Below are 119,696 nucleotides of genomic sequence, written 5' to 3' on the forward strand. Positions count from 1 at the left end.
AGTTTTAATATAGTTAATAATTGTTACTGTTTCATCTATGACTTTCTTAAATGAAACTGGCTTTTTTTTTCTTTTTCTGCAAAGAGTAGTGGTGAAGAATACAAGGACTACAGTTTAATACAAAATAAAGTAAAATAAAATAAAAGACGTGATGTCTGGAGCTCCAACAAAAATTTTGGCCCAAATTTGGGGATAGAAGCCAAGGAGTAAGTATAGAGTAGAGTTTGGATCCCTGGGGTACCTACTTAACACTTTCTGTGAGAGGAGACAAAAGTCATATGTGTTTAAGATGTTGGAATTTGGGGATGCAGGCGAACCCATCAGTCCATCTGTTAACAGCTAGTGTGAGACTGACTGCTGGGCTTTGCTCTAATCCCAGTATTCCCATCCCTTGCAGTGTCCTTGGGAACACCCTGGGACTAGCTGGAGGCCAGGTGGCCAGTAAGAGTGGGGCTGGACCAGGATGACAATAGAGGGAGAAAAGGCGGGTAACAGACTCCAGGTCCAGGGCGGAGAGGCTGGCCAAGCCCCATACTCTGTCAGCCCTCGTCCGTACTCCTTTCCCTTCCTTCTCCCACCGAACTCCGGTGTCCTCCGGTGAGAGCAGAGGGAGTCAGAGCCGGACTTCGGCTACCCGCAGCCGTGCAGAACCGAGCCCGAGACCACCCACGTTATCAGGACCCCTCTCGCGGCCCTATAGCCAGCTAGTGCCACGCCGCCCCCTCAGCCCGCCGCCCGCTTTGAAAGCGCCCGGAGCTTCCAGCTGCGTCATGGGCTGTGTCGAGCTGCCATTCGCCAGCGCGCGTCACGTGCGGCAGCGCGCGGCGGCGATTGGTGCGGTACGAGGAGGCGGGGGCGGACCGGGAACCGCAGAGGCAGAGTTGCCGCAGCCCGGAGCGCCCAGCGGCGGAGAGCGGTCCGCTAGGCGGGCGGCCTGGTAGAGCAAGGCCGTGAGGGGCGGTAGTGTTGCCTATCCTGCTGCGGGGGGCGGCGGGGCCTCCGGGACATCCCGGCGAAGCGCGGCCTATGGGGTTCGGTTGAGGCTGGGGCCGGCGGGAGGGGAGCGAGTGGGGCGGGGCCGGCGGGGGAAGCTGCGAAGCTGACCCGCCCGCCGCTGCTAGGACTCTGGATGAGGAGTCGGGGAAGAGGTGCGCGACTTGCAGCTAACGTAGCTGCGCCTGCGACTCCAACACCGTCCTAAACGTCTGGATCAGCACGTGGTGAGTGCTGGAGGGCATCTCAGTGAGGGGGACTGGCCTGGGTCTCGGGGCTGCAGGGCCGGGGCGCGAGGGGCCGCCCTCAGCCCCCACCCAGGACCCGACCTGGATCTCGAGAAGCTGAATGTCGCCATTCTCCTGTAGAAGCTCCTGATTTTTAAATGTTAGTAACTAATTAAAAGTAAATAAGTAAACACGGGGGGAACCAAACAAGTTGTTGACGGGCCGATTCCAGACCATCAGTTTGTGACCTATGTAGACCAGATTCTCTTCCTGATTTGTGGTGTGACCTTGACCAAGTCAGGTCTCTCTGGGATGGGCATTCTCAACATGGGTAGTAGTGCTCATATACCTGGGGGTCAGAAAGGTCTTAGAAAATACAATGGCTTGTGGCTTTGCAAAGGGCCACAGAATATAAGCAGATGTACATGTGGCGTTAAAATGTTAATGGGGCTGGGGGAATTAGAAGAGAAAATGCCTAGAAAGGCTTCTGGGGGAGAGAGTGGGGAAATGAGAAAAAAGTGAGAAACACTGCTTTAAGGAAGAGGTAAACAGACGTGCCTGTGATACTTGTATATATTAAAGGATTAAAACAAACTAGCATTTATAGACAGAGTTGGAAGAACCTGAGAGGTCATCTGTTAGAAAAGTTTTGTGACACCATACACATACACACACATAATTTTACTTGGTCTCCAAAACAAACTGTCATTCCACTTTCTATAATGAGAAAATTGAGAGTCAAAGGGTTTGGGTGATGTGCTGCAGTCAGAGCTATTAAATGGAAGAACTGAGATTTAAACCCAAGTCTCTATGGCTCCAAACCCACCTGCTCATCATGTTGCCTCTCAGCCTGTGGTCCAATTATGTCCCAACCAAGAATTCTACTTTGTGACTTTTTAAAAATGAAGATTCCCAGCACCCCCCACTCCAGAAATGTGAATTCAGTATCTGGGACCGGGACCGGGAATCTGCATTTTAATAACTTTACTAGGTGATTCCATTTTGGTGATCCAGGGACCATTTGGAGAACAACTACTCTAGTCTAATTTCCCACCCAGTCCCCATGTCCTCATGGGATTGTACCCTAGGGATTCAAAATTCCCCTTCCAGAGCAGAGATTCCATCTCCTCTTCCAGATAGGTGACCAACCAAGCTTTGGGAGGAAGTCCTTTGTTGGGAGAAGCCAAAGTTTATGAGACAGCACATTGCACAGCTCTGTTTGAGAAAGTGCTGACAATTTTGCTTTTTTTTCTTTCTCTCCCTTCCTCCCCCCTCCCTTCCTTCCTTCCTTCCTTCCTTTTTTCCCTTCCTTCCTTTCTTCCTTCTTTCTTTCCTCCTCCCTCCCTTCCTTCCTTCCCTCCCTCCTTTCCTTCCTTCTTTCTTTCCCTTCCTTCCTTCCTCCCTCCCTTGCTTCCTTCCTTTTTTTGTAGAGCTTCCTTCACTGCTATTCTGACCCTCCTGAAAAACCAGACTCAAGGCATTTCTTTTAAAGTTAATATTAAACTTTAAAACACCATGAAAAAAAGTTTAAAAGCCACAATTCACTCATAATGCTACCACTCTAACAATGTTCATGTTCCGTTGTATTGTTCTACTGTTAATTAATGATCTCCCTCTTGTTAATCATTGAACAATCATAGATTGTTCAAGTTCACAAAATTTAGAAAATTCTTCCAAGAGATAGGCTTGAACTTCACAATTCCTATTGGAAATCAGAAAATTATGCTGAAGATAAACTTTAAATCACAGTTCTCTTGAAAGCATGTCTCATTCTTCTTCCAAATTCCTCAAAATCTGAAGGTTTTTCTTTAGTTCTAAAATAAATGGTATAGTGGGAATGAAAATGTATACACTGAAATATTTCTTCTCTAGTAACTTTATCTGTTCTTTCCCATATAACTTCAACCTCACCAAAATATATGTTTAATTACTTAATTTGCTTATATATTTCCTTTTCTAAAAAATGTAAGTTGAATAATCAAAACATTTCTTTGCAGTTATTAACTATCATTTAATGCACTTTGTTGCTGAAAAGGTTTTAGTTTTCTGGCTCTTGTGGAGGCAGTATGGGATAGAGAAAATAAAGTGGGTTTTGGTTTAAGGAAAACTTCATGTTCCAATCCCAATTCCAACACTTTAACCTTGGGCCATTGACTTCCTCTGTTTTTCTCACTTAGCTCCTCTTTAAGATGGGGACAGTGCCACCAGGGTTTTATCTGAGACAGCATTTATAAAGCCACCAGAGTACTAAGCACAACTCTTTTTCTACTATTAGTTCTCTTTCTCCTTCACTCTTTTTAGAGCAAATTTGTGAGTTCCAATCCTGCTGTATAATATTTGAGGTTATTTTCATTTCCAAAAGAGATGCAGAGGGTTTTTTTGAGGATCTTCTATGTGTGGCATAAACAAAATCCATAAAAATAATAGTGAACCACCTTTTAAATTTTTCTTTGAGAAATCTAAGGGCATAGACTATCTAGCTCTTTATCACATTTTGCTATGACCAAAATCATCCATTTGTTAATTCGGTAAACATTTATGAACACTTATTAGTGCCAGGCATCTAAATGTAGGGGATATACCAGTGAAGAAGACAAACAACGTCCCTTATCTTACAAAAATTATATAAGAAAAGGATAATAAATGAATAAAACAAGGTAATTACAGATTGTGATAAATGCCAGGACAATAAGACTATAAAGTGTCTCAGTGTTAACATGATAAGGAACTGTGTTCCTCACTGAGTTTAATTTGTAACAAATATTGGTTAGAAAATTCTGTAAAAAGTCTCAGTTAAGATTGTGAACGTAGATTGTGTGTCAGAAAATGGAGAGCTTAAGGAAAATAAATGATCACAGTTAAAGATTACCGAGATCTGAAATACTGTACTTTTTACAATTGATGCACGAGATGTGATTTACAGTGGTTCCATAGAACTGTCAATGTTGATAGTTCTTTACCTTGACTTTAAATAAGTTATAATATTTTTCTTGGAAATTATTCCCTTTAATAGAAATTAACATGGGTACCTAGCTTGGTAGAAAATTGTGTCCAAAAAACATCTTCCTCTATGGTTTCTGTAAAATTTATTGATTCTTAAGCCCATGGGAATTTTAACACACACAGTGAGTATGAACTGACCATTATAAAACAGATGTCTAAGAAACTTTAGATATAAGTCCAGTAATTTTAGATATAATTTAGAAGTTACATATCTTTATTTTTCTCGTTTATCAAACAGTGATCAATCTGATCACAGTAAATTGAGCAAATTTGATTTTTAAAAAAACTGAATTTTGCAAGTGGCTAGTTACAATGATGAAAATTTGAAACTCCCTATCTACATACACTTGCCTGAAAAAAAATAACTTAAGAATATTAATAGGGATTCAGCTTTAGCATTTTCTCAGCTTGTTATTGATCATGTTTTCTGGGCTATGTAGTTAAGTATTTGGACATGCTTTTTTTGTCTTGGTTTAAAACCTAACATTCGTTCTCTTGGGTAATAAACCTTTATGATTTTAATCCATAACTTTTTGAGTAGTAGGTTCTACCTCAAGACCATCACCCAGCCTCATTCTAGTTGCTATGAAAGAATACTTTCTCTCTTTGCTCTTTCTCTTGGGTGTGAATAAGTATCAGTCTTTGGATCATACTTTCCTGTCTGGATGCTGCTGTGTTTATAACACAAGGAGTTGACCATTGCAGGTGGAGAATGGTTTGGAGAAAGCCCACAAATAGTACTTGAGGGAAACAAAGGCATGCCTTTTTGATCTCTGAGTCATTTCTATTCACTACAGTTCAAGCAGCACCATTTCTTCTGCACACTTGATCTAATAATTTGTGGCACTCTCCCCTTCAAAAGGAAGGTTGTCTGGCTCCATAAATGAACTCAGGACTTTATTTCATCAAAAATTTTTGAATACTTGGTATGTGCTAGAAATTATAATAGTTTAAATGGATCTGTTATTATGGATTCAGTGGCAAATTTCTGTAAGTTTAAGAAGGGCCATGTGATCTTAGCTACTCATGGAAACATTTTCTCATTTAGAAACATGCCTTTGCAAAGTCAATCTTGATTATGTTACTTTTATAGCTTTATAAAGACTAATTCAGCTCTAGGTGGAAAATGTTCTAAAGAATTTATATTTTCTCCATTTTAAAAAATCTTCTGTTCTAGGAATTAAATAGCCCAGTAGTTTAATTTAGTGTTGTGACTGTGGATTTTTTTTTTTACATCTCTATTGAGTATAATTGCTTTACAATGTTGTTTTAAGTTTCTGCTGTACAACAGAGTGAATCAGCTATATGTATACATATATCCCCATATCCCCTCCCTCTTGAGCCTCCCTCCCACCCTCCCTATCCCACCCCTCAGGTGGTCACAAAGCATCAAGCTGATCTCCCTGTGCTATGCAGCAGCTTCCCACTAGCTATCTGTTTTACATTTGGTAGTGTATCTATGTCAATGCTACTCTCTGTGACTGTGTTTTTATTTTATTCTATTCACAGTACTGTTTCCCAAGAAGTTTTCATATAATATATATTGAATTTTAAAAATAATGTTTTCTAGGAAGAAAATAAAGGTATAAAGGTAATATATATTTGGTATCAAACTTAGAAAATATTAATAATCAGAAAATAAAATAAAATACACCCTGTTAATATTTTGATATATATTCTTCTGGTCTTTCTCTGTGTACCTATTTTATTTATATATTTCTTTGATAAAAATGAGATCATACTCTGCATTCTATTTCACAGCTTGTATTTTTTAATCTAGTATTACATGGCAAATAAATATGCTTTTTTATTCACGATTCCCGTTCTTTGTAAGCAGATGTTTTATTGCTAGAAAGGGACTACAAGAATCTATTTATTAAATTATTCTGCAGGATAAATTCAGAAACCCAATCTACCAACAAAATCCACTTCTCTGCTCCTTTCCATCCTTAATTCTGTCCCCCTTACTCCCCACTGCCCATTCTCCCACCCCCAGGAGGGTTCTGTTGGGGGAATCTCTGAAGGAAGGTTTATCTAGTCAGTTACATACTAACGCTTAAGATCTCATCTTTTCAAACTAACGCTTAAGATCTCATCTTTTCAAACCTTTTCAGCCAATCCTTCAGCATTTTTAGTTTTTACTTTATTTGCTAGAGAACCTGTTTTGTGAATGGATGGGCTTATTCCTATTCTAAGGTCGAAGTCTTTTATCCACCCTTTTTATAAACCATAACAGATTTCAGCTTCCCATCAAGAGTGGAGTTGGGAGGGTTTGGAGTAATGTGGGAAAATAAAAATCATATCCTGGAATTCTTGCTCAGAATTGTAGGGGAAGAGGAGATATCTGAATAAAAATATGTTTAGGGTTGAGTAATAGACATTCAAATTTAAGTTTTTTGTGTTCCAAAGAAAATGGCCCAGTTTTTAAATTCCATTTTGCCTTTTGTGTATTACTTCAAACTCTCTAGCAATTTTGTTATATCTGTTGCTAATGTGCAAATATATTTGACTATTAAATATCCCTGTTTTGAAATATACAGTATTTTTGTTTTCATTCTCAATGTCTTTATACTCTATGAGAAATTATATATAAATGACTCAAGCCACAGATTAAGTTTATATTGGATATTAAAAACAACGGTAGGAATGGGTTTTAAATTGTAGCATGAAAGTAAATACCCAAAAGTGTACATAATTGTAACTAGTGCAACTATAGAGTCTTTTGAAGACAAATTTATTTCTATAAAAGGAGAACATTTAAAAATTTAAATGTTTAAAAATTTAGAAAATACCAATAGACCAAACAGAAAAAAACACTTAGCATCCCACCACTGTTAATATTCCATTAGTTTACTAATCTAGTTTGCCTTTCTCTTTCCTATTCTATAGTGAATTCTATTCATAATGGTCATATCAAATGATAGCTCTCCCATGAGTGCTTTAACTCTATTTGCATTGAATATGTATACATTATCTTTTTTGAACCTGTTTTGTGAATGGATGGGCTTATTCCTATTCCAAGGTTGAAATCTTTTATCCACCCTTTTTATAAACCATAAGAAATTTCAAATTCCCTTGCGCATCTATAGATATCTGGCCCATCATGTGTCTTTAGGGAAAAGCGTGAGCATACTAACTTTTTAAGTTTGTTTTAATAATCTGAGTGATTACAAAATAAGAAATAATATAAGTAATAATGGAAAATATAGAAATGTGTAAAGGAAAAAAACAATCACACTCCCATTTTTGGTCAATTTCTTTCAAGTCCTTTTTCTATGCCTATTTATTTTTACAAAGTATGTGTACAGTTTTTGTATTTGACTTCCTTAATAGAAGTGTTTTACCACTTTAAATCAATTTTTAATATTTTAATATGTCCCTGATATAATGTACTGCAGCTAATGCTAGCCCCTGTCTTTCCCAGCTCCTCCATCTGAATTCTGCAGGCTAGGTTCTTCCCAGATGTTGATCATCTTGACATGGATGCTTTATAATATTCATTGTCATCATTGCTGTCATTTCTTGAATACTTCTTATGTTTCTGTACTTTATATTGGTGGCTTATCTGAACAAGCTTACTTTATCATGTCCTGGTGAATGCTATTATTGGACTGCTATGTCTTCCTTTCTTCCCCATAGCTGAGTTCATTTTCTCAGCCCCTGTAATCTCCACATTTCCTCCATTCTATAAGTCTGTTTTGCACAGGTCCTACCATGCATCTAATTTAGCCTGCCTAATTTTGTCAGTAAAAGGCTGTAAAGAATCAACTGATTCTAGTTCATTGTTTTCTTTCCTTTGAGCAAAAGCTCATTGAAAACAAAGATGATAAGCAGGACCACGGGGGAGGTTGTGTGTGGTTCCTGGTGCACATGGGAAAAGTATTCTCATTTAGATAATTTTCTTCTCTTCTATCTTATGCAAATGATTAGATATTTCAAAACAGGGAAAACACAGTTCTAATTATTTGTGTATTTTTAAAGTGTGAATGCCATTAATGGTCTAAATTGCTATAAAAAGATTGTAGAATAATTATGCTTTTAGCTTGTACCTTTCAAAGTCTTGTTGTCTAATTGATTATTACTTGGATCAGTGGTAGGCCTCCTAGATAGACAAATCAAACTTCAAAATTCCTCACATTGGTGAAGATGGAAATAAAATTGAACTATTTTTCTTTATATTAAATTTTGGACTTAAATTTTATACTTTTTTTAAACTAACTTTTCTAGGTGACTATAACAATATAGACTAGAAGTAATATCCTTTTGTCACATAAGCGGTGAAATTTATTGGTTTCAGCAGAGTGAATCTTGTCCTATGGACATTTGGGGAAGAGATTTTAACATATAGCAATCATTCACTTTGTGCTAGACATTGAGACCAAGGGAGCCTGATACAGTATCCACCCTTCATTCCTAAGCCTGTCCCTCAGGTCATAGTGAACAACTCTGACTCCATTTCCACACTTCATTACTCCCTGAGTATATGTTTTCATCCTTTCTACCGGACAATTATGTTTTTAAAGGTCAGGGCCTATTTATTTATCCTTATATTCCCCATTACTCTCATAGTTCTTGGCATCTAGTAGCAGCTCAAGTATTTATTATATTGAATTGGACTGTTGTTCATGTGAGTCCCTAACTATCCTGGCCTCTTCCCCTCTAAACATATTCCAGTTTATCTGTCTTTTTTCAGTTATGTTCCTTGTATGTTCTGTCTTCCGACTTTGCAAAAAATATATTTGCACAAAGACACAATTTTACATGATTGAAAGTTGGAAAAATATCAAAGATGACCTAATTTTATTATTATTGAGGATGTCAAAGTTTTCTCTTACCAGACAGTTATAACTGAAAACTGTATTATTTATTTTGTTGCTCAAATTGCTCCAGCATTTGCCATTGGGAGTTCTTCCAGTTGACTGAAAGAACTTTGGCATAGTCCCAGCAGTTTGTGTTTTGAGCACTTTCCTACTTTCTGGCACTGTAGGATGCTCCAGGATCATCTTGTATATTCCTTGCTCCACCCCTAAAATCAGCCATTTCTGTTTGTTTGTTTTTGTTGTTGTTTATTTTTTCCTTTTCCATTATGATTTATTACAAGATACTGAATATAGTTCCCTGTGCTATATAGTAGGACCTTGCTGTTTATCCATTCTATATATAATAGTTTGCATCTGCTAATCCCAAACTCCCAATCCATCCCTCCCGCACTCCCCTTCCCCTTGGCAACCATAAGTCTGTTCACTATGTCTGTGAGTCTGTTTCTGTTTTGTAAATAAGTTCATTTGTGTCATATTTTAGATTGCACATGTAAGTGATATCATGTGGTATTTGTCTTTCTCTTTCTGACTTAACTTCACTTAATATGATAATCTCTAGGTCCATCGATGTTGCTGCAAAGGGCATTATTTCATTCTTTTTTATATAAAATCAGCCATTTCAACAAGGATCCCCAGATCCTTTTATTGTAGAATGGTATTAGAAACCAGGCATTGATCTAATCTGCTCATCATTGAAACTGGGGTGTCACTGCCTTTAGGCCCTGTCAGTGTTAGAAAGTAAATGTATGTATATTAACCTGTGTATGTATACACATCTGTATTATTTCTACTATTACTCATCAGCTCCTAACTTAAGCTAAACAGGAGTTCCCACTGGTGTCTCAGACTCTAGTTCAGAACTACATGGTTCATTTTAGCCTCTTCCCCTTACTTATCTGTAAACTCCCATTCCAACAGTGAGAAATCTAGCTTCTACCATTCCCCATCTTTTTACTTATTTTATCAGTCGCAGTGTACAAGTACAGCAGTATCAGAATTGTTAACCAGTTCCTCGAGAAACAACATTACCAACTACAGTATAGTGTTTATATACAGTTCCTTTTGTTTTGTCCTACAGTCTCCAGTCATTTCCAAAGATACTTAGAGCCGTTTCTCCCCATCCCCTCCAGTGGGGTTATGTCATACATTTGTAATACAATTAAATTCTTTTGTCATAGTCTGCATTCCATGCTGGAATTCCCCCCCTCCACCCTCTTAGTTGAGTTTTGTTTTAATTTTCATTTTAAAATATTACATTGATTCCTTGTGCTATGAAGTTCCGTGGGTTTTGACAAGTATAACATCATGTATCCATCACTGTAGTGCTAGACAAAATAGTTTAATGGCTCTAAAAAATTGTGCTTTACCTAGCCACTCCTCTGACCTTTCCAGACCACTTACAAAAACTGATCTGTTTTCTGTCTTTTCTAGAAAGTCATATAAGTGAAATCATACAGGATGTAGGCTTCTCAGACTGGATTCTTTCACTTGGCATAATGCATTTAGGATTTATCCATGATTCATCCATGTTGTTGCATAGATTAATGGCTCTTTCTGTTTGATCACAGAATGGTGTTCGTAGCATGATTTTAACATCTTGGTTGTTTCCAGGTATTGGCAGTTGGTAACTACGAATAGATCTTTTGCCCATTTTTTTTTTTATTTCAGTAGGAACTAAAAAATAGAATATCAAGGTTTAATTTTTAATTTCAAAGCAAAGTTCAGACAATACAGAAGTGTATAAAGGAAATAAAATAGGATAAATGCTCGCTTTTTGCTCCAAACCTAAATCTTTTAAAATACCTGGTGTTAACAAATTGACACATATGCTGCAGGTTTTTCCCCTATGCTTCTAGTAACAGAAATGGATTTTTTCTATAATTTTGAAATGTTTTACATATAAACCTAACTAGACTAAAATTATTTTTTAACTTATCACTGTATTATAGTCAGTGTTCCAGGTCAGTACATTTAAATCTAACTTGTTCCAGCTGGTTTTCATTCCATAAGAAATATGTGCTATAATTTGCTCAACCATTTCTTACTCAAAAGTATTCAAATTAATACCAGTTTCTTGTCTACAAGAAAAATACTACAGTAACCACACTTTTATACACACTGATGGCCTTTTAGTTTTTTTCTTAAATAAAAGTACACTATATGGATATCTATAATTTTATAATTTACCAATATATAAACAGAAAAAAAGCAGTAGGCTTCTTGGGAATGGTAATCATATTCTATCCTGAAACCTATCCTTCCTGTCAGTCTTGCTCTCACTGTCACTCCTGCCCTCTCTCCTCACCATTTCCCTCTCTCATTAAAAAAAAATTAGGTTGTTTTCTTATTCAACCTTAAAAGTTTCTTTGTATATGCTGGAAACATGTCCTTTGTCAGTATGTGATTTGCAGATATTTTCTCCCAGTATGTCTTTTCTTTCTTTCTTTCTTCCTTCCTTCCTTCCTTCCTTCCTTCCTTCCTTCCTTCCTTCCTTCCTTTCTTTCTTTCTTCTTCCTTCCTTCCTTCCTTCCTTCCTTTCTTTCCCTCCCTCCCTCCCTCCCTCCCTCCCTCCCTTCCTTCCTTCCTTCCTTCCTTCCTTCCTTCCTTCCTTCCCTTTCTTCCCTTTCTTCTTTCTTTCTCTTTCTCTCTCTTTCTCTCTCTTTCTTTTCTTTCTTTCTTTCCTTATTTATTTATTATTTTTGGCTATGTTGGGTCTTTGTTGCTGCGCGCAGGCTTTCTCTAGTTGTAGTGAGCAGAGGCTACTCTTTGTTGTGGTGCTCAGGCTTCTTATTGTGGTGGCTTCTATTGTTGCGGAACACGGGCTCTAGGCATGTGGGCTTCAGTAGTCGTGGCTCATGGGCTCAGTAGTTGTGGCTCACAGGCTCAGTAGTTGTGGCTTGTGGGCTCTAGAGCACAGGCTCAGTAGTTGTGGCACACGGGCTTAGTTGCTCCATGGCACGTGGGATCTTCCCGGACAAGGGCTTGAACCCGTGTCCCCTGCATTGGCAGGTGGATTCTTAACCACTCTGCCACCAGGGAAGCCCCCAGTATGTCTTTTCATTCTCTTAACAGTGTCTTTCACAAAGCAAAGGGTTTTGCTTTTAATTAAGTCCAACTTAAATTTTTTTCTTTTATGAATTTTGCTTTTGGTATTGTACTTAAAAACTCATCGCCAAACCCAAAGTCATGCAGATGTTCCCCTACATTTTCTTCTAGAAATTTTATAGTTTCTGCATTTTACATTTAGGTCTGTGAGCCGTTTCAAGTTAATTTTTGTGTAAGATGTGAGGTTCAGTTTGTTGCATATGGACTTCCAATGTGTAGCATCATTTGTTGAAAAGACTGTTCTTTCTCCACTGAATTGCTTTTGTACCTTTGTCAAAAAATTGACAGTATTTTTGTAGGTCTGTTTCCATACTCTCTATTGTTTCCATACTCTCTATTCTATCCCATTGATTGATGTGTCTGTTCTTACCCTGTGTTCATTATTGTAACAGTGAGTCATGAAATTAGGTAATATAAATCCTTCAACTTTTGTTCTTCTTTCTCAGAATTGAATTAGTTATTCTAGTACCTTTACCTTTTCATAAAATTTTACAATATGCTTATGTATGTCTATAAAAAACCTGGCTGGAATTTCAGTAGGGATTTCATTAGGCCACAGAGAATTGACATCTTTACTGTGTTGAGTCTTCCAGGGCAAGAACACAAAATATCTCCTCTATTTATTTAGATTTTCTTTCTTTCATCAGTGATTTCTAGTTTTCTGTACTCAAATCCTGTACATATTTTGTTAGATTTACACCTAAGGACTTCATTTTGGGGGATGTTATTATAAATTTATTATTTTTAAAAATTCAAATTCTGAGTATTCATTGCTGGTATATAGAAAAGCAGTTGACTTTTGTGTATTGACTATGTAACTTTTGACCTTGCTAAACTCGTTTATTATGTACAGGAGTTATTTGGTAGATACTTTGGGGTTTTCTGCATAGACAGTTATGTTGTCTGTGATTAAAGCAGTTTTGCATATTTCTTCCTTTCTAGTCTGTATACCTTTCATTTCTTTATTTGAATACACTAGCTAGGACTTTTAGTATGAGGTTGAATTAGAAGTGGTGAGAAAGGACATCCTTGCCTTGTTCCTGATCTTAGGGGGAAACTTAACATCTTGCTATTGAGGATGATGTTAGCTGTGACTTTTAAAAAATAATCTTTATTAGGTTAGTGAAGTTCCCTTCTATTCTCAGTTTTTTGAGAGTTTTTATCATGAATGGATGTTGAACTGTTTCTGTTCATGTATTAATATGATTACATGATTTTTCTTGTTCAATGTATTAAAATGATGAATTACATTGATTAATTTACATATGTTAAACCAACCTTGCAATTTTGGTATGAACAGCCATGTGATCATGATGTATTACCCTTTTTATATATTGCTGGATTCAGTTGACTAATATATTTACATCTAAATTCATGAAAGATACTCTTTTATAGTTTTCTTTTTTGTAATACCGTTGACCCTTGAACAACATCGGTTTGAACTGTGTGGATCCACTTATACACAGATTTTTTTCAATAAATACATACTACAGTACTAAACGAACCCTGTTTGGCTGACTCTGCAGATGTGGAACTGTGGATACCAAGGGCTGATTGTAAAGTTATACAAGCAGATTTTCAACTGCATGGAGGGTCAACATCCCTAACCCCAACACTGTTCATGGGTCAACTGTATATTTTAGTTTTGGAATAGGTTAATGCTGGCCTAATAAAATGAGTAGGGAAGTGATCTCCCATGTTTTCTGGAAGAGACTGTAAATGTGGTATTATTTCTTCCTTAAATACGTAGTAAAATTCACCAGTGAAACCATCTAAGCCTTGTGTTTCTTTTTTGTGTGTGTGTGTGTGGGTGAAGGTTTTCTACTAATTTAATTTCTTTTTTAGATATAGGACTATTTATATTATCTATATTTCCTTAAGTAAGTTTCAGTAGTTTGTGCCCTTCAAGGACTGGTTCATTTTATCCAGATTATCAAATGTATGGGCACAGACTTGTTTGTAGTATTCCGTTATTATCTTTTCATGTCTTTGGTTTTAGTAGTGATGATACCTGTTTTATTCTTGATACTGTTAATTTGTAGTCTCCTCTTTTTTTTCTTGGTTACTTTGATTAGAGGTTTATCATCTCATTCCTTTAACTTTAGGTTTAATTCATTTTTCTTTATCTAGTTTCCTAAGTTGAAAGCTTAGGTTATTGATTTTAGAACTTTCTTCTTTTCTAAAATATATAATACTAAACATTTCTCTCTAAGCACTACGTTAGCTGCATCCCGTAAATTCTGATGTATTTTTAAAAGTTATTTTTAATTGTAGTAAAATATACATAACATAAAATTTACCATCTTAACCATTTTAAGTGGTTAAATGATATTAAGTATATTCATGCTGTGCAAGTTAAATTGTATTTTCATTTTTATTTTGTTCAAAATATTTTCAAATTTATCTTGAGACTTCTTAACTCATATATAATTTAGAACTATGTTGTTTAATTTCCAAATATTTGAGGCTTCCTTGGTGGTGCAGTGGTTAAGAATCCGCCTGCCAATGCGGGGGACATGGGTTCGAGCCCTGGTCCAGGAAGATCCCACATGCTGTGGAACAGCTAAGCCCATGTGCCCAACTACTGAGCCTGCACTCTAGAGCCCAGTGCTCTGAGCCAGTGCTCTGCAACAAGAGAAGCCACTGCAATGAGAAGCCCAGGCACCGCAATGAAGAGTAGCCCTTGCTCGCCTGTTACTAGAGAAAGCCCGTGTGCAGCAACGAAGACCCAACGCAGCCAAAAGTATATTAAAAATTGATTTCCAAATATTTTGAATTGTCTAGCTATCTTCTATTACTGATTTCTAGTTTTATTTTGGTATGCTTCGAGAATATACTTTGTAAGGTTTCTGTTCTACTTGTTAAATTGTGTTTTCTGTACCAGAATGTTGATGAATGTTGTGTGTGCTCCTGTTGTTAGATGGAATGGTCTATAAATAGCAGTTGTATCAAGTTGATTGATAGTGCTGTTCAGGTCATCTATATTCTTACTGATTTTCTGCCTACCTGTTCTATCAATTACTTGGAAAAGGGTGTTGAAGCCTCCAATTGTAAATACAGTCATCCCACTTATCCACAGTGGTTTGGTTCCATTATCCGCCCCCACCCCCAGATTCCAAAATCCATCGATGCTCAAGTCCCTTATATAAAGTGGTGTTGTCTCTGTGTATAACCTATGCATATCCTCCCGTATACTTTAAAACATCTTTAGATTACTTATAATACCTAATACAGTGTAAATGCTATGTAAATGGTTGTAAATACAAGCTGAAATCTATGTAACTAGTTACAGGTATGTAGCAAATTCAAGTTTTGCTTTTTGGAACTTTCTGGAATTTTTTTTCCAAATATTTTCCATCCATGGTTGGTTGAATCCATGAATAAGGAACCTGTGGGTATAGAGGGCTAACTGTAGGCAATTTGTCTATTTCTCCTTTCAGTTTTATCAGTTTTTGCTTCATGTTTATAAAGTTTATGCTATCAATTCCCAAATTTGGGCATATTATCAATTTTGAGTCTTTTTTTTTTTTTTTTTTTTTTTTGCGGTACGCGGGCCTCTCACTGTTGTGGCCTCTCCTGTTGCGGAGCACAGGCTCCGGACGCGCAGGCTCAGCGGGCATGGCCCACGGGCCCAGCCGCTCTGCAGCATGTGGGATCTTCCTGGACCGGGGCACGAACCTGCGTCCCCTGCACCGGCAGGCGGACTCTCAACCACTGCGCCACCAGGGAAGCCCTTGAGTCAGTTTTTGTTTGTGGTATGAGAGGTCATTAGAGGTTCCTGTTTTTTGCATAGGGATATTCAGTTGTTAGGTCAGCACACTTTGTTGAAAAGAGCATACTTTTTTCTACTTCACTGCCTTTATATCTTTGTCAAAAATCAGTTGTCCAGTAGGTGTGGGTGTATTTCTGGACATTCTTTTTTCTTGTTTCATTGCTCCATTTATCTGGCTTTATGCTACTACCTCACTGTTTTTATTGCTGTTGGAAGTATTAGACTGAAAACTTTTCTTGTTCAAGTTGTTTTGGCTACTGTATTTCCATATAAGTTGTGTAATTGGCTTGTCAATTTCTGCAAAAAAACCTCATGAAATTTTGGTTGAGATTGTGATGGATCTATAGGTCATTATGGGGAGAATTGATATCTTAGTCTTCTGAACTACTAACACAGTAGATCTTGCCCCTTTTTAAGGTCCTCTTTATTTTTTCTCAGTAGTGTTTTACAGTTTTCAGTATACAAACTTTTCACATCTTTTGTTAGATGTAGCCCTAAATATTTCATTATATTTGATGCTATTGTAAATGTGCTTTCTAATTTTAATTTTATTATTTATGATTTATATAAAAATATGATTAATTTTTGTATGTTGCTCATGTAACCTTGTTAAGTTGGCTTATTTCTAGTAGGTTTTTTGTGGATTGCATCAGATTACATAGTTGATGTGTCATCTTTGAATAAACATAATTTTGCCTCCATACTGTATTGTGTAAAAGTGGTAAGAGTGGATATGCTTTTTTCAGTGGGGGAAATATGTTAAACTGAATGAAATTTCGACATATCAAAAACTTGTGAGCTGCCTAAAACACTGCTGAAAGAGGATGCAAGCCTGCTTCAGTATTTGAAAATCAGTGTAACTGACCATATTAACAGGTTAAAGAGACAAAGTCACACACTTATATCAGTCGACGCAGAAAAAGCATTTGACACAATTCAACACTGACTCATTAAAAACTCTCAGAAAGTTAGGAATAGAGGGGAACTGCCTCAGCTTGAAAAGGAGCATCTTTTTCTTACAGACCTTATAGAAGTAGAATTTATATTTAGTTTAAACTTACAGAAATACAGTTGTTTTTGTATATCAATCTTGTATCCTGACAACTTGCTGAACTTGTTTATTCTAATAGTTTTTTTTTTTTAGTGGATTCCTTAAACTCCTCTAATCATCACATCATCTGCAAATTGAAATTCTTTTATTTCTTCCTTTGCAATATGGAAGACTTTTGTTTCTTTTTCTTGCATTATTGCTCTGACTGGAACCCCCATTACAGTGTTGAACAGAAGTGATAAGAGTGTATGTCTGTCTGGTTCTGGATCTTAGGGGAAAGCTGTTTGTATTCCACAGTTACTTATGATGTTAGTTGTGGGTTTTTCATAGGTGCCCTTTGTCAATATGAGGAAATTCCCTGGTAATGCTAGTTTATTGAGTGTTTTTATCTTGAGAGGATGTTGGTTTTTGTCAAATGCTTTTTTTTTTTTACATCTTTATTGGAGTATAATTGCTTTACAATGGTGTGTTAGTTTCTGCTTTATAACAAAGTGAATCAGTTATACATATATATATGTTCCCATATCTCTTCCCTCTTGCATCTCCCTCCCTCCCACCCTCCCTATCCCACCCCTCTAGGTGGCCACAAAGCACCAAGCTGATCTCCCTGTGCTATGCGGCTGCTTCCCACTAGCTATCTGTTTTACATTTGGTAGTGTATATATGTCCATGCCACTCTCTCACTTTGTCACAGCTTACCCTTCCCCCTCCCCATATCCTCAAGTCCATTCTCTAGTAGGTTTGTGTCTTTATTCCTGTCTTACCCCTAGGTTCTTCATGACATTTTTTTTTCTTGGATTCCATATATATGTGTTAGCATACGGTATGTGTCTTTCTCTTTCTGACTTATTTCACTCTGTATGACAGACTCTAGGTCCATCCACCTCATTACAAATAGCTCAATTTTGTTTCTTTTTATGGCTGAGTAATATTCCATTGTATATATGTGCCACATCTTCTTTATCCATTCATCCGATGATGGACATTTAGGTTGTTTCCATCTCCTGGCTATTGTAAATAGAGCTGCAGTGAACATTTTGGTACATGACTCTTTTTGAATTATGGTTTCTCAGGGTATATGCCCAGCAGTGGGATTGCTGGGTCATATGATAGTTGTATTTGTAGTTTTATAAGGCACCTCCATACTGTTCTCCATAGTGGCTCTACCAATTCACATTCCCACCAGCAGTGCAGGAGTGTTTCCTTTTCTCCACACCCCCTCCAGCATTTATTGCTTCTAGATTTTTTGATGATGGCCATTCTGACCAGTGTGAGATGATATCTCACTGTAGTTTTGATTTGCATTTCTCTAATGATTAATGATGTTGAGCATTCTTTCATGTGTTTGTTGGCAGTCTGTATATCTTCTTTGGAGAAATGTCTATTTAGGTCTTCTGTCCGTTTTTGGATTGGGTTGTTTGTTTTTTTGTTATTGAGCTGCATGAGCTGCTTATAAATTTTGCAGATTAATCCTTTGTCAGTTGCTTCATTTGCAAATATTTTCTCCCATTCTGAGGGTTGTCTTTCGGTCTTGTTTATGGTTTCCTTTGCTGTGCAAAAACTTTGAAGTTTCATTAGGTCCCATTTGTTTATTTTTGTTTTTATTTCCATTTCTCTAGGAGGTGGGTCAAAAAGGATCTTGCTGTGACTTATGTCATAGAGTGTTCTGCCTATGTTTTCCTCTAAGAGTTTGATAGTTTCTGGCCTTACATTTAGGTCTTTAATCCATTTTGAGCTTATTTTTGTGTATGGTGTTAGGGAGTGATCTAATCTCATACTTTTACATGTACCTGTCCAGTTTTCCCAGCACCACTTATTGAAGAGGCTGTCCTTTTCCACTGTACATTCCTGCCTCCTTTATCAAAGATAAGGTGGCCATATGTGCGTGGGTTTATCTCTGGGCTTTCTATCCTGTTCCATTGATCTATCTTTCTGTTTTTGTGCCAGTACCATACTGTCTTGATTACTGTAGCTTTGTAATATAGTCTGAAGTCAGGGAGCCTGATTCCTCCAGCTCCGTTTTTCATTCTCAAGATTGCTTTGGCTATTCGGGGTCTTTTGTGTTTCCATACAAATTGTGAAATTTTTTGTTCTAGTTCTCTGAAAAATGCCAGTGGTAGTTTGATAAGGATTGCATTGAATCTGTAGATTGCTTTGGGTAGTAGAGTCATTTTCACAATGTTGATTCTTCCAATCCAACAACATGGTATATCTCTCCATCTATTTGTATCATCTTTAATTTCTTTCATCAGTGTTTTATGATTTTCTGCATACAGGTCTTTTGTCTCCTTAGGTAGGTTTAATCCTAGATATTTTATTCTTTTTGTGGCAGTGGTAAATGGGAGTGTTTTCTTGATTTCACTTTCAGATTTTTCATCATTAGTGTATAGGAATGCCAGAGATTTCTGTGCATTAATTTTGTATCCTGCTACTTTACCAAATTCATTGATTAGCTCTACTAGTTTTCTGGTAGCATCTTTAGGATTCTCTATGTATAGCATCATGTCATCTGCAAACAGTGACAGCTTTACTTCTTCTTTTCCGATTTAGATTCCTTTCATTTCCTTTTCTTCTCTGATTGCTGTGGCTAAAACTTCCAAAACTATGTTGAATAAGAGTGGTGAGAGTGGGCAACCTTGTCTTGTTCCTGATCTTAGTGGAAGTGGTTTCAGTTTTTCACCATTGAGGACAATGTTGGCTGTGGGTTTCTCATATATGGCCTGTCAAATGCTTTTTGTGTCTGTTGAGATGATCATGTGGTTTTTGTCATTTATTCCACTGATACGAGGTATTTCATTGAATTTGAGTGTTACACCAACCTCATGTTCCTGAGATAAATTCCATTTTATCATGGTGTATATACGTTTCTGTATGTTGTTGCATTTGGTTTGTTGCTAATATATTTTGAGGATTTTTTTCCTCCATATTCATAAGAGATACTGGTCTATAATTTTCTTGTGTTGTTTTTCTCATTTTAGTATCAGTGTAATTCTGTACTCATAGAATGAATTGTGACATGTTCCTCTTCTATTTTTTGAGGAGCTTGAAAAGGATTGGTGTTAATTCTTTAATGTTTGGTAGAACTCACCAGTAAAACCATCTAGGCTTGGTGCTTTTTTTGTGGCAAGTGTTTGGAATAATTAGTTTCTTTACTTAATATAGGTCTATTCAGATTTTCTATTTTTTCTTTGTTTTAATTATTTCTTTATTGAGGTAACATTGGCTTATAGCATTATATAAGCTTCATGTGTGCAATAATATACTTCTGCTTCTGTATACATTACAGCTCACCAAAAATTTAGTTTCCATCTGTCACCAAATAGTTGACCCCCTTTACCCATTTCACCCCCCCCCCCCCCGCCACAACACACCTTCCTCTCTGGTAGCCACTACGCTCACTCTATGTATGTTTGGTTTAGTTTATTCAACTTTTTAAAATTTGTTTTTTATATTCCACATGAGTGAAATTATATGATATTTGTCTTTATTCATCTGACGTATTTCACTTAGGATAATACTCTCAAGGTCCATCTATGTTGAAAGAAATGGCAAGATTTCTTTCTTTTTCTATGGCTGAGTAGTGTGTATTCTAGTATGTACACATCTATCTATTTATCTATCTACACCTTCTTTCTCCACTCATCACAAGATGGGCAATTAGGTTATATTCATATCATGGCTATTGTACATAATGCCACAATGATCACAGGGGTCTATGTATCTTTTGGAGCGAGTGTTTTTGTATTCTTCAGATAAATAGCCAAAAGAGGGATAGCTGGACCTTATCGTAGTTCTGTTAATTTTTTGAGGAATCTCCATACTGTTTTCCCTAGTGGCTACACCAATTTACATTCCCACCAATAGTGTATGAGCATTCCCTTTTCTTCACATACTTGCTAAAACTTGTTATTTCTTGCCTTTTTGATAATAGCTTGTTAATTTTAACAAGCATGAGTTAGTACCTCATTGTGGTTTTGATTTGCATTTCTCTAATAAGTAGTGCTGTTAACATCTTTTCATGTGCCTGTTGGCATTCTGTATGTCTTCTTTTGGAAGCTCCTTTGCCCACTTTTAAATAAGATCATTTGGTTTTTTTGTTGTTAAGTTGTATGAATTCTTTATGTATTTTGGATATCAATCCCTTATTGGATATATGATTTACAGATATCTTCTCCCATTCAGTAGGTTGTCTTTTCGTTCTGTTGACATTTTCCTTTGCTGTGCAGAAGCTTTTTAGTTTGATGGAGTCCTGTTTATTTTTGCTTTAGTTTCTCTTGCCTGAGGAGACATTATCTAGAAGGATAATAAGATCAGTGTCAAAGAGCATACAGCCTATATTTTCTTCCAGGAGTTTTATGGTTTTAAATCTTACATTCAAGTCTTTAATCTACTTTGAGTTGATTTTTGTGTATGATGTGAGATAGTGGTCTAGTTTCATTTTTCTTTTTTTGCATGTGATTGTCCAGTTTTCCCATCACCATTTATTGAAAAGACTAGGCTTTCTCCATTGTATTTTCTTTGCTCCTTTGTCATAAATTAGTTGTCCATATATGTGTGGGTTTATTTCTTGCTGTCAGTTCTGTTGCATAGATCTATATAACTTTTTCTGCCAATACCATGCTGTTTTGTTACTATGGCTTTGTAATATTTGAAATCGGGGTGTGTGATACCTCCAGCTTTGTTTGTTTTTTTTTCCATCAGGATTATTTTGGCTCTTCAGGGGTCTTTTGTGGTTCCATATAAGTCTTAGAAGTTTTTGTTCTGTTTCTGTGAAAAATGTCCTTGGAATTTTTGATAGGGATTACTTCAAACCTGAGATTGCTTTAGGACATTTGAGCAATGTTAATTCTTCCAGTCTGTGAGCACAGAGTATATTTCCATTTATTTATCTCTTCTTCAGTATTTTTCAACAGTGTGTTGTAGGTTTCAATGTACAGATCTTTCACCTCCTTGGTTAATTTTATTCCTAGATATTTTATTCTTTTTGTTGTGATTGTAAGTGGGGTTATTTTCTTAATTTCTCTTTCTGTTAGCTCAATGTTAGTGTGTTAAAAACACCACAAATTTGTGTATGTTGATTTTGTATTCTGCAACTTTGCTGTGTTTATTACTTCTAATGATTTTGTGGTGGTGTCTTTAGGGTTTTTAACATATATAATCATACCATCCACAAATAGTAACAGTGTTTTATTTCTTTTTCTTATCTAATTGCTCTACCTAGGATTTCCAATGCTATGTTGAACAGGAGTGGCAAGAGTGGGTGTCTTTGTCTTATTCCTAATTTTATTTTAATTTTTAAAATTTTTATTTGTTTTTTGGCTGCATTGGGTCTTCATTGCTGCACACGGGCTTTCTCTATTTGTGGCGAGCAGAGGCTACTCTTCGTTGCAAGTGTGTAGGCTTCTCATTGTGGTGGCTTCTCTTGTTACGGAGCACAGGCTCTATGCATGCGGGCTTCAGTAGTTGCAGCACATGGGCTAAGTAGTTGTGGCACACTGTCTCTAGAGTGCGTGGGCTTCAGTAGTTGGCGGCATGCAGGCTCAGTAGTTGTGGCATGTGGACTCAGTAGTTGCGGTGCGTGGGCTCTAGGGTGCGCAGTCTCAGTAGTTGTGGCATGTGGGCTCAGTAGTTGTGGCTCACAGGCTCTAGAGCGCTGGCTCAGTAGTTGTGGCGCACGGGAGTAGTTGCTCTGTGACATGTGGGATCTTCCCGGACCAGGGATCGAACCCATGTCCCCTGCATCGGCAGGCAGATTCTTAACCACTGCGCCACTGGAGAAGTCCTTATTCCTAATTTTAATGGGATAGTTTTCTGTTTTTCACCAATGAGGGTGATGTTAGCTGTGCTTTTGTCATATATGGCCTTTATTATGTTGAGATATGTTCTATACTCACTTTGAGTTTTTATCACAAATGGGTGTTAGAATCTTGTCAAATGCTTTTTCTGCATGTATTCAGATGATCTTATGTTTTTATGCTTCATTTTATTAATGTGATGTATCATTGTGATTGGTTTCAGGATATTGAACCATCCTTGCCTCCCTGGGATAAATCCCACTTGATCATGGTGTGTGATCCTTTGAATATACAGTTGTATTTAGTTTGCCAATATTTTGTTTAGGATTTTTGCATGTGTGTTTATCAGAGATATTGGCTGTAATTTTCTCTTTTGTGTGTTGTCTTCATTTGGTTTTGGTATCAGAGTGACATTGGCTTCATGAAATGAGTTAGAAAGCATTCCTTCTTCTTTATTTTTCTGAAGACTTTGATAGGATAGATATTAAATCTTTGAATGCTTGATAGAATTCACCTGTGAAGCTCTCTGGTCCTGGTCTTTTGTTTTGGGGGAGGTTTTTATATTACTGTTTCAATCTCTGTCTTTATGATTCAGTTTTGGAAGGTTATATTATTCTAAGAATTTGTTTCTTCTAGGTTGTCCAGTTTGTTGCTACATAGCTGTTCACAAGATTCTCTTATAATTCTTTGTATTTTTGTGGTATCTGGTTTGCTCTATTTCCAGTGCTTTGTAGTACATTCTTTATTTCATGTATTGAGTTTTTCAGCTCCAGAGTTTGTTGGGTTCTTTTTTAGAGTTTCAGTCTCTTTGGTAAAGTGTTCTTTCTGTTCATTAATTTTATTCCTGAGCTAATTGAACTTGAGCCTTTCTGAGTTTTCTTGTAACTTGTGGAATTTCTTCATGATAGCTATTTTGAATTCTCTATTAGATCATAATGCTCCACAATTTTCTGTTGGTTTTTGGGGAATTGTCATTTTCTTTTTGTGATACAGTGTTACTGTGGTTCTTTAGGATGCCTGATGAGTTGTTCCTCTGCTGGTGCATTTGAAGAAGCAAATACTTTCCCACTGGATTCTAATAACTCAACAAATAAGAAATTAGAGGATTTTCTTTTGTTTTCCAGTATCAGAGGTATTGCCCCATACCCTCATTATCGCTTCTTGTGCCTTCAGGGTCAGTGGCATTGCCTCCTGGGGCACAGGGATGATGGGCTCTTCTGCCGCGTCCAGAATTCCCTGAATCACAGGCTTCACAACCAAGGGTGGGGATGGGGAGTTGGGGTCATGCAGGCACCTCTGCTTGTATCTGGTATTGTAAGGTTCACAGGCTCCACCACGGTGGGCACTGTGGCAGTTGGCCAGAGTTGTGGATGCCTCAGTGACTTGGGGGATGGGGTCCTGGGCCCTAGTACTGCTGCTGCCCAGTTACCAGTGGCCATGGGCGCCACTCCTGCTGGGAGGTCAGAGTCACGTATACCACCTCCTCTGTTGCTACCTAGTTTTCTAGGGCTGTGGGCTTAGCTGTTGTGGCTGGAGTGCTAGGATTGCAGGCACTGCCTCTATTGTTCCCTCAGTTCTGCCTCTATGTGTTACAGTCCACCCACCTTTTGGTGTACAGGTGTGTGGTATTCTTCAGCATCCTATTGTGTTGAGTAGAGGGGCCCTAGTTGAGTTATGGATGTTTTACTGGTTGTAGATTGAAAGGGAGTGTCTCATTTCACTGTGCTGCTGACATCACTCTCCCAGATTTTGTTTCTTCTCAAAGGTATTCTTGGTAGTTCGTGTCTTTCTAGGAACTTTTAAAATCTTTCTTACCTATTTGTTGGCATACTTTTCTTCATAGTATTCTCTTATAATCCTTTTTATTTCTGGTTATAATATTCCCTCTTTATTATTATAATTTGAGTCTTCTCTTTTTTGCGGTGTGGGGGGGAAGTCTCGCTAAAAGTCTGTCAATTTTGTTGATTTTTTTAAAGAACCAACTTTTGGGTTAGTTGATTTTTATGCATGACTTTTCTCTATCTCTTTTTTTCCCGTTCTAATCTTTTGCATTTCCTACTTTCTGCTTGCTTTGGGTTCATCTTGCTCTTCTTTTTTCCAGTTACTTAAGGTGGAAGGTTATTGAGTTGAATTCTTTCTCTTTCTAATATAGCGTTTACAGCTATAAATTTCTCTTTAGCACTGCTATGTATCAGCATAGCTGTGTATCATAAGGTTTGATTTTTTTTGTTGTTTTTTTCATTCATCCCAAAGTACTTTATGTTTTCCATTGTGTTTTCCTCTTTGACCCATTGGTTATTTAAGCATATGTTGCTTGACTTTTATATATTTGTCATTTTTCCACATTTTCTTTTGTTATTGATTTCAAATTTAATTTCATTGTGGTTAAAGAACATACTTTGCATGATTTAATTCTTTTTTAGTTTATTGAGGTTTGTTTTGTCACCTAGCACATGGTCTGTCATGGAGAATGTTTCATGTACATTTGAGAAGGATGTGTATTCTGTTCCTTTTGGATCTAGAGTATTCTGTAGATATCTGCTATGACAAGGTAGTTTATGGTATTCTTCAATAAATTAGCTCTTTTTTGTTGATCTGCCTTGCTTGCAACCCATTCTTATAAGAGAGTTATTGAAGTCTCCAACTATTTTTGTTGAATTGTCTATTTCTCCCTTTAGGTTTTCAGTTTTACTTCATGTATTTTGGGGCTCTCTTTATAAGTGCAAGTATACTTATAGTCACTATATCTTCCTGATGAATCGATCCTCTTATCATTGTAAAATATCTTTCTTTTGTTTCTAGGAACAATTTTTGCCTTATAGAATTTTGTGTGATATTAGTATAGGCTTCTCAGTTCTATTTTGGTTATTGCTTGCATGGTCTATATTTTTCTATCTTTTATTTTTTAGCCTGTTTGTGTCATTGAGTCTAACTTGTCTTTTGTAGATAGCATATAGTTGGATTTATTTTTTTGAATGGAATCCAGTTTATGCCTTTTTGTTTTATGTTTTTTGGGTCCATGTTTTTAAGACTAATTTTTTTAGATCAGTTTTAAGTTCATAACAAAATTGTGAAGGTACAGAGAGAGGAAGGTACAGAGATTTCCCATATATCCCCTGCCCCAAGAGATGCATCTCTCATTATCAGCATCACTCACCAGAATGGTACATTTGTTATAATCAATGAACCTACATTGATACATCATAGTCAGCCATAGTTTCCCTTAGGGTTCGTTCTTGATGTACATTTTATGGATTTGGACAAATGTATAATGACATAGTCATCATTAGAACATCATACAGAGTATTTTCACTGCCCTAAAAATCCTCTTGCTCTGCCTATTCATCCCTTCTTATCTCTTTGCCTCCCCCATCCCCAGCAACAACTGATCTTTTTGTCTTCATAGTTTCGTTTTTTCCAGAATGTCATATAGTTGGAATCATATAGTATGTAGCATTTTCAGATTGACTTCTTTCACTTAGTGATAATACATTTAAGATTTCTTCATGTCTTTTCATAGTTTGACAGCTCATTTCTTTTTAGTGCTGAATAATATTCTATTATCTGGATATACTGCAACTTGTTTATTCATTCACTTATTGAAGGGCATCTTGATGCTTCCAAGTATTATAAATCTGTTATCAACATTTGTGTGCAGGTTTTTGTGTGGACATAGTTTTCAACTCCTTTGGGAAAATACCAAGGAGCGTAATTGCTGGATTATATACTAAGAGCATGTTTAGTTTTGTAAGAAACCACCAAACTCTTTCAAAGTGGCTGTACCATTTCACATTTCCACTAGTAATGTACAGAGTTGCTATTGCTCCACATTCTCACCAGCATTTGGTGTTATCAGTGTTCCAGGTTTTAGCCATTCTAATAGGTGTGTAATGGTATCTCATTGTTGTATTAATTTGCATTTCTCTGATGACATATGATGTGGAGCTCCTTTTCATATGATTATTTGCCATGTATTTTCTTTGGTGAGGTCTCTGTTAAGGCCTTTGGCTCAGTTTTTACTCAGGTGTTTGTTCTCTTATTGTTGAATTTTAAGAGTTGTTTGTATGTTTTGCATAACAGTCCATTACCAGATATCTCTTGTGCGAATGTTTTTTCCCAGTCCATGGTTTGTCTTCTCTTTCTTTTGACTTTGTCTTTCACAGAGCAGAAGTTTTTAATTTTAATTAAGTCCAGCTTATTAGTCATTTCTTTTATGGATTTTGTCTTTGGTGTTGTATCTCAAAAGGCATCACTGTTCCCAAGGTTTTCTCCTATATTATCTTATAGAAGTTTTATAGTTTTGTGTTTTACATTTTGGCCTATCATTGATTTTGAGTTAATTTTTGCGATGAGTCTAAGGTCTATGTCTAGATTAATGTTTTTTTCTTATGGACATCCTGTTGTTCCAGCACCATTTGTTGAAGAGACTGTATAGCTTTGCTCCTTTGTCAAAGATCAGTTGACGGTATTTATGTGGGTCTATTGCTGGGTTCTCTATTTGGTCCATTGATCTGTTATTTTGGCCAGTACCACATTGTCTTGATTACTGTAGCTTTATAGTAAGTCTTGGAGTCAGGTAGTGTAAGTACTCCAGCTTTGTTCTTCTCATTCAGTATTGTGTTGGCTATCCTACGTCTTTTGCCTTTCCATATAAACTTTAGAATCAGTTTGTTGATGTCCGTAAAATAACTTGCTGGGATTTTTCTGGCTGAGGTTGCATTGAATCTATAGATCAAGTTGGGAAGAACTGACATCTTGACAATATTGAATATTCCTGTCCATGAACATGGACTATTTTTCCATTTACTTAGTTCTTCTTTGATTTTGTTCATTAGTGTTGTCTAGTTTTCCTCATGTAGGTCTTATATATATATTTTAGGTGGCTCATTTTCTAAATCCATTCTGCCAATCTCTGACTTTTGATTGGGGTATGTAATCCACTTACACTTAGTGTAATTACCGATAAATTTACACCTGCCCTTTTCTTGTTTTTATATGTCTTGCAGCTTTTGCATTCCTTTATTCCTTGATTCTTGCCTTCTGTTGTGTTAGATATTTTTGATTATGCCTTTCCAATTTCCTTTTTTTTTCTTTTCTGTTTATTTTCAGTTATTTTCTTAGCACTCACCTTAGGATTACAATTAGCTCTTAAAAGAGCCTCATTTAGATTAATACTAGTTTAATCGAAGTATACAAAACCTTTCCTCCAGTATATCTGCATTGCCTTCTCCCTCTTTTGTACTATTACTGTCATCAAATTATACTTTTATATGCACTATATGCTTATCAACCTATTTTTATAATTATCGCTTTATGCAAGTGTCTTAAAACTGGTCAAGAAAAGTGTTATATTTAAAGAGTTATATTTATTCTCATAATACCCATTTAATTAACTTTTTCTGGTGCTTTTTATTTCTTTGTGTGGATTCAAGTTACCCTATAATGTCATTCATTTCGGCCTGAAGGATTTCCTTTAGTATTTCTCATAGGGCAGGTCTGCTAGCAACAAATTCTCTCATATCTGTTTTACGGTTTTGGATTGTTTGTTTTTAAATCTGGAGGTGTCTTAATTTCTCCTTCATTTTTCAAGGAGAATTTAGCTGGTTATAGAATTCTTGGTTGACCATGTATTTCTTTCAGCACTTCGAAGGTGGTCATCTCACTGTCTTCCATCTTTTCTGATGAGACATAACCATCTGTTGTTACCCTCTTCATGGTCGTATTTTAGGCTACAACTTCCTCCACTCAGTTTTAGTTGCCTCTTTACTTTCATCTGCTTTCTTTCTTCCAAAATCCATTGAAGACTCTTGCTACTTGCTCTGTGAGCTTACTCTTTTTTTTTTTTTTTTGCAGTACGCGGGCCTCTCACTGTTGTGGCCTCTCCCATTGTGGAGCACAGGCACCAGACGCACAGGCTCAGCGACCATGGCTCACAGGCCCAGCCGCTCCGCGGCATGTGGGATCCTCGCGGACCGGGGCACGAACCCGTGTCACCTGCATCGGCAGGCGGACTCTCAACCACTGCGCCACCAGGGAAGCCCCGAGCTTATTCTTTTTAAAATTTTTTCTCACCAGGGTCTTAGGAGGAAGGGGAAGCTAGTGTATGAGTTCAATCTACTACTTAAACCAGATATTCTCTATCTTGCTATAGAAGGTCTAATCTAAGCCTGTGGTGTCCCAGGAGCTACACACCTGCATATGTTTTAAGTCATCCAAGCTTGTCACCCAAGTATTTGAAATATGTTTCACAGGATGGCTTTTTCTTTGAGAAGTAGTTCAGGAATCTAAGAGGTGTAAAATCTTGTTATCCTTCCCAGTCTGTAAATGGGATAGTAAAGTGAATAGTAAACTCTGCTTCATCTAGTAGTTTAAGCTTTTCATGTTGAACTAGCTGCAATTTATTTAAAACATTCTAAACAGTGTCACAATATGTGTATTTAAAGGTGAATGTAATTATATGTCCGTAATACTTATATACTTACTAAAAGGAATATTCAGATAATAAACATCTGTTGGTTAGGAACCCTAACTATGGTCTCCAAAATGATGCGGTGTGTGGTGCTTGACTAAAAAGTGGCTGATGTGGAGGGTCTTTCTTCTTGCTGATACCACTTGCATAGCAATGCCCTGATTCCAGGTGATGTGTTTGGTTTAAAATAGAATTTTGGCAGGAACATTAGTGCCCAGGTCTCACCCAGGAACATGAGGCTTTTTCTAGGTCTGGTTGATGATGTAGGACTCCTTAATGTGTTTCAAGACATTGCGAAGATTGGCTCAGAAAAAAGCAAGGTTTGCTTGTGTGACAGGTTTTAACAGAACCCAGGAGACACTCTTTGACAATAACCTATAGAATATGTGCTGTTAGGTAAATGCAGATTGCTTACCTAATGCAGTAGTTCTCAAAGCATCAGCATCACTGGACACTAGTTAAAAATGCAGATTCTCAGCCCCACTCAGACCTACTGAGTGGACATTCTGGGGGGTGAGGCCTAGCAGTCTGGGTTTTTAAGAAAGCCCTCCAAGTGATTCTGATGAGTGTTGAATTAGGAATTGTTGACCTCCTTATGAGTTTAGAAGTATCTGTGGTGGTGACGTTCACGTGAGGTTGGTTCAACCCTGTAGGAATAACCAGCCAGATGTGGTTGTTTGTGGGAAAAGGCTAGGGAGTATGGAAACCTTGCTTGTGAAAACCAGCTTCACCTATTGTTAATATCTTACCTATCTGCTTTATCATAATGTGTTTTCTGAAGAATCTGAAACAAACAGCATATTTCTTTAAATGATGAAATGGTGAGAATCCTACTGTAGTATTGTTTTTCCCTGATCTGTGATGAGTCTCCTGAGAGACAGGGACCCTGCCTAAGGTGTATTTAAGGTGTGAGATCACAGAAGCCAGTGAAGTTCATAGCAAACTGCCAGACATATCGTATATTCAAAGCAGTCCTTAGTTCTTTCCCTGAGGACTTACATAGCTAGAAAGGCTGGAGGGATTTAAAAAAGAAAAGGTGTTTTTTAAATGTTGCCTGCCTGCCCTCTGGAAGTGATTTGAGGAGAAAGGGGATTTTATATAGTTCTGGGGGTTTGGGTTTTTTTGTTGTTGTTTTTGGATTTTTTTGTTTTGTTTTTTTGAGGTTGCAGATTCAGAGGTGAGGACTTACAGTTTAAAAGTAACCTGGTTTTGTTTTGTTTTACTACATAAAGAGTCATAAGGAGTGCTTTAATTCTTTTAAGAACAAAATACTACTGTGGTATTAGGAAGCTATGTTTTATAGCATCCAGGCCACTAGATAAATCTTCAGTCAGCCCTTCATGATAAGGGGATGTGAATAAACTGTGTAATTGGTATTAGGGAAGGCATCCCAAAGGAGAGAAAATTTGGGCTGAGGGTTGAATTTATTGTCATCATGTGTATTTGGCTGAAGAAAAACAGCTACACCCCTCAGGGAATTAGAAGAAATACAAATTTGTCAGGTTGAAAATAGGTGAGCAGTTGGAGATATAACTGTGATCAGGAAAGCTAATAAGATAGTGAGAATGCCATTCCTTTTATTTGCGTAGTGGTACTGTCATGTAATTGATAGGCTTTTAGCGATAATCTTGAGATAAGTAAAGCACTATTACTATGCCTCCTTTACAGATTAAAAAGCTGAGGTTCGAAGAGATTAAATGATGGTGGTGTGGTGGCAGCTACTTTTTATTGAATGTATATTCATGTATTTGTTCAACAAATCTTTGAGCACCTACTAGTGACAGGCCCTTTTCTGGGCTTTTGAGGCATGACAGTTGACAAAGCAGACAAAAATCTGTGTCTTCATTGGGTAGAGAAAGGCAGATGATAAACAGGATAAGTAAGTAAATTATGTAATGTGCTATTCATAAGTCCTGAAGAGAAAAGTGGAACAGGGAAGGGGAGCTGGTTTAAATTGTAAATAGGGTGACTAGAAGGGTTTCGAAGAGAAGGGTGACATGAAGTTAACAGGATCAGTCTGGCCGCTGTCTTGAGAACAGGCTGAGTTATGGATCAGGCATGGGGTTAGACCTGTGTACTGGCTCTCAGGTAACCTTTATAACTACTGCAGAGCAGATCGTGAGTCTCAGAGATGTTAGTACGTGTGCTTAAGATCACAGAGCCGGTCAGTGCCGACGACTCTATTGAAAATATGTTTAGATTTTATAACGTTATGTTCAGACCAGCTGCATTTCTTTTTCTGTTGGGAGGGAGGAAGCTAAAATGTGTTAAACCTAAAAGGGGCTGTGTTCTTGATATTTGTCTTTGGTACAGCAGTGAATGAAGATTTGGAATGAAGAATCAGCAGATTGCCTGCAAAGAGCAAAACAAATCTGAAAATTTTGCTGTGGAAAGGAGATCTGAAGAGTTTCTTGAAAGTGAAGAATTTATAAATGGTACAGAATCCAGCGTAGCCAGCTTACAATGCATAGTGTAGCTGACTAACAGTGACGTTCCTTTTATTTAGTGTGAGGTCTTTCTTAATTGTTGAGAAGCTGTATGTGTAGTGGTTAAGAGCACTAACTCTGGAGCTAAACTGTGTAAATTCAAATCCCAGCTCAAATCCCAATTCAAATAATAGATGTGACTTCAGGCAAATTATTTGGTTTCTCTTTGCCTTAGTTTCCTAATCTGTAAAATAGAAATAATGTACAAACTAAACATGTTCTTACCATATATGATCCAGCAGTCATGCTCCTTGGTGTTTACCCAAAGGAGCTGTAAAACCTATGTTCACACAAAAACCTGCGCACAGATGTTCCAAAACTTGGAAGCAACCAAGTTCGTCAGTAGGTTAGTGAATAAACTGTGTTACATCTAGAGAATGGAATATTATTCAGCACTAAAAAGAAATGAGCTATCAAGCCATGAAAAGACATGGAGAACCTTACTTGCATATTACTAAGTGAAAGTACCCAATATGAAAAGGCTACATAATGTATGATTCCAACTGTATTATCAATACATTCTGGAAAAGCCAAAATACGGAGACAATAAAAAGATCAGTGGTTGCTGGGGTGGGGTAGGGAGCATAACTAAGTGGAGCATAGAGGATTTTTAGGGTAGTGAAAATATTCTGTATGATACTATAATGGTGGATACATGCCATGCATTTGTCCAGTTCCACAGTGTCTAATACCAAGAGTGAACCCTAAGGTAAACTATGGACTCTGGGTGATTATGATGTGTCAATGTAGGTTCATCTATTGCAACAGATGTACCACTTTGGTGGGGATTGTTGATAATGGGAAAAAGGCTGTGCATGTGCGAGGTAGGGTGGGGGTTTATGGGAAATCTCCATACCTTCTACTCAGTTTTGCTATGGACCTAAAACTGCTCTAAAAAATAAAGCTATTTTTTTGTTATAAAGCAGAAACTAACACACCATTGTAAAGCAATTACACTCCAATAAAGATGTTAAAAAAAAATAAATAAAGCTGTTTTTTTTAAATGGGAATAACGGTAGTATTCACCTAATAGTGTTGTCATGGATATTATATGAATTAGGATATATAAAGCATTTGGAACAGTGCCTGACATCGAGTAAGCTTATGCGTTTTAGTTATTATTCATGAACATAAAAATATTTATATAGGTTTCATGGGTTCACTTATAGACTTGGGCTTCCATCTCTGTTTTTCCCCCTACAAACTTAAGTTTTTCAGCCTCCAATTCTTCTGTCATGGTTGCTGTGTAGAATCTAATCATATTGACTGTACTTCTTTAAGTGTGGGCAGAAGGCCTCTTACCAGAATGAGCTGGCGTGTAATAATAACAATAATAATAATAACAATAATAATAACAATTTGATAATACAAATTGTTACACCAAACTTACCAACTCAGACATTTTGAGGGTGGGCCAAGGGATTTGCATTTTCCACAAGCACCCAAGGTGATTCTGATGCAAGTTGGAGTGGTAGTGCTTTGAGAATCTAGGAAGGATTATACCACACTTCTAACTTCCCAGGCACTTCTTAATGTAATCCCCACAAATTTTCTCCCAAAAATACACATGTAGATTTTGGCAGTTCACTGTGTATCTGGAAGATGGAAGGGAAAGTAGTGACCTAAGAACTCCTCAGTCCACCTCAGAACCCAGTCTCTGGTGTGAAATGACTTTTTTATGAAGTAGAACATACTTTTTGTATCGAACTCTTACTTTGTGATGATTCTTAACAGTATGAGTCATAGTCCATGCTGTTCTAACTTTTAAGTATTAGGTACTAAATAGTGAGCGTGTGATTAATCCTAACAATTGAGTCATCTTGAGGGACTTTTGGAATAAAAGCAAATTCTAGGATAGAGTGAGCAAAATATCTGTCATAAGGAGCAGAACATGAAGTTAAGTAATATATGATGGTGCAGTGAAATGATAGGATTACTATTCAAACCCTTTTTCTCCTGAATCTACAACCAGGCACATGAAATAAATTCAGTTGTGAATGGAGATAATGTTTTTATAAATCTTCTTGAAAAGCTCAACCATTACTAACTACTGGCAGGACTGTTTTACAGATGATGAAGGGAATCCTTTACAGATTCTTATAAAAAATCACAGGAAAATGAAGTGAGTATAGACAGAAGGGAGAGAAACAAAAAGATTACAGATATTGGCTTGCAAATGAAAATAAACAAGCATTTATTGAATACCTATATGCCAGACATTGTGCTAGAAACACACACTCACACAACCTCTCATCTTCACAGCATCCTAAGAAAGTAGATATAATAATCCTCATTTTACAGAAGATAAAATTGAAGCTCAAAATGGTTCATACAGAAGGCAATGAACTGAGTCAAGATTTAAACAGAGAACTTTTGACTGTACCATATAGTTTAACTAACCTAGTTGAGCTGTATATAACTGGACAGTAAATTAATGTTTTTATGCAGAGTCAATGCACAATGAGCACTCTTGCAGAGTTCCCCTGAATTTGAGGTATTTGAAGAGGGCCAACGGAGATTTCTGCTTCCAACCAAGATGAAATAACAGAGACCAGAATCACCCTCCTGCCTGAAATAACTATAAAGCCAGGCAAAATATATAGAAAATGGGTTTTGGACATTGGAAAGCAGGCAGCTTGGAATTGTGATATCTGAGAGCAGAGAAATGTGATGAGCCTAAGGTTGCACCAGCTGCCTCTCTGGAAGCAATCTGTAGGCTGCAGTGCAGGGGTACCTAAACAGAGCCTTCTCAGAGATGTGTAGAGAGCCAGGGTGGCTAGAATTTGCAGCGTAGCGTACTGGAGAGAAGGGAGCAGTGTGAAGAGAGCCTTCAGAAACGTGCAGAGGGCCCTCAAGTCTTCGCTGGCCTAAAGTATTTGGCTGAGTACTGACCTGTGCAAATTACTCAAGACTAGGGAAAGATACAGGAAGGAGTAGACAGAACAGTTTTCAGGGCACTCAGGGGGCTGGAAATAGTTTGTGTTCCCGCCAGCCAGAGAAGAAAGGCCTCATAATACCCAGAGAAGCAGGTGGAAGCCTTAGAAAGATATGGCCTTAAGCAATGGGCTAAATTAGCCTAAAATAAAGGCAGCTCTGGAGCTGCCATACTGATTTCAAATAACCAGTCTAATGAGAAAGGAAAAAAAAGTCAGCAATTGAGACCTATTGAATAAGTAATGAGGATTTCCTTGAGGAGAAAGAAGGATTAAGTAAAACAGGATGAAAGTTTGACTGGTTGTTCAGGAAAACAGGAACGCTGTTTAATTTATAAAGCAGTGGAACTGAGGCTACTAGAGTTTAGATGAAGGCAAGTGATCAGCAACTGCGAGAAGAATGAAAAGGAATCTGCACTGGATGCTTTTGATGGCCCTACAGATACAAATAGAGCTGATTTTCTGTTTTAACTCTTAGATTTTGAATGGTCTTGAAATACTCTGTTTCTCAAACTAATGTTTATTATATATTTCAGATCTTTGAAAATTGGTAATTTAACTGTACGCATGTATAGTAACTCTTGGGTTACTAACACCTTTAAAGAAAATTTTCCATTCTTCCACTGTTTTTCCTAGGTTAGAAGAATTACTTTTTCATATAAAGCATGTCGTGTTGTTTGGTAAAATATAGTATTTAAGCTTTACAATTATAGATAATTTACAAATAAGGAGAATATTTTATTTTACTACTTTTAAAGATGGCTTTTATAAAGTCATATTAGGATACATATGATATTCTTTAAAGGTGGACTATCTTTAATTTTGTAGATTAACTTACGTTTTAGCAATGTTAACCTGCAAAAAAGGGACAGCATTTATCACCCCCAAATGGGGGACATTAAATTGGGATTTACAGCTTATATTGGAGAAAGCTTTTTGTATTGCATCACTGCAGCCAGAAAAGTCAAAGGAAAAATCTTACAGGCTGAACTACAGGACAGAGTAAGACTGCTAGGCAAAACACACAACATATTTAAGACATGGTAAGCTATTTTTAAAAAGGATGTACAGGGACTTCCCTGGCGGTCCAGTGGTTAAGACTTGACCTTCCAATGCAGGGGGTGCAGGTTCGTTCCCTGGTCAGGGAGCTAAGATCCCATATGCCTTGAGGCCAAAAAACCAAAACATAAAGCAGAAGCTATATTGTAACAAATTCAATAAAGACTTTTAAAATGGTCCACATCAAACATAAATAAATAAAAAGATGTGCAGCATATATGATGAAGAGTTGATATTAATATAGAAAGACATCTTGCAAGTCTGTAAGAAAGGGGCAAATGTCCCAGTAGGAAAAGGGCTAAATTCTGAAGCAGGCAGTTTATTTACAAGAAATTCACTTTTTTAAAAAAGCTTCTGAAAAACTACTTTGCCTCACTTAAGAAATGCAAAGTAAAACAATAATGAGATGATTCTGTTAAAAAGGTTTAAAATGGCTGGCATTGATGAGGGCGAGAGAAAAGACTTGTCTTTTAATAAATTGTGTAAATTGGTCAGATCTTTCTGTAGGGCACAGTGGATTGGTATTCGAAGCGTGCAGGCTGTATTCATGTCCCAGCTCTACCAGTGAAAATGTGTAATCTCAAGCAAGGTTTCCCACCTGAGAAAATGGAGCTAATAATAGTATATACTGCATAGAGTGATTCTGTAAGAATGACGTGGATTTTGTAAAGTAAAGCACTTAAAATATAGATCATGGTACTTGGTACCCAAACAATTTTAGCTTCTGAAGGAGACTCAGTCTGCATATTGGAAGGAACTAATAATCAAGGTTACTGAAAAGGGCCTGTTTCTAATACACTGATTGACATCCAGACTTCTCATCAGCAATGTTGTTTGTTAAAACACAGTAGACATGACATAATATGGCTTTCAACCTACAATTCTGTAAGTAGCCAAATTATCAGCCAAGTATGAGGATAAAATAAATATTTTCAGAATGAGAGGACTTAGAAAGTTCGTCGTCCATTCACCTTTCATGAAAAAATTACATGAGGATAGAGCAAAGCCAAAGCAGAATCTGAGGAACAGTGGCCTCAACTCAGGGGTGCAATTAAAAGAAATCCTAGGTTGGTAACTGTTTAGTGGGCCTAGGAAGCTTTTCATCCACATTAGAATTAGGAACCCAAAGGGCTTGGAAAAAATATTTTTAAAAAGCAAGTAGATAGTATGATTAAGAATTTGAGGGCTTCCCTGGTGGCGCAGTGGTTGAGAGTCCGCCTGCCGATGCAGGGGACACGGGTTCGTGCCCCGGTCCGGGAAGATCCCACATGCCGCGGAGCGGCTGGACCCTTGAGCCATGGCCGCTGAGCCTGCTCATCCGGAGCCTGTGCTCCGCAACGGGAGAGGCCACGGCAGGGAGAGGCCCGCGTACCGCAAAAAAAAAAACAACAACAAAAAAACGGGGAAGTCTGTATAAGAAATACAATGTCTAAATTTACAGCAGAACAAAATCTTCCCTTGTTTTAAGCAGCTAATGAAATAAAAGATAATCCACTTGACACTGATGCTTGGAATGTTTTACTTTGAGCAGCACAGGTTTTGTGATACAAGATTGCACTTCTTTTTATATGAGTCCAAGCATAAGACTTGGTAAAAAATATTTTTAAGGTAAATATGTATGGATTATACATATGTGTATACAGATAGATATATGTATAATATCTAATACACTCAATAATTATATTGTATTTCATCTTACATATTGGAATGAGCCTATAGACTAAGCATGGGAAACTTAATTACAGATATAGCTAAAGCTTAAAAATTAAAAATCTTTTAAAAAAAGAAATGATATAGTTAGCAGAACTTGGAAGTGGAGGGGAAAGGTGAAATGGAATAATACAGATAAACTTCTTATTTTACAAGGTAAGGAGTCAAGATACTGTTTAAAGTTGATAGAAGAAGAGATGGTTAAAGGATGTTATTTAAAATTACAAAGATAATCAGAAGAATTAAAAATATAATGATGTATTAAATGGGGAAAGGTTTGGCATGGTGGGAGGTTGGTAGAGTAAATGAGCCAATTTCCTCATCTTTTATACCAGGAATTCAATAGTCTGGTGAATCATTTTAAAGATGATAAAATAATAACCAGAGGTGTACATATAGTCACTACCCCCCAGAAAAACTAAAGCCTGTGTTTACATTGTTTACTTCTGGGGAGTAAAGCTTGGTCTGGAAGATAGGAATGGAGACTTTACTTCTCCTTCTGTACCATTTATTTCACTTTAAACTTTTATATATGTTTAATTATCTGTACTGAATGTCCAGTTTTTAACCTCAAAATGTATTATAGATCATTTTTTAGCCTTTTTATTTAACCATTGTATCCTGATGTGTCTTGAGACTGCTGAAAACTGCTTGAGACTTCTGAAATATCATGGTAAGCCACATACACTGCAGACAGAGGAGCTGATTGTTTTTGTTCTAATTTTTGATGATCACACCCCACCTGAGGGATACATCTCAGCTCTGAGTACTAGGATATGAATAACTATAGAGTGTAAATAGAAAACGGCATCCAGGTCTGTGAGGTCTAGAACCATTACATATGAAAAACGGTGAGGGGAGGAACTGCTGGTGGTTAGTCTGGGAAGATGTAATTTGGGATGATCGCCAGCCAGCTTTTGATATGAGGAAGAAAGGGTTTATTTATTGTTCTGTGTAGTCTCAAAGGGCAGAAATATTTCTCACCAATGGGCAGAAATTACAGAGTGGCCACGTTATAAAGAGCTTTCTAACTACCAGAGCTGTGTGATAATGTCAGTGTTACTGTTCAAAGACATTGTGGAGAGAATGCTCTTGTGGGTTAGGATTCTAATAGAGGACTTCTGAGGTTCCTTACAACTTTGAGTTTCTGAGGGGCTAGTTAAAAAGAAAGTTTTTTAAGACAGTCCACAATCATATTAGTACTTTTTGCTACCCAAAAGAGTAAAATTAATTCGACACTCTTTAAAGCCATGGGGTTTTTCTGTTTTTTTGTTTTTGTTTGTTATTTTGGCCGCGCGGCACAGCATGTGGGATCTTGATTCCCCGACCAGGGATCGAACCCGCGCCCCCTGCATTGGAGGCAGGGAGTCTTAACCACAACACGAAAAGCCACGTTTTCAATGAGCTCTAGGTCTTGGGGATACAGACATAAATAAGACATGAATAGATCCATGAAACTCAGTCTAGTATGCCCATTTCAGCTCAACAGATGTGCAGTGAATGTGTTCCTTACACCAGACTCTCCCCTTCTTTAGAGACAGAGATGAGCTAATCATGGCTTCTCCTCTCGAGACCCCGTGGTGTGCAGGGGAGCCAGTCCGTAGTCGCATTTCATTACGTTACAGCTGAAGAGCTTAGGGTGGCATCAGGGAAACCTTCACAGAAAAAGTGACAACTGGTCCTACCTTGTTACCACATGCTGGATCACCTGGGACATGCTTATAACTCCTCATCTACAAAACAACCTGGGCTAGAACTCTGACTGCTCTAAAATTCCATGGTTCTAAAATGGTGATAAATTGTTTTTTGGTCAAAACATGTTTTGAAAGTCCAAATTTTTGAAAAGTAATATGGTAAAAATGTTTACTGTAAATCTAATCATAATGGATATTCTTTCAAATTAAGTTTTTGCTACTGAGTTTCGTGGAACAACTTGTTCCATTAGTCCATTGACTTCTTGTCTTTATGTAACATTCATTTGAAATGTTATGCCCATTATAAAATTTTGTATTAATTAGTATGATACCAGATTTGTATATAAATATTGCAGGAATTTCTTTTTCCTTTCATGTTAGAGCACCTTTATGATTTTAATTCTTGTATTTCTTTTGAAGGGAGACAGTTTCATTGAATAGGACTTTAGATTAAAAATTTTATACCTATTGAGCATATAAAACTTGATTTTAGAAATAAAATTTTAGTGAATTTGAAATTCTTGGAGGACCCCTGAAATTTGTGAAGTGATTTTTCTCACAAAAATAAATGCTCTAGGGAAAAATATTAAGGCTGTATTAATTACCACTGTTAATTTATTGGTGCAAAAAATTTCAACAGATTTTTAGAGCATTTAAAAAAAATACATAACCATATAAAAATTATAGTTTGACCCCCCAGTCATTGATGCCCAAACAATAAGCATGCTTTTTCAAAGAAAAATATTAAAATCATTATTTAGAAAAAAACTTTAACATTGTGTGTGACTTTCTGTTGTGTCACAGTCAACTCTCCCCTTCTAGAACATTCCAAGCTTCTAATCATGGCTTGGTCCTTCCGGTGACCAGCGCCATCCAGGGGCCATCCAGTAGCCCACCTAGAGTTAAAGTTGCCTCATTAGAATTGGAACAAAAGAGGCTCCTTGGGCTCCTATCACTTAGGAATTTACGATGGTCTAGTTGCTCTGTGTCAGGAACCAGGGAACAAAGGTCAATGTGTTTTCCTTATTTCACAATCCGACACATAATAGGGGCTTCAGAAAGGTGGCAGTTTTTGCTTTTTGACACATAAAAAGATTTGCTTAACTTTCCTCAGTGGAGAAACCATAGGAACACAGTGATCACTTAGCCATATAGCTTAGCATGAGCTAGATGAAGACTGTTAACTGTAAAGTCATAAACTCAGTAAACTCTTTTTTTTTTTTACATCTTTATTGGAGTATAATTGCTTTACAATGGTGTGTTAGTTTCTGCTTTATAACAAAGTGAATCAGTTATACATATACATATGTTCCCATATCTCCCTCCCACCCTCCCTATCCCACCCCTCCAGGCGGTCACAAAACACCAAGCTGATCACCCTGTGCTATGCGGCTGCTTCCCACTAGCTATCTACGTTACTTTTAGTAAAGAATGAGGGCTTCTGTTTAATTGCCTAGTGTACTGTCATGTCCACAATAAATGTTACTCCTTGAACCCAGTTCAAGTACAAATTCCTTCTTCAAGCCTTGCACCTGCCCTCAAATTGGACAGCCCTCTTGCTTGTCCAGGACTGCCATGTGACACTTAGCACATATTAGCATTTTTTGTGTCTACATCTTATCTTCCCAACAGTCTATAAATGTATAGAAAGAGTATGTCTTATTTTTCTCTGTAATGTCCTTACTGTCTAGCACAGCACTGTCCAGTAGAATATCATGTGAGCCACATATTCAAATTTAGATTCTCCAGTAACAATAAAAAGAGTCAGAAAAATAATTTTTAAAATGTATTTAACCCAATATATCAAAAATATTTCAATGCCAAATAAATGTAAAAAATTAGATATTTTACATTCTTTTTTTGTACAAGTCTCCAAAATCTTGTATTTTATATCTACAACATATCTCAAATCTGTACTAGCCACATTTCAAGTGCTCAATAACGCCTTAGCTAATGACTGCTGTATTAGACAGTAGAAGTCTAGCACATTATACGTGATCAGCATATGAATATTCTATAGGCAAACCTTCAAAAAGTAATCTTTTCTCCCCCAACAGACTACCATGGCTGCGGGAGTCTTGCCTCAAAATGAACAACCATATTCTACTTTGGTGAATAACAGTGGGTATGCTGAAAACATGAAAGGTAATAGTTCTTTAATATGCTTTTTGTCTTTGTGTAAACTAGAGTTTAATACAGTTATATGAATACACATGAAAGAAAAGGCGGATTCTTCATATTGGAATCTCAAGTTGCAGTTACTACTTACAGCCTTTTGTTTATTTCTGCCTTACTATTTTCACCTGTTAAAATTCCTTTTCAAAATCCTGATTAATGACCTTAGCCTTTTTTATTCCTTAATTTTTTTATACAATTTTTGAAGGTTACTTTGCATTTACAGTTCTTACAAAATGTTGACTATATTCCCTGTGTTGTACAATATATCCTTGAGCTTATCTTACACCCAGTAGTTTGTACCTCCCAGTCCCCTACTCCTGTATTGCTCCCCCCACCACTGGTAACCATTAGTTTGTTCTCAATATCTGTGAGTCTTTTATGTTATATTCACTAGTTTGTTGTATTTTTTATATTCCACATATAAGTGATATTGTACAGTACTTGTCTTTCTCTGACTTATTCACTTAGCATAGTGCCCTCCAAGTCCATCCATGTTACTGCAAATGGCAAGATTTTGTTCTTTTTTATGGCTGAATAAATTCCATTGTGTATATATACGCCACATCTTCTTTAAACGTTCATTTGTTGATGGACACTTAGGTTGCATCCATATCTTGGCAATTGTAAATAACGCTGCTGTGAACATTGGGGTGCATGTATCTTTTCGAGTTAATGTTTTTCTTTCTTTTGGATATATACCCAAGAGTGGAAGTTCTATATGGTAGTTCTATTTTTAGTTTTTTGAGAAAACTCTATATTATTTTCCACAGTGGCCACACCAATTTACATTCCCACGAACAATGTACAAAGGTTCCCTTTTCTCCACATCCTTGCCAACATTTGTCATTTGTGTTCTTTTTAATGATAGCCATACTGACAGGTGTGAGGTGATATCTCATTGTGGTTCTAATTTGCAATTCCCTGTTGATTAGCTATGTTGAGCATCTTTTCATGTGCCTGTTGGCCATCTGTATTTCCTCTTTGGAAAAATGTCTATTCAGTTCTGCCCATTTTTTAATCAGGTGTATGACCTGTTTATATCAATATATGTTGGATATTAATCGCTTATTGGTCATATCATTTGCAACTATCTTCTCCCATTCAGTAGGTTGTCTTTTCATTTTGTCGATGGTTTCCTTTGCTGTGCAAAAGCTTTTAGATTTAATTAGGTCTCATTTATTTATTTTTGCTTTTATTTCCTTTGCTTTAGGAGACAAATGCAAAAAACAGTTGCTACAATTTATGTCAAAGAGTGTTCTGCCTGTGTTTTCCTCTAGGAGTTGTATAGTACCGGTCTTAAATTTAGGTCTTTAATTCATTTTGAGTTTATTTTTGTATATGATGTTACAGAATGTTCTAATTTCATTCTTTTACATGTAGCTGTCCAGTTTTCCCAGCACCACTTATTGAAGAGACTGTCTTTTCCCCATTGTATATTCTTGCCTCCTTTGTCATAGATTAAGTGACCATAAGTGCTTGAGTTTATACTAGGCTCTCTATCCCTATTGATTTATGTGTGTTTTTGTGCCACTACCATACCGTTTTGATCACTGTAGCTTTGTAGTATCGTCTGAAGTCAGGGAGCATGATTCCTCCAGCTCTGTTCTTCTTTCTCAAGATTGTTTTGGCTATTTGGGGTCTTTTGTGTTTCCATACAAATTTTTTAAATTATTTATTCTAGTTCTGTGAAAAATGGCATTGGTGTTTTGATAGGGATTCCATTGAATCTGTAGATAGCCTTGGTCAGCATGGTCATTTTAACAATATTGATTCTTCCAATCCAAGAACATGGTATATCTTTCCATCTGTTTATGTCATCTTCAGTTTCTTTCATCAGTGTCTTACAGTTTTCTAAGTACAGGTCTTTTGTTTCCTTAGGTAGGTTTATTCCTAGGTATGTTATTCTTTTTGATGCAATGGTAAATGGGATTGTTTCCTTATTTCTCCTTCTGATAGTTCATTGTTAGTGTATGGAAATGAACAGATTTCTGTGTATCAAGTTTGTGTCCTTCAACTTTACCAAATTCATTAATCAGCTCTAGTAGTTTTCTGGTGACATCCTTAGGATTTTCTATGTGTAGTATCATGTCATCTGCAAACATTAACAGTTTTACTTCTTCCTTTCTAATTTAGATTCTTTTTATTTCTTTTTCTTGTCTGATTGCTGTGGCTAGGAATTCCAAAACTATGTTGAATTAAAGTGGCGAGAGTGGATATCCTTGTCTTATTCCTAATCTTAGAGGAAATGCTTTCAGCTTTTCACCATTGAGTATGATGTTAGCTGTGGGTTTGTCATATATGGCCTTTATTAAGATGAGGTATGTTCCATCTACTCCCACTTTCTGGGGAGTTTTTATCATAACTGGATGTTTGATTTTATCAAAAGCTTTTTCTGCATCTATTGAGATGATGACATGGTTTTTATTCTTCAGTTTGTTAATGTGGTATATCATATTGATTGATTTGCAGATATTGAAAAATCCTTGCATTCCTGGAATAAATCCCATTTGATCGTGGTATATGATCCTTTTAATATATTGTTGGATTTGGTTTGGATTTTGGTATTTTGTTGAGGATTTTTGCATCTATGTTCATCAGTGATATTGGCCTATAATTTTCTTTGATCTTGGTATCAGGGGATGCTGGCCTCATAGAATGAGTTGGAAGTATTCCTTCCTCTGCAAGTTTTTGGAGTAGTTTGAGGAGGATAGGTGTTAACTCTTCCCTAAATGTTTGATAGAATTCACCTGTGAAGCCATCTGGTCCTGGACTTTTACTTGTTGGGGAGGTTTTTTTTTCATTACTGATTCAGTTTCATTACTGGTAATTGTACTGTTCATAGTTTTTATTTCTTCCTGGTTCAGACTTGGGAGTGTGTACCTTTCTAAGAATTAGTCCATTTCTTCCAGGTTGTCTATTTTATTGGCATAGAGTTGCTTGTAGTAGTCTCTTATGATCCTTTATATTTCTGTGGTGTCAGTTATAACTTCTCCTTTTTCATTTCTACTTTTATTGGTTTGAGTCCTGCCCCTCTTTTCCTTGATGAGTCTGGCTAAAGGTTTATCAATTTTGTTTATCTTTTCAAAGAACCAGCTTTTAGTTTCACTGATCTTTGCTATTGTTTTTATCATCTCTATTTTGTTTATTTCTGCTCTGATCTTTATGATTTCTTTCCTTCTACTAATGTCAGGTTTTGTTTGTTCTTCTTTCTCTAGTTCTTTGAGGTATAAGGTTAGGTTGTTTATTTGAGATTTTCTTGTTTCCAGAGGTAAGCTTGTATTAGTGTAAACTTCCCTCTTAGAACGTTTTGCTGCATCCCATAGGTTTTGGATTGTCGTGTTTTGTTTTCATTTGTCTCTAGGTTTTCTTTTAATTTCCTCTTTGACTTCTTCTGTGATCCATTACTTGTTTAGTAGCATATTGTTTAACCTCCATGTGTTTGTGTTTTTTGCAGTTTTTTTCTGGTTGATTTCGAGTCTCATAGTATTGTGGTCAAAAAAGATTCTTGAGGGCTTCCCTGGTGGTACAGTGGTTGGGAGTTTGCCTGGCAGTGCACGGGATGCGGGTTTGAGCCCTGGTCTCGGAGGATCTCACGTGGCATGGAGCGGCTGGGCCCATGCGCTACAGCTGCTAAGCCTGTGCTCTGCAGCCCTTGAGCCACAGCTGCTGACCCCATGTGCTGCAACTGCTGAGGCCTGCGCGCCTGGAGCCTGTGCTCCACGGTGGGAGAGGCTACCACAGTGAGAAGCCCGTGCACCGCAGCTAGGGGTGGCCTCCTCTCGCTGCAACTAGATGGAGCCCATGTGCAGCAATGAGGACCCAGTGCAGCCAGGAATGAATGAATGAATTGATAAATAAATAAATTTTTTTTTTTAAAAAAGATGCTTGATATGATTTCAATTTTCTTAAATTTACTGAGGCTTGTTTTGTGGCCTAGCATGTGATCTATCCTGGAGAAATATTCCATGTGCACTTAAAAAGAATGTGTATTCTGCTGCTTTCAGATGGAATGCTTTATATATATATATATATATATATATATATATATATATATATATATATACACACATATATATATATATATATATATATATATCAATACAATCCATCTGGTCTAATGTGTCATTTAAGGGCAATGCTTCCTTATTAATTTTCTGTATGTATAATCTCTCCATTGATGCAAGTGAGGTTTTAAAGTCCCATACTGCTACTGTGGTACTGTAAATTTCTTCCTTTATGTCTGTTCATATTTGCTTTATGTATTTAGGTGCCTCCTATATTGGGTGCATATATATTTACAATCTGTATATCTTCTTCTTGGATTGATCCCTTGAACATTGTGTAGTGTTCTTCGTTGTCTGTTGTAACAGTCTTTATCTTAAAGTCTATTTTGTTTGGACTTCCCTGGTAGTCCAGTGGTTAAGACTCCATTCTTCCAGTGCAGGGGGTGTGGGTTCGATCCCTGTTGGGGAACTAAGATCCCACATGCCACATGGCTTGGCTAAGAAATATAAATCAATCAATAAATAAGAATAATAAAACAATTTTTAAAAAATAAAAAAAGTCTATTTTGTCTGATATAAGTATTGCTACTCTGGCTTTCTTTTGATTTCAATTTTTCTGGAATACCTTTTTCTATCCCCTGACTTTCAGTCTGTATGTGTCTCTAGATCTGAAGCAAGGCTCTTGTAGGCACCATATACACGGGTCTTGCTTTTGTATCCATTCAGCCACTCTGTGTCTTTTGGTTGGAGCATTTAGTCAGTTTACATTTAAGGTAATTGTCGATGTGTATATTCTTATTGCCATTTTGTTGATTATTTTGGATTTGCTTTTATGGGTCTTTTATTCCCTTTCTTCCTTTGTTTTCTTCTCTTGTGATTTGATGAATGTCTTTAGTGTTATGTTGTATTCCTTTTTCTCTTTTGAGTGTATACTTATAGATTTTTGATTTGTGGTTACCATGAGGTTTTCGTATAGCAGTCTATATATATACATGATTGTTTTAAGTTTTTGATCTCTTAATTTCAAATGCATTTTAAAAAACCTGCATTTGTACTCTTCTCACGATTACTGGTTTTTCCTTTTTTATTGAAGTATGGTTGATTTACAATATTGTACAATTACTGTTTTTGAGGTCATATTTTACATCTAATCGTTTAGTGTATCATTTAACTGCTTATTGTGGATATAGATGATTTTACTACTTTTGTCTTTTAACCCCTCTACTAGCTTTGTGTGTGGATTATTTCCTACCTTTACTGTATGATTGCCTTTACCTATGAGCTTTTTCATTTTGTAATTTTCTTGTTTCTGGTTGTGGATTTTTCTTTTTTGCCTGGAGAAGTTCCTTTAACATTTGTTGTGAAGCTGGTTTGGTGGTGCTGAACTCCTTTTAGCTTTTGCTTGTCTGTAAAGCTTTTGATTTCTCCATCAAATCAGAACCAAGAGCTTTACTGGGTAGAGTATTCTTGGTTGTAGGTTATTCCCTTTCATCCCATTAAATATATCTTGCCACTCCCTTTTGTTTTTTATCTTAGTTTTTTTAACTTTTTATTTTATATTGGAGTGTAGTTGTTTAACAATGTTCTATTAGTTTCAGGTGTACAGCAAAGTGATTCATTTATACGTATACATGTATCTATTCTTTTTCAAATTCTTTTCCCATTTAGGTTATTACAGAATATTGAGCAGCATTCCTGTGCTACACAGTAGATCCTTGTTGGTTATCCATTTTAAATACAGCAGTGTGTGTACATGTCAGTTGCAAACTGCCTATCCCTTCACCCCACCATTCCCCCAGTAACCATAAGTATGTTCTTTAAGTCTGTGAGTCTCTGTTTTGAAAATAAGTTCATTTGTATCATTTTTTTTTAGATTCTGCATATAAGTGGTATCATACAATATTTCACTTTCTCTGGTTTACTTCACTCATTATCTCTAGGACCTAGATAATCTCTAGGTCCATCCTTGTTGCTGCATATGGCATCATTTCATTATTTTCAATGGCTGAGTAATATTCCATTGTATATATGTACCACATCTTCTTTATCCATTCCTCTGTCGATGGACATTTAGGTTGCTGCCATGTCTTGGCTATTGTAAACAGTGCTGCAATGAACATTGGGGTGCATGTATCCTTTTGGACCACGTTTTTCTCTGGATATATGCCCAGGAATGGGATTGCAGGATCATATGATAGCTCTATTTTTAGTTTTTAAAGGAACTTTCATACTGTTATCCATAGTGACTGTACCAATTTACATTCCCACCAACAGTGTAGGAGGGTTCCCTTCTCTCCACACCCTCTCCAGCATTTATTGTTTGTGGATTTTTTAATAATAGCCATTCTGACTTGTGTGAGGTGATATCTCAGTGTAGTTTTGATTTGCATTTCTCTAATAATTAGCAATGTTGAACATCTTTTCATGTGCCTGTTGGCCATCTGTATGTCTTCTTTGGAGAAATGTGTATTTAGGTCTTCTGGGTTGTTCATTTTGATGATATTAAGCCACAGGAGCTGTTTGTAAATTTTGGAGACTAATCCCTCATCAGTCACATAATTTGCAAATATTTTCTGCCATTCTGTGGGTTGTCTTTTCGTTTTGTTTATGGTTTCCTTTGCTGTGCAAAAGCTTTTGAGTTTCATTAGGTCTCCTTTGTTTATTTTTGTTTTTACTTTCATTACTCTGGGAGACAGATCGAAAAAGATAATGCTGCAATTTATGTCCAAGAGTGTTCTGCCAATGTTTTCCACTAAGAGTTTTATAGTGTCTGGTCTCACATTTAGGTCTTTAATCCATTTTGAGCCTATTTTTGTGTATGATATGAAAGAATGTTCTAATTGCATTTTTTTCCCCATGTAGCTGTCTAGTTTTCCCAGCACCACTTATTGAAGAGACTGTCTTTCTGTCATTGTATAGTCTTGCCTCCTTTTTCATAGATTAATTGACCAGAGGTGCGTGGGTTTACTTCTGGGCTTTCTATCCTGTTCCATTGATCTATATTTCTATTTTTGTGCCAGTACCATACTGTTTTGATGACTGTTGCTTTGTAGTAGTCTGAAGTCAGGAAGCCTGATCCCTCCAGCTCCGTTTTTCTTTCTCAAGATTGCTTTGGCTATTCATTGTCTTTTGTGTCTCCATACAAATTTTAAGATTTTTTTGTTCTAGTTCAGTGGAAAATGCCATTGGTAATTTTATAGGGATTGCATTGAATCTGTAGATTTCCTTGGGTAATGTAGTCATTTTGACAATACTCATTCTTCCAATCCAAGAACATGGTATATCTTTCCATCTGTTTGTGTTATCTTCGATTTCTTTCATCAGCGTTTCATAGTTTTCAGAGTACAGGATTTTGTCTCCTTAGGTAAGTTTATTCCTAGGTATTTTGTTCTTTTTGATGAGATGGTAAATGGGATTGTTTCTTTTTGGGGGAGGGGATTGTTTCTTGAATTTCTCTTTCTGATTTTTCATTGCTAGTGTATAGAAATGCAACAGGTTTCTGTGTATTAATTTTGTATCCTGCAACTTTACCAAATTCATTAATCAGCTATAGTAGTTTTCTGGTAGCATCTTTAGGATTTTCTATGTATAGTAACATGTAGTCTGCAAAAGTGACAGTTTAATGTCTTCTTTTCCAATTTAGATTCCTTTTATTTCTTTTTCTTCTCTGATTGCCACAGCTAGGACTTCCAAATCTATGTTGAATAAAAGTGGCAAGAGAGGACATCCTTGTCTTGTTCCTGATCTTAGATGAAATGCTTTCAGCTTTTCACCTTTGAGTAAGATGTTAACTGTAGGTTTGTCATATATGGCCTTTATTATGTTGAGGTATGTTCCCTCTATGCCCACTTTCTGGAGAGTTTTTATCATAAATGGGTGTTGAATTTTGTCAAAAGCTTTTTCTGCATCTATTGAGATGATCATATAGTTTTTATTCTTCAATTTGTAAGAAAAATGAAATCATATCAAACATATTTTCCATCTACAATGCTATAAGATTAGAAATAAGCTACATGAAAAAAAACCTGTAAAAAACACAAACATGTGGAAGCTAAACAACATGCTACTAAACAACCAATGGATCACTGAAGAAATCAAAGAGGAAATCAAAAAATACGTACTGACAAATGAACACAAAAGCACAACAATCCAAAACCTATGGGATGCAGCAAAAGAAGTTTTAAGAGGGAAGTTTAAAGCAATAGAGTCTTACCTCAGGAAACAAGAAAAATCCCAAGTAAACAACCTAACCTTACACCTAAAGCAACTAGGGAAAGAAGAACAAACAATTCCCAAAGTTAGTAGAAGGAAAGAAATCATAAAGATGAGAGCAGAAATAAATGAAATAGAGATGAAGAAAACAGTAACAAAGAACAGTGAAACTAAAAGCTTGTTCTTTGAAAAGATAAACAAAATTGATGAACCTTTAGTCAGAATCATCAAGAAATAAAGGGAGAGGACTCAAATCAATAAAAGTAGAAGTGAAAGTGGAGAAGTTACAACTGACACTGCAGAAATACAAAGGATCATAAGAGACTAGTATAAGCAACTATATGCCAATAAAATGGACAATCTGGAAGAAATGGACAAATTCTTAGAGAGGTACAATCTCCCAAGACTGAACCAGGAAGAAATAGAAAATATGAACAGACCAATCACAGCACTGAAATCGAAAAAAACTCCCAACAAGTAAAAGTCCAGGACCGGATGTCTTCACAGGTGAATTCTATCAAACATTTAGAGAAGAGCTAACACCTGTCCTTCTGAAACTGTTCCAAAAAATTGCAGAGGAAAGAAGACTCCCAAACTCTTTCTGTGAGGCCACCATCACCCTGATACCAAAACTAGGCAAAGATACCAGAAAAAAAAGAAAATTACAGGCCAATATCACTGATCAACATAGACACAAAAGTCCTCAACAAAATACTAGCAATCTGAATCCAACAGTACATTAAAAGGATAATACACCATGATCAAGTGGGATTTATCCCAGGGATGCAAGGATTTTTCAATATCCACAAATCAATCAGTGTGATACACCACATCAACAAGTTGTCACTCCCTTTTGGCCTGCAGAATTTCTGCTAAAAAAAACAGCTGATAGCCTTATGAGAGTTCTCTTGTATGTAATTTGTTGCTTTTTCCTTGCTTCTTTTAATATTCTCTTTAACTTTTGTCATTTTGATTACCATGTGTCTTGGTGTGTTTCTCTTTGGGTTAATTGAACATGGGACTCTATGCTTCCTGGACTTGGGTGACTGTTTCCTTTCCCAGGTTAGGGAAGTTTTCAGCTGTTGTGTCTACAGATATTTTCTCAGGCCTTTTCTCTCTCTCTTCTACTTCAGGGACCTCTATAATGCCAAAGTGAGTGCACTTGATATTATCCCAGAGGTCTCTTAAACTGTCCTCATTTCTTTTCTTTTTTCTGTTCAGAATCAGTGATTTCCACCACTCTGTCTTCTAGCTCGCTGATCCATTTCTCTTTATCTTTTAGTCTGCTATTGAGTCCTTCTGGTGTACTTTTCGTTTCAATTATTGTATTCTTCATCTCTGATTGGTCATTCTGTATATTTTTTAAGACTTTGTTTAAAAACTTCTCACTTCTCGCTGTGTGCATCCATTCTTCTCCCGAGTTCTTTCATCATCTTTAGGATTGTTACTCTGAACTCTTTCTTGGGTAGATTGCCTGTCTCCACTCTACTTAGTTTTTTTCTGGGGTTTTATCTTATTCCTTCTTCTGGAATATGTTCCTTTGCCACTTCACTTTGTCTAAGTTGTTATTTATTTTTTTATGTATGTGGTAGGTTAGTTACGTTTCTTGACCTTGGAGAAGTGGCCTTCTGTAGGAGATGTCCTGTGTTACAGCAGTGCACTCCTCTCTCATCATCCAAGCTATATGCTCTAGAGCTTCCCCCTAAAGGGAATGTGTGGGTTCTTCTGTTATGGGGGCTATGTAGATGGTCATTTAAGCTTGGTTGACCCCTAGCCCATTTGGTTGCCAGGCCCTGCATTGTGCAGGTGCTGCTGGCTGCTGTTTAGCGGGGCGGGGTCACAAGGCAGCTGGCTACAGAATCCTAGGGAACCCCAGGGCTAGTGCTGGCTCACTGGTGGGCAGGGTCAGGATCCTGAAGACTCCAGGGCTGTTGCCCGCCCACTGGTTGGTGAAGCCAGGTCCTGGGGTTAGTGCTGGCCTACTGGTAGGCAGAGCCAGTTGTTGGAGTCTCTCTGGGATCCCAGAGCTCATTTCAGATAGTTGGTGGCAGGGGTGGGGAGTGGTTCCTGTCACAGTTGAGTATGGGGTCTGGGGTGTCCCGAAGGTTGCGTTGGCCTGCTAGTGGACAGGGCCAGGACCCAGCTGGTCCCAGGGTAGGGTTTGGCCTGCTGTGAGCGGCCTGGATCCGCAGGCTGCAGGATTGTCATTTTCTTCCGTCTGGTGTCTGCCCCCTCTGGTGGGTGAGACTGTTCTAGAGGCTAGTGCAGGCTTCCTGGGGAGAAGGCCTGGTGCCTGCCCACTGGTGGGTGGAGCTGGGTCCTGGCCCTCTGGTGGGTAGGGCCATGTCTAGGGGCGTGTCTTAGAGGTGGCTGTGGTCTCAGGAAGTCTTTGGGCAGCCTGTGTACTGATGGGTGGGGCTGTGTCCCTGCCTAGTTAGTTGTTTGGCTGGAGGCTGCCCAGCTCTAGTGCATACAGGCTGTTGGGTGAGGCCAGGTCTTAGTGCTAGTCAGCCAAGATGGCAGCTGCCAGAAGCAGTATTCATCCAGCAGAATGTTCCCAAATGTGGCTGCCACCAGTGTTTTTGTCCCCAGAGTGAACCACAGCTGCCCCCACCTCTCCGGGAGACTCGCCATGATAAGCAGGTAGGTCTGGCCCAGACTCCTGTCAAATTACTGCTTTTGCCCTGGGTCCTGGTGTGTGTGATTTTGTGTGTGTCCTTTAGGAGTAAAGTCTCTGTTTCCCCAGTTCTATGGGGCTCCTGAAACTAAGCCCCACTGGAGTTCAAAACCAAATGCTCTGGAGGCTTGTCTTCCAGGGCTAGGGAGCCCGATGTGGGACTCAGAATTCTCACTCACTCTGCAATATAATTATTCTCCAGTTTGTGGAGAGTATGGGATTTGATTATATCATTGAGTCCACCTGTTCTACCCATCTGTTGTTTCCTTCTTGGTCCTTAATTGTAGGAGATCTTTTCTGATAGGTTCCAGTCTTTTTCATCCATGGTTTTTCTGCATATAGTTGTGATTTTGGTGTGTTCATGAGAGGAGGTGGCCTCAGAGTCTTTCTACTCCACCATCTTGGCCACTCTCTCCTTAGCCTTTTAAGAAGGAATATTGAAAACAATGTTTGTCTCCTTCATTATCCTCTTAGACTTAAATTATCTGGTTGTTTCCTACTTGCAATTCAACCTTTCAATTTTTTCTTCTTTTGTTATTCCCAAGCGTCACTTATAAAGCACATTCAGAAGCATGCTAGCCCTCCTCCTCTTTTTTTTTCTTTCCTCTGTCATGGCCCTACAGTTCTGATTTTTACAAGGTGTCCCAGGAAAGGAAGGGTGCTGTGACTTGGACTCTTACTGCCACACTCACCCTCACTGTTTCTTTCTGTTGAAAGTTCTAAGCTGGAAGTACACCCTGATTTCCTGCCACACTGGCACCACTAGTCTTGCTGCTACCACCAGCAGTTAGCCAAGAGACATGTTGAATAATTTTTCTTGGCAGTACCCTTTGCAGGATTTTCTTATTGCCTACTCTGGATTTTGCCCAAGTTCACTTTAGTGCTCCTCTATAGGGTTTTTTCCCCTCTAAGTATGGATTAGATAATATAAGGAAAAGTAAAGGAGTAAAGGTCTAAAGGTATTGGAGTTAAATGCTTGCTGGGAATAATTGGTTCACAAAGTTGTTTATACCTCTTATTGGAAACTAACCACTCCACCAGGGGGTGCTCTCTTTCATCAGGAAAACCAGTGTTTTATACTTGTGACCTTGTCTAAATTCCAGATCCTTGTGGATTCTCCTTCATCTGTCTGTGCTGTGTCTGACTCTAGAGGGACTCTAGAGGGACTAATACTTCTGATAATTACCATCTGTGGACAACTTCTATGTGCCAGATTTACAATACATTTTCATTTATCTGGTTTTAGAAAGCAGTGCTGTCTAAAACAAATGCAGTAATGGTGTCTATTTGCTACTTCTCTCGTAGAATAATGGGGGGTTTTTTCCCCTGAGTACTTTCCAGCCTAATGAATGTAAGAATCAGATGAGCCTTTTTCTCTATCCTTTCTTCTGTTGGAATGTTACCTCTTAGTTGGTGTTTCTCACCTGGGATTCTGTTGGCTTTTGAGGCGGAGCAACTGTTCACTGTACAGGAGAGCCCTGAGCATTGAAGACATTTAGTATCCCTGCCCCGCTCATCTAGTAATGTCCCTAGATTACAATGACAACCAAAAAAACCATATACATTTCCAAGTGCCCCCAGGAAGGTTGTAACCCCTATTGTAATCCACTAGGTAAGCTGATTTTCACCTTTCCAAAAACATTTTTTTAAATAAAATTTTCCTTATTGTATAAGTGTAGCTAATTTTTAATTAGGAAAAAAATCTGGAAAAATAAAAAAACTTACTTTATATTTAACTTTCTTAAAGTGCATCTTCATTTAGTCAGTTATACTTTATTAGGTTAACATTGGGATGGGGTTAGTATATTTTTTAAACGTTGACTAATGGGTCATGGGAAATTTTAATTAGGGAATATATAAATAAAATACTAAGGAAAATAGAAAACTCAGGAAGAATTAGCTTTGGAATTAGACCTCAATTTAATTCTTGGTTCTACTACTTTTGAGGGAAAAAAACTTATTTTGGGAAATTTCAAACATTCACAGAAGTATACAAAATTACAGTAAAGATTCCCATGTGGGTACCACCCCCCTGCCATGGAAGTACCATCCCCTATATGGGTACCATCACCCAACTTTAACAATTTCAGCTCACTCACTTCCTCCACTCATTTTCTCTACTTCCATATTACTTCATTTCATTCGTTAATCATATATCATCATTGCAATAACTTAAAAAAATTAACAATAATTGCTTAGGTATCTTAATATTGCTCAGATTTCTAATTGTCTCATAGATGGATGTATCTTTGTTTGAATTGAGATCCGACAATATATATGGTTTCATATATCATACATGGTTGATATGTATCTTACATCTCTTTTAAATTTGGGTTTCCCCCTGTCTCTTTTTCCTTACACTTTATTTGTTGAAGAAACCAGAAATTTTACCTTGTAGATATTGTCACAATCCGTATTTGCTGATTATACCCTCATAGTGTTTCTATAAATTGGATTCATAGACTGTTGTAGAGTCTAGTCAGGTTTTTTTTATTGGCACAATATTTCATTGACTGTGCTATATTCTTCCATCAGGATTCCCATGTTGTCTGACTGTCCCTCTTTTTGTAATATTAGTTCTTTTATTTTTGAAATAATTTCCTAACTTACAGAAAAGCACACAAAAAATTTCTATGTATTTTCAACCGGAGACCCCCCATTCAAGTTTTATCAACTGTGTCAATAATATCTTTTAATAACAAAAGGATACTTGTCATGTTTATTCAGTTTCTTTCAATGATCACAGTTAGTCCTTTCTTGACCTTTGTGAACATTACAGCCCAGTTATTTTGCAGTATGTTTCTCAATATGGGTTTATCTACTGTTTCATCATAAGATTGAGGTTACGCATTTTTGGCAGAAACATCACAGAAGTGACTCTACACTTCTTATACATCCTGTCAAGTGACGCAAGATATCATTTTGCCATAAAACTGGAAATGTTAAGTTTGATCACGTTAGTAAAGTGGTATCTGCCAAGATTTACCTATTATACATTATTCTTTCTCCCTTCATAATTAATATTTTATGGAGAGCTGCTTTGAGACCTTATATATATATCCTGGTCCTCGTCCAGCTTTTACCCAGTAGTTTCAGCTTTTAATTATTACTATGATAGATAACTAAATGGAGGTTTTCTAATTCCATCATTCCGTAGGCATTTCTTAGTTGGCATTCTTCTGTGAGGAAGAACTTTCCCTTTCCATTTATTTGCTCAGTTATTTATTTCGGTGTAGATTCCTCTTTTGTTCAGTGGAATATCATCTTTTACCATCATTTGTTTCATGCTCAAATATGATACTTTAATCTTTGGCCCTTAGCTGTATCATTTTGACAAGTCCCCACCACTCCAGCATTCCTTGCTTTCTAGCACAGCAAGATCTTCCAGTCTCATGTTGCACTTTCCCTATCCTAGCCCTGAAATCAACCTTTTCTCCAAGGAGCCCTTTTAGTGGGGAATGGTATTTAGAAACCAAGATGTACTCACTACTGGATGTGCTAACTACCACTGAAATGTCACAGTTCCCAAGCTCCCTAGGGGACAAAGCTAGAAAATATATGTTAATATATATACATACATACATATATATATATATATATGTCTACTTTTACATATATATTTATTTTTGTTTCTGTCTATACATATTGAAAACCATGACTTCATATTGGTACTTTCTATTCTAATCCAACACTTTACCATCATTCTAGCTTTTCCCATTTTTTGTTTATAATTCTCTTCTCTAAGAATGAGAAACCTGGCTCTTATTATCCCCAATATGTTTCCTTATTTATTCAGCCCTCCTTTTCAGCCCTGCCCTCCCAGCCCTGCCCAGCCATCATCCATCTTAGCTCTTTTTTCCACACGGAGCCCACGCCCTGCCAGGTCACATACCATACACTGTTAGTTGTCTTCCCTGTGTTGGCCCTGACCTCTGCTAAATGACCCTCACTTAGGCCTGCCTTGTGACTGTTTTTTCTTTGATTATATATACATTTTAAATTAAAATATTGAAATAATTGTATACTAGTGTGCAATTGTAAGAAATAGTACAAAAAGATCTCATTTACCTTTTACTCAGTTTCCACCAATAGTTACATATTTGAAAACTAAAAAACATTGCTGAAAGAAATTAAAGATCTAAATAAATGGAAAGACATCTTGTGTTCATGGATTGGAAGAATTGTTAAGATGTCAGTACAACCCAACAGGATCTACAGATTCAATGCGATCCCTGTCAAAATCCCAATGATGTTTTTTGCAGAAATAGAAAAACTCACCCTAAAATTCACATGGAATCTCAAAGGACCCCCAAATAGCCAAAATAATCTTGAAAAAGAAGAACAAAGTTTGAGGACTTGCTTCCTGATTTCAAAACTTACTACAAAGATACAGTAATCAAAACAGTGTGGTACTGGCATAAACAAAGACATATAAATGAATGGAACAAAAGAGATCCCAGGAGGAAAAAACCTTGCAAATGTGGTCAATGATTTTTGACAAGGGTGCCAAGACTATTCAGTGGGGAAAAAATAATCTTTTCATCAGTTGTTGTTGGGAAAACTGTATGCACATGGAAAAGAATGGTGTTGAACCCTTACCTTATGCCATATACCAAAATTAACTCAAAATCAAGAATCTGAGAGAGATCAAGATGGCAGAGTAGAAGGACATGGAGCTTACCTCTTCCCACAAATATATCAAAAATACATCCATATTTGGAATAATTCTCACTGAATACCTACTGAGTGCTGGCAGAAGATCTCATACAACCAAAACTGCAGGAAAGGTCACCATGTAACCTAGGAATACACCTGACTAAGGAGGTGAAAGACTTATATGCTGAGAACTATAAAACATTGATAAAGGAGATTGAAGATGATTCAACAAAATGGAAAGATATCCTATGCTCTTGGATTGGAAGAATTAATATTGTTAAAATGTCCATACTACCCAAAGCATCTACTGATTTACTGCAATCCCTATCAGATTACCCATGACATTTTTTCAGAACTAAAACAAATAAACCTAAAATTTATATGGAATCATAAAAGGCTTAGAGTTGCCAAAGCAATCCTGAGGAAAAGGAACAAAACTAGAGGCATAACCCTCCCAGACTTCAGACAATATTACAAAGCTACAGTAATCAAAACAGCAGAGTACTGGCACAAAATCAGACATATGGATCAATGGAACAGAAGAGACAGCCCAGAAATAAACCCACACACCTACAGTCAATTAATCTTTGACAAAGGAGGCAAAAATATACAACGGAGAAAAGACAGTCTGTTCAGCAAGTGGTGTTGGGACAGCTGGGCAGCCATATGTAAATCAGTGAAATTAGAACACTCCTTCACACCATGCACAAAAATAAATTCGAATGGTTTAAGGACTTAAATACAGCTCAATATGAAAAAAACAACCCAATCAAAAAAAATGAGCAGAAGACCTAAATAGACATTTCTGCAAAGAAGATATACAGATGGCCAACAGGCACATGAAAAGATGCTCAACATCGCTAATTATTAGAGAGATGCAAATCAAAACTACAATGAGGTGCCACCTCATAAGTCCACAAAAAGTCCACAAATAATAAATTGCTGGAGAGGGTGTGGAGAAAAGGGAACCCTCCTGCACTGTTGGTGGGATTGTAAATTGGTGCAGCCACTGTGGAAAACAGTATGGAGATTCCTTAAAAAACTAAAAATAGAGTTCCCACATGATCCAGCAATCCCACTCCTGGGCATATATCAGGAAAAGATGAAACTCTAATTCAAAAAGATACATGCACCCCAATGTTCATTACAGCACTCTTTACAATAGCCAAAACATGGAAGCAACCTAAGTATCCATTCACAGATGAATAGGTAAAGAAGATGAAGTATATGTATATATACACACACACACACATAGTGGAATATTACTCAACCATACAAACGAATGAAATATTGCCATTTGCAGCAATGAGTGGACCTAGAGATTATCATGCTAAGTGAAGTCAGACAATGAAAGACAAATATCACATGATACCACTTATATGTGGAATCTAAAGAAATGATACAAATAAACAATTACAATTTACAAAACAGAAACAGACTCACAGAAACAGACTCACATAGAAAATCAACTTGTTTGTGTACCAAAGGGGAAAGTGGGAAGTTATAAATTAGGAGTTTGGGCTTAACAAATACATACTACTATATATAAAATAGGTAAACAACAAGGACCTGCTGTATAGCACAGGGAACTGTAATATCTTGTAATAACCTATTACAAATATCTTGTAATAACCTAATCTGAAAAAGAAAAAATATATATATATGTTAACATACAAATTTGAATAGTTATATATTAACATATATAAGTATATATAAAATTGAATCAATCATCTGAAATTAACAGAAAATTGTAAATCATCTGTACTTCAATTTTTAAAAAAGACCTAAACATAAGAGCTCAAGGTATAAACTCTTAGAACAAAATAAGGGGAAAATCTTCATAACATTGGATTTCGTAATGATTTCTTGATTATGACACCAAAGCACAGGTGACAGAAGAAAAACATAGATAAATTGGACTTCATCAAAACTTAAAACTTTTGTTCATCAAAAGACACTATCAACAGAATGAAGAGTCATCCTACAGAGTGGGTGAAACTATTTGCAAATCATGTATCTAACAAGGGACTAATATCCAGAATTACACAGAACTCCTAAAACTCAACCACAAACAAACAACCCTATTCAAAAACAGACAAAGGACTTGAATAGACTGTTCTCATGAAAAGATACACAGATGTCCAATAACCATGAAAAGATGCTCAACATTATTAACTATTAGAAAATGCAAATCAAAACCACAGTGAGATACAACTACATATCCATTAGGATGGTTATTATCAAAAGCACAGAAATGATTGTTGTCAAGGATGTTGAGAAATTGGAACTCTAGTATATTACTGTATTACTGGTAGTGTAAGTGGTACAGCCACTATTGAAAACAGTATGGTAGTTCCTCAAAAAATTAAAAATAGAATTACCATATGATCCAGCAATTTCACTTCTGGGTATATACCAAAAGAATTGAAATCAGGGACTTGAGCAGATATTTGTACACCCATATTTATGGCAGCATTCACACTAACCAAAGTTGGAAACAACCTGAACGTCCATGAATAGATTAATGGATAAAATATGGCATGTACATACAAAGGGATATTATTCAGCCTTAGAATGGAAGGAAATTCTGCACATGCTACAATATGGATGAACTTTGAAGACATTAAGCTGTGTGAAATAAGCCAGCCACAAAAAGACAAAAATAATTATTTGGTTCCACTTACATGAGGTACCTAGAATGTCAAGTTCTTAGAGACAGAAAGCGCAATGGTGGTTGCGAGGAACTAGGGCAAGAGAGAAATGGGGACTTAGTGTTTAGGGGGTATACAGTTTCAGTTTGGGAAAATGAAAAAATTCTGGAGGTGGTTGGTGGTGATGGTTGCACAACAATCCAAATGTATGTAATGCTACTGCACTGTACACTTAAAAATGGTTAAAATAGTAAATTTTATGTTATGTGTATTTTGCCACCATTAACAAGGGAAAAAAGGAAGGAGCTTTCTCTTCCTCGTCTTTTTCCTTCCCTTCCTGAATTGAACAGTCCAAAAGCCACTGGGCGGGACCATAAAAAGTAGGCATCCACACCAGAGGGTGAGTAAGGCTGCAGCACTGGAAGCCAAGCAGGGTGAGGCGGATCCATATAGGGGGGCAGCCTGGCAGTCATGATTCCTGAGCAGGATATATCATGTGGGAGGCTGACCTGATTCCTGGGTGTTAGAATAGGTGTCAGAGCTCAAATGGGGTTAGGAGAGCTCCTCATGGCAGAGTGACCCCTCATAGTGTATCAGAACACAAGCAGAGTGAGGAGACATCCACACATGTGGGTGGCAACAGCAGCCTAGCTCAGGATCTTAGAGTTCAGTTGGAGGAAGGGAGGCATCCACTTAGGTAAGGGGGGCCAGCAGCAGTGAGGGGAGATTGGTCACATAGAGGGGGACTAGTCAGAGAAGTAAAGGATAATAGCAGGATTCTCACCATCAGAGAAGGGAGTTATAATTATGGAAAGGGGGATATTAGGAGGAAACCTGTGCTCTTGGATTGGAACTGGTAATGTCAGGGTGAACTTGAATAAGTTTTCAACATATATGCATGCATATGTAAATATTAATTTAAATGTGTGATATGTGTGTGTATGCACGTATATAGTGCACATATTCTTTAGTTGTGTCCACTGAGAGGGCCTGCTAGCAACAACACTGTTAACAGTAATGAGCACACCTAGCATCTGGACTTGGTTTCTAAATATTATTCTTTACCAATAAACACCAGGACTTACTGGATCTAATTATGAGGAAACGGACAACCCAAATTGAGAGATGTTGTACAAAATAACTGGCCTATACTCTTCAAAAGTCAAAGGCATCAATATCAAGGAAAGACTGAGGAACTTGTTCTAAAGTGAAATAAATGAGGGGACAACTAAAATTCAGTGTGTGATTCTGAACATTGTGTAGTATGATTTTACCATAAGGAACATTGAGATAATCAGTGAAGCTTGAGTGAGGTCTGTGGAATAGTGGGCAACTAATAATGTATCAATCAATTTTCTGATTTCGGGGAATTTTAGAGAATGTCTTTGTTTATGGGAAATATATACTAAGTTATTTAGAGTAATGGGGCAGTATGTCTGCAGGTTATTCTCAAATGGTTCAAGAAACAATAGTCTTGATCTTATACTTACAACTTTTCTGTAAGTTTGATATTGCTCCAAAAAAAATAAAATCCTCTCCAAAATTTTTTAAAAATTAAAACTAAATTGTTGGCGGAGGGAGCTTCAAGATGGCAGAAGAGTAAGACATGGAGATCACCTTCCCTCCCACAAATACATCAGAAATACATCTACACGTGGAACAACCCCTACAGAACACCTACTGAATGCTGGCAAAAGACCTCAGACCTCCCAAAAGGCAAGAAACTCCCCACGTACCTGGGTAGGGCAAAAGAAAAAACAGAGACAAAAGAATAGGGACGGAACCTACACCAGTGGGACCTACACCTGTGAAGGAGGAAAGATTTCCACATACTAGAAAGCCCCTCCGTGGGCGGAGACTGCAGGTGGCGGAGGAGGGAAGCATCAGAGCCACGGAGGACAGCGCAGCAACAGGGATGCGGAGGGCAAAGCGGAGAGATTCCCACACACAGGATCTGTGCCAGCCAGTACTCACCAGCCCGAGAGGCTTGTCTGCTTCCCCGCCGAGACAGTTGGGGGCTGGGAACTGAGGTTCGTTCTTCGGAGGTCAGATCCCAGAGAGAGGACTGGGGTTGGCTGCATGAACACAGCCTGAAGGGGGTAGTGCACCACAGCTAGCTGGTAGGGAGTCCGGGAAAAGTCTGGAGCTACCGAAGAGGCAAGAAACTTTTTCTTCCCTCTTTGTTTCCTGGTGTGTGAGGAGGGGGATTAAGAGCACCACTTCAAGGAGCTCCAGAGGCGGGCGACTATCAGCACAGACCCCAGAGATGGGCATGAGACGCTAAGGCTGCTGCTGCAGCCACCAAGAAGCCTGTGTGCAAGCACAGGTCACTATCCACACCTGCCCTCCTGGGAGCCTGTGCAGCCCGCCACTGCCAGGGTCCCGTGATCCAGGGACAACTCCCCTGGGAGAACACATGGCACGCCTCACGCTGGTGCAACGTCACATTGACCTCTGCTGCTGCAGGCTCGCCCCGAACTCCATACACCTCCCTCCCCCCAGCCTGAGTGAGCCACAGCCCCCGAATCAGCTGCTCCTTTAACCCTGTCCTGTCTGAGTGAAGAACAGATGCCCTCAGGCAACCTACATGCAGAGGTGGGGCCTAGTCCAAAGATGAACCCCAGGAGCTGTGCGAACAAAGAAGAGAAAGGGAAATCTCTCCCAGCAGCCTCAGAAGCAGCGGATTAAATCTCCGTGATCAACTTGATGTACCCTGTATCTGTGGAACACCTGAATAGGCAACGAATCATCCCAAATTGAGGAGGTGGACTTTGGGAGCAACTATATATATATATATATTTTCCCCTTTTCCTCTTTTTGTGAGTGTGTATGCTTCTGGGTGTGATTTTGTCTGTATAGCTTTGCTTTTACCATTTGTTGTAGGGTTCTGTCTGTCCTATTTTTTGTTTTTTTGTACAGTTTTTAGGGCTTGTTATCATTGGTGGATTTGTTTTTTGGTTTCGTTGCTCTCTTCTTTGTTTTTTATTTATTACTTAAAAAAATTTTTTTTAATTTTTTTATTTTAATAACTTTTTAATTTAATTTAATTTAATTTTTATTTTATCTTCTTCTTTCTTTCTCTTGTTTTTATCCCTCTTATTCTGAGCCATGTGGATGACAGGCTTTTGGTGCTCCAGACAAGTGTCAGGGCTGTGCCTCAGAGGTGGGAGAGCCACATTCAGGACATTGCTCCACAGGAGACCTCCCAGCTCCATGTAATATCAAACGGTGAAAATCTCCCAGAGATCTCCATCTCAACACCAAGACCCAGCTCCACAGAATGACCAGGAAGCTCCAGTGCTAGACACCCTATGCCAAACAACTAGCAAGACAGGAACACAGCCACACCCATTAGCAGAGAGGCTGCCTAAAATCATAAGGCCACAGACACCCCAAAACACACCACCAGGTGTGAACCTGCCCACCAGAAAGAAAATATCCAGCCTCATCCAAGAGAACATAGGCACTAGTCCCCTCCACCAGGAAGCCTACACAACCCACTGAACCAACCTTAGCCAATGGAGACAGACACCAAAAACAATGGGAACTACAAACTTGCAGCCTGCGAAAAGGAAACCCCAAACACAGTAAGTTAAGCAAAATGAGAACACAGAGAAACACACAACAGATGAATGAGCAAGGTAAAAACCCACCAGACCGAACAAATGAAGAGGAAATAGGCAGTCTACCTGAAAAAGAATTCAGAATAATGATAGTAAAGATATCCAAAATCTTGGAAATAGAATGGATAAAATACAAGAAACGTTTAACAAGGACCTAGAAGAACTAAAGAGCAAACAAACAATGATGAACAGCACAATAAATGAAATTAATAATTCTCTAGAAGGAATCAATAGCAGAATAACTGAGGCAGAAGAACGGACAACTGACCTGGAAGATAAAACAGTGGAAATAACTACTGCAGAGCAGAATAAAGAAAGAAAATGAAAAGAATTGAGGACAGTCTCAGAGACCTCTGGGACAACATGAAACGCAACAACATGCGAATTATAGGGGTTCCAGAAGAAGAAGAGCAAAAGAAAGGGACTGAAAAAATATTTGAAGAGATTATTGTTGGGTTGGAAACTTCCCTAATATGGAAAGGGGAATAGTTAATCAAGTCCAGGCAGCACAGACAGTCCCATACAGGATAAATCCAAAGACAAACATTCCAAGACACATACTAATGAAACTATCCAAAATTAAATACAAAGAAAAAATATTAAAAGCTGCAAGGAAAAAACAACAAATAACATACAAGGGCATCCCCATGAGGTTAACAGCTGATCTTTCAGCAGAAACTCTGCAAGCCATAAGGGAGTGGCAGGACATATTTAAAGAGATGAAGGGGAAGAGCCTACAACCAAGATTCCTCTACCCAGCAAGGATCTCATTCAGATTTGATGGAGAAATTAAAACCTTTACAGACAAGCAAAAGCTAAGAGAATTCAGCACCACAAACCAGCTTTATAACAAATACTAAAGGAATTTCTCTAGGCAGGAAACACAAGAGAAGGAAAAGACCTACAATAACAAACCCAAAACAATTAAGAAAATGGTAATAGAAACATACATATTGATAATTATCTTAAATGTAAATGGATTACATGCTCTAACTAAAAGACATAGACTGGCTGAATGGATACGACAACAAAACCCGTATATATGCTGTCTACAAGAGACCCACTTCAAACCTAGGGACACATACAGACTGAAAGTGAGGGGATGGAAAAAGATATTCCATGCAAATGGAAATCAAACGGGAGCTGGAGTAGCAATTCTCATATCAGACAAAATACACTTTAGAACAAAGACTATTCTTTGTTCTAAACAAAGGCACAAAGAAGGAAACTACATAATGATCAAGGGATCAATTCAACAAGGAAGATATAGCAATTGTAAATATTTATGCACCCAGCATAGGAGCACCTCAATACATAAGGCAAATACTAACAGCCATAAAAGGGGAAATCGACAGAAACATCATAGTAGGGGACTTTAACACCCCACTTTCACCAGTGGACAGATCATCCAAAATGAAAATATAAATAAGGAAACACAAGCTTCAAATGATACATTAAACAAGATGGATACTTATAGGACATAATCAAAAACAACAGAATACACTTTCTTCTCAAGTGCTCATGGAACATTCTCCAGGATAGACCATATCTTGGGTCACAAATCAAGCTTTGGTAAATTTTAGAAAATTGAAATCATATGAAGTATCTTTTCTGACCACAACACTCTGAGACTATATATCAATTACAGGAAAACATCTGTAAAAAATACAAACACATGGAGGCTAAACAATACACTACTTAATAATGAAGAGATCACTGAAGAAATCAAAGAGGAAATCAAAAAATACCTAGAAACAAATCACAATGAAAACATGATGACCCAAAACCTATGGGATGCAGCAAAAGCAGTTCTAAGAGGGAAGTTTATAGCAATACAAGCCTACCTTAAGAAACAAGATACATCTCAAATAAACAACCTAACCTTACAACCTAAAGCAATTAGAGAAAGAACAAAAATCCGCAAAGTTAGCAGAAGAAATCATAAAGATCAGATCAGAAATAAATGAAAAGGAAATGAAGGAAACGATAGCAAAGATCAATAAAACTAAAAGCTGGTTCTTTGAGAAGATAAACAAAATTGATAAACCATTAGCCAGACTCATCAGGAAAACAAAGGAGAAGACTCAAGTCAATAGAATCAGAAATGAAAAAGGAGAAGTAACAACTGACACTGCAGAAATACAAAGGATCATGAGAGATTACTACAAGCAACTCTATGCCAATAAAATGGACAACCTGGAAGAAATGGACAAATTCTTAGAAATGCACAACCTTCCAATACTGAACCAGGAAGAAATAGAAAATATGAACAGACCAGTCACAAGCACTGAAATTGAAACTGTGATTAAAAATCTTCCAACAAACAAAAGCCCAGGACCAGATGGCTCACAGGCGAATTCTGTCAAACATTTAGAGAAGAGCTAACACCTATCCTTCTCAAATGCATCCAAAATATAGCAGAGGGAGGAACACTGCCAAACTCATTCTATGAGGCCACCATCACCTTGATACCAAAACCAGACAAAGATGTCACAAGGAATGAAAACTACAGTCCAGTATCACTGATGAGGATAGATGCAAAAATCCTCAACAGAATACTAGCAAACAGAATCCAACAGCACATTAAAAGGATCATCCACCATGATCAAGTGGGGTTTAATCCCAGGAATGCAAGGATTCTTCAATATACGCAAATCAATCAATGTGATACACCATATTAACAAATTGAAGGAGAGAAACCATATGATCATCTCAATAGATGCAGAGAAAGCTTTCGACAAAATTCAACACCCATTTATGATAAAAACCCTGCAGAAAGTAGGCATAGAAGGAACTTACCTCAACATAATAAAGGCCATATATGACAAACCCACAGCCAACATCGTCCTCAATGGTGAAAAACTGAAACCATTTCCACTAAAATCAGGAACAAGACAAGGTTGCCCACTCTCACCTCTCTTATTCAACATAGTTTTGGAAGTTTTAGCCACAGCAATCAGAGAAGAAAAAGAAATAAAAGGAATCCAAATTGGAAAAGAAGAAGTAAAGCTGTCACTGTTTACAGATGACATGATACTATACAAAATGAATCCTAAAGATGGTACCAGAAAGCTACTATAGCTAATCAATGAATTTGGTAAAGTAGCAGGATACAAAATTAATGCACAGAAATCTCTGGCATTCCTATACACTAGTGATGAAAAATCTGAAAGTGAAATCAAGAAAACACTCCCATTTACCATTGCAACAAAAAGAATAAAATATCTAGTAATAAACCTACCCAAGGAGACAAAAGACCTGTATGCAGAAAATTATAAAACACTGATGAAAGAAATTAAAGATGATACAAATAGATGGAGAATTATACCATGTTCCTGGATTGAAAGAATCAACATTGTGAAAACGACTGTACTACCCAAAGCAATCTACTGATTCAATGCAATCCCAATCAAACTACCAATGGCATTTTTCAGAGAACTAGAACAAAAAATTTCACAATGTGTTTGGAAACACAAAAGACCCTGAATAGCCAAAACAATCTTGAGAAAGAAAAACGGAGCTGGAGGAATCAGGCTCCCTGACTTCAGACTTTACTACAAAGCTACAGTAATCAAGACAGTATGGTACTGGCACAAAAACAGAAATATAGATGAATGGAGCAGGATAGAAAGCCCAGAGATAAGCCCATGCACATATGGTCACCTTATCTTTGATAAAGGAGGCAAGAATATACAGTGGAGAAAAGACAGCCTCTTCAAAAAGTGGTGCTGGGAAATCTGGACAGGTACATGTAAAAGAATGAAATTAGAACACTCCCTTGTACCATACACAAAAATAAACTCAAAATGGATTAAAGACCTAAATATAAGGCCAGACACTATCAAACTCCTAGAGGAAAACATAGGCAGAACACTCCATGTCGTAAATCACAGCAAGATCCCTTTTGATCCACCTCCTAGAGAAATGGAAATAAAAACAAAAATAAACAAATGGGACCTAATGAAACTTAAAAGCTTTTGCACAGCAAATGTAACCATAAAGAAGACGAAAAGACAACCCTTAGAATGGGAGAAAATATTTGCAAGTGAAGCAACTGACAAAGGATTTATCTCCAAAATTTACAAGCAGCTCATGCAGCTCAATATCAAAAAAACAAACAACCCAATCCAAAAATGGGCAGATGACCTAAATAGACATTTCTCCAAAGAAGATATACAGATTGCCAACAAACACATGAAAGAATGCTCAACATTATTAATTAGAGAAATGCAAATCAAAACTACAATGAGATATCATCTCACACCAGTCAGAATGGCCATCATCAAAAAATCTACAAACAATAAATGCTGAAGAGGCTGTGGAGAAAAGGGAACCCTCTTGCACTGTTGGTGGGAGTGTAAATTGATACAACCACTATGGAGAACAGTATGGAGGTTCCTTAAAAAACTATAAATAGAACTACCATACGACCCAGCAATCCCACTACTGGGCATATACCCTGAGAAAACCATAATTCAAAAAATACATGTACATAATGTTCATTGCAGCTCTATTTACAATAGCCAGAACATGGAAGCGATCTAAGTGTCCATCAACAGATGAATGGATAAAGAAGATGTGGCACATATACACAATGGAATTTTACTCAGCCATAAAAAGAAATGAAATTGAGGTATTTACAGTGAGGTGGATGGACCTAGAGTGTGTCATACAGAGTGAAGTAAGTCAGTAAGAGAAAAACAAATACCTTATGCTAACACATATATATGGAATCTAAAAAAAAAAAAAAATTGTCATGAAGAACCTAGGGGCAAGACTGGAATATGGACACAGACGTACTAGAGAATGGACTTGAGGATATGGGGAGGGGGGAGGGTAAGCTGTGACAAAGTGAGAGAGTGGCATGGACATATGTACACTACCAAACATAAAATAGATAGGTAGTGGAAAGCAGCCACATAGCACAGGGAGATCAGCTCAGTGCTTTGTGACCACCTAGAGGGGTGGGATAGGCAGGGTGTGAGGGAGGGAGACGCAAGAGGGAAGAGACATGGGGATATATGTATATGTATAACTGATTCACTTTGTTATAAAGCAGGAGCTAACACACCATTGTAAAGCAATTATACTCCAATAAAGATGTTAATAAAAAAAAACTAAACTGTTGAACTGTGTTAAATGTGCTAAGCAGTCAAAATAAGACAAAAACTGTAAAAAGGCATCAGAGACCTTAGCAAGATCAATTTTCAGTGGATGCTGAAGATAGAGACCAGAGTTGAATAGATTGAGGACGAGAAGGTGACAAATGGAAATGGCAAATGAAGTCAACTTTTTTAGAAGTTTAGCTGTAAAGGGGAGAGGGAGGGCTCTCTGAAGAAGGGGAATTATAGTGAAGGATCTGGAAACAATGACTTATACTAGGAATGTTTGAAAAATTAAGAAGATTTGACCTGAATAGGGGAAGACTTAGAGAAGTTCTGTCTTCAGATATTTGAAAACCTTGCAAGTCAAGGAGATGCTTTATTTTTAATTTTTAGAGGGAAGAACCAGGACCAGTGTTTACAGAGAAATGGATTTTGACTCAACATTAGAAAACATCTTGAGCTGTCAAACTGTTAAATAGTTAGTTGCCTTGTGAGAAGTGAGCCTCCAGTCACAAAAAGTGGAAAACAAGAAGCTGTAAAGTCAGCATTCTAGTCCATTTCCAGTTCCTGGAAATGACTCCTGTATTGACTTAGGACTGAGCCCAGATGGACCTCCATCTCCCACTGCATTCTTGGGCCTATTGTTGCATGAGTTTGTTTAAATAGGAAGTTATTAGTCCTTTCTTGAGTATAAAAGGGAATTACCAGTTCTTGAGTCTCCACATCTCTTTAGACTCTTTAGTGCTCTAACCACCCACATGTAGAAATTAAAGAGGAAAAGACCAAGGGCTCATAAGTAACTTTAGGTAGGTTTCTTTGTGGTTTACTGTGCTTAATTTCACATTTGCAGTGACCAGTATCTCATTTGGTTCCTTAAATATTATTCTGAATTTGGGAAGGTCTGATTGCCTACCTACAAGCAGGCCATTGGCCACAAAGGTACTGTTGCGTTTAGAGTGCAGCACCCATATTCTTTATGCTTTGAGAGGGGTCTTTTATGCACTGATGATTACAACATCTTAGGGGGGAGTATAGGATTGGTCATGGGGATTATCTTTTGTATTGTTTTCCTACTTTTTCTTGGAGCCTGATTTTTTTTTTTTTTTTTTTAGAGATAGCATATTTGGAAGAAAAAGGGTAAAAATAGTAATGAGGCAGGGTCCCCTATGATTTTATATTCATGGAATATAGAAAACTGATATTTTTTTTCTTATGTATTTAGAAAAACACTTTGTCGGAGAAGGAAAATATAGATCCTGTTAGCAGGTAAGTGGAGAAACAACAGTAGTGTTGTTTCTTGTGGCCTCAAGTTCTAACTATGGAGGAAGGAGGGAAGGAGAGCAGAGAGGTGAATGTAGCTTATAATAACGAGGTTCTATAAACTTTCTCTGTGGTTGCCAGAAAAAAAGTTTCTTTACCTTTTTTTTTTTCTAACATCTTTATTGGAGTATAATTGCTTTACAGTGTTGTGTTAGTTTCTGCTAGTTTCTGCTTTATAACAAAGTGAATCAGCTATACGTATCATATATCCCCATATCTCCTCCCCTCTTGCGTCTCCCTCCCACCCTCCCTATCCCACACCCCTCTAGGTGGTCACAAAGCACCGAGCTGATCTCCCCATGCTATGTGGCTGCTTCCCACTAGCTATCTATTTTACATTTGGTAGTATTTATAAGTCCATTCACTCTTTCACTTTGTCCTAGCTTACCCTTCCCCCTCCCCGTGTCCTCAAGTCCATTCTCTATGTCTGCGTCTTTACTCATGTCCTGGCCCTAGGTTCATCTAACATTTTTTTTTTTTTAGATTCCATATATATGTGTTAGCATTCGGTACTTGTTTTTCTCTTTCTGACTTACTTCACTCTGTATGACACACTCTATGTCCATCTACCTCACTACAAATAACTCAGTTCTTTACCTTTTAGTTTCTGTTGAAAGTATGGCCCTTCATAGAATTACTCTTACTCTAAAATACTTCCATCTTATATAATACATGAAATAGAAATTAAAATAGTCTTGTTCCTCCTTCTATCTAAAGATAAGGCTTCGCTTTTTTCCCTATTGGTAATTTAAATAAATATTAAAATGTTATTTCTAAAAGTCTGAACAGTTCATCATTAGAAATCTATAATTCACCCCAATTTAAATTTTTAAATTGATTTTTAGGCTATTGTGCCAAACTCCTTGACCTCAGAAATCCACATCTCCACATAACCACATTTTTGTTCACAGAATGTTGCCGAAAAACAATCATGCCATGACTTTATAGGGATTATCTTCTAATTCATGGAATAAAAGATATTAGAACTTGTACCAAATTGGTCTCTTTTTGTATTCTTTTTGAAAATAGTTATTTTATTCATTTTGTGGGTCAGTTTAGTTACATATACTCACACGTCTTGTTTCACACATCTGTAAGACATTGTATTTTAATACATAAACCTTTCGTTCCTTAGCTTGGTCCAGACAAGTCCTATCCTCATCAAATTCATTCTCATTTTCAGAACTGTTGAGAACAGAGTCACTTGGACTCTCCTCTGTGGATGTCCTTAGAGCTGCACAGATCATGCATTTCCTACTCACTGGTTGAGACCTCCTAGTTGCTGCCTCACATGCCTTTCATCTCAGATGGAACTTGCCTGCCGGATTTTCTCTCGCACCTTCTTCTCATGGACTTCCATATTTACTTGCTTCAGTATCTTGCTGCTGCTCACTTAGGCTTGAAGTCTCAGCACCCAGTGCAGTGTCTGCCCCTGTACTGTCTTGTTTCCATGCTTAGTTCCGTTCACACAGTCACAGTCCCAGCAGGCCCCCAGTCCTTGGCTCCCGGCCCTATCTTTGCAGGGAATGTTAACACTAAGAAACTTGAGTCAGACTCCCTGTTCCCCAGATAGCAGACTCAGACCCCTTAGTTTGAGCATTTAGGGTCTCTTGCCATCAGGTTCCAACTTGCCTTCCACACCGCATCCTCTACTCTTTCCTGTAAAACTGTGTGGAAGCTGTGCCTTCTGGATTAGGTATGTTAAAAGGAATTCTTTTCCATTGCTGTATGCAAAACAACAGGGGCAGGATGCTATACTCGTAGGAATTTGGGCACCAAATTGAGCTACTCTGTCTTATTTGACAAAGCACATCCAGTTGGGGAGATGGGGGCTGTGTTTTAAAAGGAGCATGCTTTAAAGCATTATTAATTGTTAAAATAAAGCAGAACAAAACAAAGAAGAACCCTATCTATGACAGTAGACTGTTTCCACCTGCACATGGCTGAAATACCATTTGGAGAGACAGAGGGAGAGAGACACGGGGGTGGGGTTAGGGTGTGCAGCTTGACATTAACAAGAGAGGAGGCAGACAGTTGGTGGTTGTTATAGTTTCTGTGTTCTTTATATCCTTGATCATCAAGTTGCAACCTCCCCCTCATCCAGTTCCTTTAAAAAATGTGATACTTAGTGAATTTTCTTCCTATGCCTCTGCCAAGACATTACTGAAGCTTTTCTTTTCCCCATAGTCAGCAACAAAAGGCACAGAATCGTGTCTTTGAGTTTTTGAGGGCTATAGTTATGACTACTATTACTATCCAATAACCAAGAATTGGGTTTTCACATTCTGAAAATAAGAATATGAATATAAATGTCTTTTGATTAATATACCAGCCCTACAGATGTCTTTATTTGTTCTATCCAAGCATTTCTTTAATAGTTCTATTTAAAAAATAGGTTTTTCTTTTTATTTTGAAAAATTAAATGGTGTTTTAATAGTGTTAGAGGAATCTAGTATATCCCACTTTATTACAATTAACTTTTTTTTAACATCTTTATTGGAGTATAATTGCTTTACAACGTTGTGTTAGTTTCTGCTGTTTAACAAAGTGAATCAGCTATACATATACATATACCCCATATCCCCTCCCTCTTGCGTCTCCCTCCCACCCTCCTTATCCCACCCCTCTAGGTGGTCACAAAGCACCGAGCTGATCTTCCTGTGCTGCGTCCCACTAGCTATCTGTTTTACATTTGGTAGGGTATATATGTCCATGCCACTCTCTCACTTTGTTACAATTAACTTTTTATCTGCCCTGTTCCAGAGAGCAGTAGAAAGAGAATATTTTTCAAACTGTTCAAAGAATAGATATGAAAGGAATAACAAAATTTAAATATTTTAATATGTGTGTGTTTACATCAGAAAGACATCTTTCTAAATTCATTACAGTATTTTAGATGTAATTCTTTGAGCAGTCAGATCTTTTAAAATGTGTTTGAGAAACAATAGAAAAGTCACATTTTCAGTATAATCTATTTAAAATACATGTTATTCTTCCTTATATTTGAACAGTCTGTTCAAAACAATCCATTCATATGGGATTTTGCTTGTACAGATCTGAGTGGGAATCAGTAGTTTCTTTGTTTGTCACTATGGAAACAAGTCAGCCTATCCTGAATGGCGGTTAGATCACGCAGAGTGATGCTCATGTTTCAGTGTAACTTCATCATGGAGCAGGCTGGCGCTGACATCTTGCCTCCAGCTCTTCCCTCCTGGAAGCCCAGCGCCATGCAGGATCCACCCCGGAGGCTTTCTGCTGTGCCATTCCTCAGCTCCTTTTTCCAGGGCCGACGACACTCTGCCTCCGACCCCATCGTGCGACTGCAGCAGGGGCGGCGCAGCTCCACTGCCAAGATGCTCTCGTCATCCTCTCTCCAGGTGATGGTGGCCATGTCCTCCGTCAGCTGTGCTGAGAGAAACCCAACTTGCCCCGAGAGAAAAAGTAAAGCTCCTTTTCTTCTTAAAGATTGCCACAGCTTTGAGTTTAAATATAAGAACTGTGAAGAGGTTATACTGTGTTGATACTTTTTAAATTTTTGACAATTAATCCTGCATTATACTTTTTATTGTCTGTTATGCTAAGAGATTCAGTAGACATGTAATAGGAGATAAAAATGATTGAATGTTTTATGTTTTTTCATTAAAAATGTAGTTTTTGCACAAAACTCATTCCCTTGTAGAAGATCTGCTTTTACAGTTTCTTCCTTTTCATTACCAATATGACATGTGGAGATTATTGTATGCAAAAGTCTTTTCTGTAGTAAAGGATAGTGTACTTACACGAAAGGGAAACAGTTTTATTCCTGACAAAGTGAAAGGGATTTAGCACCAGCTTGTCATCTACAATCCTGAGAGAAAATGGAAGCTGTTTCCTATGTTACTATTCTGTTCGGAGAGTAGGATTTTGAATCGTCCCTTTGAATGTTCTAGGAAATTCAGGACGTCCAACACCAAAGTATACAAAAGTTGGAGAGCGTTTACGGCATGTCATTCCTGGACATATGGCCTGTTCCATGGCATGTGGTGGCAAAGCTTGCAAGTATGAAAATGCAGCTCGCTGGAGTGAACAGGAGCAAGCTATTAAGGGGGTCTACTCATCCTGGTAAGTGATTCTGTCTGTCTTTGGTAGCTCCCACCTACTGCTAAGTGGGAAAACAGAATGGACGTGTAGGAGATGACCAGGAGGCAGTGGGCTGTAGAAGAAGGAATGTGGGGTTCTGAAATCAGAGGACCTCACCTCCATCCCTGGCTTTGCCACTTGACAAGCTGTGTGATCTTGGTCTACTCACACAGGCAGTCGGAGCCACAGTTTCCTGATCTGTAAAATGGAAATAATGAAACCAACCCTATAGGATTTTTTTTTAATTGAATGGAATGCTGTATGTAAAGTATCTGAAAGAAATGGTAACTAGATAGCTCTTAAATTTCAGAAATTGCTAAAAATAATTTAAATGTTCAACTATAAATTTGAGAAATTATGAGGTACATAGGTAGTTTTTCAGCTTCATACAGGTAAGCTTTAGCCTCGTTTTTATTTTGTTCCTGTATTCTGTATAAAAGGATACATTTTCATACAAATACATACACTTCCAGTCTGCCTCAGTAGAAGGTGGTACGAGTTGTCAGTTCAGTAGACGATATAAGATGCTTACTTTGTTTATGGTATGTAAGTGTAATTCATTCATTATTGAATCATACTGCTTTTATTATTAATAGTAAACTGTCGAGTATACCTTTTTTGATGTAGTGATATCTCTAAAAAATTCTGATATTCAAAACCAAATCACATTTGGAATGCACTAAGAGGAATTCACTATTCAAAGAATTCTGCTTGTGAATCATTTTATAGAGCAAGAATTCATTTACAAATTAGATATTTGTCAACCAGCTTACTAACTTGCAACCCTGTACTTTGTCATATTGGATTTTCTGGATACATGTGTAGTACTATAGTCTGGGGTCCACTGTCACCGTTGTTCTCCACAGATCATGTTCTAGTTTATCACTATCTTTCTTGAAGAATGTTGTGAAAAAGCAAACACTATTCCTGAGGTGTGGTCAGACAAGTAAATTTCTAATAATGAAGCTTAAGGTCACATTCATATTTTTGGTTTATTGTTGACTAAACTATCTGAACTTTTTTCGCCTCTACTGCTTTCATGTTACATCTCTCTCAATCCTACACTAAGTGCTATTAAATTTGGGGGGTCCCAAACCTTTGGGGGTCCCTGTTAAACAGTTTTAGACATTGCCCCAGGCATGAGGGATAGTATCTTTCTGAATCCTGACCTGTTCATCTAATGTCTCTGTTACTCCTCTCAGGTTCTTGTGACCCACAACTTGCAATAGTCTACCTTATGTATCTTTCACTAGGCCACTGGTGAGAAATGCAATCAGAACAGAGTGAAGCCAGAGTCCTAGTGAGAGTGATAGCCATTTACTGGGTCTCTATCCATTTGTACACTCAGTAAACATCCATTTGGTTAAAAGCCAGGCACGGTGCTGAACACTCTCAAATTATTATCTTCATAAAACTCTTTAAGTAGGCACCATTAATGTCATTTTATTGGTGAAGGAATTGAAGTCCAGAGGGACTAAGTAATTTGCTACACAGCTAGAAAGTAGAAAAGCCAGCATTTGAAACCAGGTCCGACTGACTCCAAAGCCATATTTTTTGCAAAATTACAATAACTCAGCATTTTTTCATAACCACATGCTAGGATTTGTGCTAAAGTCTTTACATTCACATCATATTGAATTCTCACACAAACCTTGTGAGGCAGGCATTATCCCCACTCGATACATTAGGTAATTGAGGTACAGATAGCTATGTAACTAAAAATGCCTCCCAGCTGGCCCTCCTCATTTAGTCAGTAACCTTTGGATAACTAATCCAGGATGTCCTTTGCTGCCAGCTGAGGTTTCTCCATCATTCCATCATGTCCACTATAATCTCATGAAAGTCCTTGAAAGTGCTTTGCTGGAGTCCATAAATACTTAATGTCCTGGAATTTTTTCCAGGGATTTAAGAAGCTAGGGTTTCTTAGAGCCCTAATCATAATACAGAATTGAAGTCGGATTTGTATAAGGAGATTCTTACCTTATAGCATTGTTGAAATCATAGAAAAAGTAAGGGCTTGAAATCCTGCTTTCTCAGTTTTGTGCATATCACCAGTCCCTCCTCCCATCTGTAGGGTCACTGATAATATCCTGGCCATGGCACGCCCGTCCACTGAGCTCCTCGAGAAGTACTGCATCATCGAGCAGTTCCAAAGGTAAACGTTGCGTGTTTGCACACTTTAACAAGCCAGCTTGTGTTTTCTCTTCTATTGCTTTTGACTTCAAATGGAAAGGTGCTTTCATTTTACCAACAGGAGTGTGAAGAACTTATTTCAAATAACACAGTTAGGGTTTTGAAAGTAGTTAATAATGTTTATTAATGCCAAAGATGGTTAATTTTTTTAACACTACCTCCCAATATGACTAATTTTGTTTTTCTTTTTCCTTTAAGCCATGGCATAAAAAGTATCATCAACCTGCAGCGTCCTGGTGAGCATGCCAGCTGTGGGAACCCTCTGGAACAAGAAAGTGGCTTCACATACCTTCCTGAAGCTTTCATGGAGGCTGGCAGTAAGTCCTTCCATCCTCTTCTCCATGAGTTACGAAGGACAGAACTCAGAGACTTTTTGTCTGTTCAGCTCTTAGGTTAAAAAGGTGATGGAGATAAACAGTTACTGCATAGTAGTGTAGTAGGGCTTCTAAAAAGTGAAGATGAGCTAACTTTGACTTTAACTAATGCTATCATTCTTCTGTGCTATTGCTGTTGAAAGTATAAGATTTCTTTTTCCCGGTGAGAGGGGACTTGAGAGGAGACCCTGTAGAAAATTAATATAAACAGTATCCAGACCTGTCATCTCATTTAATCCTTAAAGCAGTCACATAATATAGTTGTTCTGCTTCACACATGAGGTCACACAGGCTGAGGAAGTTCTGACTTGCCCAAGATCACACAGCTTAAACATGGCAGCGGGATTGGAACCCAGGACTCATTCATGCTTTTACCTACTGCATAGCTCTGCCCCTGGGTAGGATGCAGGGATTCTGTATGTGACAATCTACAACTTGTTTTTAAGAAGTTTATGTTAGCTTTTTTATTCCACTAGTTAGAAAATCTATATGTACTACCTTATGCCATTTATCAGTCAGTTAGACATGTTTCCATGCTAAACAAGGTTGCATGCTTTCCCTCCATGGTTGAGTAATTTTGGCATAGATCATTGACTTTAATTTGCAATCCTGCTTTTCCTTAATTCTTTCCGACTGAGTTTCAGCAGGAAATGTGTTAAGTAATATAGAATGTTCTTTTTAAGAAATGTTAACAGTAAATTTACTGGAAATGTAAAAAGCCTATTATTTTAGGTCTACTCATCCAGTGAGATCTGTATGCCTTACAGCTTTATACTTTTCATGAATTCACTCACTTTTTTCAAATGTCTTTACAAGTATTTTTCCTGTATGTTGATTTTTTTCTTGTTCTCTTTCTCATTGTCCAGTTTACTTCTACAATTTTGGATGGAAGGATTATGGTGTAGCATCCCTTACCACCATCTTAGATATGGTGAAGGTGATGACATTTGCCTTACAAGAAGGAAAAGTAGCTATCCATTGTCATGCAGGGCTTGGTCGAACAGGTAAATTCTAGGAGGTGGTTTTATTGTCCTTCTACATGTTTAAACGTATAAGGAATATTTCCTAATTCTAGAGGATAGTTTTCAGATTGCTATCAAAGTTTTAAGTCAAATGGAACAAGTCAGTAAAAGATACTTGAAATATCTTAGATAGCTTCAGTGACCATATATTCATAAGAGTATTTTTGAATGATTTAGTGCTAAAACCTCATCATATTGAGTAATAAATAGGTGGATTTCCAAAGGTAGCTAAATGATCTTTCTGATTTTCTTTTTTAAAGGAAAAAAATCAACATTTTGTTTTTAATATGCAGTGTCTTTTTAAAATGTAATTTTCCTTAACCAAAATAATAATGAAAATAGCAAGCATTGTTTCACCTACTATCTTTTTAAGTCTTTAGCAACAATGTAAGTTTTGAAGGAGGTTAATTTGCTACATCAAGTAAGTGGCAGGGCCATGATTTAAAATCCATGGCTGTAAGGATTTTGTTTATAAAGGAGAGTCTTACCTGTACCTAGAATTCTATATAAAAATCAATGATTTTACTTAAAAATGCTGCAGAATATCAGTGCAATACTGATATTGGGGCACAAAAAGGGTTGGAATTGGGCTTCCCTGGTGGCGCAGTGGTTGAGAGTCCGCCTGCCGATGCAGGGGACACGGGTTCGTGCCCCGTTCTGGGAAGATCCCACATGCCGTGGAGCGGCTGGGCCCGTGAGCCATGGCCGCTGAGCCTGCGCGTCTGGAGCCTGTGCTCCACAACGGGAGAGGCCACAGCAGTGAGAGGCCCGCGTACCACCAAAAAAAAAAAAAAAAAAAAAGGGTTGGAATCTTCATTGTCATGTAATCTAGCCAGACACCTGAGCTCGGCTCTGTCCACAGTGTATCCATATACCCACCACTGGGTCTTCCACCTTCTGGGGAGCATCTTTAGGGTAGAGACTCAGTTCTGTCCCAGACTGTCAGCTCTCATGGTTGAGCCAAAATCTCACTGTTCTAGGGATTCCACATGATAGCTCTGCAGATATTTCATACTTACCCTAAAGAACTGCCATGTCCTAGTGAGAAAGATAGGTTGGACCTTGCCGTGTACTAGGAAAACATGTATTTTTCAGAGACTCTGATTTTCATGTGTAACGAGATTCACAAACTTGGTGATTTACACAGATGTCTTTTGAATTGCCTTTTACTTGATGTTAATTAACTTTTATATTTGAGTTAATTGATTATTGCCTTTTTATTATTCATTTTAATTTAGTATTAATTAACAAGAATACATAATGCTTATACTGTTAAGGCTATTTTCCTTAATATTAAGTGCTTATAGAAAAATAGTTATGGTCTAGAGGAAAATACATATTAGTTTAGGCATTAGTTTAGTCTTCAATAAGAATCATCAGGAGAAAAGAATAGATTGTGAATGTGAATAATTGCCAAAGATAAAAATACCCAAGTAGGAAAAATGCCAGTCTGGAATGTGCCGCCAGTTGATGTCAAAGATGGCAGGGGTGGGAAGTTCCAAGTACAGTGTACCGACTGATTGGATAGAAATTTTTAAGAGCTGTTCAGTGTGGAAAGCAGGATTGGCTTTCTTCCATGTTGGAGCTGGGCATTAATGACGGTAAATGGGCCAGGTCATCAGTTTATTCAGTCATCACCCTCCACACTCAGTCATCCCCCCTCACTCCACACCTACTCAACTTCACTGTGACAGTTCTTGGTGCTTGCCCTGGAGTACAGAGGTGACCAAGTGTTCTCAGTCAAGGGGAGGGTTGCCACATAGACTTAGTAAATAGGTGAACACCTGTACAAAAAGTTATCATTGTCCTTAAAATGTTTCTGTATTTATATGGTTTCCTAACAGATATTCAAATTTTAAATCACCAAAGAGTATAAATAAAAATATAAGCTTTTCTCATATCATATTCTCTTCTTCACTGTTCAGGTGTTTTAATAGCATGTTACTTAGTTTTTGCAACAAGAATGACTGCTGACCAAGCAATTATATTTGTTCGGGCAAAGCGACCTAATTCCATACAAACCCGAGGACAGCTACTATGTGTAAGGGAATTTACTCAGTTTCTGATTCCTCTTCGCAATATATTCTCTTGCTGTGACCCCAAGGCACATGCTGTCACCTTAGCACAGTATCTCATTCGCCAGCGGCATCTGCTTCATGGCTATGAGGCACGACTTCTGAAACATGTACCCAAAATTATCCATCTCGTGTGCAAATTGTTGCTGGACTTAGCTGAGAACAGGCCAGTAGTGACGGAAGAAGTGGCAGAAGTACCTGGCCTCTCTGCTGAAATTGAAAAGACTGTTTCTGAGATGGTCACAATGCAGCTGGATAAAGAGTTACTGAGACATGACAGTGATGCATCGGACTCTTTCACCCCCAGTGCAGTGGTGGCAGATTTTGAGAATCGGGATGTGATTCTTTCCAGTGAGCAAGAGTTTGACCCTCTTTGGAAGAGGCGGAATGCTGAGTGCCTTCAGCCCCTGACTCGTCTGAAAAGGCAGCTCAGCTACAGTGACTCGGACTTAAAGAGAGCCGAGTCACTTCTGGAGCAAGGGAGGACTCCGTGGACAGTGCCTGCCCAGGCCTTGCTTTGCCATAACCCCAGGCAGCAGAAGCACATAAGCCATTGTTACTCCCCACAGTCTCCACAGCTAGATTTAAATAAGGAAACGCTGGTCCGCAGTACATTTTCTTTCTGGAATCACGCTAAATTGGGAGGCCTGGAAGGACTCAAAGATGACAGGTCATCAATTTTCCATAGGACGAACATTCCAAAGGAAGTACAGCGAAGTAGAACCTTCTCTTCCGGTATTTCAGGTTCATACAACCCTGGGGAACCAGTTACACCAAATTTTGCAAATATCCCTAAGGAACTAAACTGTTCTCACCAGCAAGTGTCCCACTGTGAGTGTGAAACTCGTGGTGGTTGTAGCCCAAGCTCCGTTATGGAGGACAGTGAGACTTGCCACCACCCCGTGGACTGTACGTCCAGTCCCAAAGCACAGTTCTTGGTTGGACCTGAAACCCGGGATAGCAAATACCTGTCTGAAGTTGCTCCATACATGGCTTTACATTCTGACTTGAGTGTTGAAGCAAGGAGAATACTGGCAGCCAAAGCCCTGGCAAATTTAAATGAGATTGCAGAAAAGGAGGAAGTGAAAAAGAAGGTAGAAATGTGGCAGGTACTTGTATTTCATTTAATTATATATGAGTGGGAAATATTTGTGTAAGAGCAAAAACAATACATTTTCCCAAATTCATTTGTTACAGGAATTTGAAGATATGTTTGTATAATACGTAACTTTTGAACTTCAAGTTACTCAGCTATAATACCAGCTTGCTGTCATAGAAACAGCAGACACAGGGCTGTTTTGTAGGTTCATTTCAATCTCTGTGAAGGAAAGCCCTTAGTGCTTAGCACTCAGCAGGGTGCTTGACTGAGCAAGGCAATGATATTGATTGATGTCAATGGTTTCCTTCTTTCTCACTGGGCTTGCAGGACTGATGGACAGATGAACAGACCACAGCAGACAGCTGTAGGAACTGACCCGAAGTATCTCTAACCTGAGACCTAGCAGGGAACCACTCTTTGAGAACCAGTGACAGAGATAATATAAATGAAATAGAGACAATTCTTTTCCAAAGCTCATTAACCCAACTATCAAGTAAAGCCAGAAGGACGAGTGATGGATGCTGTCTGCTCAGCATTCCCTCCTGCAGACTTCCCAGTCCACCCCAATAAGTCAGGTGTTGGATTCCAGAAGGCAAATGGGAGTGGCCACAGCATACATTTGTGCCACTGGTTTTATCTAAGATTGGGTTCTTGGGATCTATTTCTTAGCCTTTACTTAAATTAGAATGTGAAATTTTAAATTTTAACGCCTTTTTGTGTTGTACTTTCACTAGGAAGACAGTCTTAAATTAGCCTTGCTCTCTGCCCAAAATAAGCAGCTGGTCTAGGGAAAAGGCAGGCCTTATAAACCTAGTTATCAGAAACAAGTAAACTGCCCAAATGTGGGGCTGACCTGGGGAGGCCTGGCTCAGTGAAATTTTGGCTTGTTAGCCCATAACCTACCATGAATTATTTGTGTAGCTACTTTTCCATATCCTACCGTTAATCAAACAAGCTGTGTACACTTTTCAGGAGGCCAGACCTTCCAGATGCAGGGGCGGGAAGAGTAGGCGTGGAGCCTCGCCCTCACTTGCAACTGTGTGACAGGAGGAGAGCGCTTCCACACACGATTTCTCCATCAGAATTGTAGTGTTTTGTTTAATGAACAGTTAAATGTATTGCTTTCTTCCAACATGAAGTATTTTCTTTATTTCCTACTCCAAACTGAACAAGCCTTCCACTCAGTGGGCAGGTCTCCTCTGCGTCGCTGTGAGCCACAGTAGCTAGTGGCAGGACCTCAGGGTTCAGGCTTGAGAGCTCACCACCCCGTCGTGGGTCAGCCCCACATGGGCCAGACTGTTTGAACACATAATATAAACGAAAGCTTTTCCTAGAGGTAGATACTATTCTACCATTTGGATAGGTTTGCCTTTTTTTTCCTTTCTAGATTTTATTGTGGGTCTTTCAGTAATAAAACAAATCAGTTGAATTCTGGAAAAAGTAAAATGAACATGATTTGAATAGCATAATGCTGCCTGTGCCCTTATTATGCCCTTTCACATCTATTATTTCATGTGATTTTCACAGAAGTCCTGTGAGACAGATGATATTTTTTACAGATTCTTTGTTAATCTTTCAGTCCTTATGAATTAAGTATCACAGGTCAGGAAACTAAGTGTCACAGAGGTCAAGTGATGTGCTTGAGGAGATGTGGTCCAAAGGCAGCAGGGCCAGGATACAGTTCATATGTTTAATACTTTCCATCATCCCTGATGTTTTTCCTAACACTGCAGGAAGATTTCAGAAAACAACAATGATGTAATGGTTCTACTAAGAGGGTCTTTGAGTCATGTTGTTTCTGCCCAACATAAAAATTGAGTAAAAGCTACTCTGCTATGTACATGATCTATGGGATATGAAGGACTATCCACAACTAAAAGTTTTGGCTTATTTATGACATAATAAAGAGAAACCCAGTGCTGGAGGACCCTGGTAGCATGAGAAAAACATCACAGACTGGGATAGAGCAGATCTGGGTTGGGAATGCGCTCTCACACTTTGGGCTCCTGGGCAAGTTACTTCATCTTTCCTGAGCCCCCCAGTACATTTATCTGTAAAGGAGACCTCCTTGCTGGGTTGCTGTAAGAATCAGAGATAAGTCTTCTATCATCGTTCTTGTCATAGTCTGAGTATTCTATGAATATTGGATGGGTGAATGAATGGATGGTGGCAGTTATTCTGCTTATTACTATTGCAAACACGTATTTTATTTATTAAAAACAAATCTGAACCCTGTCAGAAATTAAAATTCTTATCTCACTTTTCCCCTGATCTCTGTGAGGTAAAGTTTTAAAATCTTAAATTATCTCCAGATATTTGGAGTATTGGCAAGACTTCCTAGTTATTTTACCCTATCAAATTTCAGAATACAGGGCTTGTTTGTTAAATCCTACATAGGATTCTAAAAAGGAATTTGAAAGAAATACATGTACCACATTTACTAACTTTTTGGCACTTTTACACTGTAATACACTTTTTCATTTACACTTTTTCATCTACCATTCTACTTCCTTGCAGTAAATATTTGTTTTGTTCCAAGGAGCCTGAAAAGGAAGGTTCCCTCTTCTTGAACTGTTTCTGTGGTCTCTAAACAAAGTGGAGAACTCAGGTTAGCTAAGCCTTTCTTTGTACCAAGAGCTTTAACAGCCCTCTCAGTTAGTCAGTCTACCTGTGGGGTGGAGATGAACTTTACAAAGGGAAATTGAGGCTTAGAGAAATTGCATGTCTTAGCCCAAGGTACTGGCTGGAAGTGGGGTCACTGGGAGGGGTCCCAGTCCACACCCCAGAGCCTAAGAGTTTACTCTCCTGGACAGCCTAAGGATCATCAGATGTCAAACCGTGCCTGCCTCCCTCTCCTCCTCTCTCCCTCACTTTGTCTCTCTCTTTCTCTTCCTCTCCCTCCTTTCCTGTCTGTCCTCTCCTCTCCTCTCTCCTTTCTTTTTCTCTTTCTTTCTTCCTTCCTTTTTAGAAAGAACTAAATTCCCGAGATGGAGCTTGGGAAAGAATATGTGGCGAAAGGGATCCTTTCATCCTGTGCAGTTTGATGTGGTCTTGGGTGGAGCAGCTGAAGGAGCCTGTGATAACCAAAGAGGACGTGGACATGTTGGTTGACAGATCTGCGGATGCCGCAGAAGCACTGTTTTTATTAGAGAAGGTAAAGTAGCTGTTGAACACTTGATGAAGTTAACTAAGGCCCTCAATACAAGTTTTACAGACTGCAAAAAAACATTATAAAAAAGAGAAGGGCTTCCCTGGTGGCGCAGTGGTTGAGAGTCCGCCTGCCGATGCAGGGGACACGGGTTCGTGCCCCGGTCCGGGAAGATCCCACATGCCGCGGAGCGGCTGGGCCCGTGAACCATGGCTGCTGAGCCTGCGCGTCCGGGCCTGTGCTCCGCAATGGGAGAGGCCACAACAGTGAGGGGCCCGCGTACCACAAAAAAAAAAAAAAAAGAGAATTCACACAGAATCCCTTATTGGGGTCTAATTTAAATTTTTCCAAGGTAAGAGAAGAAATGCATCCCCAGTATAAACATTTAGAAGATACAAAAAATAAAAAGGGAAAATACCCATAACCCCAGGAGAACTACTTTAAACATTTTCAAGTCTTTTCTTTCGATCTTACTGATACATATGTTAACTTGGTAAAAATTATTTCACATACAACTTTATACTTCATTTTTGCTCAAAATTGTAACATAGGTATTTTTCCATGTTTAAGTTTTTCATTAATGTTAACTTTAATGGGTAGGTAATGCTCTAACATGGGGATATGTTATAACTAACCACTTTTTCATTTTCAAGTATTTGTTTCTACTTATTTACTGTGAGCATATAATGTGAATAACTGAGGTAGGTTGGAATATGTTCATTTGTATTTCTTTAAAAAGAGTGTGTGTCACATATATACATTTATGTATATAATTTGTGTATGTATAAAACATAGAGGGAAAAATAAGAAACTGATAATGGTGGTTGCCTTTAAAACAGCAGTCCCCAACCTTTTTGGCACTAGGGAGAGGTTTCATGGAAGACAGTTTTTCCATGGAGTGGGTTGGGGGGAGGATGGTTTCAGGATAATTCAAGCACGTTACATTTATTGTGCACTTTATTTCTATTATTTTTATATTGTAATATATAATGAAATAATTATACAACTCACCATAATGCTGACAGGAGGCAGAGCTCAGGCAGTAATGCGAGTGATGGTGAGCAGCTGTAAATACAGATGAAGGTTGGCTCACTCGCCCGCTGCTCACCTCCTGCCGTGCGGCCTGGTTCCTAACAGGCCATGGACTGTTACCAGTCCGTGGCCCAGGGGTTGGGGACCCCTGCTTTAGAGAATAGTAGTAGGAGACAGTGGATCTAGGAAGCAAGAGAGACTTTTCATTGTAGATTCTTTTATACAATTTAATATTTTTAACCCTGAAGAGATATTAAATTTTCATTTATAAATAGGCTTTGTTTTGTTTTAGGAAACAATGTTATAATCAGCCTTGAGTAACCTACTACGCTGTGGTGTAAACACTTCATTGCTTCCAAATCTTCTACTTCTACTATTACTACTTCATACAGACACACAGAGATACAGACAGGCACTTGCTCACAGTTGTGTGATGCACGTCTTTAAAGATAAGGTTTTTCCTGTATCTGCAGTCCCTTTCTTAGGCTATTTTCTGAGCATTTAAATTTTAGAGATGAAACAGGAGGGTGGATAAGGAAGGCAGTTAACTTTCATTGGGTGGCAATGGGCCAGGCCCTTGCTAGGTCATAATTTCTGTTTTCACCTTTGTTCATCTCCATAACTCAGAGAGGTAGAGGCCCCGCTTTTCATAGAAGGGAATGTGAAGCAGTCTGCCCACAGTGTGCAGCATGTGTCAGAGCAGGATACAAACTCCGGCACAAAGGTCATGTACTTTCTGTCACATTGTGCTGTTTCCTCATCATTCACTCCAACCCTCACATGCAGGGCATTTACATTATTTAGAGTTTTTTACTTTTATAGGCATCACTGTAATGATAATTTGTGCTTGCAGGTTTTTCTGCATTTCAGATCATGTCCTTAGAGTAGATTTCCAGAAGTGAAATTAGTGGCTCTCGGGCGGCAACGTGTATTGAATGCGAATTGCTCCAGTGATGGAGTTTCTCCTTTGTTTCTCCAAAGTAAGCAACCCTCAGGAGTCAAGTTGGGGACACATTCTTCAGGGACCTTCTCCCTTATGTTATGGCATGCTCCTGGAGGGCTGTGGCTGTCTTTCTTCTTCTGCCCCTCCCCACTCAGTATTGTCTGCCACTGGCAAGACATGATGAAGGTACGAGCACTGAGTACCCAGCCATCTAGTCCACGTATTGCTGTGACGTGTCAGCATCTACTAGCCATACTGAAACGATTATGTCTAGAAACAACAAGAATGGATCGTCCTCAGTTCACTGCATGGAAGGCATTTGATTTTAAATTGCACTTATCTTCGGATTCAACTCTACTTTGTGTAATAACTAACCAGCTTTGATATTATCTACTGAAAGCTTTTCAAGTTAACACACAACCCTAAACACTGGTAGAGCCCTTGGTAGATAGTTTAGTATTTGAGGTAATGATTACTTGGTCACAAACCAGTTCTTGGCTTAGCAGTTGTTTTAAGTTTATTTCTTGAGGCATTTTTTTTCTAACATCTTTATTGGAGTATAATTGCTTTACAATGTTGTGTTAGTTTCTGCTGTATAACAAAGTGAATCAGCTCTATGTATACATATATCCCCTCCCTCTTGCGTCTCCCTCCCACCCTCCCCATCCCACCCCTAACTTGTTAGATTTTGATTTCTGCAAAAACAGGGGCAGCAACAGACTGTTCTTTGCGTGTTGCATTGCATAGTGAGCCTGCAGATGATTCCTGCCAACGTGGAGGAAGCCATTCTTGCACGTGCCATTAAAGCCTTCACTAAGGTGGGTGGCACTTCCCTTTCTCCCTACAGACCACACTCAGTATAATCTTTGTAAATCAGAATCCGAGGGTCACCAGCCTTCTCTAAAATAAACCTTCTGGCCATGTTTCCCTTTAATGGAAATGTGCTTGACATTTCTCGAAAACAGTTGCAAACTTTTGGCTAAAAAATATCAGTTTCCTAACAATGATATAAAAGGCTGAACTGTGGGCTTTTTGAAGGAAAACTTTGGAACAAAGAAGTTTTGTGTAGAGAGAAACAACTGAGTGTTGAGAAAATATTTTTAAATCATGTTCCTAGTAGAACTCAGAGAATCTTTTCTTGTTGAGCCAGTTCTACCTTGGGTCTGAACAAGAAACCATCTACTGAGAATTTAACATCCAACGTTAGCAGTTCGGTACCGTGTCTGGTTGGCAAATCCTAAGCAAAAAGTAAAATAATGTTTCCTTTCCATGCACATCCTTTTGGCCTGCAGCAGTCTTTCCTGGCTGAAAAAACACGCCAGATTTCATACCAAGAGAAAAGCTTCCCTTGGGACTTCCCTGGTGGTCCAGTGGTTAAGAATCTACCTTCCAATGCAGGGGACGCGGGTTCGATCCCTGGTCAGGGAACCAAGATCCCACATGCCACAGGGCAACTAAGCCCGCGCGCCGCAACTACTGACCCCTCACACTCTGGAGCCCGTGCACCATAACTAGAGAGAAGCCCGCTTGCCACGACAAAAGACCCCACATGCCACAACTAAGACCCGGTGCAGCCAAATAAATATTGAAAGAAAGAAAATGTTCCCCTCACCTCTTAAACCCATTTGTTTGGTATCTCTCATATGTGATACAAAAATGTCATTAAACAAAGAACCCAGTTTTTCGATGACAGCATCTGTGGCAAACATTAATGATAATAGCACTTATTATTTGTACTTATTCACCAATCTCTTTCCCCATCCACTCTTTCCAAAGTGATGTCCTTCTGGCAGGTTTCTTTGTTCCTCATCTGATGCTTTACCGCAGTAACCACTTTGCATCCTCTCAGTCTCTTCATGACTGTTTCCAGAGTCAGCGCCTCAAAACCAAAGTCATGTGATCGTTTACATCTCTGTTTATGTTTTCATAGACCCAGAGGCCACTGCTGTGTGGGGATGGTTGTGATTTGGTGTTTAACAAAGTATACAGTTCAAACTGTTGTTAATAAGTTTTTGCAGATAGGACAGACAAAATAATGATTAAGATAAAGTTAAGTTTATGAATTTAACTGGAAAAAATCCTGAATACTGGTCTCTCTGAAAGAGGTAGGAATTCTTTACAACTTCTGTTGACCTTTTAGGGGGATACTAATGAAAAGTTAAATATACCAGTTGTCCCAAATCTGTCTGTAAAAATATTAGAATACCGTCCTTGGGTCTCTCCCCTTGTGCACAATCTTAGGAGCAAAGGCCCTGATAGCTTCTATTCCAGGCTAGCTCTTCAAGGAAATCTGTGTAGCATCTGCTTCCTATGTAACAAAGATCATGTTTCCTTCAGGCCAAAGCTTAGTAGTCTTGCCACAGCTCCCTCATCAAACATGGGGGATTGCCTAAGCATGGAGTTCCTCAGCTGTGATGCAGACTCCACCTGTGCCCCTCTGCATCATCCCCAGGGGGGTTGGAGGGCAAGGGAACCCATGTGATTACAGAGCGTGTGCTGCCTTCAGTCATAAAGTTGTTTGTCTCTGACCCAGCAATCTCCTGTCTTCTGCTAGCATCTATAAGGTGTGTTATCAGGGTGAAATCTCAGACTCTTCCCAGCCCTTCATAAGGGAACAGCCTTCACTCTCTCTCTCCAGGAGGGAAGGGATCACTGGCCAAGTGATCCTGATCCTTTCCTAAGGAGTCACACATTGCTTTGGTGATGGGAGTGGGGTGGAGGTGTGGTGATTGCTCTGGTTCTCTGTCCTAACATCACTAACCTAACCCTGCAATACGGTGAACTTGGGTAAAAAATCCAAATATGTATATGTGGTGCCTTCCTACCAATGGGAAAGGAAATTAACTTTATGGAGGTATTTACATGTGCCAAGCATGTGTTAGAGCCTCATATTTAGTACTCAGAGAAATCCTAAGGAGGTGGATCTTGTGGTCTTCATTTTACAGAAAGATTAGGTATGACCTGAGGCTATAATTACTGACAGGTGGAAAGCTAGGCTCCCCACTCAGGTCACCTCAGTCCAACAGTTAAGCTGGTGTGCATTGTTTTAATAAGGAGACCTTTCCCTTATACCATCCATGATTAGTCTCTGCATTCAAAACCCCCATCACACTCACTGTTGACTTGCTTCATGAGTACTGTACATATCCAGGCACTAGATTTAATTTTTTTAGTTTTCATTCATAAATTTGGTATTGACATGATTGGCAGTTCTAATATAGTATTTTAATTAAAACTAGTGTGTGAAATGCATTGTGTTTGCTTTTTAATTGTATATAATTTTGTTTATAAGTCTTTGTTTTTTTCTCCACCCCCTTTCTTTTCTCCCAAAATAAAGACTGGTTAAAATTCTTGTTATAGTATCCTGAATATAAATTTTCTTTGTTACCAGGTTAATTTTGATTCTGAAAATGGACCAATAGTTTACAACACCCTGAAGAAAATATTTAAGCACACACTGGAAGAAAAAAGAAAAATGACAAAAGACGGCCCTAAGCCTGCTATTTAGTGAAGCTGACTTTCCCCTCGTGAATATTTCAGACCTGAAGATCTAGATGGCATTTCTGCTCATAGCTGAACAAGCTGAAATGTGGAACTGCTTCGTCTCATAGCACTTTTATTTCAGATGCTCTTGGTTTGTGCTAAGAATGCTTGTTCCTGTTTGGAGCAATTATTTATTTTAAAATATCCTTGAGTTACATTTTTGTGTTGAAAAATTGCCATAAAGTTGGTGCCACTTCTTTTATTTATTTAACTGGATTAATATTGTATTGATATTTTAAGAATGTGGTGTTTACATCCTTATTCTTTTTGACATTTTGGAAAAAGTTTTAACTCTTCTTTCCAAAACAATTATCTTATTGATGGAACTCTTCCTAGAGTTTTTACCAAATAGATAATTTTAGTAGTAAAACTTCACTGTGTGTCTATTCCCCAATACAGGACCTAAGGAAGTCACCAAGTGTCTTAAACGATTTTATATTTGTTAATAAGAAGGCAATTGACTCAACATTTTTAAAGGATTTTTTAATATTTGTTTGAATTTGTTTTTTCTTTTTATAAGTGTGGCAAAGGATCTCAAATATATTATTTTTCAGAGTGATTTAGTTTTACGTTAAAGGATTGACAGTGCAGTGTTTGGGACTTATTACTGTAGGAAATAGACTTGCTCTTTGTCAGGCTTCCAGACAACCTCACTGACCTCTGCTGTCACAGGCAGAAGGAGCAGTTCTCAACACATCAAACCTTATTCCCACTCCCCTGGGCTGTTGCTAAGCTGAGCAGCATCTTTACAGAGAAAGTGAGATCAGTGACAGGCAGTATGGGAAGCTACAGGACTCCAGCAGAAAGAACTGTCTTACAGGGGCGGGCACCCTAGCCATAGCCTCTCCCCGGAGGCAGTTCTGTTCATGCCGATGTTGTGATAGCTCGAGCACCAGCCCACACCTCCTGAGTCTATCGTTCCATAAACCCAGATGCCTCAGGGCCCTATCTTTGGCTGCTTTACTTCTATGAGAATTAAGACTTTTAAACTGAATTTGACTCAACGTAGGTTGCATTCATTTGGATAAGAGGAAGTAATTGCTCAAACTATTTTAGTTCCTTATAAACAAAACTATCAGCAATTGAAGCCATTAAATATTATTTAAATGAATATGTGGGGCACGAGAGGCCAAGCCACAGAACAGATAGTAGTTCTTCCCAATTAAAGTGATATTAAACCAGTTTCTAACTAAAGCTACTACTTAATCTTAAAGACAGAACAAATGAAATTTCTCCAACTTGTGCATTTCTGAATCAAGCTCTAGCACATCAAAAATATTTTAGTCATTATCGGTCTTACTAACTCTAGTGGCAAATGCCAAATGCCACGCTGTTTGAATTTTTTAGGAAATCAAATCCAGTGAATTTTAATGAACTGGATTGCCCATTCCTGAAATTTCTTATTTTCAAGTGCCTGATCTGGGAAAGAAGGGGAGAAAACAATTACGTTTATCCAAAGGTACATTATAAAAATATGTTTTTTACCTAAAAAGGTGTTTATCCTCATCTCAGTCTCACGTGGGCAGGCACCACCCATGGCTTATTTGACAAGTGGCTTTTGGCTTGTGTGTCTGAAATGGTCGTTTCAAATTAGAGGATAGATCCTGCACAGCCATGATGTGACCGCAGCAGTGCATGTCTAAAATCTAAGTGCACCAGCCTGAAAAAGAGAGATGGTGGGAGAAATTAATTAGACTGTATACAGTTTTTGTATTAATTTGAATAAAAGTGGGGGAAAAAACCCCATAACCTTCATCTTGTAGTTCTTCAGCTTGGTGCTCTTGAGGTCCTGATGATAAAGATGTGGCTTTGTGATTAGAGTATCCTGATGGGCAGCCTGAGTTACAGGCTGAATAGTCAGCTAGCCAGGCTCTAATCAGTCCCCATCCTGTCGGTTCAGAATGACAAAGGGATGGAGGCTGGCAGATACGAGGGTTCTAAGAGGAATGTGTGAGGAAAATCTCAAGGTCAGCAAGATTCCTGCCTTCCTGTGTTTGAACTGGTGGGGAGTTCTTTGTAGCCCGGAGGATAGAAATCTACTTACTGGAAGAAGTTACAGGGCTGCAAAATTTAGGTCAGCAGAGTGGAAAGGGCCAAAAGCGCACACATTCAGAACTTAACTACCATGGCTGAGCACATGCATTGTCTTGCTTACTTCTCTTACAAGACCAAGAGAGAAGTATTTTTCACACTTGGCTGATGAAAGAATTCCCCTCTGACTGACTTTGAACCATGCTCACCTCCCTCTTGAGGCCCTTTCAGCGCTTGACTCCACGATGGCATTATAGAACATCACATTATCCATAACTGCAGCAAAAATATCCCACATTTTTTGTCCTCTGAAAAAGACTGAGCTCACTCTGTTACTGTTTTATATATATATGCACACACACACGTGTGTGCATATATATATATATAAAATCTCTAGCATATCACACTTTTTAGTATTTTCCTATTTCAGAGAATTTGCTGATGCTCTTTGAGATGAAGTGCTGCTGTTTTAGAGATTGCTTCATCTATTTGCATAACTCAGAAATGCTATGCTGATCTACTTTTTCATAGCTTCAGCCAGCTTCCCATTTCCATCTGAGAAAGAGTATGTGCTTTCATCACTCTGGATTCCATGAAAATAACCATATATCATACTTCAATAGAGAGAAAGTATCTCTATTTTCTCTTAAGTGGAGGACACTTACTCATATGCTTGAGTGCTATATCTGGCTGTTCTCTAGAGGTCTAAAAAAATTTCCAGAGATGCTATGTTGTAGACAGTGCATGCCCCAAGTTCTTGATATCTGAAGGCCCCCAAATAATTTGGGTAGTTGTTTAAAAGTGATAGCTTACTCATAGGATCTTTATTGTTCAAAATTAATAAGTATTGATATATTTTTAGTGCAAGTGAACCAAGAACCACATTCCCTTTGGTGCTTTTTATTTTTATGAATGTGGCCCAAGATTAGCACCTTACCAAAGGAGCCTTTTTCATTGTTAGGTGTTGAAAATTATTTACAGATAAAATGGCAGGAGAAAAATTCAACAAATCCTGTTACACAGTGGTGCATTATTTTTTAGTTATGCTTTTAAGCATGAGCTGATCTCTGATTAGCCCAACGCTGACAATAAAACTGATTTATAAGTAATCACAATGGAGCCATTCAATAGTGGAGCCGTGGCAAACCTTCGTTCTAAGCCATCAATTAAAATATCCAGTCACTAAAAATAATGTCCCAATAAGACTTTAATATCATAAAACCTTTTGCACTCAAAAGAAGTTTCATACATCCACTGCAATTTATATCACAATAGAAGGTTGTTACGCTCTTGCCTCCTGGCTTTTTTGATGAAAAGATGTTTTAAGAATGAAAAGTTTTAAGATTGCCTCTGGGAGGCAAATGAAAACATGTTTTAAAATTGCCTCTTTGGGAGAGAAGTTATGTTTCTAGAATACTTTCCTACTTACATGACAATTTGATTACAGTCTTCAAATACTCCTTGGTTTTGATTTAGTGAATTGCTTTATCATTTTCTTTCTCCTCTTAAAACAAGACTACTCAGACGTTGAATCAGGTTGAACCATATTGAATGGCCATTTCTGCAAGTCAAGGATTATCAAATATGGGCCATTTCATATGGTTCAACCAAATACTAAATTTAATGTACCTGGGACTGGTAGGTGACATTTTCTGAATTATTTTAGCAAAGTTTAGATGATAATTATTTTCTAAGAAAATCTTGTATGCTCACATTAGAGTTCCAATACAATTGGAAGAGACTAATATGAAACTCCTATTCTTTCAGCAGTTGATTTGTGCTACTCTGTGCTTGCACTCTGCTGATGCTGGGGACACCCAGGAATCATTCCATCATTCATCCCGCCATCAGGAGCCAAGTCTAGTGCATGTCTATATCTGCCACGTCACTTGTCCATGCTATCTTCTCCTTCCATCAGCACCCTGAGTTCTGCATTGTATGCCACCTCGCTACCCCCTTCAGTCCACACTTGCACTCTTTCTATACAATGCTGGAAGACTAATTCTCAACACTTGTTATTCAGTTAATTCTGAATGTCCTTCAAAACTCAGCTCTGATCCCTTCAAACAGAATATGTTCTAATTAACTCTTTGTTAAGTGTAAAAGTTCAACTACCTGACGACCAAGGAGGTGGGGAGGTGTTGTAGGCTGAATTATGTCCTAAAATTCATATGTTGAAGTCCTAATCCCCAGTACCTCAGAATGTGACTGTGTTTGGAGATAGGGCCTTTTAAGGGGTGATTAAGTTAAAAGGAGGTCCATATGTGTGGGCCCTAATCCAATCTGACTGCTGTCCTTAGAAGAAAAGATCAGGACACAGACATGCACAAAGAGAAGATATGAGGACACAGAGTATATGGCCATCTTCAAGCCAAGGAGAGGTCACTGGGGAACCCACGCTGCTGATACTTTCATCTTGGACCTCCAGCCTCCAGAATTGTGGGAAAATAAATGTCTGTTGTTTAATCCACCCATCTGTAGTATTTTGTTACAGCAGCCTGAGCTGACTGCTCAGCTGGAGCACAGGAGAAAGCAAAATCTCTGCTCCTCCTCAGTGCTTACAGTGTACCTTGTGTGTGTTTATAGTTTTACTTCAAATAACACATTGCTTGGTTAAAAACTTCATGTAAACTGAAGAATGCAGTATGCATTTTCCTGTGACTTGCTTTTTTTTTTGCTCAACATGCTCATATTCATGCGTGTTGATGTGTGATCTGTGTGTTATCTGCTGAGTGGTATTTCATTCAATATTCATTGGTATACCACCATTTATCCCTTTGACTTGTGATAGACACTTGGTGGTTTATATTTGTACATTAATATAAACACATGAGTGCACACACGCAAGTTTCTCTAGCCTTCTCTAGCCTGTGTAGCTCAGAGTGGAATTTATGGGCTTTAAGGTATGCACATGTCCAGTTTCCTATGCAATAACAAAGCATTTCTAAAAATGTTTGTACCTGTTTACACTCCCAGCGGCCATGAATGAGAGCTCCCATTGCTCTGCATCCTTGTCAACACTTAGTACTGTCTGATGAATGCTTGACTTTTGCCAGATCTAGTTGATGGAGATAGTGTTCCAGTGTGTTATTACATGTTTGGGGACATTTGTGTTTCCTCTTCTCTCACGTGTGTGTTCACATGCATCTCTGTCTCACAGGACTTAAACATAGGATGCTGGATTTGTTGATATTCTTTTCATCCATAGAACTGCTACTCCTAGTGTAACACTGGGCACATAAAAGGGATTCAATAAATGAGGGTAAAAGAAAGGGAAGGGGGTAGAGGAAAGGAGGGGAGAGCCCTGATGTCTGTGTATATAGAAAAAATAGCTAGGGCAATTATATTTAAAAACAAGAGAGTGGAGTGTATAGGGGCATAATGGAAGTAATATTTCTCCACTTCATTCAAAGTAGTAAAGTATCCGTGCCAGTAGACTGTGCCAAGTTACATATGTAATACCTACAGTAAGCACTAGGAAAACTATGCAAAGTGATACTCTCACAAACTATAATCAAGATGGACTTTTTTTTAATATTCAAATAAATACAACAGGAAAGAAAAGAAACAAGAATGAGGAACACAAAGCAAGAAAAGAAATAATAAAATGACTGACTTAAGTTCTGACAATTACCTAAATTCAGATGGTCTAAATGCACCAATTAAAAGACAGATTGGCCAAGTGGATAAAAATGATTAATAAATCCTGTCTGCCAGAAACATTAAAATACAATGTTATAGATAGGTTATAGCATACACTATTTTTAAGAAAACAGAATGGTTATATTAGTATCTGATAAAGTAGACTTTGGAGCAAAGAAAATTACAGAAACATTACACAATGATAAAAGGATCAACCCACCAGGGACACACAATCCTGAATACGTACACACCAACCATCAGAGCGTCCAGTTACATGAAGCAAAACCTGATAGAGCTGAAAGGAGAAATAGACAAAGCCACAATTAGGGTTGGGACTTCAGCATTCCATTCTCAGCAACTGAGACACTGTGTGACAAAGCAAAGCTGTAGAGTCACTGGTACACACATACATGCATATGACAGTGGATTCTGCATACACAAATGCACACAACAAACACTGGCTCCTCTGCAGCAATTCTGACTGGTTTATCTCAGGACCCCTTTGCTCTCCTAAGAATCATTAAGTTCCTCAAAGAGGTTTTGCTTAGTTGTATTGTATTTATTGATATTTATATATATCAGTAATTGAAAATTTTCTAAAATAATTCATTTAGAAGAACAAAAACCTGTTCTGTACTTCTTAACATAAATATCTTTGTGACTCCTACTAAGGAGATGCTGCTGGAAGTAGAATTCAATTTGACAAGGAGGGAGAAATTGAGGACAAAGGAAAGACAAGATCTTTTGAAAAGTTGGGAGAGGAACAGAAAGTATGAGTTGTTTTTTTTTTTTTTATCACTTTTCAAAAACCACAGAGAAAGAAGCCCTGAAACCATGAACGTAGGGAAGCAGTTCTGCCCCATCTCACATAGAATGAGCAACAATCCCATATAAAATTATTAAAAGAATAAAAAAGATTAATGGATTAGGTGCAGAATAACATCTCTATGAATAAAGAAAGGATGCCAGAAAAATATGCTTGCAAATACCTAATATTTAAATGAGCTTCAAAAATTAAGATTATAGAAGCTATGATAGAATAGCAAAAAATTAGAATATGGAAAACTCAGAAATGACATGATTGGATAAAAAGTTCTGAAAGGAAGCAGATGAACTCAAGAAAATTAAAAATAAGGAAAGCTTTGAGAAACTGAAAATTAGATGGAGCACAGGAGCAAATAAATCCAAGAGAAACAAAGGTGGGAAGGAGGAAAACAAATTTACAGAGATTAAAAAGATTTGAGAAAAGTGATAGATACAGAAGACAGTCAAAGAAGCTTCAACATAAGTATAATAGGAATATCAAAAAAGAAAGCCAAAATAATGGAAAAAAACAAATTATAAACTGTAATACCAAAAAAATTGTTCAGTAAAAGAAGACTTAAAAGTATATACTAAAAGTTCACTCCATTTATCAATACATGGGAAAATCGACCCAGACTGGCCAACAATGACACATATTCTAGTAAAATTATTGGACTTTAAAGGAAAAAGAAAAGCCTCTTTGGAGAATCAGACAAAAAGATCAAGTCATTTAAAAGGGAAGTAAAATCAGACTGACATCAGACTTTTCAAAAGCAACACCATGCCAGAAGATAAATGATACATGAGTAGCTTGTTAAAATGTCAAGCTATTTTCTAAGCTATTTAAAGACTCAATGCAATTCCAACAGCCCCCCCCCCTTTTTTTTTGAAGAAATGGAAAAAAGGATTTTGTTGCCGAGCAATGCAACTGTTATATATAAAGGCCACACATTTGTATGAACATAAAATAACTCAGAGAATATTATTCACATGACTCCTTCCTGAGGAGTCTCCTAGACTTGGGGTCAGGCCAAATCCAGCCCACCATTTGTTTTTGTACAATGCATGAGCCATACAAAAAGTATAAAATATCTGTGAGGCCATAATTATATAAATAAGTGAGCAATAGATAAGTGGAGGAGATGAGACAAATCTCCTATGAAGAATTCCAGATTAATTTAGGTAGATACTCTTCTCTTCCCCACTAAAATGTGAGATGCACTTAGTAAGTTGCTTACAGAAAGTACAATATGGAAGGGGACAGGAAGGTGTATCAGGTTACAGTGGAGAAAACTGGCAAACAGGTCCTGGCCAGGGAATCAAGGTCAATATCATCACTGGTAAGTCAAGTTTTTTTTGTTTTTTTGCTTTTTTTTTTTACAACTTTATTGCAGTATAATTGCTTTACAATGGTGTGTTACTTTCTGCTTTATAACAAAGTGAATCAGTTATACATATACATATGTTCCCATATCTCTTCCCTCTTGCATCTCCCTCCCTCCCACCCTCCCTATCCCACCCCTCTAGGTGGTCACAAAGCACCGAGCTGATCTCCCTGTGCTATGCGGCTGCTTCCCACTAGCTATCTATTTTACGTTTGGAAGTGTATATGTGTCCATGCCACTCTCTCACTTTGTCTCAGCTCACCCTTCCCCCTCCCCATATCCTCAAGTCCACTCTCTAGTATGTCTGTGTCTCTATTCCTGTCTTACCCCTAGGTTCTTCATGACATTTTTTTTCTTAAATTCCATATATATATCTGTTAGCATATGGTATTTGTCTTTCTCTTTCTCACTTACTTCACTCTGTATGACAGACTCTTGGTCCATCCACCTCATTACAAATAGCTCAATTCCATTTCTTTTTATTGCTGAGTAATATTCCATTGTATATATGTGCCACATCTTCTTTATCCATTCATCCGATGATGGACACTTAGGTTGTTTCCATCTCCTGGATATTGTAAATAGAGCTGCCATGAACATTATGGTACATGACTCTTTTTGAATTATGGTTTTCTCAGGGTATATTCCCAGTAGTGGGATTGCTGGGTCATATGGTAGTTCTATTTGTAGTTTTGTTGTTGTTGTTGTTTTTGCGGTACGCAGGCCTCTCAATGTTGTGGCCTCTCCCATCGCAGAGCACAGGCTCCGGACATGCAGGCTCAGCAGCCATGGCTCACGGGCACAGCAGCTCCACAGCATGTTGGATCTTCCCGGAACGGGGCACGAACCCGTGTCCCCTGCATCGGCAGGCAGACTCAACCACTGCGCCACCAGGGAAGGCCCTATTTGTAGTTTTTTAAGGAACCTCCATACTGTTCTCCATAGTGGCTGTACCAATTCACATTCCCACCAGCAGTGCAAGAGTGTTCCCTTTGCTCCACACCCTCTCCAGCATTTACTGTTTCTAGATTTTTTGATGATGGCCATTCTGACTGGTGTGAGATGAAATCTCATTGTAGTTTTGATTTGCATTTCTCTAATGATTAATGATGTTGAGCATTCTTTCATGTGTTTGTTGGCAGTCTGTATATCTTCTTTGGAGAAATGTCTATTTAGGTCATCTGCCCATTTTTGGATTGGGTTGTTTGTTTTTTTGTTATTGAGCTGCATAAGCTGCTTGTAAATTTTGGAGATAAATCCTTTGTCAGTTGCTTCATTTGCAAATATTTTCTACCATTCTGAGGGTTGTCCTTTGCTCTTCTTTATGATTTCCTTTGCTGTGCAAAAGCTTTGAAGTTTCATTAGGTCCCATTTGTTTATTTTTGTTTTTATTTCCATTTCTCTACGAGGTGTGTCAAAAAGGATCTTGCTGTCATTTATGTCATAGAGTGTTCTGCCTATGTTTTCCTCTAAGAGTTTCATAGATTCTGGCCTTACATTTAGGTCTTTACTCCATTTTGAGCTTATTTTTGTGAATAGTGTTAGGGACTGATCTAATCTCATTCTTTTACATGTACCTGTCCAGTTTTCCCAGCACCACTTATTGAAGAGGCTGTCCTTTCTACACTGTACATTCCTGCCTCCTTTATCAAAGATAAGGTGACCATATGTGCGTGGGTTTATCTCTGGGCTTTCTATCCTGTTCCATTGATCTATCTTTCTGTTTTTGTGCCAGTACCATACTGTCTTGATTACTCTAGCTTTGTAGTATAGCCTGAAGTCAGGGAGCCTGATTCCTCCAGCTCCGTTTCTCGTTATCAAGATTGCTTTGGCTATTCGGGGTCTTTTGTGTTTCCATGCAAATTGTGAAATTTTTTGTTCTAGTTCTGTGAAAAATGCCATTGGTAGTTTGATGGGGATTGCATTGAATCTGTAGATTGCTTTGGGTAGTAGAGTCATTTTCACAACGTTGATTCTTCCAATCCAAGAACATGGTATATCTCTTCATCTCTTTGTATCATTGTTAATTTCTTTCATCAGTGTCTTATACTTTTCTGCATACAGTTCTTTTGTCTCCTTAGGAAGGTTTATTCCTAGATATTTTATTCTTTTTGTTGCAATGGTAAATGGGAGTCTTTTCCTGATTTCACTTTCAGGTTTTTCATCATTAGTGTATAGGAATGCCAGAGATTTCTGTGCATTAATTTTGTATCCTGCTACTTTACCAAATTCATTGATTAGCTCTAGTAGTTTTCTGGTAGCATCTTTAGGATTCTCTATGTATAGTATCATGCCATCTGCAAACAGTGACAGCTTTACTTCCTCTTTTCCGATTTGGATTCCTTTTATTTCCTTTTCTTCCCTGATTGCTGTGACTAAAACTTCCAAAACTATGTTGAATAAGAGTGGTGAGAGTGGGCAACCTTGTCTTGTTCCTGATCTTAGTGGAAATGGTTTCAGTTTTTCACCATTGAGGATGATGTTGGCTGTGGGTTTGTCATATATGGCCTTTATTATGTTAGGGAAAGTTCCCTCTATGCCTACTTTCTGCAGGGTTTTTAACATAAATGGGTGTTGAATTTTGTCAAAAGCTTTCTCTGCAACTATTGAGATTGTCATATGGTTTTTCTCCTTCAATTTGTTAATATTGTGTATCACATTGATTGATTTGCGCATATTGAAGAATCCTTGCGTTCCTGGAATAAACCCCACTTGATCATGGTTGATGATCCTTTTACTGTGCTGTTGGATTCTGTTTGCTAGTATTTTGTTGAGGATTTTTGCATCTATGTTCATCAGTGATATTGGACTGTAGTTTTCTTTCTTTGTGACATCCTTGTCTGGTTTTGGTGTCAGAGTGATGGTGACCTCGTAGAATGAGTTTGGGAGTTTTCCTCCCTCTGCTATATTTTGGAAGACTTTGAGAAGGATAGGTGTTAGCTCTTCTCTAAATGTTTGATAGAATTTGCCTGTGAAGCCATCTGGGCTTTTGTTTGTTAGAAGATTTTTAATCACAGTTTCAATTTCAGTGCTTGCGATTGGTCTGTTCATATTTTCTATTTCTTCCTGATTCAGTCCTGGCACGTTGTGCATTTCTAAGAATTTGTCCATTTCTTCCAGGCAGTCCACTTTATTGGCATAGAGTTGCTTGTAGTAATCTCTCATGATCTTTTGTATATCTGCAGTGTCAATTGTTACTTCTTCTTTTTCATTTCTAATTCTATTGATTTGAGTCTTCTCCCTTTTTTCCTTGATGAGTCTGGCTAATGTTTTATCAATTTTGTTTATCTTCTCAAAGAACCACTTTTAGTTTTATTGATCTTTGCTATCGTTTCCTTCATTTCTTTTTCATTTATTTCTGATCTGATCTTTATGATTTCTTTCCTTCTGCTAATTTTGGGATTTTTTTTTGGTTCTTCTTTCTGTAATTGCTTTAGGTGCAAGGTTAGGTTGTTTATTTGAGATGTTTCCTGTTTCTTAAGGTAGGCTTGTATTGCTATAAACTTCCCTCTTAGTACTGCTTTTGCTGCATCCCATAGGCTTTGGGTCGTCGTGTCTCCATTGTCATTTGTTTCTAGGTATTTTTTGATTTCCTCTTTGTTTTTTTCAGTGATCACTTCGCTATGAAGTAGTGTATTGTTTAGCCTCCATGTGTTTTGATTTTTTACCGATCTTTTCCTGTAATTGATATCTAGTCTCATAGCATTGTGGTCGGAAAAGATACTTGATACAATTTCAATTTTCTTAAATTTACCAAGGCTTGATTTGTGACCCAAGATATGATCTATCCTGGAGAATGTTCCATGAGCACTTGAGAAAAATATGTATTCTGTTGTTTTTGGATGGAATGTCCTATAAATATCAATGAAGTCCATCTTGTTTATGTATCATTTAAAGCTTGTGTTTCCTTATTTATTTTCATTTTGGATGATCTGTACATTGGTGAAAGTGGGGTGATAAAGTCCCCTACTATGACTGTGTTACTGTCAGTTTCCCCTTTTATGGCTGTTAGTATTTGCCTTATGTATTGAGGTGCTTCTATGTTGGGTGCATAAATATTTACAATTGTTATATCTTCTTCTTGGATGGATCCCTTGATCATTATGTAGTGTCCTTCTTTGTCTCTTCTAATAGTCTTTATTTTAAAGTCTATTTTGACTGATATGAGAATTCCTACTCCAGCTTTCTTTTGGTTTCCATTTGCATGGAATATCTTTTTCCATCCCCTCATTTTCAGTCTGTATGTGTCTCTAGGTCTGAAGTGGGTCTCTCGCAGACAGCATATATATGGGTCTTGTTTTTGTATCCATTCAGCCAGTCTGTGTCTTTTGGTGGGAGCATTTATTCCATTTACATTTAAGGTAATTATCGATATGTATGTTCCTATTCCCATTTTCTTAATTGTTTTGGTTTCGTTATTATAGGTCTTTTCCTTCTCTTCTGTTTCTTGCCTGGATAAGTTCCTTTAGCATTTGTTGTAAAGCTGGTTTGGTGGTGCTGACGTCTCTCATCTTTTGCTTGTCTGTAAAGGTTTTAATTTCTCCATCAAATCTGAATGAGATCCTTGCTGGACAGAGGAATCGATGTAGGTTTTTCTCCTTCATCACTTTAAATATGTCCTGCCATTCCCTTTTGGCTTGAAGACTTTCTGCTGAAATATCAGCTGTTAACCTTATGGGGATTCCCTTGTCTGTTATTTGTTGTTTTTCCCTTGCTGCTTTTAATCTGTTTTCTTTGTATTTAATTTTTGACAGTTTGATTAATATGTATCTTGGCGTGTTTCTCCTTATATTTTTCCTGTATGGGACTCTCTGTGCTTCCTGGACTTGATTAACTATTTGCTTTCCATATTAGGGAAGTTTCAAGTATAATCTCTTCAAATATCTTCTTAGGCCCTTTCTTTTTCTCTTCTTCTTCTGGAACCCCTATAATTCGAACGTTGGTGTATTTAATGTTGTCCCAGAGGCCTCTGAGACTGTCCTCAGTTCTTTTCATTCTTTTTTCTTTATTCTGCTCTGCAGTAGTTATTTCCACTCTTTTATCTTCCAGGTCACTTAACCGTTCTTCTGCCTCAGTTATTCTGCTATTGATCCCTTCTAGAGTATTGTTAATTGCATTAATTGTGTTGTTCATCATTGCTTGTTTCATCTTTAGTTCTTCTAGGTCCTTGTTAAATGTTTCTTGCATTTTGTCTATTTCCAAGATTTTGGATCATCTTTACTATCATTATTCTGAATTCTTTTTCAGGTAGACTGCCTATTTCCTCTTCATTTGTTAGGTCTGGTGGGTTTTTATCTTGCTCCTTCATCTTCTGTGTGTTTTTCTGTCTTCTCGTTTTGCTTATCTTACTGTGTATGGGGTCTCCTTATTGCAGGCTGCAGGTTCGTAATTCCCGTTGTTTTTGGTGTCTGTCCCCAGTGGCTAAAGTTGTTTCAGTGGGTTGTGTAGGCTTCCTGGTGGAGGGGACTAGTGCCTGTGTTCTGGTGGATGAGGCTGGATCTTGTCTTTCTGGTGGGCAGGTCCATGTCTGGTGGTGTGTTTTGGGGTGCCTGTGGACTTGTTATGATTTTAGGCAGCCTCTCTGCTAATGGGTAGGGTTGTGTTCCTGTCTTGCTAGTTGTTTGGCATACGGTGTCCAGCACTGTAGCTTGCTGGTCGGTGAGTGAAGCTGGGTGTTGGTGTTGAGTTGGAGATCTCTGGAAGATTTTCTCCATTCGATATTACATGGAGCTGGGATGTCTCTTGTTGACCAGTGTCCTGAAGTTGGCTCTCCCACCTCAGGGGCATAGCAATGACTCCTGGCTGCAGCACCAAGAGCCTTTCATCCACACGGCTCAGAATCAAAGGGAGAAAAAGTAGAAAGAAAGAGGTTAAAGGAAAATAAAATAAGGTAAGGTAAAATAAAATAAAGTTATTAAAATAAAAAAATTATTAAGAAAAAACAATTTTTTTAAGTAAAAACAACAACAACAACAAAAAACGGACGGGTAGAACCCTAGGACAAATGGTGAAAGCAAAGCTATGCAGACAAAATCTCACACAAAAGCGTACACATACATACTCACAAAAAGAAGAAAAGGGAAAAAATAATAAATCTTGCTCTCAAAGTCCACCTCCTCAATTTGGGATGATTCGTTGTCTTTTCAGGTATTCCACAGATGCAGGGTACATCAAGTTGAATGTGGAGATTTAATCCACTGCTTCTGAGGCTGCTGGGAGAGATTTCCCTTTCTCTTCTTTGTTCGCACAGCTCCTGGGGTTCAGCTTTGGATTTGGCCCTGCTTCTGAGTGTAGGTCGCCGGAGGGCGTTTGGTCTTCGCTCAGACAGGACGGGGTTAAAGGAGACGCTGATTCGGGGGATCTGGCTCACTCAGGCCTGGGGGAGGGAGGGGCACGGAGTGCGGGGTGAGCCTGCAGCCGCAGAGGCCGGCGTGACATTGCACCAGCCTGAGGCGTGCCGTGCGTTCTCCCGGGGAAGTTGTCCCTGGATCCCGGGACCCTGGCAGTGGCGGGCTGCACAGGCTCCCCGGAAGGGGGGTGTGAATAGTGACCTGTGCTCGCACACAGGCTTCTTGGTGGCTGCAGCAGCAGCCTTAGCATCTCATGCCCGTCTCTTGGGTCCGCGCTTATAGCCGCGGCTCGCGCCCGTCTCTGGAGCTCCTTTAAGCAGCGCTCTTAACCCCCTCTCCTCGCACACCAGGAAACAAAGAGGAAAGAAAAAGTCTCCTGCCTCTTCGGCAGGTCCAGACTTTTTCCCGGACTCCCTCCCGGCTAGCCGTGGTGCACTAACCCCTTCCGGCTGTGTTCACACCTCCAGTCCTCTCCCTGTGCTCCAACCCAAAGCCGGAGCCTCAGCTCCCAGCCCCTCCCACCCTGGCAGGTGAGCAGATAAGCCTCTCGGGCTGGTGAGGTGAGTGCTGGTCGACACCACCAATCCTCTGTGCAGAAATCTCTCCGCTTTGCCCTCTGCACCCCTGTAGCTGCACTCTCCTCCGCGGCTCCGAATCTCCCCCGCTCCACCACCCGCAGTTTCTGCCTGCGAAGGGGCTTCTAGTGTGTGGAAACCTTTCCTCCTTTACGGCTCCCTCCCACTGGTGCAGGTCCCATCCGTATTCTTTTGTCTGTGTCTATTCTTTTTTCTTTGGCCCTACCCAGGTACACGGGGAGTTTCTTGCCTTTTGGGAGGTCTGAGGTCTTCTGCCAGAGTCCAGTAGGTGTTCTGTAGGAGTTGTTCCACGTGTAGATGTATTTCTGATGTATCTGTGGGGAGGAAGGTGATCTCCGCGTCTTACTCTTCCACCATCTTCCCCCTCTCCTCTGTAAGTCATGTTGATAGCATTTTTCCATGGCATGACATGGGGAGAAAGGCACTTTACCTCTGTGGTCATCCTCCCGAAAACCCATAAGTCCAGTCTAACCATGAGTAGAACATCAGGCAAACCCAAACTGTGGGACATTCATCAAAAAACCTGGCAAGTCCTCCTCAAAACTATCAAGTTAATCAAGGACCAGGAAAATCTGAGAAACTCTCACAGCCCAGAGGAAGCTAAGGAGACATGATGACTGTGATATCCAAGATTGAATTCTGGAACAGAAAAAGGACACTGGGAGAAAATTGGTGAAATCCAAGTAAAGTGTTGAGTTTAGTTAAGAGCAATGTACCAATGTTAGTTTCTTACTTGTGACAAACATACCATGGTGATATAGAATGTTAACAGTAGGGAAATTGAGTCAGGAATATACAAGAATTCTACTGTTTCTTTGAAATTTTTGTGTTAAACTAAAACTATTCTTTAAAAGTTTATTGTTTTAGGGGCTTCCCTGGTGGCGCAGTGATTAAGAATCCACCTGCCAATGCAAGAGACACGGGTTCGAGCCCTGGTCTGGGGAGATCCCACATGCCGCGGAGCAACTAAGCCCGTGCATCACAACTACTGAGCCTGAGCTCTAGAGCCTGTGAGCCACAACTGCTGAGGCCGGGTGCCACAACTACTGAAGCCTGTGCGCCTAGAGCCCATGCTCCGCAACAAGAGAAGCCACCACAATGAGAAGCCCATGCACCACAATGAAGAGTAGCCCCTGCTCGCTGCAACTAGAGAAAGCCCGCGTGCAGCAACAAAGACCCAATGCAGCCATAAATAAATAAATTTATTGGAAAAAAAGTTTATTGTTTTAAAAAGACAATCTTAAAGTGTATTATGGACTAAACATTTGTGTCTCCCCAAAACTCATATATTGAAACCCTAATTCCCAATGTATCTATTTGGACATAGGGCCTGTGAGGAGACGATAAAGGTTAAATGAGGCCATAAATGTGGGGCCCTAATATGAAAGGGCTGGTGCCCTTATAGGAAAAGGAAGAGATACCAGAATTTTCTCTCTGCCATGTGGGGACACAGGGAGAAGTTGGCTGTCTACAAACCAGGAAGTGAGTCCTCACCAGGAATCAACCTGCCAGAACTTAATCTCAGATTTATAGCCTCTAGAACTGTGAGAAAATAAATTTCTGTTGTTTAACTCACCCAGTCTATGGAATTTTGTTGTGGCAGCCTCAGCAGACTAATATGAGGTGTATGATTATACTATGGTAGGGGTATGCACAGGAGGCTAGTAGAACACTAGCCTCCTGCATTGTCCTGAGGGACAATCAGATTATGAATTCATGATGCTACCATACACAACAACCTGTTAAATATTTGCCAAAATCTAGAAATGGAATCACATCTAAGCTCATCAGTTGTTAAAGACAACTTGGGGATGCAACCAGAATCTCCATTCTCTGGGAAACTATATAGGACAAATGACCAGATTTCTTCAGTAAATAAATCACAAGGGAGGGAATCTATAGATTTAAAAAGACCTATCTGCCAAATGCACCGTATAGACCTGGGCAGGATCCTGATATGAACAAACTATTATAAAACAGCAATGACAACAACATCTATATAGTTGATGATATAATGGAATTGTCATTTACTTTTTTTAAAAGTCAGATTTTAAAGATATAAGCTGGGAGCTTCCCTGGTGGCGCAGTGGTTGAGAGTCTGCCTGCCGATGCAGGGGACACGGGTTCGTGTCCAGGTCCGGGAAGATCCCACGTGCCGTGGAGCGGCTGGGCCCATGAGCCATGGCCGCTGAGCCTGCGCGTCCGGAGCTTGTGCTCTGCAACGGGAGAGGCCACAACAGTGAGAGGCCTGAGTACCACAAAAAAAAAAAGATATAAGCTGAAGTACTTACAAATAAAATGATGCAATGTCTGTAATTTGTTTCAAAATTACCTAATGGGAGAAAGGGTCTCCTAAGATGAGGGCAGAGTTATAGATGAAACAAGATTGGTCATAAATTAATCATTGTTAAAGCTGGTTGTTGGGTATATAGGGATTCATTTTCTCTGTTTTTGTATATCTTTGAAATTTTCCATGATGCAAAGTTTAAAAAAGGAAAGCAATATGTACAATGTATTATTTTTCAACTTACATAAATTTCTGTATATGACCTCCCCTGCTAGCCAAGATGGAAAAGAGACCATATTTACCTCACTCCTGAAACAAGAAAACACACACACACACACACACACACACACACACACACACCAGCACCACCACCACCACCAAGAACAATGACAATATTTAAGAAACTGGACCTCAGACAACAAAAGACAGTGACTTTTGGGAGATGGGAAACAAATGTTGTGAGCCGCAATATTGCCACAACTTACTGCCCTGAGAAAGTTTCCAGACTGTGGCAGAGAAAAGGAGACTGAGAACAGCCTGGCAGTTTCCCACTGGAGGAAATGGAGCTGAGTCAGGAGAGTCAGGTGGCTAGAGCTGCTGGACAGAGTGCCACCCAGGAGAGAGCTGCACAGGCAGGAGCCCAGAGATCTGCAGAGGGCCCCCTTGGGTGCTCAGCTGAGTACTGATCATTTCATGCATGAGGGAATTACCATATAAACAAACAGAAAAGAAAAAAACAGATCATCATCTTCAAGAGACACAGAAAAAGCATTTGACAAAACCCAACATCCATTTCCAATAAAAATTCTCATCAAATAATAGAAAGGAACTTCCTCAACCTGCTGAAGGGCATCTACAAAAAGCCTACAGCAGATGTCATGTATAAGGATGAAAGTCTCAGTGCTGTCCCCATAAGATGAGGAACAAATCAGGGAGGGCTGCTCCTACCAGTCCTTTTCAACATTGTACTGGAGGTTCTAGTTAGTACAGTCAGACAAAAAAAGAAATAAAAGGCATCGAGAGTAAAAAGTAAAAAAAAATTTTTATTAATTTTTATTGGAGTATAGTTGCTTTACAATGTTGTGTTAGTTTCTGCTGTACAGCAAAGTGAGTCATCTATACATATACATATATCCCCTCTTTTTTGGATTTCCTTCCCATTTAGTTCACCAGAGAGCACTGAGTAGAGCTCCCTGTGCTATACAGTAGGTTCCCCTTAGTTATCTATTTTATACATAGTAGTGTATATATGTCAATCCCAATCTCCCAATTCTCCCACTCTCCCTTCCTTCCCTGGTATCCATATGTCCATTCTCTACGTCTGTGTCTCTATTTCTGCTTTGCAAATAAGTTCATCTGTATCATTTTTCTAGATTCCACATATAAGTGATATTATACAATATTTGTTTTTCTCTTTCTGACTTACTTCACTCTGTATGACAGTCTCTAGGTCCATCCAAATCTCTGCATATTGCACAATTTTGTCCCTTTTATGGCTGGGTAATATTCCATCGTATATATGTACCATATCCTCTGGGTTTTTCTTGAATTTTATTTTATTTTTTTATAAAGAAGTTTCTTATTAGTTATCCATTTTGTACATATTAGTGTACATATGGCAATCCCAATCTCCCAATTCATCACAACACCAGCACCACCCCAGGCCACTTTCCCCACTTGGTGTCCATACATTTGTTCTCTACATCTGTGTCTCTATTTCTGCCTTGCAAACCGGTTTATCTGTACCATTTTTCTAGGTTCCACATATATGCATTAATATACGATATTTGTTTTTCTCTTTCTGGCTTACTTCACTCTGTATGACAGTCTCTAGATCCATCCACGTCTCTACAAATGACCCAATTTCGTTCCTTTTTATGGCTGAGTAATACTTCACTGTATATATGTACCATATCTTCTTTATCCATTCATCTGTCGATGGACATTTAGATTGCTTCCATGACCTGGTTATTGTAAATAGTGCTTCAATGAACATTGGGGTGCATGTGTCTTTTTTAATTATGGTTTTCTCTGGGTATATGCCCAGTAGTGGGATTGCTGGGTCATATGGTAATTCTATTTTTAGTTTTTTAAGGAACCTCCATACTGTTCTCCATAGTGGTTGTATCAATTTACAATCCCACCAACACTGAAAGAGGGTTCCCTTTTCTCCACACCCTCTCCAGCATTTGTTGTTTGTAGGTTTTCTGATGATGCCCATTCTAACTGGTGTGAGGTGATATCTCATTGTAGTTTTCATTTGCATTTCTCTAATAATTAGTGATGTTGAGCAGCTTTTCATCTGCCTCTTGGCCATTTGTATGTCTTCTTTGGAGAAATGTCTATTTAGGTTTTCTGCCCATTTTTGGATTGGGTTGTTTGTTTCTTTAATATTGAGCTGCATGAGCTGTTTATATATTTTGGAGATTAATGCTTTATCCATTGATTCGTTTGCAAATACATTCTCCCATTCTGAGAGTTGTCTTTTCGTCTTGTTTGTAGTTTCCTTTGCTTGCAAAAGCTTTTAAGTTTCATTAGGTCCCATTTGTTTATTTTTGTTTTTATTTCCATTACTCTAGGAGGTGGATCAAAAAAGATCTTTCTGTGACTTATGTCAAAGTGTTCTTCCTATGTTTTCCTCTAAGATTTTTATAGTGTCTGGTCTTACGTTTAGGTCTCTAATCCATTTTGAGTTTATTTTTGTGTATGGTGTTAGGGAGTGTTCTAATTTCATTCTTTTGCATGTGGCTGTCCAGTTTTCCCAGCACCACTTATTGAAAAGACTGTCTTTTCTCCATTGTATATCCTTGCCTCCTTTATCATAGATTAGTTGACCATAGGTGCGTGGGTTTATCTCTGGGCCTTCTATCCTGTTCCATTGATCTCTATTTCTGTTTTTGTGCCAGTATGATATTGTCTTGATTACTGTAGATTTGTAGTAAAGTCTGAAGTCAGGGAGTCTGATTCCTCCTGCTCCGTTTTTTTCCCTCAAAACTGCTTTGGCTATTCAGTCTTTTGTGTTGCCATAAAATTGTGCAATTTTTTGTTCTAGTTCTGTAAAAAATACCATTGGTAATTTGATAGGGATCGTATTGATTCTGTAGATTGCTTTGGGTAGTATAGTCATTTTCATACTATTGATTCTTCCAATGCAAGAACATGATATATCTCTCCATCTCTTTGTATCATCTTTAACTTATTTCATCAGCGTCTTATAGTTTTCTGCATACAGGTCTTTTGTCTCCCTAGTAGTTTTATTCCTAGGTATTTTATTCTTTTTGTTGCAATGGTAAATGGGAGCAATTCCTTAATTTCCCTTTCAGATTTTTCATCATTAGTGTACAGGAATGCAAGAGATTTCTGTGCATTAATTTTGTATCCTGAAACTTTACCCAATTCATTGATCAGCTCTAGTAGTTTTCTGGTAGCATCTTTAGGATTCTCTATGTATAGTATCATGCCATCTGCAAACAGTGATAGTTTTACTTCTTCTTTTCCAATTTGTATTCCTTTTATTTCTTTTTCTTCTCTGATTGCTGTGGCTAGGACTTCCAAAACTATGTTGAATAATAGTGGTGAGAGTGGACATTCTTGTCTTGTTCCTGATCTTAGAGGAAATGCTTTCAATTTTTCACCATTGAGAATGATGTTTGCTGTGGGTTTGTTGTATATGGCCTTTACTATGTTGAGGTAGGTCCCCTCTATGTCCACTTTCTGGAGAGTTTTTATCATAAATGGGTATTGCATTTTGTCAAAAGCTTTCTCTGCATCTATTGAGATGATCATATGGTTTTTATTCTTCAATTTATTAATATGGTGTATCACATTGATGGATTTATGTATATTGAAGAAACCTTGCATCCCTGGGATAAATCCCACTTGATCATGGTGTATGATCCTTTTAATATGCTGTTGGATTCTGTTTACTAGTATTTTGTTGGGGACTTTTGCATAGATATTCATCAGTGATATTGGTCTGTAATTTTCTTTTTTTGTAGTACCTTTGTCTGGTTTTGGTATCAGGGTGATGGTGGCCTCGTTGAATGAGTTTGGGAGTGTTCCTTCCTCAGCAAATTTTTGGAAGAGTTTGAGAAGGATGGGTGTTAGCTATTCTCTAATTGTTTGATAGAATTCACCTGTGAAGCCATCTGGTCCTTGGCTTTTGTTTGTTGGAAGATTTTTAATCACAGTTTCAATTTCATTACTTGTGATTTGTCTGTTCATATTTTCTATTTTTTCCTGGTTCAGTCTTGGAAGGTTATACCTTTCTAAGAATTTGTCCATTTTTCCAGGTTGTCCATTTTATTGGCATAGAGTTGCTTGTAGTAATCTCTTAGGATGCTTTGTATTTCTGCCGTGTCTGTTGTAACTTCTCCTTTATCATTTCTAATTTTATTGATTTGAGTCCTCTCCCTCTTCTTCTTGATGAGTCTGGCTAATGGTTTATCAATTTTGTTTATCTTCTCAAAGAACCAGCTTTTAGTTTTATTGATCTCTGCTATTGTTTTCTTTGTTTCTTTTTCATTTATTTCTGCTCTGATCTTTATGATTTCTTTCCTTCTACTAACTTTGGGTTTTGTTTTTTCTTCTTTCTCTAGTTCCTTTAGATGTAAGGTTAGGTTGTTTATTTAAGATTTTTCTTGTTTCTTGAGGTAGGCTTGTATAGCTATAAACTTCCCTCTTAGAACTACTTTTGCTGCATCCCATAGGTTTTGTATCATCGTGGTTTCATTGTCATTTGTCTCTAGATATTTTGTGATTTCCTCTTTGATCTCTTCAGTGATCTCTTGGTTATTTAGTAACGTATTGTTTAGCCTCCATGTGTTTGTGTTTTTTACATTTTTTTCCCTGTAATTCATTTCTAATTTCATAGTGTTGTGGTCAGAAAAGACGCTTGATATAATTTCAATTTTCTTAAATTTACTGAGGCTTGATTTGTGACCCAAGATGTGATCTATCCTGGAGAATGTTCTGTAAGCACTTGAGAAGAATATGTATTCTGCTGTTTTTGGATGGAATGTCTGATAAATATCAGTTAAATCTATCTGGTCTCTTGTGTCATTTAAAGTTTGTGTTTCCTTATTAATTTTCTTTTTGGATGATCTGTCCATTGATGTAAGTGTGATGTTAAAGTCCCCCACAATTATTGTGTTACTGCCGATTTCCCCTTTTATAGCTGTTAGTAGTTGCCTTATGTGTTGAAGTGCTCCTATGTTGAGTACATATATCTTTATAATTGTTATATCTTCTCTTGGATTGACCCCTTGATCATTATGTAGAGTTCTTCCTTGTCTCTTGTAACATGCTTTATTTTAAAGTCTATTTTATCTGATATTAGTATTGCTACTCCAGCTTTCTTTTGATTTCCATTTGCATGGAATATCCTTTTCCATCCCCTCATTTTTAGTCTCTATGTGTCCCTAGGTCTGAAGTGGGTGTCTTGTAGACAGCATATCTATGGGTCTTGTTTTTGTATCCATTCAGCGAGCCTGTGTCTTTTGGTTGGAGCATTTAATCCGTTCATGTTTAAGGTAATTATCAATATGTATGTTCCTATTACCATTTTCTTAATTGTTTTGGGTTTGCTATTGTAGGTCTTTTTCTTCTCTTGTGTTTCCCACTTAGAGAAGTTCCTTTAGCATTTGTTGTAGAGCTGGTTTGGTGGTGCTGTATTCTCTTAGCTTTTGCTTGTCTGTAAAGCTTTTGCTATCTCCATCGAATCCGAATGAGATCCTTGACTGCTAGAGTAATCTTGGTTGTAGGTCCTTCCCTTTCATCCCTTTAAATATGTCATGCCAGTCCCTTCTGGCTTGTAGAGTTTCTGCTGAGAAATCAGCTGTTAACCTTATGGGAGTTCCCTTGTATATTATTTGCCATTTTTCCCTTGCTGCTTTCAATAGTTTTTCTTTGACTTTAATTTTTGCCAATTTGATTACTATATGTCTCGACATGTTTTTCCTTGTGTTTATCCTGTATGGGACTCTCTGCACTTCCTGGACTTGGGTGGCTATTTCCTTTCCCATGTTAGGGAAGTTTTTGACTATAATCTCTTCAAATATTTTCTCAGGTCCTTTCTCTCTTTCTTCTCCTTCTGGGACCCCTATAACGTGAATTTTATTGCATTTAATGTTGTCCCAGAGGTCTCCTAGGCTGTCTTCATTTCTTTTCATTCTTTTTTCTTTATTCTGTTCTGCAGCAGTGAATTCCACCATTCTGTCTTCCAGGTCATTTATTCGTTCTTCTGCCTCAGTTATTCTGCTATTGATTCCTTCTAGTGTATTTTTCATTTCAGTTATTGTACTGTTCATCTCTGTTTGTTTGTTCTTCAATTCTTCTATGTCTTTGTTAAACATTTCTTGCATCTTCTCGATCTTTGCCTGCATTCTTTATCCGAGGTCCTGGATCATCTTCACTATCGTGATTCTGAATCCTTTTTCTGTAAGGTTGCCTATCTCCACTTCATTTAGTTGTTTTTCTGGGGGTTTATCTTGTTCCTTCATCTGGTACATAGCCCTCTGTCTTTTCATCTTGCCTGTCTTTCTGTGAATGTGGTTTTTGTTCCACAGGCTGCAGGATTGTAGTTCTTCTTGCTTCTGCTGTCTGCCCTTTGGTGGATGAGGCTATCTAAGAGGCTTGTGCACGTGTCCTGACGGGAGGGACTGGTGGTGAGTACGGCTGACTCTTGCTCTGGTGGGCAGAGCTCAGTAAAACTTTAATCAGCTTGTCTGCTGAGGTGTGGGGCTGGGTTCCCTCCCTGTTGGTTGTTTGGCCTGAGGTGATCCAATACTGGAGCCTACCTGGGCTCTTTGGTGGGGCTAATGGCAGACTCTGGGAGGGCTCTCGCCAAGGAGTAATTCCCAAAACTTCTGCTGCCAGTGTCCTTGTCCTCACTGTGAGACACAGCCACTCCCTTCCTCTGCAGGGGACCCTCCACCACCAGCAGGTGGGTCTGGTTCAGTCTCCTATGGGGTCACTTCTCCTTCCCCTGGGTCCTGATGCTCACACTATTTTGTGTGTGCCCTCCAAGAGTGGAGTCTCTGTTTCCCCCAGTCCTGTCAAAGTCCTGCAATCAAATCCCACTAGCCTTCAAAGTGTGATTCTCTAGGAATTCCTCCTCCCATTGCCAGGCCCCAGGTTGGGAAGTCTGACGTGGGGCTCAGAACCTTCACTTCAGTGGGTGGACTTCTGTGGTATAAGTTTTCTCCAGTTTGTGAGTCACCCACTCAGTAGTTATGGGATTTGATATTATTGTGATTATGCCCCTCCTACCATTTCACTGTGGCTTCTCCTTTGTCTTTGTATATGGGGTATCTTTTGTGATGAGTTCCAGTGTCTTCCTGTCGACGATTGTTTAGCAGTTAGTTGTGATTCCGGTGCTCTCGCAAGAGGGAGTGAGAGCACATCCTTCTATTCCACCATGTTGAACCAATGTGTAGCACATCTTCTTTATCCATTCTTCTGTTGATGGATATTTAGGTTGCTTCCATGTCCTGGCTATTGTAAATAGTGCTACAATGAACATTGAGGTGCATGAATAAATGTAAAATGGTTTTTATCCTTAGACATGATCATCTATATAGAAAACCTGATGGAATCTGCAGAAAAAAGTTGTGAGAACTAATAAGTGAGAGGATACAATATCAATATATAAAAATCAATTCCATTTCTATGTATTAGCAATGAACAACCTGCAACTGAAATTGGAAAACAATGCCATAGCAGCAAAAAAGAAGAAATACTAAGGTATAAATCTGACAGAAGATGTGAACAACCTGCTGTATTAGTTTCTTAAGGCTGCCAAAACAAATTATCACAAATTTGGTGGCTTACAACAACAGAAATTTGTTCTCTCCCACTTCTGGAGGCCAGGAGTCTGCAATCAAGGTGTCAGCAGGGCTGTGCTCCTTCCAAAAGCACTAGGGGAGGATCCTTCCTGCCTCTTTCAGCTTCTGCTGGCTTCAGGCATCCCTTGGTGTGTCTTGGCTTGTAGCCATATCACTCCATCTTCACGTTGCCCTCTCCTCCTCTCCCTCTCTCTTCTACATGTCTCTTATAAGGACACTTGTCATTAAACTTAGAGCCCATCTAGATAATCCAGGATGACCTCCTCATCTCAAGACCCTTAACTACATCTACAAAGAACTTTTTTCTAAATAAAGCCACACTCTCAGGTTCTGGAGATTAGGATGTGGACATATCTTGGGGGATGGGATGGAAGGGCAACGATTCAGCTCACTACACCTATACACTGAAAACTACAAAATATTGCCAAGAGAAACTTACACCCAATTAAGACAAGTTATACCTGTCCATGAGTCAAAGGACTCAATATTGTTAAAATGTCATTTCCCTCCAGATTCTACACAACCCTACCCCAAATCCAAGTAGGCTTTTCTTGTAGAAATTGACAAATGATTCTAAAATTTAGGGGAACTCCCTGGTGCTCCAGTGGTTAGGACTAGGTGCTCCTACTGCAGGGGGCATTTGTTCAATGCTTGGTCAGGGAATTAAGATCCCGCATGCCATGCAGCACTGCCAAAACCAAAATTTATATGGAAAGGCAAAGGACCTCCAACAGCCAAAACAACTTTGAAAAAGAACTAAATTGACAGCCTAACGCTATCTGATTTCAAGATTATTATAAAGCTACACTAATCAAAACAGTGGCATTTTGTACAAATAGATCAATGGAGGAGAAAAAGTGTACAGAAATAGACCCACCCGTACATTAACACCTGCTTTTTTACAAAGGTGGAAAGGCAATGCAATGGAGAAAGGATAGTCTGCCCACAAATTGTGCTGGGACAATTTGGATATTTGTATGAAAAAAAAAAGTACTTGGATCCATACCTTGCATCGTCTACAAAAATCAACTTTTAAATGTAAAATCTAAAACTATAAAATTTCTAGGAGAAAGTACATGTGACCTTAGGTTAGCCAGAGATTTGTTAGATGTGACACAAAATGTGTTACCGAGCAAGGGCTGGCTGCCCGACCTGCATAAAAACCAGTACAATGGTACAGGGTTTTGAGAAAAGAAAGAGCTTTATTGCAAAGTCAGCAGGTAAGGAGACAGGAGGCAGGGCTCATATCTGTCTCCCCCTCCAGAGTTCCAGGTGAAATTTAAGGGGTGAGGGGAATAAGCTAATTGGCAAGTCTTAGATCAGTCTGCATATGGTAATCAGCTGCTGGAAGCTGGATTTTCCTTACTGAAGGACTTCTCACTTCATAAAGGGCTCCAGTGGCAACATTTCTATTATCTGAGTTTCGTAGACTGAAGATTCTTGGTCCTGGGGTCATTCAGGAGACGTGGGTTCCCGTCTTGCATATGTGCAGTGCTGTCTCTGTAAAATAGCTCCAGGTTTGATTAGTCAACTTGTTTTAAGGAAACAAAACCAGTTTAAACTGGTCAGTGTTTCATGTGCTGTTTCCAAAGTACAATCCATAAAAGAACATGTTGATAAAAAAAGGATTACAACAAAATTTAAAACTTCTGCTCTTTGGACTTCCCTGGTGGCGCTGTGGTTAAGAATCCACCTGCCGGGGCTTCCCTGGTGGCGCAGTGGTTGAGAGCCCGCCTGCCAGTGCAGGGGACATGGGTTCGTGCCCCGGTCTGGGAGGATCCCACATGCGGCGGAGCGGCTGGGCCCGTGAGCCATGGCCGCTGAGCCTGCGCGTCTGGAGCCTGTGCTCCGCAACGGGAGAGGCCTCTGCAGTGAGAGGCCCGCGTACCGCAAAAAAAAAAAAAAGAATTCACCTGCCAATGCAGGGGACATGGGTTCGAGCCCTGGTCGGGGAAGATCCCACATGCTGCAGAAGCAACTAAGCCCGTGTGCCACAACTACTGAACCTGCACTCTAGAGCCCACACGGCACAACTACTGAGCCTGCATGCTGCAACTACTGAAGCCCACGTGCCTAGAGCCCGTGCTCCGCAACAACAGAAGTCACCACAATGAGAAGCCCACGCACCACAACAAAGAGTAGCCCCCGCTCACTGCAACTAGAGAACGCTCGCACAGCAACGAAGGCCCAATGCAGTCAAAAATAAATAAAATAAATTTTTTTAAAAACCGAAAAACTTCTGCTCTTCAAAAGACACTGTTAAGAAAATGAGAAGACAAGCCATAGACTAGGAGGGAATTTTGCAAAGCATATAACTGATAAAGGGCTTGAATCCAGACTATATAAAACCTCTCAAGACTCAACAATATGACAAAAGAAAAATCAGCTCAAACTTTTAAAAGTGCAAAAGATTTGAATACACCACCAAAGATATAGAGTTGGCAAATAAGCACATAAGAGTGCTTATAGAGTTGGCAAATAAGAGAAATGAAAATGAAAACCACAATGAGATATCACTTCACACCTTTCAGAATGGTTAAAATGAAAAAGACCCACCATACAAAGTGTTGGTGAGATTGCAAAGTACGGGAACTCTCGTGCACTGCTGGTGGGGATATAAAATGGTACACACTTTCAAAAACACAGGTAGGGCTTCCCTGGTGGCGCAATGGTTGAGAGTCTGCCTGCCGATGCAGGGGACATGGGTTCGTGCCCCGGCCCGGGAAGGTCCCACACGCCGCGGAGCGGCTGGGCCCGTGAGCCATGGCCGCTGAGCCTGTGCGTCCGGAGCCTGTGCTCCGCAACGGGAGAGGCCACAACAGTGAGAGGCCCACGTACCACAAAAAAAAAAAAAAACAAAAAAACACACACACAGGTAAACATGCACCTATGCACCTAGTATGTGATCCACCCATTCCACTTCCAGGCATTTACCCAAGAGTAAATCCCCCTACATGTGCATGTCCCTACAAAGACTTGTACACAAGTACTCATATCAGCTGTATTTGGAATAGCCCCAAACTGAAAAACTGGAAAGAGCACAAACGTCCATGAGTGGGTAAATGGATAACTACATTGTGGTATATCCATACATGGAATGCCATGCAGCAATAAAAAGGAATGAACTATTGATACATACAACAACAGAAATGACTCTCAGCCTAATTGTGCTGAGTGGAAGAAGCCAGCCCACCACCCCACCAAAGTACACATTGTATGATTCCCTTTGTATAAAACTCTGCAAAAATGCAAAATAATCTGTAGTGACAGGAAGCAAATCTGTGGTTGCCTTGCGGTGGGGGATGGAGAGAAGGGAGGAATCACAAAGGAGCACAAGGTAACTTTGGGGGAGATGGTTACGGTCACTGTATTGATTGTGGTATTGGTTTCATGGCAAAACATATCAAATTGTACACTTTAAATATTGTATGTCAATTGTACCTCAATAAACTTGTTAAAATAAAAAATAGGTCTTCCCTGGTGGCGCAGTGGTTGGGAGTCCGCCTGCTGATGCAGGGGGCGCGGGTTCGTGCCCCGGTCCGGGAAGATCCCACATGCCGCGGAGCGGCTGGGCCCGTGAGCCATGGCCGCTGAGCCTGCGCGTCCGGAGCCTGCGCTCCGCGGCGGGAGAGGCCACAGCAGTGAGAGGCCCACGTACCGCAAAAAATAAATAAATAAAATAAATAAAAATTTGTAAATGAGGAAAGAAAACATTTTGGAAGGAGGAATGTTAAATGGTCACAGTGGTTTTCTCGGGGAGGGGATTGAAATGGGTGGTTACTTTGAAGGGGGACTGGAGCTTTAACTGCATTATTTGAATTTTTATAACACAAGTAGACCCACATATTAACTGTGTTATTTTTTAAAGTTAAAAAGAAATGTCTGGCACCAAGTGGGCTCTGATGTTTGTTGACTCTGAATCTTCAGAGAACCTCTATGAGTTGTAATATTTTTACAGTGGGAACTTTGTTTTTACAATCTAAAATATCTTTAAATGAATTGAAATTTATTTCTTATTTTAAATGTTTTTTCCTGAGAATTTCTGAAGAACTGAGTTTGGAAAAATCTGCTTTTTAACAGATGTCTTACGTTCCTTCCTCAATATTTTTCTAGACTCTGACTAATGCATGAATTTTTTTGGCCACCACCCTCGGAACACAACCTCTGTTACCAGATGTTTGTCTTCCTGCTTTTTGTATTTAAAGGATTCGGAGGAGATTTCGCCATTACAGCCACATAATTATTTTTTTCAACAATTAAAAATTTTGACCACCACAGTGTCCACAGACTAATTAAATTGAGGCATAGAAAGCTCAATTTAATTAAAGAGCTTCAGAAAAGGTTCAGCCTGTTGCCTCCCATGATGGTGCTGATGGTGTGCCCAGAAATCATTACCCCGGGAATTCTGATAGACACAGCCTCCTGGCTGCAGCCCAGGGACTGTGAGCCATGAAGAAACCCCATGTGTAAAATAAACCTTCAGGCAAATGAGAAATGGTCCTTCAGAAAGTACTGTATCTGAGCCATGGAGTAGAAAGTTGAATTAAATATGGGGCCATCTAAGTTCTTTCTCTCTGGCGTCATTCATTCAGTCCTCACTCAAGCACCTTCAGGTCCCCCATCCTCCCTTAGGAACATGGGATGCACAGCTGGCTCCCCTCTAAGGAGGCAGGTGGCCCTGGGAGCACAGGGAGCCCAGGCAGGACAGGCCCTGGAGCCCAGTTCCTTTGGGAAGAGGGAGAGGCTCCCTGGCCCGGGGGACACTTGGACGTGGCCTACAGAAAATAGGGGGATGAGAATTCTGGACAAAGACACAGTACATGGAAGTGCTTCTTGTCTTTTGTTCTGAGACTGAATCATTCTTTCCCTGGACTGTAGGAGAGGGTTGGGGGAGAAATAAAGCTGGGGATTGTTTTGGTGATAAATTTCAAAGAGCTCCCTCCTCTTCCAGTCTTTTAAATCCACATTTCTTTACTGTCTTTAGATGAACTCAGTGTTGACTACAAACCCCCATTTCCCCCCAGGGCTGGTGAGATATCTGATCTAGGTCTTTCTGGTCCCCAAGATTGTGCCGAGGTTCAGGGGTCATTTGGAGATGAGATGTTGAATATTGCCCTCAGGCCTGGGTCCTCTACCCCCCTTCCCAGCTGCTGCACTGGGCTTGCAGCCTAGGTGCCTTCAGCAAGGCTGGAACACATACATATTTTCTCCTTAAAATACAGAACTGTGTCCTGGAGGCTGGCCCCTCTCAAGCAACCAGAGGGTGAGCACCCACTCCGAGGTGAGTGGGTAGAGGGCTGTGTATGCTGTCTGCTCCCACAGACATCCTGATAAACAGGGCTCCAGGAGTTCAGAGACCTGTCTTCTAATTTGGGATCCACTCTTGACCCAAGGAAATCACTTTTCTCTGTCCCTTTGTCTGAGTCTGGCTGAGGAGATGGCTTGTGTAGGAGCTCTCGTAACTCTTAGGAGAAAGTGAAAAAAGAACTATGATCCTCTCCAGTGCACGCGTGGGGGGCTGTCTGATAGGGGGCAGTTACGCATCTTTGCTGAGGCTGTCTCTGGCACAGAACACGGATGGGATGACCAGGAAGAAACAGGGGCCTCCAGGATCTGTCCTTCCCCCAACTCCAAGGACCAGGCTTGTCTAGAGAAGCCCCTTCCCA

General features: G+C 38.6%; 1 protein-coding gene across 13 annotated transcripts; it reads left to right on the forward strand.

Annotated features, from left to right (window-relative positions):
* Positions 1 to 915: 915 nt before the first annotated feature.
* Positions 916 to 99,323, forward strand: PTPDC1 (protein tyrosine phosphatase domain containing 1). Of its 13 annotated transcripts, none has more exons than XM_089912995.1 (11): positions 916 to 1,220; positions 28,620 to 31,670; positions 41,175 to 41,262; positions 73,473 to 73,644; positions 75,737 to 75,817; positions 76,054 to 76,172; positions 77,096 to 77,233; positions 79,177 to 80,435; positions 83,394 to 83,579; positions 86,256 to 86,366; positions 88,940 to 99,323. In XM_089912995.1, exons 2-11 carry the CDS (start codon positions 31,668 to 31,670, stop codon positions 89,054 to 89,056), a joined length of 2,274 nt encoding a protein of 757 aa, XP_089769121.1. In that variant the 5' UTR covers positions 916 to 1,220; positions 28,620 to 31,667; the 3' UTR covers positions 89,057 to 99,323. The 13 variants fall into 13 exon arrangements, with proteins under 13 accessions (XP_089769121.1, XP_022420273.2, XP_022420274.2 ...); XM_089912988.1 differs by lacking the exons at positions 916 to 1,220; positions 28,620 to 31,670; positions 41,175 to 41,262 and adding exons at positions 41,272 to 52,154; positions 56,268 to 69,489; positions 72,699 to 72,984; XM_089912989.1 differs by lacking the exons at positions 916 to 1,220; positions 28,620 to 31,670; positions 41,175 to 41,262 and adding exons at positions 41,272 to 52,154; positions 62,602 to 69,489; positions 72,699 to 72,984.
* The last annotated feature ends 20,373 nt before the right edge of the window (positions 99,324 to 119,696 follow it).

Source organism: Delphinapterus leucas, chromosome 6, assembly GCF_059928025.1.
Source record: "Delphinapterus leucas isolate spDelLeu-1000000601 "Yukka" chromosome 6, BTC_Dleu_Yukka2, whole genome shotgun sequence".
Lineage (NCBI taxonomy): Eukaryota > Metazoa > Chordata > Mammalia > Artiodactyla > Monodontidae > Delphinapterus > Delphinapterus leucas.

What these genes read in the sequence shown, in the direction of transcription:
- PTPDC1 (XM_022564563.3), top strand. Translation starts at nt 72,660, where the DNA reads ATGGCGGTTAGATCACGCAGAGTGATGCTCATGTTTCAGTGTAACTTC. An exon ending in ATCATCGAGCAGTTCCAAAG is followed by an intron (nt 75,818 to 76,053) that starts GTAAACGTTGCG and finishes TTTTCCTTTAAG; the next exon opens with CCATGGCATAAAAAGTATCA. An exon ending in CACTGTTTTTATTAGAGAAG is followed by an intron (nt 83,580 to 86,255) that starts GTAAAGTAGCTG and finishes CTGCAAAAACAG; the next exon opens with GGGCAGCAACAGACTGTTCT.